This window comes from Mercenaria mercenaria, chromosome 15, assembly GCF_021730395.1.
Source record: "Mercenaria mercenaria strain notata chromosome 15, MADL_Memer_1, whole genome shotgun sequence".
NCBI classification, from domain to species: Eukaryota; Metazoa; Mollusca; class Bivalvia; order Venerida; family Veneridae; genus Mercenaria; species Mercenaria mercenaria.
In genome coordinates this window covers 577041-721219 of record NC_069375.1, presented here as the reverse complement: position 1 = coordinate 721219, position 144179 = coordinate 577041, and the positions used below count along the sequence as shown (strand labels likewise).

The 144179-nt window shown below is 34.3% G+C and overlaps 2 protein-coding genes and 1 long non-coding RNA gene across 3 annotated transcripts; 1 reads left to right on the top strand and 2 right to left on the bottom strand.

The window, feature by feature from the left end:
- Positions 1–51407: 51407 nt before the first annotated feature.
- LOC123559362 (uncharacterized) lies at positions 51408–57904 on the top strand. The gene is made up of 6 exons (XM_045351092.2): positions 51408–51545; positions 51957–52143; positions 52542–52713; positions 53462–53607; positions 54032–54156; positions 57830–57904. Exons 1-6 carry the CDS (start codon positions 51408–51410, stop codon positions 57902–57904), a joined length of 843 nt encoding a protein of 280 aa, XP_045207027.2.
- A 139-nt stretch (positions 57905–58043) lies between these two features.
- Positions 58044–59626, bottom strand: LOC123559368 (uncharacterized). Its single transcript, XM_045351104.2, has 3 exons — positions 58749–59626; positions 58207–58357; positions 58044–58058 (listed from the first exon to the last, which is right to left on the bottom strand). Exons 1-3 carry the CDS (start codon positions 58991–58993, stop codon positions 58044–58046), a joined length of 411 nt encoding a protein of 136 aa, XP_045207039.1. The 5' UTR covers positions 58994–59626.
- An 8878-nt stretch (positions 59627–68504) lies between these two features.
- On the bottom strand, positions 68505–123319 carry LOC123559717 (uncharacterized). The gene is made up of 3 exons (XR_006687990.2): positions 123235–123319; positions 73033–73210; positions 68505–71745 (listed from the first exon to the last, which is right to left on the bottom strand). It is a non-coding gene; the product is annotated as an uncharacterized LOC123559717 (long non-coding RNA).
- Between the last annotated feature and the right edge of the window lie 20860 nt (positions 123320–144179).

Sequence of the window (144179 nt, the reverse complement as noted above, 5' to 3'; positions counted from 1 at the left end):
TTGACGCACGCCTAGGACCTAATATGTAATTCGCAAATTTCTTTAAAAGTGTACGCTCTCCATACATCCGATTAATATAATCACATTAGTTAAACCATACAATTAACAAGGTGCAATTTAGTTATCATATCTACTGAAACCATGTAAAACACATGCAACATATTATGGTCCGTTTTTAAGGAATGATCTGATAAGGCGGTAACAGCACCGGACATGTTGCCGGTATAAGTTAATCCTACACCAAGGTATGGAAAGGTGTCAAATTCAGTTTTATGATCGTTTATAAGTATATTAACATTTTGAACTTGCTTTCGTTTATCAAATATACATCATTTTGTCTTATTAAGGTATTAGATCACTAATAGTAATGTTTACAAAATGGCATTTGTTTGGTATATTCTGAAAGGTAACCGTGTTTTGCACAATTTTTCAACTTTTACCGTGCCGTTTTTATAAACTTTGTATAACTTATGATATCTCCTCAAGCTCAAGTAGAGACAAATTTCCAAATGATAGCCACTATCCAAAACGTTTGCAGAGAACTCATTTTACCATTAATTTTAATAAAAGAAACATCAAACTATTGGTAAACAATTATAAAACACAAAATAAAAATGTTAATATCATTTCAACATTGAAAAAATAAGGTCGAATGTTGTTTTTTTTTGTTTTGTTTTTTTTTTGTTGTTGAATTTTGCTTACTCCAAAAATAACCTTAAGGCAGACATAAAACCTACCTAAATTTCTTCCACAATATATAATCTAAGAGTGAAAGCAAAATAGAGAACATTCACCGTGTGTAACTCAATATTTTTAAAGATGTGTAACTCTACCCCTTCTGTTTAAGTAGTAAATTCACGTTGAACACTAAGAAATTGCTTAAAAGATTCATCTTTTTCCATTTTTGTACAAGCAAACAATAATAAGTCTTGAAAGAAGTAAAAACTTACTAGAAGAAAAAGGAAAATAAGGAAAAAAATGGTCCCAGTAGGTCTTGAACCTACGCCCTCTAAGAATTGCAGTAAATGTAGTTTTATGGTAGGAATTGAATACTCTTCAAAAAGGAGGTTCTCTATTAGTGATCTAATACCTTAATATTAATTTTCAATCCCCATTTACAAAAATATTGATTAAGATTATCTATTTGTGCCTGTGAACTGAAAGAATATGTCGTAAACAAACTATATACAAAATCAAATATATAGCCATTATGTGTATGTCCTTGACATTCAGTATCATTAATAAAGATAATAAATTGCAGGGAAGATAACGAATCTCCTTGCTTTACACCAAGCGTTGCGGTAAACGTCTGTGACATGATCATGGTAGGATTTTTATACCAGAATTTACGTCACTAGATATAGTTATAATTATGTTGATCCTTTTACAACTCATACTAGATTCCATTTATTTTACTCATAGTGTATCTCTCTGATTATGGTATGGAATGCATTTTCATAATCGATGAATATGCAACACTATTTGATATTATTATATAATATTTTCTGAACGTTTTCCTGATATAATCGATTAGTATAGAACTGCATAGTCTTAGTAAGCGGTATGACCATTCCGAGATGGACAGAATAAAAATCTCTGTGCGAATCTCTGGTATATTTGATGTGTGGGGTGAGACGCACGAAGTTACAAAAGATAAGTAGATAAGTAAGGTCCATAGTGCTGCGTTGTATGTTCAACCACATAACGAAATTCTTGATGCAGTTAAGAGTCTTAATCCACGTGGAATATCGCTTATTGATATTTTAGTAAGTATATAAACATATCATGAATAGAGGTGGCAGTTACTTGCGGTGAACTGGTTCAGAATCCAGGGACACCGTTTAGGTCACATAAAGGACATACTGTTAAAAAGGCATTAAACACAGAACAAAACAAACAAACAAACAAGAGGGCCAAGATGGCCCTAGGTCGCTCACCTGAGAAACACATCATAATACCCCATGACAGTGTAAACATGTTTGACCTAGTGATTTCATGGAAAAAAATATTCTGACCAATTACCATTAAAATTAGAGCTAAAACAAGTATTTTCTTTGATTTGACCAAGTGACCTAGTTTTTGACCCCAGATGACCCATATTCAAATTTGACCTAGATTTCATCAAGGCCATCATTCTCACCAAATTTCATGAAGATCAATTGAAAAATACAGCCTCTATCGGAGACACAATGTTTTTCGTTGATTTGACCTAGTGACCTAGTTTTTGAACCCAGATAACCCATATTCAAACATAAGCTAGATTTTATCAAGGCTATCATTCTGACAAAACTTCATGAAGATCAGTTGAAAAATACAGCCTCTATCACATACACGAGGTTTTTTTTTATTTAACCTAGTGACCTACTTTTTGTCTACAGATGGTCCATATTCAAATTCTACCTAGATTTTATCAAGGCAATCATTCTGACTTACTTTCAGATGATCAATTGAAAAAAAACGGCCTCTATCACATAAAGAAGATTTTCCTTTGATTTGACCTAGTGAACTATATTTTGATCTCAGGTGACCCATATTCGAACTTGACCTCGATTTCATCAAGGCAATCATTCTGACCAATTTTTATGAAGATCAATTGAAAAATACAGCCTCTATTGCATACACAAGGATTTTCTTTGATTTGACCTAGTGACCTACTTTTTCAAACCAGATGACCAATGATCAAACTCAACCTAGATTTTATCAAGGCTATCATTCTGACAACATTTCATGAAGATCAATTGAAAAATACAGCCTCTATCGCATACATAAGGTTTTTCTTTGATTTGACCTAGTGACCTACTTTTTAACACCAGATGACCAATAATCAAACTCAAACTAGATTTTATCAAGGCAATCATTCTGACAAAATGTCATGAAGATCAATTGAAAATACAGCCTCAATCGCATACATAAGTTTTTTCTTTAATTTGACCTAGTGACCTTATTTTTGACCCAAGATGAGCCATATTCAAACTTGACCTAGATTCTATCAAGGCAATTATTCTGACTTAATTTCATGAAGATCAATTGAAAAATGTAGCCTCTATCGCATACATAATGTTTTTCTTTGATTTGACCTAATGACCTACTTTTTGAGCCCAGATGACCCATATTCGAATTTGACCTAGATTTTATCAAGGCAATCATTCTGACCAAAATTTATGAAGATTACTTGAAAAATACAGCCTCTATCGCATACACAATGTTTTTCTTTGATTTGACCTAGTGACCTAGTTTTTGATCCCAGATGACCCATTTTCAAACTCGGCCTAGATTTTATCAAGGTAATCATTTTGACTAAATTTCATGAAGATCATTTGAAAAATACAGCCTCTATCGCATACACGAGCTTAATGTTGACGGACAGACGACAGACGGACGCCGGACATCGAGTGATCAGAAAAACTCACCTGAGCATTGCTCAGGTGAGCTAAAAACAAATCCTAGCAATGTAGAATGTCCACTTGGCTTGAGACAAGAATGTTGTTTGTGTCTAACTTTTTTTTTATCTTATTTATTAAAGAATTACAGGATTTTATAAACTGTGGTGGTTTGTGAGGTATTCAAACTAGAAGCTATTGATGTCTTTCTTTTTAATGTTTGTGGACAATGTATTGCTGATATCCGATAAAATTGTTAAAACAGTTATATGTTTTGTATTATTACTGCCAGAACTAGAATTTAGTGTTAAATGTCAAAACAAAATGTCTGTTCTAAAAATAGAGGTCTTCTGTCAAAACAGAGATATACGTTGTATACTTACCTGCATGTTTGATATTAGGATCTTTATTTTGATATTGATATCTTAATAATTTCAATTGTATCGGTATGATATAGTTTCATATATGGCAGACTGGAGGTTTCGACGAGTTATCTTTTAAACCTTAAAATATCATTGTTACAATGATTGGACATATATATGATTTTTTTTTCTATTTTCCTAAATTCTTTATATCTAAGACAGTCCGAATTAAGGATCCGGCAATATACATATGTCAAAATTGCGATTTAGCAGACATTAATGGTGAAAAAAAATATTTACAGTATGTCAAATTTTGTATACAATCAATTAAATAATCTTTTAAAAATTGTATAAAAAGGTACACTATTCTTTTAGAAAAGCACATTAGTAGGTTGTGAATGGTGAATGACTTTTAAATCTTCCTGGATTTCCTAAAAAACAAAATGACCGCCATTTTTTTGCTTTAAATACCTTCTAAATGTAAAAGAAGAAGGGTTTAAATGCATATGTGTGCACAATAATCTTATTTTTAATGATACTTCTAAGCTCAGATACAATGTCAAATCTTTTATCAACTTTATAGGTCATTTCAGCCATTTTTTATTTCCAAATGGCCGCCATTTATTTCAAAAGACCCCGATTATTTCCCATTATTTTTCGAACATTGCATCTTGAATATACAAAGGATTAGTTTAGAAGCAAATGTATAATATGTGGTATATTCAAGATTTTTAAAACTGTGTGACAGTAGTTTTACATAGTAGTTTAATATAGCTACATATACCAAATTATTTCTTGGTCTAAGACAAAAACAATACGTATGTATCTCATCTGAGAACCGCGGTTGGAACTGGAAATGACGTTATCAATTTGTTGACCGATTACGAAAATAAAACTGCTGAATAATGTCTGAAAAAAAGTAAAACTGCTTAAAATATCGGATATCATGTCATTCCACAAGCCAATGGGACATTACACATGTTTTTATTTACACTTTCTCAGAAAAATTATACTTAATTTATTTTAACTGTTTAATTTGTACCCCACCCACTTACTTTACAATGTATTTTTACACGTCGCTTTTACCTCTTATATTGATTATTTTCGATTGTTCTTATGGTGTTGAATTTGAATGATGACTATTTCCGAAAGTTGCAAAAAATATAACATACATGAAATAAGAACCAAGACGGAAAAGTATCTGAGGGAAATGCTTTACAAATCAATGTAGGCACAAGCAGCTCTCTTTGCTCTAACTATAAGATTGTGTGCAAATTCTTCTGAAAAAACTTTCTTGTTTATTATAGTGTTTTACTTTATTCATCATCAGCCCACGATAACAAAGCTATCTACACACAGTATTATTTATAACCCCTGTATTGAAAACGTGGGCTTTTCGCAATTACGTTAATTGCTAATTGCAGAAGGAATGGCATCAGGGGTAGATGGTTATGTTGTCATAACTGGAGCAAAGCAATCATTTCAATTTCTTCTCTGCAACTGAAAGTATTTCTTAACAGATCTGATAGGTGATACAGTCTGATTCATGGTAATGTAACGTTCCAACGAAACAGCCTCTTTAAACCGTAACAGTGCACCAAATGCATGTATAATTTTAAACATGATAAATACATGAACGAAGTTAAGCCTTTAGACAGCAAGCTCAACGGCCAGTTACAAAACAACGCTGGTGTGCTTTAAACAGTAGTTTGGCATAAATGCAACTTGAACACTCTATATCCCAACCATATTTCAATGTGATAGAACAGTATACATAACACAAAGCTAAATGTTTATTCACGCAAGGGAAACTAAAGGCACGTTATGTGAAACACAGAAATGATGGGGTATATAATTATATGGAAAACCTCTGGTCCTTTAGTATTATGGAGATCATTTAATATAATCATAATAGAATTCCGCTTAAGCTGGTGCCAGAGGGTGTGAGGGTATTTCACCTTTCTTAACCTCTCACGAACAAACTTATTCAAATCAAGTCTTCTATTATTTTGATTTGTTGAGTTCCATACTTTCAATGGATCTTCTTAAAGCTTTAAACAAATTATTTATGTTCTCCATGCCGTTGCAGAAAGATCACTATTAAAGGTCCAACTAATCAGAAATAATTCAAAACAGGCCAGTACCAGTGGGCTTAAAGAATTACTTATCATGGCGTCATGCACATCTTTCGTTAGACACGATGAAAAGTGAAGCATCCAGCTTACAAAGAACTGAACACCTAATATGCAATATACATCAGCTTAGGGAAATTTTGATGATGTTGTTATAGAGAGATTTTTGCTTAAACGAGGGCCACTCTAAAGAGGTTGTACTGTATGCCCAAATAAGCAGGTCAGAACCACATATAATAAAACATTTGATCATTGTACCAAATGCATTTGGGAAAAGTTCCATTGAATTTGATAAATAATTACTGTTTTGATACATTTTTGTTAAAGAAGGGCTTTTAAAATTGCTATTAAACTTTACAAAAACTATACACATGTCTCTTAATTACGATAGTAACATTAGTAGAATATTCTCCTAGCGGATAATAGCGGTACTTCTGCTAAAGAACATATTGATAACGTTCATTGAATTCTTGAAAGTCGATCTTGCAAATATGTTTTGACGATTTTATAAAGGTAAAGGAAAATGTTTTAGTAGTTAACGTCGGATATAACCGAGAGACAACATGACCTACAAAGCTATTGTGCGACAAACAAGGTATTCAGTAACAGATATTTACCCGGACTGATATATTTCAAAACATTGTAAGGGGAACATTCCCACTCCCCATCTAAATAGTTAAAAAAGACTTGAGTAATTCTGTGTACTTAAATCAATTTTAAAGGAGATAGTGAGATATGTCAGTCGCGAGCAATGCAGTATCGTACTCTAAAATTGTGAGTTCCTTTAATAATTGCACCTCCCCGGCATAAACAAATCAACTATACGAGCAACAAGCGAGTGTCCGTATTTGAAAACATCATCAAGAATGCGTCAATTATTATTGATATCGCAACCACACCTGACTGTGTATAACGTTTTCTAAATCATGCGGAAACATCTGCGACAAGCTTGGTTAAAATAGTTCTGAGGAATACTAATTACCTCTCAAAGAACTGTATTCCCTAACCGGACATCATTGTTGTTCAATAAGATGGAGTTGTTTGTTTGTTTTTTAAAAAAAATACCTCACAGGTTCACATGGAAAAAATATGCTTAGCAATGTTACAAGCAGAAAAGGCTTAATTGATATTAAATGCACAAAATGTGCATTTAATTAATACAGTTCCTTTATCATTCATTAGATAATTTGGTAAATAGGTATAAAGAGTAAAGAAATCATATGAAAACGACTGAACAGCAAACCTTGGAATTGTTGGATTTTAATTTTCTAGGATTTTGCAAGATTTTATACTAGTTTTGCTAGAGTTTGCATATACTTTGTCGCAATATCTTTTCACGTGGGGTATAATAGCATCGACATGAAGTTATATGACTTAAAAATAGTATTGGTACATGTTTTAGAGGTTAATTTAGTTATGAAATGAGCTCAGTGTGGTTGCATATGCAATTAAGGAATCAACCATCTAAACTTTAAAAATACAAACCTCAGGGGAGTGATTAGTGACCAAATCATGTTCATTTAAAGGACTCATTGTGTAGGTTTTGGTACTATAAAGTTCCTTATGAGAAAGGTTACTATATTGCAGGCGTTAATCGATCATGACATCATAGACCACTTACTATGCTGAAACGAAAATAGAGAAAAAAATTTCTGATGATTCCTTTCGGAGATGTCTTAAACTCAGGTTTACGGGAAATTATGTATTAATGTATAAAGACGAATCGGAACTATGAAATAGTTTACGTTTTTCAGCTGTTTATGCATTAGAAACAGCATTCTCAAGATTGCACCATGTAACAAATTTTATATATTTTGCATTCTGACTACATATGCATTAACCTGATCTGACACACTCATACACATAACAAGAGTATATGGATATATATAGTGATAGATAATCAGACTGTTTCTATTCTAATCGGAGATAATGCGCCATTAAACAGAAATTTGCTGACTTGATATCATCATGTAGTCATTTCTGACATTTATGGATTTGTTTTTATTTTAAGCATAATAAATTCAATTTTTTTTCCATAAAAGTGTTTTATCTGCTAGAATAAACATAACTTTGACTAAAAATATCGTTTCTCCAATTATAACATAATTTTCAAATATGTTGTTACATGTAACTATTCAGCAGTCATACATTTTTTGCGTTTTTTTTAGTTTCTCTTCAGCTGCCACATTTCTGAGGTCGTTACTTTTTCCAGTCACGTGCTCGGAAAGAGATACATGTGAAATTACGATAATTCACTTCAATCTAGAATGGGGTATAGGTCTCAATATTTCTCAATATTTTTCTCACGGCGGCCCATGTCCCCACAAATTGCCATTTACTACCTATTTAATTTTGCTGATGTTCAGAAGCCTTTGGTGGTGAAACAGTTGATTTTCGCGTTCAGGGGTCAGTTTCTTACACCACCCCTATTTGACTGAACTCGAGCCTGGTATCTGCTAGATATGACCATAAACAGATAATATATCAAGAGCACAGTTCCTTACCTTTCATTTGGTACCATTTGACTACTTAACTGAATTAAACTTACCAAGAAGTAATTTGTATAACTTTCATATGTGCCCATTTTAGCGAAATTTGGTCATGCTTTTACATTCTCATTAATATTCATAAATATGCTGATTAGTTAATTTACATAAAATAACTAGAAAGGAAAGGACAATGGTTAAGAAACATTTTGATACTCTTCGGGCTAATATTTATCTAAAATTCACCATGATATGATGACGCAATGGAATTTCGTGTTCAGGGGTCAATTTCTTACCCCGCCCACTTTTGATTGAACTCAAGCCTGATATCTGCTAGATATTTCCATAAATAGATTACATATCAAGAGCTCAGTGTATTACCTTTTATTTAGTACCATTGGACTAATTGACTGACTAAAACTTGCCAAGAAATAATTTGTATAACTTTCATATATGCCCATTTTAGCGAAATTTGGTCATACTGTTATATTCTCATTAATATTCATAAGTATGCAAATTAGATAATTTACATAAAGTAACTGAAAAGGAAAGGGCAATGCTTTAGAAACAGTTTGATACTATTTGGGTTCTTATATACCTGAAATCCACCAAGATGCATAGTTCTTATTGATTACATCACTGAATTCCATGGCCGCCATTTTGAATTAAAGATGACCGCCAAAATATTGACATGAAAATTTGAGGATGATACTTTTCTTGAAGTGGAAGGTTAATAGAACAAAATAAACCCAATTTAAAAAAAAAAATCCAGGAGGATTTAAAAGTAGACCCCCTTTTTAATCATTGAAAATCCACTATATTCTGCCTGAAAATAAATTGTTAATAAATGTGAAAACGTGATAAAACGATATTCTTTTGTTTTTTGCATTTCACTGTTGCGCGTTGTATCGTAACGACATAGCTTAGTCATACAGTGGGACGTATCCTATCTCCGTGTATAGTACAACTAAGTGTGTTTATTATTTAAAAAGCAACGATTCTGTAACTGTGTCACAAACTGACATATGGGCCTCAATGTATATGTAGTTTAAATGCAGGTTTTGCATAACTTTTTGTAAATTTTTGAGTTATTGAGATAAAGGTCTGTGACAGGATGGACGTACCGGGGACAATAACTATCAGAACAAATCAACACCCTTTACAATATTTACAAATGATTATTTACAATGAATAAATGAAAAAGTGAAAAAAAAATCTTATTATCAGAAAGAAAGAAAGAAAAATCTGAGCTCAGTAACTCTTTTATCAAGTATAAAGTTCTAGCACTGACTGTTTGTTGACACAGATGTTTCCGTTAACTTTTGAACTTAAGTAGCACAAAAATACAACATATCTTCAAGTAAAGTCCCTTTAAACCGTGAATACGTTGACTCCGTTTTGACTCCCTATGATGGTAGGTGATTGGATCCCTGAGCTGACTTCAGTGGATCACAAAAGTCATCGTCTTTGCGGTTTACGGTACAACCATGGGACGAAAGTTCTGCGCTGGGAAAATCACATCCAGGCGACTGAAGACAAATGAACCTCGGGTATTGTACTTCCGGGTTGTGACATCATCACCATGTTAAAGTCGTCTGGTGGAAGAAGCTAAAATATATAACATATGGTAAGCACCATAGCAAAACAAATAAGTCAGGGCATAAAACTGCTCCTTTGGGTACACCATACCTCCGTAGGCTCCCATAAATAATACGTGCTACTTATACAAAATATATGTGCTACTAAGTTCATACGTCACGTGATTAAAATACGTCACTTATTACTTCCATTATTACTAAAATTAATTACTTAAAAGTCTAAAGTTGAAGTATGGAAAAGATATGAAAAGTTTATGATGAAAAATTATAGATACGGAAATGATAAACTGCAGCTATTATCTACAACTACAAATTAACACAATTCAATGCGAAGTAAACGTTATACAAAAGCTAGCATGAAACCATTTTCCATTCAACAAAACGGACACAGTTTAGATATGCTTTAGACTGGCAAACAATGATTTCAAATTACAATAACATATTACATACATGGTACTAGACTTGCCACATAGATTTATACATTACAATGCAATGCAGTAATGGCGTTCCATAATTAACAACGAAATGTTTGACATATGTCTATGAGAAAGAATACTTTACAATTATCATGTTACACAAATTCCAGTGCAAATCTTCAACTTATACAAACGGAACATTTTAGACTCCTCTTTCAAAATAATTTACAAAAGTCTGAAAAATTTAATAAATTAGCCTGACATACCGAAACTAGCCAAAATCACATGCCGAAAAGTAAACGTTACAAAATTCTGTAGAATGAACAAAAATTTACCAAATAAAAATCGTAATTCAAAAATCATACAAAAATCTAACAAATAAACTTCTTACCTCGATCGAGCATAAATTTCTATCAAGAAAAATAAATTTGACGTAGATTCGTCTAATGTCGATAGTGGTGTGCGCTAGGCAGTCTATTTGTAGGGTAATGTCCCGCCAAATACTAAATTTTATGGGACTCACGGCTTATGCGTGTACTCTGACTATTTGTATTTCAACGGGAATCACGATATAGCCGGGAAATCTGACTACTTTGGCGCGGATTGAAATTGACAATTTAAGGCCCGTTATAGTGGTTTTAGGGATAAAATCATGAATTACTGAAGTTTATAAAATATCAACTTTCTTATTACTGAACCGAATTTAATAAAGTTTACATAGAAATTTAAGTTATGAAATACAGAAAAACATTAGAGGCATTTTATGCGACTAATCTGACATTTACCTCAATAACTCAAAACTTACGAAAAGATGATGCAATACCTGCATTTAAACTACAGATACAATGAGGCCCGTATGTCAGTTTGTGACAAGGTCAGATTTTACGCATAAAATACTCTCATGTTTTTCTGTATTTCATAACTTAAATTTCCATGTAAATTTATCAAATTCGGTTCAGTAAATAGAAAGTTGATATTTTTCATACTTCAGTAATTTATGTTTTTACCCCCAAAACCACAATAACGGACATTAAATTGTCCAATTCAAATCCGCGCCAAAGTAGTCAGATTTCCCGGCTATATCGTGATTCCCGTGGAAATGCAAATTGTCAGAGTACACGCCTATGTCGTGAGTCCCATGAAATCCAATATTTGGCGGGACATAACCCTACAAATAGGCTGGACTAGATATGCCTAGTGCACACCAATTTCGACATCAGACGAAATTATGTCACTTTGATTTTTCTTGGTAGAAAATTTTGCTCGATCGAGGTAAGAAATGTATTTGTTAGATTTTTGTATAATTTTTGAATTACTATTTTTATTTAGTAAATTTTTGTTTATTCTACAGAATTTCGTAAAACGTTTACTTTTTGGCAAGAGATTACCTAGTTTCGGTATTTCTGGCTAATTTATCAAATTTTTCAGATTTGTGTAAATCATTTATTTCGAAAGAGGAATCTAAACTGTTTCGTTTGTATAAGCTGTAAGATTTATACTGAATTTGTGTAACATGTTAATTGATAAGTACTCTTTCTCATAAACATATATGTCAAATATTTCGTTGTAACTTATGGAACGCCGATACTGCATTGCATTGTAATGTTATAATGTATATGTTGGCAAGTATAGTACCGTGTATTTGATATGTTATTGTAATTTGAAATTATTGTGTGCCAGTCTAAAGCGTATCGATAAAATGTCCGTTTTGTTGTATGGAAGTACACTATACTAGCAATTGTATAACGTTTAATTTGCATTTCATTGTGTTAATTTTGGATTGTAAAAAATAGCTGCAGTTTATCATTTCCTTATCTGTAATTTTTTATCATAATCTTTTTATACCTTTTTCATACTTTAACTTTAGACTTTTAAGTAATTTATTTGAGAAATAATGGAAGTAATAAGTGACGTATTGTAATCACGTGACGTATAAACTAAGTAGCACATGCATTTTGTATAAGTAGGATGTACGATTTTATTGGTGCCTACGGAGGTATGGTGTACCCAATGGAGCAGTTTTATGCCCTTATTTGTTTTTTTGCTATGGTGCTTTCCATATGTTATATATTTTAGTTTCTTCCACCAGACGACTTTTACCTGGTGCTGATGTCACGACTTGGAAGTACAATACCTGAGGTTAATTTATCTTCACTCGCCTGGATGTGATCTTCCCAGCGCAGAGCTTTCGTCACATGGTTGTGCCTTAACTGCAAAGACGATAACTTTTGCAATCAACTGAGAAAGCTCAGGGATGCAAACCCCTACTATCATAGGGAGCCAAAAAGGAGTCAACGTTTGAACGGTTTAGAGGGATTTTACTTGAAGATATGTTGTTTTTTTGTGCTACTTAAAGTTTGAAGTTAACGGAAACACCTGTGTTACGTTATATTAGAAAGGAACTGTTAGTTTTACGACTTTATATCTGTTAGAAATAGATACTGAGCTCAGATTTTTTTTTCTGTTCGTTCTTTCTTATAATAAGATTTTTACCATTTCATTTATTCATTGTAAATGATCGTTTTCTGTAAATAAACTTGTAAATATTGTAATGGGTGTTAATTTGTTCTGGTAGTTATTGTCCCCGGTACGTCCATCCTGTCACAAACTGTAAAAATGTAAAATCATACTGTGGATGTTACATTAGGTTCATTTCGGCGGGAATAAACAACACTGGGTATTCTTGCTAGGTTATAGATATAGATGGGCATTCTTCCTAAATGTCTTTGTAAAAGATGCGTGGCCAATATTGACCTAAGGGACGTAATTTAAACGATCTTTGTAGAGAAAGTCTAGGTTATTCTCAATGTCTAATACCAGTTGCTTCGGACCAGATGGTTTTGTAACGTATTCCTTCTTATTGTCGATGTAAAACATGTGATCCCCGGATGGGGCCAACATTGGCTCAAAGGACCCAATCTGAACAATCTTGATACTTACCTCCAGATCCCAAATATCAAAGCTCTAGGCACAGTGGTTTCAGACAAGAAAATTTTGAAAAAAAAGAGTATTTATTCATCATTTATAAATAATAAAGTGATCTTAAGGGCGGGGCCAATAATGGTCCTAGGGGCATTTTTAACAACCTTGGTTAAAACTATCAATTCCAAATATTTTAGTTCTAGGGTCTGTGCTTTCAGAGAAAACATATTGTTAAAGTTTTACTTATAAAGTATGTTTTTAACTCTTGTGACCTAATTAAGCAATAAACCGGAAGTATTTGAACCTGCCAAGCACCATATCTGTGAAGTTTCATCATATGAAACAAATGGTTACGAGGAAATGCCATTTAAGAAATTACTGCCGGGACAGACGAAAGACGGGCACAGCATAACTGAAATAAATCACCATGAGCTCTTCCTGCTCAGGTTAGCTGAAATGATATAGTCAAAGTTATTTTGATAAAAACGCCGACAACAATGGCGCAGACAAAATCAAGGACAAGGCTGACGGCAAGAAAATGGCAATGCCTCGACTATTTCTTTGAAAACATCTGAACTAAAAATGTCTGACAACAATATATCACATTGTATGATTTCTGAATATAAATTCTAGAATCAGCTTAATCTCCTGAATACATTCAAGAGCAAACATAAGAAAATTTTCAAACCACCTTATTGTTCCTAAATGCTGTACAATTTCTTTGTAGTTGACGAATCTTACTCTAAATTACGAATTGTTTCAAATAATATAACTTTTAAATTCCTTTCAAAGTCCATTTTCACATTTAAGTCACATATCCACAGTCACGTTGTGACGTAGCTTTTTTATATCTCTCCATATGTCATGTTTCATTTATCCTGCGTAGTATCTACTCGTAATAATAGATTATATTATAGATTTTTGTTCAGGGAGGTAAAATTCATGGTGGCACTGGATATTGCCACGTAAGCGTACTTCTTTCTTTTTGGGGCATTCCGTCGAATGTACGGTGGAAATAATAGTAAACGTCTTAGGGAATAGTGTTGCACGTGACTTTACTACAAAAGCCTGGGATCTTGAGAGGAACAAGCAAAATATTAAGCTTACTCTGCAATTAGTCAGTTCGTTTGATGTAGACTAAATGCAAGTGAGATATCAGAATACGCCGACGAGGGTATGGTCGCCATTAAAAAGTGTAAGACACCGTGCTCTTGATATTTTTTTCTGTTTATGGTCATATCTACCAGATGCCAGGTTTGAGTTCAATCATAAGTGGGTGGGGTAAGAAATTGACCCCTGAACACGACAGTCCATTGTGTCATTGTATCATGGTCAATTTTAGATATATAAGAACCCAAAGAGTACCAGAAATGTTAATACACCACTGCCCTTTCCTTTCCATTTTTTTTTTGTAAATAATATAATAAGCATTTTTATGAATATTGATGAGAATGTAAATGTACGACAAACTTTCGCTAAAAATAGGCATACATGAACGTTTAACAAATTATTTGTCGGTAAGCTTTAGTCAGTGAAGTTGTCAAATGGTACCAAATCAAAGGTAATACACTGTGCTATTGATATGTCATCCGTTTATGGTTATATGTAGCAGATACAAGGCTCGAGTTCAGTCAAAAAGGGATGGTGTAAAAACTCATCCTTGAACGCTAAAATCCATTGTTTCATCATCAAAGTCTTCTGAACATTAGCAACAGTAAGTATGTAGTACATGGCGATTTTTGGGGTTATATGCCGCCGTGAGAAAAATACTGAGAAATAAACAGACATATACCCTGTTCTAATTTGAAGTGAATAATCGCAATTCCCCATGTATCATTTTCCTGGCACGCGACTGGAAAAAGTTATGACGTCATAAATAAGGCAGCTAAAGAAAATTTAGAACTTATTTAGTCCTTTAAAAATGTATGACTGCTGAATAGTTACAGATGGCAACGTCTTTGAAAACTATGTTAAAATTGTAAAAATGATGTATTTAGTGAAAAGTGATAAAACACTTTTATGAAAAAGTAGATTGGATCGATTATGCTTAAAATGGAAACAAATCGATAAATGTCATAAATGACTAGATAACGGTATTAAGTGAGCATACTTCTGTTTAAGAGCGCACTATGATCGCTTAAATTAAAATTGTCTGATTATCTATCACTTCTGTAATTAAATAGTCATAATCATATATATTTCAACTTTCCAAACTACCACTACTACAAAATGGCTCCCCGACGAGGCGGACAGTAAGTAAACCAATCGTCGATCAGAAGGTACACAACGTATTCCATGGTGAGGAGGCTGTTCTGAAACCCCGACACCGGCACGAGAGGAAGAGGAGTTCCAGACAACGCCGGCAGCCTTATCTATGGTATACCACCCTTTTCCCACCCTAAACACCCTTTTGTTTCCCTTCAAAGTGTACACTCTCGCGAGTAGTTTGTCAATTTTGGCAGCTATTGATCAGCTGTGTTAACATCATGAGACTGTGACTTTTAATCTTACGGAACAAGGAGCAACGAGGCGGAAAAATATAACTGTGATATTAGTGTTATTTTTATAGTGTATTTTTGTGGATTAAATTGGATAAAATTGGATTTTTGGGAACCGTAAGTACATTTTCTTTGATACATCTGTTGTGATTTTTGAATTTTTGATAAGTAAAACTGCGCACTATTTTCTGTGTAAATCTAAATCTAGCGCATAGTTTAAAAGCTAGGACTTTTTCGTAATTGTAACCAAACGATAGTTCTGTGTACTTTTAACTTCTGATAAAATTAAGTAAGAAATACTTTCGTGGTAGTTTTCATTTGGTTTGGCGTTGTATTTGACCGTCGCAGTATAAATTCTGAATTGCTAAGTACGTTTATATTGCTATATCCGATTTTCATAGATTTTCGCGTCATCATATTTTTTGTCATTTTTGATAAGTATTACCAAGTAATTTTTTAATGTTGAATTACGATTCCGTGTGATAAAATTTGTTGTTGTTCGTGCAACATATATTCTTTGAATGTGTTTTGCTTGCTGCGTAATGTACTCATATTGTATTCATTTTTATTGAAAATTTGCAAGCATTATTTTGACATAGATTGTGCTGTTTACTTAAATTCACACTAATATACAGTCTTCTGATAAGAAACATATAGTGTGGATTACTAGTCTAGTTAGCTTAGTTACGTAAAATATCAAGGTTTAGACAATTTTAGGGCGTTCAATTTTTTACGTTCACTGAGTTTGACATGAAAACTTTACTTTCCCAACTAACTGCACTTTTTTTTTTTGCTTTAGTATTATTTACACTGCACAAATTTCCGTGTGGTGCGAGTCCAGAAAGGTGTGTGTGAAATATTCGTAAACACACATTTGCGTTATCCGTTTTGCCATTCTATGTGTACCCTCATTTTATGTGTATCTGTTCGTGTTTATTGGTACTTTGTGTACATAGATAGTAGACACTTTTTGGACAGCATTTCAGATACATCAACTCTTGATTTCTGAAATTTGCATCAAGATATCTCTCATATAGTCCATATTAGTTTAGGATCATGCTGTGGTTTGTTTGATTTTGATATAGTGAACACATCTGTGTTTCTGAAGAGAAATTATCACATATTCATAGTTTTCAGATTTAATATTTTGTTTTCAGTTTCAAGTACAAAATTACACCCAAAGGTACCCCACCTACTGGTATACCTACTACAGATACTAAATCTAAGAAACCTCTCATGTTCCCACCCACAGGTCTGCCTTCCTCACCTGTGCGTTTCATGTATCCTAGAGTTTCCTCTCCCTCTTCAGTTCTTCTTGGTAAAATTCCCAAGATTCCTTCATAATCAGGGGATGAGCCGGTACCGAAAAAATAAGTTGGGTATTATGAATCTAGACATGAGATACGCTGTTTGCAAAAGGACACTACCCTTTCAAATATTCAGATTTTAAGACCCTGCGTAACTCTTTGAGGGGAACAGCACGCCGCCTTGTAGTTTCTTTAGGTGATTCTGCTTCTATTAATCAGATCTTTACTAAACTTGATGTAAGATTCTCCGAACCGAAGTGGATTACACCATGAAAGAGTTCTTCAATGCAACCCAGGAAACTTAGGAATCTGTAACTTCTTTTGGAAGTCGCCTTGAATACATATTAGAAAATGCATTTGAATGTGGAAACATCCCTAGAACATCAAAAAATGAATTGATGTGCGAAAGGTTGTGGTCCGGTTTGCACGCTAAGTCTTTACAGAGCAATACCCGACATTTCATTGATTCTGTTTCTGATTATGATGTTTTATTAAAACACAGGCTGAGAAAGAGTTACGGATGAACCATTCAAAACCCAAGCCACACCAGAATCAAAAGACCTATGACGATGATGTCAAGCATAAAATGGCTGACCTGGAGCAACGTGTCAATCATAGACTGAGTAGTCTGCAGTCTAGTATCGACATGAGGTTTATTGCGATCGCTCGAAAGTTGGAAGCACTGACTCTATTTAACAACCAGATGCCCACTCCCATACCTGTACCTCAGCAGGCACAGCGCTTTCCATCGCCACCCCTACCCCCTCAATTGCCTTTTCAGCAACCTACACAGCAGCACCCCAAACATGGTCAGAGACGTTCAACACGAGGACGAGGTAAGAGAGGTTATACACCAACCCACAACCTAAAAGCCTAACCGCCTCTGCCAGCGGCCACACAGAGGTGAGAATTTTCAAGGCCACTCTAACCATATTGATGTTAAATCAAGTTCTTTTTTAGTTGCTGCAGATTCCAATAGCCTCACAGACAGACTAGTTGGTGACTCCAATGTAACTGATGTTGTTGTAAATAATGTTACTGCTTCCGGTCTAATAGACAGTGGTTCCATGGTTACAACTGTCGCAAATTCTTATATCAGGCATTGCCCAACAAACCACCGTTACTTGATCTAGCTGACTTTGGTGTTGATTTGAATGTTTCAGTAGCTAACGGTAACCATTTAAACATATTGGGCTATATCGAAGCTTCAGTTGCAGTACCATTTTTTGATTAGATTTTTAAATTTTCAGTTCCTGTTCCTGTTCTAGTTGTTTTAAACACTGATAGTAACAGGTCATGTCCACTTACTTTAGGTACAAATGTGATAAGACGTTTTAAGTCGGCTGCTGCTGCAGTCGCACTCACATTGCCAGACGCATGGCAAATGGCTTTTGATTCTCTTGTATGCCAGCCAGTCATGGTTACGTCTACCAATGAGCATACAGTCGAGCTCGGATCTTACGAGTCCATATGTATGAAGGGCATTGCCAGAGGTATTAGACATTCAGTTCAGAAAGTGGTTACTGAAAATATCTCTTGTGACAGCTTTTACTTAGTAAGACCCCATGTTGTTCAAGTTCATCAACACGGTATTTATGCCAAGGTACCTATCCGGTTGTGTAACATGTCGGCCAAATCTGTTTTCATCAAGCCAAAGTCTAATCTTTGTTTAATCAATAAAGAAAAGGTAGTGGATAATCTTGCCTCTGATTTGACACCTCCATCTACTGCTTCTAATTATGTTGAGGACCTTGGTTTGAAGATTGACGCTGTGAACCTATCACCAGAACATTTACTTCATGTGCACTAGGTTCTAGGTAACTGGAAACACATCTTTTCTACTGGCCCCACATTCCTTGGTTGCAGCAATCAAGTGAAACACAAAATTGTTCTTGAAGATGATACCCCTTTCAAGCAACTCTACCGTAAGATTCCTCCAGGAATGTACGAAGAAGTACGTGAACATCTTCGAGAAATGCTTGATAGTGGTGCCATCAGATAGAGTGACAGCCCCTATTCCGATGTCGTGTTGGTTCGTAAGAAAGATGGCTCCCTTCGTTTTTGCCTTGATTAGGGATTGCTTAATTCCAAAACCCGGAAAGATGCATACATGCTGCCTAGATTCGACGACACAGTTGACCTTCTCATAGGTTCCAAATTATTTTATAAACTGGACCTTCGCTCCGGTTACTGGTAGGTTGAGATGAAAGAAGAGTCTAAGTCAAAAACTGCCTTTTCTGTAGGAAATCTTGGATTTTACGAAACAAACCGAATGCCTTTTGGTTTAGTCAATAGCGGTGCAACATTCAAACGACTAATGAAAAATTGTTATGGTGATTGGCTATAGTGGGAATGTCTAGTGTTTCTCGATGATATTTTGATCTTTTCAGAGACATTCGAGGAGCACATATATCGTCGTCTCGAGTCAGTGTTTCAACGTCTCGAAGACAATGGTCTGAAACCTAAAGGTGTGAACACTTTAAATCTTTCAGACGTTTACCTTGGTCATATCATTTCCAAGGATTGTATTTCTACCGACCAGTAGAAGACTTCCCTATTTCAAATTGACCAGTCCCTACCAATATTTCCAAATTGCGCTGTTTTCTTGGCATCGCTGGACTTTATCGTCGCTTTATCAAAGATTATTCCAAACTAGCATAGCCCTTTAACCATCTTCTTGAAGGCCACGGCACAAACAAATCCAAGACGTCTAAGTCTAAGAAGAAAACTAAGTCACCTGTAGATTTTAACTGGGGTGAAAGACAATAATCTGCCTTTAATCTTGTTATAACTCGCCCGCTTAGCTCAGATGGTAAGATCGTTGGCCTACGGATCACGGGGTCGTGAGTTCGACCCTCGGGCGGGGCGTATGTTTTCCGTGACTATTTGATAAACGGCATTGTGTCTGAAATCATTAGTCCTCCACCTCTGATTCATGTGGGGAAGTTGGCAGTTACTTCCGGAAAACAGGTTTGTACTGGTACAAAATCCAGGAACACTGGTAAGGTTAACTGCCCGCCGTACATGACTAAAATACTGTTGAAAAACGGCGTTAAACCCAAAACAAATAAACAAACAAACAAATAAACAAATCATATTAAGGAGAAACTCACATCTCCTGTTCTTGCCTTTGAAGACATTTTAAGCCCTTTATTATCCATTCTGATGCTAGTGGGTCTGGATTATGTGCAAGAAGATGGCAGCAAAAGAGTGGTAGCTTATGCTAGCTGAGAAGTCCGGTCAAGTGACCGGAATTATCTAGCACACAAACTAGAGTTCCTCGCGCTGAAATGGGCAATATCTGAAAAAAATCATGATTACCTTTACGCCAACTCCTTCACTGTTTTTACTGACAACAACCGCTTGACCTATGTTTTATCAACTTCACAGCCTGATGCTACTAGTTAAAGGTGGGTTGCTGCTTTATCAGCTTATGATTTCAGTATAGTCTACAAGTCTGAAAAGCTTAATACTGACTGCGATGGCCTAAGCCGCAAACCAGAGTATGTTTCTGAAGCCGTCAAAGCTATATGTCTTGGAGTCACTGCTTCTTTCTCGCCCGTTGAATATTTGTCTGGTGACGCCGCTTCTAAATTGGCCACTGAAGAGATTCTGCCACCAACATATGTAGTCAACCCTAGTATCGATTGGGCAAAGGAGCAGGCCAACGACCCTAACATAGCAAAGGTTATCTCCATCCTGAGATCCGGTTCCCGACCCAGGGGGAAGGATCTTCCTACAGAGGCAAAATCCCTGCTTGGTGACTTGAACAAACTTCATTTCAGAAAAGGTGTTTTTTACAATACTGCAGCTCTGGATGGTGAAGAGGTTCATAAGTTGGTTGTTTCCGAGACATATAGAGCATTCACTTTCCGAGGGATCCACGGCGATATAGGTTATCCGGGCAGCGAGAAATCATTATGGCTTGCTCGTCAGAGATTTTAGTGGCCAGGGATTGAACGAGATATTAACTCTAGTGTTTCTTTGTGCAAACCTTGTATTTGCAGGAAAAGCCCTCAGATCCGTGCTGCTGAGCTTAAGCCCATCCAAACTTCCAGACCTATGCAAATAGTCTGCATGGATTTTCTTAAGCCTGAGATTTACCCTTACCATCCCATTGGCAACCCTTCCACAGAAAGGTTTACTCGAACACTTCTAGGGATGTTTGGGACATTAGCGGATGACAAGAAAGCAAACTGGGCAGAGTACGTTCCAAGACTTGTTCAGGCCTATAATGCCACCAAATCCAACGGGCTTCTCCCCACATTTTCTAATGATTGGGTGGCATCCCCGTCTTTCCGTTGACGCATTTCTTGGCACAACTCCCAGAAATGACAGTGAACCTGGACATGTTACATATGCAAACAAACTACACGAGCGCCTAAGTTACGCCTACGGTGTTGCTGGTAATGCCGCCAGGAAAAAGTCCGAGAAGAATAAACCCGCATACGACCAAAAAGATTTGAGAACAAGGTGACCGTAGGGACATTGTTTTGGTCAGAAACCTTTATCTCTAAGGCAAGAACAAATTGGCTGACAAGTGGGAGAAGGACCCCTATGTCGTAGTTGACATCCCCTATGTTGACAAACCGGTCTATACGGCTCAGTTAGAGACCCACAAAGGACCTGTTAGAGCTTTACACCGGAATATGTTACTCCCTTTTATTTCCATTCCCGACATTCAGGATTCACCTTCACCTAAACCAGTGCCTAAGGTTAGATATAGGTCTACTCCGCCACAAGATGTCGAGTATGATGGAGATTCTAGTTCCAGTTCTAGCACAGACATTTACGTTATTCCTATGCGTAAAAATCTACCCATTGGTCATTCACCTAGTCCACCGACTAATGTTATTCAGACTTCTCTTTTATTTCAAACCCCCTCTATGACGCAATTCGTCCCAGATTTACCAAGTTATGTTTTGCCCAACCAGTCGTTACGAACACCAGTTCCTAATTGCAACACCAGTTGTAACCCCACACACATGTTCTCCTCCAACAAGACCCAAACGCGACAGGTGTAAACCAGAACGCTATGGAGAATGGGTTTATAAACAGTCCATCGACAAAACAGAGTATTGTGCCTGATATTTATTTGCATTTTATAGTATTGTTTACAAATTAGTGCTTTTATAACCTATGAATTTGGTGTCTTGTTACCTAGAAACAGCCAAATGTATCATTTCAGTAGTTTGTAACAGTTCTTTGTTACAGGTACTTGATTGATGTAGATTGTACGGAAATGAGCTGTAATATTCAGGAATTTGCAGTTTTCATTTTTCAGTGTAATACATTATACATAACATTTGAAACATAACATATGAAATTTCTGTTTCAGGTATAAATCTTTGCAAAAAAATTATTATCTTGCTTATCATTGCAAAACAAATTCTATGTTGAATTTATTCGAAAGTTTCAGCAGAATTTGATAATTTCGATTGAATACTTTCTCTAGCATTAAAATACTATATCTTGTATATTGTTGTGTATAATTTTATGGCTTTATTTATATCTTTGTAGAATGGTGAGCTGAGCTTATTTCATCACCCAACATTGATTTTACTAATTCTTTTAATTTATCAAATTTAGATACTGATTTACCTAAATCAAGACGGGCAACATACTTCACGAGATGAATTAACTACACACTTTGGTCAAATATTTAACTTTACTTATTTTGATTTCAGAATTAGTGTACTTTGATATTCAGAAAGTCAGAATTTATATTTCCTTTATAGTATTCTTTGTTTCCAGAATGTCGGAGACATTCCAACAAAGTGAGGGAGATTGTAGTAAAGTCAAGATTCACTTTATTTAAATTAATGAAATACTTCACTTTATTTTATTTATGTTTAGGTCGTATATCACTACTCCGTATTCCGTTGTATCATGTTTGTACTCTGTGTTTTGTTGTATCGTATTGTATTGTACTCCGTGTTTGTATTACCATGTCCAGTTATGTATCCACCCGTGCATTTGTTTTGTCAGAAAGGTGACCTTTTCATTGGTCAGTTATGTTCATGCACAAATAACAATATTTGACGCGAACTAACATTTGCACGGCCCTCTTTTCTCAATTCTTTAGAATTCTTTTCGCTACTAGTGAACGCAAGTTCCTTAAGAATTACTTTTATACTTATGCTTCAGTAATTTAACCTTTGGACACATTACTGTTATAAGATATAAGTTAACCTTTGCTAGTCTATTTTGGTTTTTCTTCATTTACTTTACTGGTACTGTCTAACCAATAATAGAAGAAATCTTAACATCTTTGTGTTCGACTTTCCAAACTACCACTACTACATCCGTATACCCTTGTTATGTGTATGAATGTGTCAGATCAGGTGATTGTCTCGACACTGTATTCAGAACGCAAAATAAATAGATAATCCATCTCATAAAAGAATCATCGGAGGTTTTCTCTATTTATGTTTTAGTCCAGCATAAAAGGTGGTCTATCTATTAATGTTTTAGTCCAGCATAAAAAGTGGTCTATGATATCATGATCGTTCTGTGCCTACATTATATTATCGTTTTACATAAGGAAAATTGAGATCTCACTGCACAGATCTATATGGAGGTTATACAATATCTACGTTTTCTATTCATTCACTTTTGCAAGAGTACCCGAGTAATCCTTAACTCTCTCTACTTTTGAGATTTTTGTATCAAATTACTGTAAAATGTTCTTATCCAAACCATTGTCATATTTATCGATGATTCTGATCTTAATCTTTCTCATTTGTGACACTTTTGAGTCTGTTACAGTTTTAATCATTGCTCTTAAAGAAATTGCCAACAAACAAAAGGCATCCTAACACTGGTTATCATAACTCATGTCAGATGTTTGCTCTGTAGTTGCATGCAATTACCACATGCGTGAAAATGTGCGTAGTTTATTTGAATAGAACTTCATAAGAATAGATATATTTGTGATAAGTACTGCCAATGTAATAGATACTTATAAATTTATTTGTCTTGTACTTTCAACGCACATTTTGGTGCAATGTGGTCATTTAAAGCAGGTGTTATATTCTCTGTAAGTGGTATTTAATCGGGTCATTAGAATAACCGAAAATGTAAAATATTCTCTTTTTAGCTTAATCAATATTTATAATTGATATTGAAAAGGTTAAATTAACATGAACATTGACATCACACAAACAGATCTATATGGAGTCTATATAAATAACTAATTTTGTTAATCCTGTCACAGGCAGATGGATATTCATAACATGTGTTAAACACAGCAGGCATAATTTTTTGCTCTAGTATAGGAACATTTCTAATCCGTAAACCCCTCTCAAGTAAAAACTGTTTTTCTGGACTGAGCATGTTCCACTGTTTATTTCTTGTTACAAATTCACTTAATCCATCAATGTGGTGTCAGTAGTGACTCACATCCTTCACACGTTGATATTATTGCCGGACTTGCAATTTCAATTAAACGGAATAATAAAAAAATAAGGAAATATCAATTTTAATTTCATAGATCTGATACGTTTAAAGTGCACTGCTTCCGATTGTTATAGTTTTTTTATGTTCTTTTATAAAGAAAAAAATCATAACAAAATCGTGTCCAATTTAGAGTAAAATCTCTCACAGGCTGGCAGGAGTAAAGAGAAAATCAAATAGTGGAGGTAGAAAAGTCCTAGTCTGCAATTTGCATTTCCACATATCTCATATATAACAAGGTGTGCGTTGATTTTGGTCGATACTGTATTCCGTGATAGCAAGAAAACTGATATGCCTTAAGACAAAAATAAATATTGTTCAGTTACTATGCCCTAACCTATATAACATTATACATATGTCTAGAAATGGGTTATGAAGTCTTATGGAGGCCCAGGAAGTATAACATGTCTCCAACTGTTAGTTGTACAACTCATTTATATACATTTGCGATTTCATAGTTTATTACTGCTTATTTGTAATCAAAATTACTTAAATCTCTTCTATTGATTTTTATGCAAAGGTATAGCGACATCAAGTGTATATTGCGACGAAGTATTAAAAGCGAGAGGATTTCCATACGAATGTAACAGGAATGAAAGTAATAAGACTATTGTGATAAAAACGCATGCGCCAAAACATGTGGACCTTTTTACCAAGATTATCTTTCTTATCAGGAACCCGTATGACGCCTTTTTAACTTTTGCAAAATTTAAAGAAGCAGGACATACAAATCAGCCATCGTTGATACAATTGAAGAAAGGTAATAAGTGTTTACAGTAATCTATGTACAGTTTATCTGAAATTAAATCCAAGGTTGCCACTCTGTTAAAATGTCTAATTCATTCGATTTCTGACATCGACCTGGCAGAGTGGTAAAGGTCGCCGACTTCAAATCTCTCTTGCCCCCCACCCCCACACCCCCCACCCCCACCCACACACACACGGTGATTTGGGTTCAAGCGTCACTCGGGGCTTGAGGAAGCAGGCTTACGGAAGGTTGGTGGATCTACTCAGGTGCCCGCTCGTGATGGAATAAGGCAAAAAAGGTGCACCTAGGGTCTTCCTCCAGCATAAAAGCTTGAAGGTCGACATATGAGTTATTATTGTGTCGTTTCGATGCGAAGATAAACCCAACAAAATAAATAAATAAAATGACTTCTATCACGAGTCGAGCATACGACCTCAGTATTTCACACACATTAATTAAATTCCTCAGGATAAGATGATTCGTTATTTTGTTATCTTGCCAGTTAGATGTAGATTTTTAACTTCTTCATCTTCAAAATGATAATTACGTCCAACTTTAAATTTATTAATTGGTTCCGGATACTTCTTTCCAAATGTTAATGCTGACATTCTTGCATGGGAGAGAATCTTTGTGAGTAATGATGTTCTTTCATATGTGTATTTGTAATCTTTCTCTAAATACCTTTAAATGTAGAAATACATGCAGCATAGTTCCTAAAACGTATCGTTTTGTTAGAGCCATAAGTGAATCCCTCACATTTTGTTTTCAATTTTTTGCATATTTCTCTTAGTCTTTTATCATATTTTATTACGTCAACATTTTAGAGTCAGATTTCATATACTTTTTTTAATATTTACAAGAACTAAAGTTTCAGAATTGACCCTAACTTGACCTATGGTCTGTTTCATCTAGCAATCAGAAAACACTGATGTTCTTAAATATTTATTTATTTCTGTTTATATGAAATATAATGATTTATATAATGTTTTATGAATATAGTAGAAGTATGTTAATGAAAGTGATAAATATGTGGTATTGCACTTTGTTGACAGTAAAAAATATAAATTTTATAAAAATGGACATTTTCATGAGATAAAGAACATAACTACAATTCACAAAACACATAAGTTCACCAAAAATAAGCCAACCGATTTCTAGGAAAAGGCAATTTCATAGTAACAGAGAAAATCAAAAAGTACTAGACAAGAAGTCAATATTGCCTTATAGTACTACTTCTTCATGTTTAAATAATGCCAATTCAAATCCAGATACAACATTTTTGGAAATATGAAAGTTTTTTGAAGGCTGTTAAAGACCAGTAGTCTGTAATGTGATAAAAATCTGAAATACGAAACGTTTGACTAGTACAGTGGTTACATCACTGTTACAGTAGTGTTTCTAAAGTAACTATGCCACTATCAAAGTTGACAAGGAACGTAAGGAAATTAACCTGCAAAGTTTCGTGAAGATTAATCAATAATATATTGTCCAAACAAACAAATCAGGTTGGGCACATGCACACCATTTTGACAACTAAGTCTTCACTTCCACAAACTGGCACAACAAAAGGTAATGACAATATAAAATACTGAAAACATACACATGACAAGTACAAAAGGGCCAACATTTCTGAGTCATAGAACTTTCTGCTCTTATGATGCTTAATGAGGTAACATGTTACACAAAATATTTCTATGGTAAGAAAAGGGCAATAATTTTGTAAAAATGCCAAATGCAGTTACGGAACCAGTGCATTTAATGTCAAATTATTACAGTTTGCGAGTGTAAGAAGTTTGATACATTTTTCATTAGCAAACTAGAAGGTGTTTTAGGTGTTTTTATGACAAAACATGTCTCCCATATATGTATACCTTTAGCTATGGCGGCTATATTGTGAAGAAAAACGGAAAGTGTCAGCAATATACACAAACATGCTTGGTACTGATCACTCCTGTGAAGTTTCATCAAAATCTGTTAAGTAGTTTGACCTGTGAAAGCCGACAAGATTTTTATACTTTTAGCTCTGGCTGCAATTTAGTGCAGCGAAACGGAACATGCAAGCGATATACACAACTCTTTGCATAGAACTGATCTGTTCTGTGAAGTTTCATCGAAATCTGACCAGCAGCTTGTCCTGTAAAAGCTGGACAGTCTTAATGCAGACAGACGAGAAGGCAAAAACAATATGTCTCACCACCTTTGGATAAGACCTAATTCTGAGATAAAAGCTTACATCTACCTATTCTTCAGTGAAACTAAAAAGGGCAAAACACAAGTAATATGGAGGAGTTATGGACCATGACACTTACGAAAACAAATGTATTAAGACTGAAGAAAATGCATTGAGTAGTTCAAAAATTTACATTGGTGTCTTAGTTCAATTTAAACTTTGTCATATTAAAATGATATTGCAATTATAATGACCAATCACTTTTTAGATTTATGAAGGAGAAAACAATTTATGCCAACCTTAAACTTACAACTTTAAAAGCAAAATTATCAGACGTTTTACTGTGGTATTGCATGAAATTAAATTTTGTCAACATACAAATAATTAATGATTTTAATAATACACAATGATCTTAAGTTTGATTTGTGAACATACTGTGCTATAAACTGAGACAAAACAGTATTGATACACTACAAGACACAGTATTTGAAAACTTTAACAGTGTAATGTTTACATATTCTCAGAGTTTCTGAATCACATTTACATGCACGGCTGGACAGGACTTACTGCTCTCTACATGTGTGTCCTACAGCAAATATGTAACAAAATTGATTCAGTAGGCTCCTCTATACTAAACTGTGCAAGTTGCAGACATTGATCTTGAACCATAGCTGAATGGTGACACTGAAGATTTCACAGGCATATCTGAAGTAACAAATGCATAAGGTAGTCACTCTGTATTCGATATGTCTGCAGATTTTTAATATTCAAAATATGTATATTTCTGAATATAAGGTAGAATAAAAGTCAAACTGTTACTGAATTAGTAAAACTTCGATATATCTTATGCATAAGACCCATTTTAGTAGAATATATCAAGAGATCAATAGTGACCCTAAGTCACTCACTTGAACTTTACTATTTGACCTAAAATATATGTATGGCAAACTGGAAAATGAACAGCAACATTAGTGTTTGATAAAAAATGCAACAGTAAAAGTGCCCCCATTTTAACAAATTTAAATAAAGACCTTTGGGCCAAGTTTAATAAAAATCCGCCAAGCAATTGAAGAGGATAAGTCATATAAATATATTTATAATTACAGATCTACATGAAGGCAATACTGCAACATTCAAATCATTTTTATAGAAAGAAGAAAGTCATGCTTGCCCTAGATTTTCACAAGGGTATACATCTATCTCAATGTTTACAAATGAAAAAACTGAGATAAACCATTGGATATTTTTCAGGCCAATATTTAGACTTATCAAACGATAATACAGTTTTATAATTTCTTTCTCAAATGGCTTTCCTATATTTGCTTCTACCAGTTCCATTTGAACTAGTGACATGCAGTGTGCATTTTAACAAGTGATGTTAATTTTATGAAAATCCTTCAAATAGACATGTGTGACTTCAATATAACCTGCATATATTTTGTATTTTGGAATATTATGATGGCAGGCTATATTTTATACTATATCTTAAATTCCTTTGAAAATAACACACCTTATACTTACATTTCATATTTTATATCTTACATTCAATTTTTTAAGCTTACAACCATAGAATTGTGTTTACCTTTTGAATTAATTTCAGGAAAAAAATGTAAGATATTTGGAATGTTACTTTCATAAGTCTGTAATTATTTGGTACTGTATCATTTCTTACTGCAAGTGTAAAGTTTATATCATACTCCCCATTGGTGTATATGCCACTGACGATTGCAAGGCGGTATACTGCTGAATGGGTTAGTTCTGTGAGGCTGTGTTCTTCGATTGTAGCTATTCCAATCGAGCCATTAGCCTTGTTTTCACAAAGACTGACTTATTTAATAACTAATTGGATCCATAATGAAAATTTTGCAGTGTGAAATATCCGTAAAGTAGCACAATTAAAGAGACCGAAAATATGCAAAATTGTTTTTTAATATTTGTTTCAGATAAATAGAGTCCTGGAAATGAAAAGCTTTTGTCCAAGTTTTAAATAATAATTAGGAAGTATCTTCGGGTACGCACCTGTACCTCTGGATTTCCGGATTAATTGATTAATCCTTGTGCAAGCATTAAACATACTTTTTTTCACTGAAAAATGTCAGATTTAATCTTATTCATTATGCAATAGAATAACAGAAAACTAAGACATATTTGATAATTTATAGGTTTACTGAAATGTACATTAACTACAAATACATATAAAAATATGTAGTGTGTATATATACATGTAGATATAAAGACTTGCCTAGGCCTTTAAAGATGAACAAGCACATTTGAGCAAAACTTTCAGAATTTTTTTTCAGTTTTCGTGTATTCGTTTAAAGATTTATTTAAGGAACAAAAAGAACCGTTACCTAGATCCAATTAGAAATGCATATTCTATTACTTTTCATTGCTTTTTGTAATTATCTCCCTTTAATGCAAAAGTTTTTAAAAAGTAGATTACTTTTTTGATCTAGTCGTACATATGCATTGGATAAATATTATAATATTTCAACAACCTGAAACAAAAGGTAAGTTTTAAAACATAATTTATTTTCAATCTATACTTGGTTGTGCCTTCCTTGATAGGCAAAGGGATTTACATGTAATAATAATCTTATAAACTTGCATTTGAAAAAATAAACTTTGAGTGAAAATGTGACATACATTAAGAACTTCATGAACACAAGTAAGTCAGTTAAGTTTCGAAAAAATCATTAGGTTGACCATAATTTTATTTAAAACCTTTAATGGGATTGTGCCGTATTAAAATTACCACCCTGACATATAACCGCCTATCTTGTATAAACACCTTGAGCAAGCCCTAATATTAAAGGTAATGGTAGATTTCTTGGAAGCACAGAGCACTACAAAAAAGTATTATAGATGGGTTGCTTCGAAAATCGAACAAGTACAATCTAATTGTATGCAGCATATAGAACAAGAAGGCGATCATGGCCCTATATCGCTCAACTGAGTTTAATTGCTTGCTTGAACAAATTTCTTTGTAGAAGCTTCAAAAACAAAAACAAATAACTAGGTGAGAAGATCGTGGTAAAGAGTCTTCAAGATAAGTACTAAAATTTGTTAAAAATATACAAATCTCTTTGTTGTAGCTTCAAAAGCAAGAAAGTACGTCAGTAGGTCAGGACTAAGAACATTAAAAATGAGTATTGAAATCTTTATCGAAAGTTACTGACGTGGTCTAAACTTCCATGCTGTTATGATTGGTGTGCAAAACTGTACATGGCATCCAAATTTAAAGGCTGTATTTAAAAAAAAAAAAAAAAAAGTGACCCATATTTACTTGGGGTCATCAGATAATTATAATTAAACAACATAGAAAATATGATCAGATAATTGTTGAAGTATATTTTATATATAACTCATTTAGGTGGGACCTCTTTTCACCCTTGGGTCATAATTTGAACAAGCTTGTTAGAGGGCAACTAGGCAATGCTACGCACTAAATATCAAAGGCTTAAGCCTTAAACTTACAAGAAGTTTTTAAAATTGTTTTCCTATATAAGTCTATGTAAAACTTGGGGCCCCCGGGACAGAGCCTCTTTTCATCCCAGGGTTTCAATTTGATTAAATTTGGTAGAGAACCATAAGGCTACATACAAAATATCGAGGGCCTAGGTCTGGTGGATTTAGGCAAGAGGATTTTATTTTATATAAGTCTATATAGAATTTGGACCCCCGGGGTAGGGCCTTTTATTACAGAAGGGTAATTTGAACAATCTTTGTAGAGGACCACAGGCAATGCTACATACCAAATATTAAAGGCTTATGTCTTGTGGTTTAAGAATAAGATTTTATAAAGTTTTTTCCTGTACAAGTCTATGTAAAAAAAAACAAAGACAAATATCAAACAGGGAATGCCACGTACCAAAATCGCAGCCTCCCCAAAACGAAACCTACAGCACGCAGACGTGCACACCACAAACACACACACAAAGCCAACAAACTAGGACAAAACGAACAAACAAAGGAACACACACACATACACGCGCACACACACAAAGCCTACACAAGAGGACAAAACGAACAAACAAAGGAACACAGTGGGGCACCGCCTTGGAACGGTCAGTGGCAAAAACACCACTGGGGAGCTTAAACCGGTTTATGGTGCGCACCCAACCTCACTCTTACCCCCATCATGTTCCAAAGACACGGGACAGTGTAAATAAAAGTAATCCCCTCCAGGTGAATCTCTAACACACGTAATGGAAACAAAAAGGCATGGCATGTAAAACACAAAAATGCTCGTGTATAAAAATATAAAAAGCAAACCTTTAGAACCAAAAACGTATGTACTCAATGCCTTTTCAGAAGACAGAGCAACAAGAGAAACACCCTTAAGGGCCCGACGAAACATGCCAGAAGACAGATATCAAAACAGTTCAGTCCTGGTAGGATTTAAAAACTGCTTATCATAGAGTCCTCCCCCTCTTCCGTCAGACACAATCAAAGAGGGAAGCGTAGTGTCCAACTGTAAACGGGTTGAACACTAAACATGCGGTATGTCTCAAAACAGTTGGGTCATAACCTCTTAATAAAACGTTTTATAATTTTACCAAATACATTTGGAAAATTACCATGACCCAAGATCTTACGAAGTTTGTAAACCACATCCCCATAAAAACGGGTTTAGAAATACCTTCTCGCAGAAGTGTCTTTAAATTACTATTGAAATTTAAAACTAAATCAGAATTACGATAGTAAAATTTAGCAAAATATTTACGCAATTTGTAATAACGGTAGCCTTGCTGAAGAAGTTTACTTGTAATATATAGATTACGTTCATTGAAATGCTTGACATGACTACACGCTCTGGCAAACCGAATTAATTGGGAAATATATACCCCATAAGATGTAGCCTGAGGTACATCCCCATCCAAATGGGGAAAATTTACAATACTAAAGTTAAAATCATCCCTCTTGTCATAAATTTTGGTATGTATAATATTGTCATAAATAGAGAGATGTAAATCTAAAAACGAAGCATCAGTATCCGAATTGTTAGTTTTAATTAACTGAAGCTCCCTAGATAAATAGTACCCACCAATTGACCAAAAAACGGATTATCCATATTAAGAATATCATCCAGATAGCGTGATGTTTTATTAAATGCAGTTATAATATCTGCCTGCGTATCTAGCTCAACAAAAAGTCTCTTTCATAACAATATAAAAACAAATCTGCGACAAGGGGTGCACAATTTGTTCCGATGGGAATACCAACTACTTGTCTAAAAACTGCATTCCTAAACCTGATGTAAAACTTGAGACCCACCGGGGCAGGGACTCTAATCACCCCAGAGGCATAATTCAAACAATGTTGGTAGAGGACCACTAGATAATGTCACAAACCTTATACTGTAGAGTCTGGTAAATAAGCGCATATTCGAATATAAGCGCATATCAAAAGTAAGCGCATACGGCCTTACCGTTATTCCGTATGGGATAATAAGCGTATGTCATGCCCTTATCATAATTTTGTCTCGAAAGTAGGCACATATCCGATTAGTGGTAAACAAACAACAGATGCAGCAAAAAGACGTAATTAACGGTATTATACCGTGATAATTGTTTATCATAAATACAGGTGACAAGTGTTCTTACCTGTTGAATAGCCGATGGGTGTTAGAAGATTTTAGCCTCTATTGTCTGATAAAATGATAATTGTTTACGATAATCATGCTTTTTGAATAGAAAATGTTTTCAGTAAATGAAAGTAAAAATTTGAATACCAGAAAAGTTGTTTGCGTTGTTATAACAGTTTGTCATTCTTTTGTAAATCTGTGAAAAGAATATGGATAAAATGCTACAATCTTAGTGTTGGACAATTATTGAATGGTCCGAGAGATTTCACATTATTTGTAAATTATGTAATCCATTATGCTTTCGTTATGTATAAATACGGTAGGCCTATGCAATAAAAGGACGTAGTTCACTATACACGTCCATGGCCATATTTTACTTTCGTTTTCTCAACCCAGGTAAGCACTGTCAATATTCCTAATATATCAAAAATAGGCGCACATTTCTTGTCTATAAGCGCATATCAAATATAAGCGCATAGTTTTGACTGAAGTATAAGCGCATATCAAAAATAGGCGCATAAAAATGTCACTAAAATTATTATAAGCGTATGCGCTTATTTACCAGATTCTACAGTATCGAAGCCCTAGGCCCTGTTGTTTTTAACAAGAAAAAAATATTTTTTTCTTTATATAATTTTTTGTAAAACATGTGACCCCTACCCAGGTTGGGGCCATATTTGACCATAGGGGGTTATTAAAACAAACCTAGTAAAGAGCCATCAGATGATGCCACATACCAAATATCAAAGCGCTAGCTACTGTGCTTTTGGACAAGAAGACTTTTAAAGTGTTTCCTTTACGGTTGCCATGTTTGGAATTCATTTATTTGACTAATGTTCAACGAAGATCATGCAAGAAACATTCCTGTGAAATTTCATCAAAATTGGACTATGGGTTTAGGCTGATAGAAGTTGACGGACGAGGAACGACGGACAATCATTGACCACAAAAGCTTACGGTAATACCCTTGAGCACTTCGTGCTCAGTTGTGCTAGAAAGTGGGAGGTAGGGGTAGGAGGTGGAAAAGTGTGTGGTGTCGGGGCGAGGGGGGGGGGGGGGGGGGGGGGAAACACATCATTGAATCCCATAATTAACCGGTCATAAGGTATAGATATGTATATTTATATCAAAACTTCTTATTATCGCCTGTTTGAGTATAACAACCATTACCTAAAATCATATTAAAAATACATATAATTATCAGACACTAGAAATAAAGTTTTGCGTCAGCCTACTTTTTATCTAGATTCTAAATCCAATCCGTATCATCGTTTTAAATGAGAAAAAAAGTTTTTATTTATAAAAAAGTTGTTCTTATATATATTTAGATACATGTTCAGTTTAAACCTGTGAAAAGCTACGCTCCTTAACACCCAATCGTAAAACACAATAAAGATCTGTATTTAAGAAACATGTTAAACATGGGTGTAAATAGCGTTTGTACATATACCTGTTTACATGTAACAGGAATCACTAGTCTTTTTTGTTTGTTAATTCCGCACGCTCACCAAACTTTACAACTTAAATAATTTTTCATATTCGAAGTTCTGGTTTATATATGCTTACTCACCTATCTTTAAATTTAGTATACACATGGAAAATGTGAAGTTTGCAGCAACTTCACGAAGATTCCCGTATTTTATTGTTATTACGTTACGTCATTACATTATTTCAAAATTTTAATGCCTGAGATAATATATAAAATATTGAGAGCGCTTGGAGTGAAAAATTAAATTATGGAACAAACTTGGAAGTCTACTGCTGTTTATTCCTGGAAATTGCAGATACTTTTTTTTCATTTCATTCCTGCACAAGGATGTTATTGTAATTAATATAATGCAAAGATTTTAAAAGCGGGTAACTATTCATTTCACTATATTAATTACAGTAAAAAACCTCAGTTTAATAAGAGAAAAGAAATATTGATATATTTAATCTAGATCTTAATTCAATACATAATTAATTAATGCATATAACTCGCTTAGAGTAACGTCCCCTTATTTTGACGTTCTTTGATGTAATTCCTAAGCGACGTTATTGCCGAAATTATCATTTCTGAAGATCTGCACAAGCAGTGACACCCGTTGAGATCTTCTGTATTTATATGTTTGCTTTCGTCCTCTTAGTTAAAAATAAAACGCGATACTTTTCTAAAAATGTGTAAACTTTATGTTTACATAGATACCGTTGTTATTGTTCATACTCTGGTTCATATCTTAAAATGCCAGAGAATATTTCTATTCCTTTCAGTTATAGGATTTTTTTTATATTCTAAATATTGCCTTAAGAAATCGAAAAGCATTATTTGTTTATTGATTGGGCACACAACAAAGTTATGAAATATTATTGGCATTGTAAACTCATCATTTGAGCGTTAAATTTTATTCTGTTTTCCAGCTCTGAATAAAATGTTCGAAGGTGCACTAAAATTGTACGTTGATCTTACCAGAAGTATCACTATGCAGTTCCAGGGACCTGTATATATTTTACAATACGAGAAACTAAATTCCAATATGTATACTGAGTTGAAAAATATTGCTGAATTCCTTGAAATAAATGTGACGGAACAGGATATTTATTGTACAGTACATTTGAAGGAGGGAAACTTTCATCGGAATACCACAAGTGAAAAACGTACAGAATTAACACATGTTATATACGACAAGGACAAGTTATTAAAGCTACAAGAAATTGCTCGGTATACAGAAGATCTTTTAAAAATGGCAAATCGTTCCGATATTGTTCTAAGATACCCGGAATAAAATGATCTGATAAATAAATAATACATCATTTCTTATCTCGTTCGAAGTAACGTAACGGAAAATACTTAAATTATAGCACAAGTACAAACACAATCTATAATAAAATCAATTTAAAAGAGAAAAGATATAAATATATACAATAAAATAATATCTTGTTAAATATTTTCATATTATTGGATATCGTAAGTTCAATTAAAAAAAATGAACTGCCTGAAATATTTGCTTCACACTCAAATTCATAAATGTCATTTATGGCACATTTTTATTTACAACTGGTAAAATGGTGGATATATGTGTAAATCTCGTGTAGAACACGCCTGGTAAACAACAGAGCTACCTGTCGTAACTTCCACTGCGAAAAAAGAGTTAAAATACGGGAGTGAACGGAATTCCGTATATTACCCATATACGGGAAAAATACGGGAAAACGGGAATCGTATATTTAAAAGTCCGTATACTAACAAATACGGATTTCCGTATACTATGAAATACGGAATTCTTGATATACGAAACCCCGTATATTATTAAAATACGGGAATTCTAAAAATGGTTAATATGATCGTGTACAATACCTTATATTTCCCGTTTATTAACCCGTATCTGGAAATACGGGATATGAATAATTCGTATATTTCGAAAATACGGGACTTGCATTTCCCGTATATTCTTTGTAAACAACTCCGTATATTTCCAGTATATGCCGGAAATAGGGGATTTAAATAATTTGTATATTTCGAAAATACGGGATTGGAATTTCCCGCATATTCTTTGTATACAACTCCGTATATTTCCCGTATATGCTTTAAATACGGGTTTTAAACAATTTTTTTATATTTTGAAAATATGGGACGTATATTTCCCGTATATGCTTGGTATACAACTCCGTATATTTCCCGTTTGTGCCGGAAATACGGTGATTCAGAAATATGTATGTAATCATACGTAAAAATGTTTGGCAAAATATAAATGATAATAATCTGATTATTTAAAGGTTAGATCTAGAGCAATAATTAAAAGGAAAATCTGTTCACCAAGTTTAGCTAGTGATATGATACCCTTTAGTTAAAATTGCAGCAAAGATTCCTGGGTTAAAGATACATTGCTGTCTTTATGATAGAGCTTTTGAAAATCTATATATATATATATATTAAAATAAAAAGTGTACGTTGGTTGCCTTTATTATAGCATAAATTACCTTGATCTTGAAGCGAGCCATTCAAAACATCCTTTAAACATTTCAAATGTAGTTACAGAGCGGACGCGAAACAATGTCATAAATATTTTGACCTCTATTGTGACCTTGATATTGAAGCGAGTTACCAAACGTTGTCTCGATATGCTTAACATTTGTGTCAAGTTTTTTTCGAAATCCTTGAAGGGGTTCAAGAGTTACAGAGCGGTCACAAAAAAGGAAGTAACGGACGGACACCGGTGTCATAACACTATGTGCACCCTTCGGGCGTATAAAAATCAGCGACATTGATTAATTAATCCTTTCTTCAACGCTTCGAGCTTTCTACAATGTACAATATATATTCCTTCGTGTTTTCAAAATTTCTACAGTCAGTGTATGCTGACAAGGAATCCAGTCCAGATTTTTGCATAAGAAAAATTTGCTTTTTGCTAAATATTTCATTCATAGTCTATATTAGACAGAAAACGTATGCCACGGGATACCAAAGGTAAACTGCCTACACTATAAAGCTTTATTTAAACGGTCGTACAATTTCTCCGTGGTGTCAAGGCCCTTTAATATTGATAGAAAAAGATAAATTTCTTGCAGTAAAACACATTCAAATGGAATTCATGGGCATGAAATAGAATAATTCATTTTCTGTTCTTGCTTGTTTCCAAAAGTAAAACAAAAACATTCAAAGACCATCTCAAATAAAAAATCAGTGATCTCGAGTAATTCATCCTTTTTTCTTGCATTTTCTCTTTTTTTGTTGATTTTTCAATACATGTCATTAGGATGGGTTAAGCTATCATTTTCTTTCCTTGTCAAAACTAATGAAAAATCAATATGTAATGAAAATTATATTCTCCGGCCATTTCAAAGGCCAGACGTTTTGCATGTTTTCGCACTTGAACATGTATGCACACTAAATGCTAATATTGAAAGAAATAGATGTATAATACTAATGTTTCATAAACATATAAAAAAAATCGCGGACTAAAATAGGTATAAACTCAAAGACCTGAATACATCCATCATTTCTTCTAGCATGTTTCCGAATTATTTTTACATTCAATCTTAATATCCGATTGAGAAGGAAGAAAAGAAATAAAGGAAGATTAATTAATTCATCAGTATTTATTTGTAGTGATAACCACATTGGTGGATCGTCGCCATTGTAAAAACCAAATGCATGTATTAATTTTTCTTTCTTCTGCACATTTCCAACGCTCTTGCATACAATGCAAATAATTACGGAGAAAAATGAACTAATCCATCCCTGTTTTATACAGTCAAAATATATGTAAGACCTTCCATTGAATATAACACCAAAGTTGTGTGTTGATACTTTTCTTATGAAATCGATTCTAATATTTTTACAGACGCAAAATAATTGATATAATCAACTAAATACCCCAAAGGAGGTTTTAAAAAGAAAAGGGACAGTTCAAGCGAATTCTACGATTTTCTTACTTGAATTTCGCGAGATAGTGACTACTTAATTGGACCCCTTGTTTGCTAGCGTCCGGGTAGGTCATTTTTGTGTTTTTGTTGGGTTTAACGTTACATCGAAACAATTATATGTCCTATAGCGACTTTCCAGCTTTGTTGGTGGAGGAATATACAAGGTTCCCCTCCGTACATTATTTCATCACGAGCGGGTACCTGCGTAGCCCAACCCACCTTACGTAAGCCAGCTTGATGGCTTCATGACATGGAAAATTCGACTACCCGAGTGAGGATCGAACCCACATCGGTTAGGGTCAAGAGGTTTAAAGTCAACAATTTATACCAATCAGCCACTGAGGCCCCATCTGAGTAGGTCGGACCTTTAAACAAACGTGTAGATAACATGGCATTTCGATTATTAAGAAAGCACATTATCAACCGTTGTCATTCTGATTATTTCAATTCAGAGAGCTATAAAAATGTATTTTATACTTCTTCGTTTATTTCTGGCTGTAACTTATGAATTATTAAGTAAAATATAAGTTCATATTTTCAAAGTAATTCCGCAGGTGCTTCTATATATCCTACGGTGGCATAGCGGGGACATAGGAAATATTTTATTTATCACGTACGTACGTATTAGCTACCACGTATTTTATTTCCTACGTCCCCTCTATGCCACCGTAGTATACACTGTTCCAAGTTATTTCTCGTGGTTGTACTGTCCGTTGATATTGACCTGGCTCTCATGAATATTTTCATATATTTCCGTAAATTAATTTACAGTGTCCGAACATAAAAATCTTAATTGATATACTGTCGCATATGCAGGTAGCTGAGTGGACAAAGCGTTTAGCTGCCAATATCAGGGTAGTGGGTTCGAGTTCTACATACCTTTTCCCCAAAATGTTATATGCAAACTTACCAATACCACTTATTTGATCAAACGTACCGTGTTATTTATGGTCCATTTATTAAAAGTTATCATATTTTCTCGTGGTAAAAAAGTGGATAAATCTTAGATAAAAAGGCAAATTACCCGTCACAAGCGGACCAGAATATAAATACTACACGAGAAAACAATTAAAATTCATAAAATATGATACATAAATTAATGTAAAAATAAAACAGGTCTCGAAAATATAGCATTACATTACATTAAAACAAATGATACCCGTGGTAACGTGCGTGGAAGTGAGACCCACCGCGACATTGGTTAGCTGTATAAAATAAATATTTTTAGGGTACAAATATTGCGTAAATTACGAAAACGCCCGAAAATATTTGCAAAGATTAATGAGTGCCGGGTCAATACTTACGCACAATATACCAATATTATGAAAATAAACACAATCGTCTAACACAAACTTTTAATCAAATGCTACATAAGTATTTGCACTGATTCATCCGTCTCTTCGTAAATAAACTGAACATATATTTTTGCGGAACAGTTTTAATAATTGTATGCATATGAACCAAATTTATAGGATAATTGGCATGGCCCTGCGCCATGAACGGAACCATCCAATCAGCGGGGAACACGCATCGCGAGTTCATTTAGGGAATAACATTTGGTTGAACTGACCGAACGCAATAATCTGTGTATTGCAAAAATGTCTTGACATTTTAGTAAATTCTGCAGAGGTAGATGAAGGCTCGTGTAAGTACTTATTTGATTTAATTCATTTTAATTTTCAATAAACTGAATTTGACACTTTTTTCTCAATATGAATTATTTTTGTAACAAAGCAGATCATAAATTATATTTTAATTAATCAGAAACACGAGTTGCTTCCTATTAACTATGTCGAATTAAATGTAAATATTTAATGTAGATCAAATGATATACTTCAGTCGGTTAGTCAGTCAGTCAGTCACAATTCATTTAACAATTATTTCATTCATTCTTTCATCCATTAGTAGAATTCCAGTCACCAAAGTTTGAAATAAAAAAAATATATATAGTGTGCAAAAATATTTCATAAATATCATTAGGGTTAAACTAGAAAAAGGTTGTAAAGATAAAAACAGCCACTGATAAGTTTTTATTTCGCAGAAGCAAAGTAGCTAAGGCTAACTTAACGAATGAAGAAGGCGGCACGTACATTCATTCATTCGATCAAAACTGGAATCTCAGGAAAGCATTCATGAAGTCAATATTTACGATCTTTTATCTTTAGAAAATGGATAATCTAACTGACAAAATAACGCTTTTTCTAGACTAAAATGTTAGCGGTTGTTATGCGTATTATTTTTTCATAGTACATTATGATAAAATTTCGTATTATGCAGAATTTCATATTAACCTGAAAGTGTTAAGAATTTGATATTAATTAACATAATTTTTTTTCAACTGTAAGAAAATTTTAAGTTCGATTCTCTTTCAATACGGAAAAAAACACCTACTATAAATATTATGTTTGCGTATGGTCTATATATTTCGAAAAGAAAACTGTAAGAACATTAAACATCTCGCTGGAAGGTATATATGTAAACTATATATGTAAACGTAAACGTGTTTTCAAGTAAAATGACTGTCATGCCATGTGCCTCCATCCAGATTATAGTCTTTGATGCCGAGTAAGTGGACAGAGTAAATGTAAAAAGACTGAAGTTTGGACTTTCGTGATATCACTTCTTCGGACGTTCAAAACTTCACTTCATACGAAAAAAGGCCCATCTGGTATAATCGATAACGCCTGGAGACACAAATATAAGTTAAAGTTTGAACAAAATCTCAAAGTTTCTCAAAATCTGTTGATAACTTCATACTTCCAGGTTCAATTCAATGTATTTAGTTAAAATCATTGGCCATACAAAACTTTATTATTCTTATACTTATTGATAGTGTTTCGCATCAAATTTAGTCTAATTATACATATGAATAATCGAATAACTTAATAAGCAGAAATCCTGAAACTAAGGTTTTCATTTCACATAGTAATAAAGAGAAGTCTTAGGCTTACTTGATATAACATGGCAAACTTTAGCAGCAACGTCTGATATAAATAAAATACAGGCATATCGGTGACGTTTTACCCCAAATATATATGAGAGACGTTGAAGGGGAAGGCAAAGGTTGAAATCTGAAACTCTCCAATATCGAAAATTTCTGATTGTTTGTGAGATATGTGTATGACCAGAACCGGGGTAACGGGGAATACATTTTTATCGCTCGGAACAGGGTCAAATTTCGAGAGGTGACTAATTTGAAGGTCAAGAGTAACGTGGTATTGTTAAAATGAACTGTTGAATTCCCCTGTTCGAGGCGTATCCATAGTACGTTGATGTATATTCATACGAAAATACCCAGTTGGCAGCGTTTAGAAATCCCCCACACACATGCAGAGACACACATATAATTAACTTACAAAGATAAACAAATGCAAGGGGAAAGGATAGGAGGGGCGATAGGTTGAGTAAGGAGAAAGAGGAAAGAAACGCTGACAACAAACAAGACATTAAAATACAAGACAGACAGAAAAATAAGTTGAAAATACGGGCACCGCCTTGGAATGGTCAGTAATTTATATGAAGGAAACGCGGGGTATAAACGCGTTTAGGTAATGCCAACCTCGCACTTACCCTATTTTCAACAAGTTAGACAACAGAATGTAAACATAATCATTCCCCGATAAGAGAGGCGTTAGTGAAAACATAAGTAAAATATAACATTATGGTAAATCTAAGGTAAAATTACAGCAGTCATAGCACCGAGAGCCTAACTTTTAATGGTACGGCCAAGACACTGCAAAACACTCTCTCTATCCGTGTTATGTAGGATTTAGGAGAAAAGCTGATATCCCGACTAGTATTCAGTGCTGGTTGTTTTACTTGAACTGGTACTGTTTTCAGCAGTATCGGCCTAGACTGGATGCTTTGGGGGGGGGGGGGGGGGGGGGGGGGGGCGTAAATATGACACCTGCCGTGGGCTCGGCTGGAAATAAGTTGTTCCATCCATTCCAGGTGGGGACTTTCGTCGACTACCCACGTTAAAGAAGAAACTTTACCTTTTACTTTAATGAGTCTTACACTTTATTTGTCATCGTACCATCAAATAGGAAAGCGTAGCGATTAAATGTAGAGAGGTCAGTCACAAAACATGCACCATGCTTCACGATATTTGCATTGTATCCTCGTTTGATACACATTTTAACACATTTTACAAATATATGATTAAAATAAGGACCATGTTTAATTTTCTGAATTATATAAATTACATCTTCATAGTATTCCGGGTGTGTAAGACCAAGTTTTAATAGTGTTTTAAGATTAGTATTATATTTCCTTAATATTTCGGACGATCTGTAGTAAAATTCGTATCATTGTTAATTGCCTATAAACGAGAGTGAAATGTATGTTGTCCGTTATTGGAACGTTATTTCAACATCAAATTATTTTTCTGTGTAAGATTCATTAGATTTGTTCTGTAAATGTTAAATGCCTTTGATGGTATAAAAACAAAAGTAAAAAAGTATCCACGTACTTTCAATCAGAACTGTTATATTTTGATATTTTCAGATCGTTCAGCACGACGTTTTCAGCTCGAACCTGAGTGGTTCAAATACTCCCGCTAAAATGCTTTGGGTATTGGAAATACACCTTTTGGATATGGTACCTGCCTTTTGATTGTCTTTTGGCAGTTTCTTTGATATGCAGACTCCATTTCCACAGACTCTCTCTCTAATTTCAGTGTGTTTAGTTCAGCCTATTGTTTTCTCGTCAGGATCATAAGTTTCTCATGGATTTGCTCTCTATGCATAGTTGAAGGTTCTATGTGCACTGCCGTATGAATACATCTTCGAATGTAACATCTTCGGACGTCTCTAATTTATATCCTAGTATTTATAACTGCTCAACCCGGGGCTAGAGGACGCGGCTGACAGTAGCTTGCATTTCCACTACATTCCATGAGCAGGCTAGTCAAACCGACCCTGCAACATTTTCATCTTAGTCGTGTGGGCAACCTGTGGTGTTCCACTTTTTTATTTCATTCTCCCAGCAGCGTTGTGTGTGCTGTGTGACAGCCGTAAAACCTTTCACTGCACCTTCAGTTAAAGCTGTTATAGTTCGATCTATTCGGATCGTTCGGTACGACGTTAATATAGTGTTCAATTTTTCAGCTTGAGCTTTTCGGCTAAGGTAGTTCCAATACCTCCATTGTTGAAGATTTGCTTTTCATGGAATTGCACTCTGTGCATAATTGAAGATTCCATGTGCAACGCCGTGAGAATACATCTGCACATGTCAATTCATTATATTTTGATTCATATAACATGTGTAAATGTTGATATCTGCTCAACCCAGAACTAGAGGGCGTGGACGTTAGCTTGTATGCCCATAACCGACCATGAACAGGTCCAATCAAACCGAGCCTACAACATTTTCGTCTTTGACGTGTGGGCGACCTTTGGTGTTCCACCTTTTTATTACATTCACACAGCAACTTTTCCCTGCACCATTAATTAGAGCTGTTATAGTTCGGTACGACGTTTATGTTATGTTAATGTACTGTTTAATTTTTTCAGCTTGAACATTTCGGCTAAGTTGGATTTGATCTGTGTTTAACACAGGATGACTTCCTGTAAACCTTAGTCCATATTCATAAAGATTCTAAGATTCTAATCCCCAAAACAACCAGTATGATATTAGGAAGGTAATTTAGAACATTCTCCGTTGCCTCCACAAAAGCTGTGACTTTTTAGCTATTGAATGAATGAAAAACTGATAAATAAAACTACAAAATACTAAATATATATACTTATGTACACACACACTGTACCTTGCATTTTCATTTAGATAGTCTATATTTGTTTCTGCACAAAATTCAGAATAAGATTTCTGAAACTGAGGACAAAAGCAAGGACAGAGTTCAATATATATTATGAAAAGCTTGAATATTTCAGGAGTTTCATTTTGAAATGGTATATTAAAGTATTTTTAAGTAATTTTATATAGCATTACAAGTCAGAGTCTTTCTATTTTGAATGTTTAATTTCTCTTTTTAACCATCTGAGTGGATATTTAATTTCTTTTAATGGTGCCACTTTTTTCCAGTATTTTGCATCTATCTTTCAACATGTTTACATCGGAGAACAAAAAAGAGAGATTTCTTTTCTAAAACTTTTAACATTTAACATTTTTTACATAAAATCAAAGTTATATTATTTTTTCTTTTATTCTAGGTTTACTAACTATGTTTAAAATAGCCATGGACAATGAATTTGGAGACAATTATATAAAACTGCATGATGGATTATCAGAAGTTACAGACTTGGAATAATAGACATTTACTGAAAAGTGATTGATGTTTATGTTAAATCGCAGTCTCCATGCAGGGAGAAGGTTACGGTGTTGAAAGAGACTACCAGTGTTACATTTCAATCTAAGTAACATTTTTGGTGCTAATGCTAACTTCTTCATAATCAAGTGTTTTAATAACTAATAGATATTAATTATGTATCGAGTATCGAACTGTTTAATTTGACATCCCTTTCCTACATCATTATGTTATATAAAATGTTTGTGTTATATTATATGTGTATAAATGGAAATAAAATTGTGTTTTGTTGTAAATATATAGTTTTTCGAAAAATGAAAATAAAACATTTTGTGACCCTGATCTGTCAACAAAGAATGATTAAAACAACAAAATTGCTGAAAAGTTATGTAGCTGTCAGAATAATTTGTATGTTTGATATATTGATAACTTAACACATTAAGCACAGATAGTGCTTGACTCCCTTTCCATGCTATCATTGCTATAATTATTGTTGAATTGATGTTAATAATAAAATTTGGGTCATTTGTGGCTGATTTGGGTTCATTATGTGGATGACTGGGTCCCAGCTTCACACATTATGTCATATACAAAAGTTAAAGGGAACCAGGTATTTGATAGAGCAAGTACTCGTTGTAAAACGTTATGTTTAAATTTGGACCAATCAGAAACAAGTTCTAAAAATAGCAAGTCTGCTGGGGTATAAACAGGAAGATGGATGACAGAGAGCTCATTCGGTATCCAGCGGTTGAAGAAGACACATCGAGGATTCAACTAATAATTTATCCCAGTACCTTGATAAGGAGACTATTGCAGTTACCCTGTCAGGGCGGATAAATTATTAAAAAGAAGAAGTTGGAATTTCATAGACTAAAGAAGAGTTGCAGAATTTCAACAAGGTTTCGAGCTATAGGGCCAGCGCATAGGAGTTTTACCTTAAGGGTAGTTTAATGCTATAGACGATAGCAGATATAGGCTGAGCATCGGAAAGCTGAGACAGAGACCCAGAGTTTGGTAATCTACTGAGATAGTAGGAGAGTTCCAGCTTATCGACGGTTCAGCGTTATTGTACAGCCAAGGCATCGGGGATATACCTATATGGTAGTTGAATGCTACATATGATAGCATATAGGCGCTGAGCATCCAGGAGTCAGGGCAATCATATAGAGTTGAGAGGACAGAGGCCAAGCATCTATGCGATAGGACTCGTATGTTGTTGATTCAAAGACATTGTCTGACGGGAACTTCAACAAAAAGACCAGTCAAGCATAGAGTCTCCAGCCTAAAGGAGTTTGAGCTAATTGAAAATTGTTAGTTTGAAACATTTAGTGATTTGCTTGATCCTTGAAATTGTCTAGCTCATAATTAAAATCATTTACGAATCATTGGTACACGAATCATTTAGGCAAGGTAGCCAGAGGAAAATTCTATATCTGAGATATTTGGTTTCACCGGCTTTACGTTTTAACAAAGGACATTCGACATCGTTTGTCAGCTAGTCTAAGACATAGTCACCTTAACGAATGGACCCAAACTATTGTTCAAGATACTAAAGGCGTAGGCACTTCTCTGGGTCATATAACCAGTATCCTGACAATTTGGGGGCTCGTCCGGACCTATATCCAAGGAGGTACAGAGACTAGTGGTTTTAACGTTCTGTTGGTTTACCAGAAAGCACTGTGACTGAAGATAGTCTGAGTCACATATAGTTGAGCTTTAGAGATAGTTCCAAGTTAAGGTTTCAAGATACAATAAATGGGTAGCGATGGGTGAACGAATGAGCTTTTCGGGTACAGAGCTGAGTGATTATGTGGATAGAAAAGAAAAGGAGTACACTGAACGTGAGGAGCGTATGCTGAGACGAGATGAGGAAAGACGGCGTCATGATGATGAACAGCGTAGGTTTGAGGCTCAGGAAGCTGAGAAGAAACGACTTTTTGAGCTTGAACAGGCCGAGAAGTTACGGCATTATGAGGAACAACAGGCAAAAGAGAAAAGACTATTTGAGTTGGAACGTTTAGAAAAGGAAAGAGCTTTAAAAGAAGAAGAACGATCTTTAAAGGTCATAAGATCGAAAAAATGAAAAAAAAAACTGATTTTAACATATTTTTTGATCACGGCATGATAATGTAATAAAAAGCTTAATTCAGATCATGCGTTTTTATTTTTGTTGCTTTTAATGACATTTTTATTGCTGTCGTGCCCAGGTGCGAGAAATCCTGACTGACTTACTTCCCTTGACCATGCACAGATGACGTCATCTGTTCATACTCTTTGATTGGCCGAAAACGTATCATGCGACCTTTAATATTGTATTTTTTTACGGGAAACGCTATCGCTACTGATCAACTCTGTGGAAAAATTGAATAATTTAGGAAATTAATGGCTAAATGTGTTGTTGAAGGCTGTGGGGCGACTCGCAGGAATGGAATTTCACTCCATTCGTTTCCTAAGGTACCAGATCTAAGGACAAAGTGGTTGAATTTCATTGGGAAAAGTGAAGTTGCCAAGTCGGCAAGAATATGTGAACTTCATTTCGACGAAAAACAGTTTGAAAGGAGTCCAGCCCTTCTTAAATCAGTGGGACAGACCTCATGTCTTGTTAGACTAAGGAAAGAATCTGTACCTTCATTAGTGACCTCAGTTTCGGAAGCAAAGCGAAAAGTTGAGTCGCAAACCGTTCCGCATGATTCTGCACCAGAAGTAAAAAAGAGAAAAACATTGGAGGTAAATATTTTTCCTTCACAGTTCGTTAGATATTTAAGAAGTGTTACTACTTCATTTTGATAAATATGAACAATTGATTTCCCTCTGAATAGCAGAAAATATTACCAGATTACATAGTAAAAAAAAATTCGACGTTCAGATTGTTGAATATTAGTGACTGCCAATCTAAGTTTACCCCTAAACCAAAGAAGTATAAACTACACAGAATGGCAACTGGCTGTAATCTCGCGTGATCTCGTGTCAGAGCGTGAATCGGCGTTATCTTAGTAAAAACAAACATCGGCGAGCATGGAGTTAGAATTTGTACCTTTAAAACTACATTTAAAATGCATGTTAGCTTCTAAAACAACATTAGTTTAATGTGAAATAGTCTTAAGACACAAAGTACACGTTTCTTACCATCAAAAGAAGCGTGGTCATACGGTGATAATTAATTTACCGATGAATAATTGCTTTCGCATACAAAATAGCGCATGGAGAACGCGTCACTTCTGGTAAACGAGATCTCATTCAGTAGTCACGGGATGTTGGCGAGATTTGCTCTATATGCCTTTCAATTTGCCGATCTATTTATTTTTATAGCTCTTTGCCTAAACTAAAGGACCAAAATAATGGAGGATAAATCACAATACACATTCATGTAAAATTATTGGTTTTATTGCTTGCGCATATTTTTGTGTATACATGGTAAACGGAATTGAATCACCTTTCGATAAACTATAATTGAATTGATGGCCAATTCGTGAAATAATCTGCATTTCAACATATTGCATGTAAAGCGTCAGCAGCGATGAAAATTTCATTCGAAATTGCTGCCACTATTTTGGTTTTTCGAGTGTTTGACGCGAGTGGGGATATTGCCCATATGAAAAAAATATCTCGATATATCCTAAGATCGGGTCAAATTAGTTGGCCTATACTTTGAAGTGACCAGGCGTCTGGTAACAGGATCTCTGGCTCAAGACCCGGAGTCCTGAGGTCTGGTAATCAATACACACATATGTCACCAGTGGGTAAAGTAATTGCTGGTAAAAGCTTAGACTAGTTGTCTTGAAGTTGCTGGTACAAGTTTGATTTTATGATTTTAATTATTGGCGTTTATTTATAATTAATACTCGCTTGGCTCCAATGTAAATTTGAATATAAAATTTTAAAAACAATTTACGGTAGTTGTTTACTCAAGCATTAAATTAATCCGACAGTCCCGTGAAAAAACTGGAATTTGATAAATGTTTCCAATTACGGGATGCAAATTGCTATTTATCATTTATGTATTGTATTTTTCCCGGGATTATTTCTGTAAAACGACAAACGATATATGAGAACAAGTAAGGTATCGTCTATCGTTTTTTTTTTTTTTTTTGTTTTTTTTTAGTTTAGTCTCCTCTTTGTAAATACCGTTTAATCCATATTGATTACCGGACTGCTAGCCACTGCCAATAATGTTTTCGAATGATATACCTTCAAAAAAGGTCAGCACGGAAATTAAATGTTCCATGTCTACATGAATTTATTACCAAGGATATGATTATAACTGTTAGACATCGGTTTTTGTACATGTACAAGAAAACGCTCCCAAATGATTCCCAATCAGAAATTGTTATGCATGTTTAAGTTCAGACATGACGGAAGTTCCAGAACAAATACTGTCAATCATGATCATGCTGATTCAAATCAGAACATTTCAGCGAGCATGTAAGGATCCAATGAAAATGGTCGAGCAGATCTTACCTTTAGTTATTGTGGATTCTGATAACAAAATAAGACAACTTGATGTTTATGGTTTTCAGGTTGAGTATGTGGCTCGAAAAACCGGAAATGACGAAGCTGTGAGTGAACATGGTTGTCAGAGTTCTCAATGTATTTATTCACAATAATGAATATTAGTCTTTATAATTTATTTACCCGATTTAAAAAGTGACCCTCTAACCTTGATTCAATCACTTGAGATGCAGTCAGATAATAATCGTCTTAAATCTTATTAGTTGTGTTGCATATCTCATTTATGACTTAATGAGAAAAAATTCTGATGTTAAATTTGAAGAGGTCATCTTTGGAATAAGCAGCTCATAGAGTAAAACAACATGACTTTTCAAAATTAAAACCACAAAGTTTACAATAGGGCAAAAATAAAGACACTTCTTATCTTTTTGAAGAGGATGTTTCCTATTGAGAATTGCAACAGAATGGAAATCTTACACTATCAAGATTTGTGCAAAAATGCTGATCAATGCTGTATTTTCATTACAATGTACCTTTGTTCCTGAATTCCTGAATAATTACAGATGTAGCAGCACAGTCTGAAGAAAAACACATGTAACAAAAAACTAAATATGTTGTACCAGATAGTGTTGTCGCGCTGAAATATTGTGTATTATCATTATTTTTACATAGTATTTGGTGTAATGTACCACTTACATGGAGACAACCCTGTACATAAATTGGAATCACACACTTCAAAAACGCTACCATAAATATACATAGAGAATTGTCTCATAGTATGTCCGGTTAGAAATATGTACAGATGTTCAAACAAATCTAAATAATTACGTGAAAATCAAATAGAATATAAAATAGAATGTTAACTTGGTAAGAAAGGGTGGTTGGATTATTGACTACCCAAAACAAATATCACAATTATCCTTCAAAAAATAAGATTAGGCCACATTTCAAAAAAGTCTTTGTTTGCTGTCTCCCGGCCCTACTTTTTGAAGCAGAATTTTAAGTGGGTAGGTAGGGAGACAGCAAACAAACATATTTTTAATTTTGGCCTTATTTTCAAACATAATACATGTTTTATGATATAAGATGTATTTTTATTTTTTATTTTTAAATAGCCGGCACTTCCAACGGACCAGTAGATGAGATATCTTCGGGTGTGAGTACATGTAAGAGCAAAAAGAAGACTGAGATGTTTTCTGTGCAGTGCCAGGTTCCATATAACCCTGTTGTAAGTTTTACGTTTTTATTCCCCTGCTTTTATGTGTCGGGGTGGAGCATATAGCATTGCTGCTGTCTGTGTGGCCCCATATCTTGCGTCATCGACCTCCCACGCTATTAGCCGAATTTGATTCAAACATTCACAAATGAATAAGCTTGATGTGCACATGACCATAAAAAAGGATATATTCGTTATTCTGCGACCATTTTTACCACAGTTATGGTTTTTGATAGTTTTGCTATATATAGAAAACTGTCTTATGCCCACCTCCTCCAACATTATTAGCCTGATAAACATGCTTGATGAAGTACTATTGATAGAATATATGCTTGAATGTTTCTCAGATTAAGAACCTTCGTGAGAAAACAACCGTAAATAATGTAATTTTCATTTGGCTACTATTTCTAGAGTTATGACCATTAATTATTATTATTCTCTCTCTTTTTCTTTCAACAGAAACGCAAGCATGCAGCTGTCCAAGAAAATCCCAAAATGTGTACTAGAGAAGTACAGACTGATGTGGTTCTTTCTGTACCAGAAGCAGACAGGCATGATATGAACTCTACATTACACAGTAGTATGTACTCCTACAAATCGAAGGAAGACCCAGAATGGCTACCACTGGATGACAGTACTTTAAGTGAGCAAAGTTTTCAGCAAGAACATGTAATTGAAGCTAAGGAGAGAAAATTCATTGTGTTTGAAACAGAACTAGACAAGTTGTTCAGGCTTTGTAGGAAATGTAATAGAGAATTGATCATAGAAAAATATGTCAGTGGTACTTTCTTAAAAGTCACAACAACGTGTTCCACTTGTGTTGAAAATGAGGAGTGGTCGAGTCAGCCAATGTCCGGTAGCATGGCATTTGGGAATTTAATTCTAGGTGTCGCAATTCTGTTCTCGGGACTGAGCCCAGGTAAGGCCCTTAAAATGATGGCCTTTGCTGGAATACAGACTTTTTGTGAACGCGCATTCAGTGTATATAGAGGATTTACTATGTGCTGAGTGTAATGTCAGTATGGACCTCACACCAAGCTCGTTTGGCTGACGCAATTAGTAAAGCTGGTAGAACAGTTAAACTAGGTGGTGATGCACGGTGTGATTCGACTGGACATACAGCAAAATACAAACAAGATACTGGATTGTCAGTTAGTGCAGGTAATCATGTCGTTTGCATGTTTGTCTAGGTACATGTACAGTTCACATGATTAATCATATTCTGCTAAATATTTCACTACTGCTGTAATTTATATTTGTTTAATTTACCACAAAAACAATTTTTAGAGGCAGCGTCTATTTTAACGTTTGTTAAAAATGGCACTTACCAGAATCTTGTTCTTGACTGTCAGTGTGATAATATTGAGATTATAACGCATAGTGTAATAAAATATAACTGTATGCAATACCTGAGAGTCCTTAGTTGTAAATATGTCAGAACATCTAAAAATCTGATTTATTTATTTTAGTTACTGCCTAAAGGTTGTAGGACAAACGGAAGAGTGTTAATATATATATTTGTTTCAATTTTTCACGTTTTAACATTTCATTTTCTTTCATAGAGTAAAGAAGTGAAGAACTCGTACTGGATGGAGTTAGAGGGATTAAAGCGTTGTTTACGTTATATGTCAGATGCGGGTATCCGTGTATCTCACCTTGTTACATATAGGCATGTGCAAGTGAAAAAATACATGAGGGAGGAGCAGCCAACAATTACACATTGGTTTGATGTGTGGCATGTCGCAAAAGGTAACTTGATTAATATTTTAAAGTTAAATAACTTGTAAACAAGAATGCTTCTGTTCAATAGGAAAATAAATTTTTAAAGGTCACCATATTCTGGGCAGAGTATAAAATCTGTGTAAACTCCATAACGGTTTATTATAGGCAAACAAAGATTGAAACTGTGTACCTTGTCGATATATGACGTTTTTGTGCCGCTTTGCCGTAAAACACAACTTATTTATGAAATTGTGTACTACCATGCAATACATGCCCTGTTTATATGTCAAAAGTATTATGTCACGGAGTCAAAAGTGATAGGGACCTGCTGGAAAAGAAAACTACACAAAACAAGCAGGTGTATTGAAGGCTTCAGCAGCAACTTGATGTTTTAAAGTTTCGTATTGCCTTCCTTTGTTTTTAAGGTTATAGACCCTATCAGGAGACATCAAAAATAGTTGCTAGTAAGCACTTGTTGAAAGATATAGGCAAGTTGTCACCGGCTGAGCAGACATCATCTTTAGAAGCGTTCCACAAAGTTGTCTGTCAATTTGCTCCCAAGTTTGTCCATTACGACCATCCACAGATGGAAGCAAGGTTCCGTGGCTTTTCGAGAACTTAAAATATGTAATACATAGAGGATATTACATGAGTGTCTTTTCACATTGAATTTATAAAACAAGTTGAATAAAATAATGAAATGCGAGGCTCTGCCGAGCATTTCATCAATTTTATTCAACAAGTTTAATAAATTGAATGTGGAAAGTCACACATGTTACATCCTATTTATCACATATTAGCTTTCCTGTCAAGACATCAAAAAATCTACTTTCTTTAGTTTTACTATATAAACAAGTCAGTATGTCCAGCGTCTCCTATACAATAAACGACGTTGATGTCGAAGCTTTATTACACTAGTGTTATTAAACTCCCGTGACGTCAAACATGTGATAAATGGTAATAAACTTCAGTAAAGAATAGGATTTTTGATGCATTGCTGTTGTCAGTATTAAGCAACTCATGAAGTGAAGGAAAGATGGGAAAGGTTACATTTGTTTGACTGATTTCCAAATTCTCTGCCTACTATAAAACAAGAGAGACTTTTTTAAAAATTCATATCAAGAGCTTAGGTCATACTTGTCAGCTAGGGGTATAAATGTTGTTTTGGTTCAGCAATGCCGAATGCATAGGTGCATCTAGAAATATAATATGAGTTTTATTTTACTTCAATTTTTAAATAGAAAGCTCATAGATATGATAAAATTTTATATAAGGAAACATGAAAAAAGCCAAAGCAAGAACAGTCATAGTAGTTTTGATACAACATGAGAATACATTTTTACAGGTTGTGCATTGCCTCCCTTCACTTCAATGAAAATGCCAACCGAGCACAAGCAACAAAGAAAGATGGATCACTGCAGTTTTCGGTATCATATCCTAAAGGTCGGGACACAGGTTTTGCTAAAGAGGTCAAGGTTGAAATGACTTATGGTATGTAAATTGATGTTTTATCAGTACTACTATAAATCAGATAAAAGACTATGCATACACAGTAAACATGTATAGGGCATTAAAAAAGAAATCAAAGCATTGCAGAGACCAAACACATTTTAAATCACCTTTTGTGAAACATAAGTATTATTATTGTTGACTTTGGTTAAGCTTTGAAATTATCATTAGTAGCAGACTTGGAAGACCAAGAACCGTAACTCTTTCCATGCATATTGCTTTATTTCAAGCACAGCTGACCGCTGTCACCCACATGCTATGACATTTTGACTAGCTTCTTTCACTAACAACCAGAGCTGTCATTGCATTTTCAGTTCTAAATATGGGAGTTTTTTTATCAAATGCTATTCCTATGATCATGTAAACATGTTTAGTGCGGATGAATTTATAATATCTTCTTTTACATATTATGTAGATGAATTGATGGCAGAAGTTCTGTTCTGCAGGGAAACCGCAGAGACCCACAGTGTTGCACTAGAGCGTCGACTACGAGATGAAACTTCATGGCCCAGTGCAGGTGACGGAAGTAGAGTTTGCCCAGTTCCATTAGTACAGAGCACCCCGTACAAGCAGTCAAAGACTGAGTTAATTCAAAACAGGATATCTAGATTTAATCATTAGTTATGTTAAATGCATAGTGCATACAGCTGAAAACAGACGACATTTGCCTGCTGTAGCATTCTGGAGGAACTTACTTACAGTAGGAACTGTTAACAACCGGACTGTATTTCTGTAGTGTAACCATTTCACAGTTGTAAATGAAAATATTGTCATATAATATTGTCACATAAAATGTATAGATCATTGATAATATTTTTCATATATTTGCCTCTGATTTATGAGCTCTGCCAGTTTTCATTAGATCTAATGTCATAGGAAATATTACAAGTGTCCACATTTTGTATGGACATACTTATGTCAAGGTTAGAAATTCATGTTACTCTTGTGTAAATGAAAACACCAGATAATGTACACACTATCATGCTTTACAAAGATTTGTTTTCCTTTCCATATGCCAGTTTTACCAGTACTGTGTTTTCCTATAAATGATGTGGTGTTTATCAAACATGCAGAATTACAATGACTAGACTAAACAAAATACTTGTTTTTGGTATATAATGTATATATAATCACTATTTTCAATTAGACTTTCTTACATTTACATCAGTCTGGCTTATTTTCGTGACAGGTTTTATAGGTAGTTGATTGAACTGCCTAGTAGCAGTATGTCTGTAACATCAATCTAAATTTAAGTAGTATGATATGATTTTTGTTGTTGGAAAAGTCCAAAGCAATACTTTTAGGAACAATTTACTGTAAATATGTTTCTCTAGTGTAAATTTTCATCTTTATGTATGTTTGAATCATTTATTCTTATATGAATACTTTTGAACATGCCCTGTTGGTCACCTGTATTAAGCAGCCACTTGACTCGAGTAGCCTATCGGCAAACTGCTTGACATTTAGCTTTAAAACTTTTATCGCAAGCAAAAACCAGGTCAATATGTCTTAGGTCACACATAGCAGTCAAAGTTCAAATTCAGGAATGACTTTGTCCGGAGTATTTCTGAGGGATTTTGATGTTACTTGGCACAAATGTTCACAACAATGACGCAACCATGTTGTCAAACTTTCTTACTTTTGTTTTACTATAAATAGCTTATATTGTAACTTTTATTACTGACTGTAGCGAAAAATCAGTACCACTTTCCTGTGGTGCAGCATGCATGTTAAAATGTTTAGCTGTATTTTGGACTTGTGTTCTATAGAATATTTTTTTTTCGAGCCCGCTTGCGGAAGCGAAGACATAGTTGTCCAAATGGCCGTTCGGTGTATGTGCGTGCGTCCATCCGGATTTGTTTGTCCGGAACATAACTTTGACATGCATGGAGCAATCTCGTTTATTTTTGGCATGAATGTTGACATCAGTGAGGCGGAGTGTTGCGCAAACCGCAGGTTCCTATCCTTCAGGTCAAGGTCACACTTAGAGGTCAAAGTTTAAATTCAATAATGACTTGGTCCGGAGCATTTCTTCTTCATGCATGGAGGGATTTTGTTGTAACTTGGCACAAATGTTCACAACCATGTGACGGAGTGTCGTGCACAGGAACCAGGACCCTAAGTCTAAGGTCAAGGTCACACTTAGAGGTCAAAGGACAGATACAAGAATGACTTTGTCCGGAGCATTTCTTTTTCATGCATGGAGGAATTTTGACGTAACTTGGCACAATTGTTCACCATCATGAGACGGAATGTCATGTGCAACACGCTGGAATTACTTCCCTTTGTTGTTATTATAAATAGCTTATATTGTAACTTTTTTATTACTGGTCGTAGGGAAAAATCAAGACCACTTTTTGTAGTACAATATGCATGTTACATCCAATTTTGAGGTGTATTTTGACCTATCTCTACTGGTAAGGATTTTTGTGTGAACTGAGACAGCTGGCGGGCTCGACATGTTGCCCGTGGGCATCTACTTTAGGATTTAACTTCTCTTTGTTGGTACTATAAATAACTTGTATAACTTTTTACAATTGGCTAGTGTAGGCCGGCATATATTGCGACATTCTGACACTCGTGTTGGACTTGATGTAGGCTGGCATAAAATTGCGACATTCTGACACTCTTGTTGGACTTGATAAAAAGTTAGAATTTTCATACCAGTCCATATTTTGCTTAATCTTTTAATCATATGGCTTTGAAACTTTTACCACTTATTAACCTACATAACTAGGACAAGGACTTGAGCTCAGCAATGGCAATTTTTTGACATATAAATTAGTTAAATTTCGCATACCATTCCATATTTTGTCTGAAAGTTTTGATATATTGCTCTGAAACTTCTAACACTTTCCTAAATGGTTACATAGCTGTTAATGTGGGTCACTAGATTTAAGTCCCATTTGTTTGGATCTTCTTGAAACTTTTTTGTTTATGTACATAGATGATCAATATTGGCCACAATAGCTCCCTTGTATATAATTAAGGTATGTGTTTCAGAATGTTATTACCTTATTATCTTGTATATTTTATAACATTATATGTCAAACTGTGATTTATGGAAACATATAAATCTACAACATTGTTGTGATTTTGATGTAGTAAACTGTGAAATTCTTAAACGTTGTATTTCTCGTTATACTTGATGCAGATGTGAAATCCTGGCATGGACCCAGCTTATTTCAAAGGATGATTTGACACATTTTGATAGTTATACCCCCTGGGCCCACAAAACTGATGTGGGGGTATATGGGAGTGAGCTTGTCGGTCCGTTGGTTTTCAAGGTTTCCAGACGATAACTCATGAAAGGCTTTACCAATTTAAATAATTTTTGGTACACGGGTGTAATATCAGAAAATACAGTTGATGTTCGACTTTGGGGTCAGTAGGTCAAGTTCAAAGTGACCCTGCACAGTTAAACAGTTTCCAGATGTTAACTTGAGAACGCTTTGGCCTAGGATAATACATTTTGGTACACAGATGTAACATTATGAAATACAGGTCAAGTTCGACTTCGATGTCAGTAGGTCAAAGTTCAAGGTCACAGTGACTCGGAACAGTTAAACGGTTTCCGGATGATGACTTGAGAACGCTTGTGTCTAGGACCATAAATTTTTGTACACTGGTGTAACATGATAAAATACAGGTCAAGCTTGACTTTGAGGTTAGTAGGTCAAACAAACCTTTTCCAGACAATAACTTGAGAACCTTGGGCCGAGGATCATGAAACTTCTTAGGGAGGTTGATCATGACCAGCAGATGACCTCTTTTGATTTTAAGGTCAGTAGATCAAAGGTCAAGCAAGTTCGGCTTTGACATTGGCTTAGTTCTATGACAAGACCATATTGTGGGGGTATAATTCGTCACTCCTGTGACCACTCTAGTTTTAGCTGTACAGTTGTTGTTTTTTTTTTGGTCATCGGAGCACAAAGTGTTTCAGTGATCATTCATGGTCTCCTTTGTATATATTGTCAGAAAAAGCAGACCCAGAAAATTGTACCAAACATACCCTGCCATGTTCGACAAATAATAATTATTCACCATAACAATTTTCTTAAACTGGCCAAATTATTCACCGTAACAATTTTCTTAAAAGGCCCTTTTAAGAAAATTGTTACGGTGAATAATTATTATTTGTCAAACATGGATGCGTATGGTAAAATCATTTTTCCCTGTATGTATGCTGTTGAATACTTTTCAGAGTCTCTTCCTATCCCATAGTCCACCCACTCAGCTCAGTAGGGACAGCGCTGGTCTACGGATGGTAGGGTCATGAGTCCGATCCCAGGTCGGGGCATATGTTCTCCGTGATGATTTGATAAACGACATTGTGTCTGAAATCATTCGTCCTCATCCTCTGATTTATGTGGGGAAGTTGGTATTTTTATGTATTCAGTATAAATTGACATCAATGATCATGGCCTTTTGTCCTTTAAAAAAAAAGACAATGATGAGAGATAACAACAGAAAACTGTGCTGATCTGTATTTGTAATGGCTTTGAAAAACAATTCAATAATAGATAAATAACCGAAATAAATCCTAAGTAAATCACAAAATGACACTGAAAAGTTGTACACCGTAGGGTATTTGAAACCACAGTATGTCTCAGATGGAAATTTTGTCCTTATACTGGTAACCACACAAGCTGGGAGAACTTTCCGCATCTTCTTTGGCAATCTGTGAAAAATCCATCTCACAAACCTTCTGTAGGCAAGGTAGCGATAAGTCCTGAAACAGATAACATGTTTGATAACTGCTTCATACTGTACAATATAGTGGATGGTTATGAATTTGTAATGAGGTGGTTAACATCAACCTGTATAGAATATTGTTGCGCTTGTGCTTAGACAACATTGTCCAAAATGTAATTAGTAAATTCAACATGTGAAAGTTAATACATGTATCAGAATTTACCTACTTTTATCTAATATGAGGAGAATCGAAAAGAAGTCGATATACTCTTACTTGCCACACATATAAATTACAGCTTGATGCATAAACAACATGGGTCGAAACAACCAGGGCAGGTACAGATTATAAGTTTTTAAAAATTTATGTGGTTGAGGGACTTCAATTTTATTCCACCTTAACACCAGTGCATGGTTTCAAATTTACTTACTCATGTATGAGTTGGCCTTCCAAAGGGTAACCCTCATTCTCCACAAACTCGTAATACGAGGCCTCTAAGACATGAATGTTGAGACAATTCGCAATAAAGCCTTCATGCTCAGTAATACAGTGTAGATCACCCATTTTTGACTTCACTATGTCATTGACCTCACAGCATCCTGATTCCAAGAATGTTGGCATTCGTGAACAGAGACCACATGTGCACCTAAAAATACCAAGCAAAAAGATATGCATTTTACAACAATGTTAAAATGCCAGTCAAATAATTGTTCTATCGTAGATTCAGCCAGGGAAATACAATATGAAAATGAATTTAACTGTTATTATATAGTCATTTATTGATAAGAGATGATAAGAATCCAAGTAATTACAGTGGCATTACTCTTCTTAGTGTATTAGGCAAGCGAATTTTGAACAATAGACTTAATAACTGGGCCGAAAATTACAGTGTATACTTTAAAGCGCAGGCAGGTTTTCGTAAAGAGATGAGTACGGTAGACAATATATTTGTTTTAAATGCTCTTATTTCACATTGTCTAGGTAATAATGAAAACTTGTATTGTGCTTTCGTCGACATTACGAAAGCCTTTGATTTTGTAGTGAGGGATATTTTATGGTATAAGTTAATAAAGTTCGGTATTAGAGGAACAAATTTAGATGTCATTAGTCAATGTACGAATGTGTTAAATCAAAAGTAAAGTTAATGAATACTGTCAGTGACAGTTTTTCGTGTTTTTTAGGAGTTAGACAAGGGGAGTGTTTATCTCCCTTTCTTTTTAGTATGTATCTCAATGATATAGAGGAAACTTTTGTTTTAAAGGGTGTAGAAGGCGTAGATATAGGAACATTGAAACTGTGCTTATTATTGTATGCAGACGACATAATTTTATTTTCAAAAACAGCTGATGGCCTGCAGCGCTCGCTTAATGTTTTAGCAGATTATTGTTTCAATTGGAAATTGTCTGTAAATACCCAGAAAACTAAAATAATGGTGTTTAGAAGAGGTGGTAGGCTTCCACAAAACAATTTTATTACAATGATACCCAATTAGAAATAGTAACAAAGTTTAAATATCTAGGTGTTATATTCACGAGCGGAGGAGCTTACAATGAAACTGATAATATGCTATCGGGACAAACTCTAAAGTCAATATTTCAGCTAAATAAATACATATAAAGATTTACCCCTTTCGCTACAAATTTTTTGTTAGAACAATTTGATAAATTAATAGCACCAATTTTAAACTACTCCTCAGAAGTCTGGGGCTTTAATAAAGGCGTGACAATAGAACGAGTACACATGAATGTTTGTAAACGCATTCTAGGTGTGAAACTATGCACTCAGAACACTTTTGTATACGGAGAAACTGGTAGAATTTCATTTATGTTTAGACGTTTTTATCTATAATTAGATATTGGTTAAAAATTTGCTCTAGTCCGGACACAAAATATATAAATGTTGCATATAAGATGTTAATAACAGATTCAGATATCCACAAACTGGGTGACCGAAATAAAATTCTTATTATCAAAACTTGGTTTCTATGAAGTGTGGATTAATCAAGGTGTTGGAGATGTAAACATTTTTCTTTCAATTGTAAAACAACGTTTAACAGACAATTTTGTTCAAGATTGGCAAGCAAGTTTAAATGAATCGTCCAGAGCTCTGTTTTATTGATCTATTGCATTTTTTGAATTTAAACCGTGTTTGAATATTACAAATGTTATTAAATATCGTATTGCATTATCAAAATTAAGAATGTCATCTCATAGACTTGAAGTAGAATGTGGTAGATGGAAAAAGCCTCAAAGAACTCCATTTGATGATAGAAAATGTACAATATGTAAGTCTTTAGAAGACGAATATCATTTTGTCATAGAATGCTCACTTTTCTGGCATTTGCCAAATTATGTTAAATTTACTGAGTTGATGAATTCTACAAATGAATATGAAGTAAGAAAACTATCAGCATACGTTTTTAAGGCGTTTGAAAGAAGAAAGGTGTTCTCTAATATTTAATTTCAATAATATCGGAGAAGATTAATTGTATGAATTGCCAGGTTTTAATGTTATAAAATTAACGAATAACATGAGACGTCTAAACACAAATACGTTGATTCATATGTAATTTTGTCTCTCCCACAAATGCTAGATTTGTGTTGTATTTTATATATTGTATAATGTGACTCGCTGTATTACCAATGTTCTCTGTACATTGTATATTGATGCTTTGTTCATGGGCCATAAATGGCTTATTACAAATAAAGAATATCTCATATGTTTGATTATTAAAGAATATATGCAATGCATTTTTAATTCAAAATTTAAAAGTATACATTACTTTGAAAAAAAAGCTTGACTAAATTGTTATGTAATTCGTCATACGGTAACGATAGTTTCGAAAGTGGGTGGGGTAATAGGTTTTCTCTGTATAAAGGCAGAGATTTGTAATGATGAAAATAATTAATAATTCATTTAAAATCTTATGAAAGAGCTCACCATTCGTTAGGATCTGTGCCAGAACGTTTTAGGGGATCAGTATTGCTGTTTGATTTAGTGTCAGTTGAATCAGTTTCGTGCGTAACAGGTACCACCGGTTCGTACATGTATGGCCGTACAGAATCAACATCAGTATGATCAATTTCCTCAATGCCGTCTAATTCCTCATTAAACTCAATATCCATTATAATAATTTAGTTGGTATTCTTTATTTTTGAGTTTGCAAGTTACAAGTTCCGGACGTGTGATAATCGCTTGTGTAAATTACAATATGTAGATAAAACGCACACCTTTTCGAGAGTATTCAGGTGAAATAAGCCATGTAATTTTTTTTGGAAGGCACTATGTTTGTTGGTATAAAATATATTATATAAAGATAAACAAACATAAATTAATACTTTTATGCTGTTTTTTAGACATAGAAAGGTGATATGTAAAGAAAAATGTCCAAAATAAAAACCATTCCTATGACCTTTAAGAGAGGAAGAACGAGTTTTGAACCAGCAAGAGTTGGAAATGCATAAATTAAAAGGCTGAAGCCGGAGCATTAGGAACTGATAAAGGTGCTGAGCACTTAAGCAGTAAAACATTGCGGCCAAGGCTACCTAAGATCGAGGAAAGTAAAGATGATATAAATATGATAAGTATGGATGCATATCTTGAACGATTTGAACGGTTTGCAAAAAGCCAGGGATGGAAAGAAGAGACATGGGCTGTGAACCTTAGCTCATTACTCACAGGAAAAGGCTTGGTCGTATATACAAGCATGCCTCCAGACCAAGCCAATGACTACCCTGCATTGAAGAAAGCAGTGCTGAAACATTATCAGTTGACAGAGGAAGGGTTTAGATTGAAGTTCAGGGAATGCAAGCCAGAGCGTAGTGAAACTGTTTTTCAGTTCATGGCAAGGCTGAACAGGTATTTCAGTCGATGGACAGAGATGGCAGAAGTTGACAATACGTTTGAAATGCTGAAAGACCTTATGATCAGAGAACAGTTCATCCAAACTTGTTCCAAGGACCTTGCTTTATTTCTAAAGGAAAGAGTTGCAAAGTCGCGAGCTGAGATTACACAGTTGGCAGAACAATATATTGAAGCTCATGGTGGCTCTATCACATCTAACCGGATGAATAGAAGTAATTTGTCATGCAGCTAGGAGCCACAGCCTTCGACCGAGGTTCAGCCAGTGTCTCAGCCTACACCACAAAGAGAAAAGCCAGCTTTTAAAAAGCCTGTATGTTTTATATGTAATAAGGAAGGTCACATTGCTAGAGAATGCAGAGACTTATCCAAGAGAAAAGTAAGTGGTGCAACTTTAGCTAGTAGGGGATACTATGAGGAAAGACAGAGAAATAGGCATGGAATGCAAGATTCTACACCCACAAACTGGAGAAAGGAAGGCCAAGCGCAGAGACCCAGACATTCGGATGACAGAAAAGTTTCAGCTTCATGCATAGCTGTACCATTAGATGACAAACATGTAAAAGAAAATATAGAAGATGGACGGCTTTTGCTAGCAAATGGACAATCCGTTTCTGTCATAGCATGTACCTGTACCATTGATTCAATAAACGGTAAAGGGAACTTGGTATTGAATAAAGGATATATAGGTGATAAAGAAGTCCAGGTGTTGAGAGACACAGGTTGTGAGTTAGCGGCTGTCAGGAAAGACCTTGTATCAGAGAGTGAAATGTTAGATAAGCAATATCTTATGGTTGCGATTGATGGACGTTCAAGGACAGTTCCTGTAGCAAAGATACAGGTTGATACACCATATTTTACAGGAGATGTTGAGGCAATGGTTTTGCCGACGATGACATGCGATTTGATAATCGGAAATATAAAAGGAGTTTCAGATAAGCCAGTCAAAAAATGGAAAACCCGAGATGAAAGACAGTCTTCATCCGGCGAAGATATTGCTGCAACTGGGATGACGGAAACCCAGCATGCAATAAATGTGGGTATTGGGGAACCCTCTGAGGTTTGCGAAGTCAAAGAGCAAACGTTTGATGCTGAGCAAATGAAAATTGCTCAGAAAGATGATGAGACATTAAAGAAACTTTGTACTTATGCTAAGGATAAGGCGAAACTGAAAACAAAAAGAGGTTTCAGGTTTCATTATGAAGTGAGGGAAAACGTTTTATATAGAATATTCGAGAAGAAGAAGGGCAAAGTTGTTAAACAAATAGTAGTCCCAACACAGTTTAGGAGAAGTGTTATGACATTAGCTCATAAGTCAAAAGTCAGGGGACACTTATCAGCTAAAGAGACAGTTGATAAAATACGAACAAGTTTTCACTGGCCTGGTATAACAAATAAAGTAACAAGGTTTTGCCGGTCAATTGATGTATGCCAGAAAGTAAAGACTGACCTGGCATCAAAGAGCAGTTACGGTCGACACGGTTTGCAAGAACATAGGCATCATAATAGAACAGAAAGGAACTGGAGACAATCTGATGACAGACCAGAGTCACACAATTTTGATGATCAAGGATTCAACCTGCATCATGAGAGGTCATCTATTAAGTACGTGAACAGAGGATCACGTTGGCATAACAGAAAGAATATATATGATAGAAATCATAACAGACGAGATGATAAGGGTTATAAAGACCATGGCCCAAATAAATCTGAGCATAAGAGGTCATGGAGACAAAATGACATGAGAGATGATCTCAGTAAAGGGTTTATACGTAGGTCTGACAGGAGCTATCATGTAAAAGGAGAATTTGTACACAAATTATTCCTTAAGTTTTTGAAAAACTGAAAGTATTTTCTTGAGAAGGGGGCTATTGTCAGAATAATTTGTATGTTTGATATATTGATAACTTAAAACATTAAGCACAGATAGTGCTTGACTCCCTTTCCATGCTATCATTGCTATAATTATTGTTGAATTGATGTTAATAATATAATTTGGGTCATTTGTGGCTGATTTGGGTTCATTATGTAGATGACTGGGTCCCAGCTTCACACATTATGTCATATACAAAAGTTAAAGGGAACCAGGTATTTGATAGAGCAAGTACTCGTTGTAAAACGTTATGTTTAAATTTGGACCAATCAGAAACAAGTTCTAAAAATAGCAAGTCTGCTGGGGTATAAACAGGAAGATGGATGACAGAGAGCTCATTCGGTATCCAGCGGTTGAAGAAGACACAGGATTCAACTAATAATTTATCCCAGTACCTTGATAAGGAGACTATTGCAGTTACTCTGTCAGGGCGGATAAATTATTAAAAAGAAGAATTTGGAAATTCATAGACTAAAGAAGAGTTGCAGAATTTCAACAATGTTTCGAGCTATAGGGCCAGCGCATAGGAGTTCTACCTTATAGGCTGAGCATCGGAAAGCTGAGACAGAGACCCAGAGTTTGGTAATCTACTGAGATAGTAGGAGCGTTCCAGCTTATCGACGGTTCAGCGTTATTGGCGAAGTACAGCCAAGGCATCGGGGATATACCTATATGGTAGTTAAATGCTACATATGATAGCATATAGGCGCTGAGCATCCAGGAGTCAGGGCAATCATATAGAGTTGAGAGGACAGAGGCCAAGCATCTATGCGATAGGACTCGTATATTGTCTGACGGGAACTTCAACAAAAAGACCAGTCAAGCATAGAGTCTCCAGCCTAGGAGTTTGAGCTAATTGAAAATTGTTAGTTTGAAACATTTAGTGATTTGCCTGATCCTTGAAATTGTCTAGCTCATAATTAAAATCATTTACGAATCATTGGTACACGAATCATTTAGGCAAGGTAGCCAGAGGAACATTCTATATCTGAGATATTTGGTCTCACCACCTTAGCGATTGGACCCAAACCATTGTTCAAGATACTAAATACTAAAGGCGTAGGCACTTCCCTGGGTCATATAACCAGTATCCTGACAGTAGCTTCTCTTTGCAAGTTGACGGAATAGCAGAATACCCATTTATAGTGTTCCTAACTTGTATCTGAAACCATTATAAAATAATTGATAGATTAAATCTTCTTTACAAGGAGGAGGGAGAGCGAATACACTTGTTTATTTTTTTCTAACATGTATCTAAGGCTATTACAAATTCATTATTTTTCACAAGAGGAAGAATTCTATTTTATTTCTAGTTCAGTTTAGTTTTTTCTGTTTTATAAGAAAATGCTTAAATGAAGAGTTTAAGAGAAAAATGAGATGTAGTAGTTATTCTTGTTAAATGAATTTGAGTATAAACATTAGTAACTTAAAGAAAATCATTTATTACATTTTTATAGAAATATGGTATAAATGAAATAGTGGGAGTGGATAATAATCTAGCAGTTAATATAGTAGAGTTTTCATATATAAATCAGCTCTGATATTGATGAGTTAAGATGCTATATGATGAAAGCAAAATATGTGTGTTTTTAAAATTGTGATTTGTTATGAGAAAAAAATCGCTGATTTCTAGGCAACTGCATTTGCTTTGAACTAGCTCCATTTTTCCCTTCTGTGGAAATTAAAACTTTAGTTCTTATCAAAAAGCCAAATAATTACAATAATATGAATTCTAATGTTTATTTTGTACACGACTGTAAATGATTTTACTTTTTTTTTTAAAGTAATGATTACATTTTGTTATTAATTGTATCAATTGTGCCTTCAATAACTGGAAAGGGAGTGCGATAGAAGGAATTTATGATAATACACAAATTTTTTAGAAGACTGAAAGCAGTAACTGATCAAAAATAGCACAATGCTTAAGCCTAAGACTGTCAAAATTCATTGTAGATTAGCGGATTGGGGTCAGGAGGTCAAACATAAAGATCACTTTGAACAATGGGATAAACAGTGGTTTAAGGTATATAAGCTTTAGAACATCCAGCTATATAGCACGGATTTCTTATAGATGACCACTATTGTGTTTTGGCACATAGGTAAAATTTAAAATTCAAACCATACGAAAAAATGTTACATGCCAAGTCACCACATGACAATGAAGTATAATTGTTCAGTTGGAAACTCTCAAGAATATCTTTCTGAACCTCTCATAAAACAAACACAGACAAGGAACTTGCGTTCTTCAAATTCCGTTACTGGGTGTTTCGTTGTTCCTTTCAACAAGCGCAAAACGTTCAGCGACAGAAGTTTTGGTACTGTTGGACCTAAACTCTGGAATGAATTGCCTCTCGAAATAAGGAACTCAGACACAATAGATGTTTTCAAAAAGAAGTTGAAAACTCATTATTTTGGAAATTACTTTGCACTCTTTTAGAGACTGTGACTGAAAAGTTTAAGGTACTGAAGTAACGTAAACTGGATGATTTTATTGTGTAAATACATTCGAATATGAACTAGATTATAACAAATACAAAATACATTTGTTTGTAATAACTTCTGGACATGTCGCAATAACCCTCTTATTCTTACTTAATAACAAACAGCTGTCTTACTATATCTTAATATTCTAATATTTTATTAATCTTATCTGATGCCTAATCTTTTGTTTAATGCTTACTAAATAGTTTATTCACAATGATAGTTATGCTTATTTATGTCATATGTCATTTAGAATGTCTTAATTGTTGTCGTATTTTTTATGTATTTGTAAAACGCCATTGAATATGTGTTTGCGTAGAAATAGGCGTTTAATCAAATAAAACAGTTTCAGTTTCAGTTTCAGTTTTATTTTGTTACCTTTTTTGCATGCAAAACAAAGTGAATGAAATCCATTTATTACTGCTCATAGCTTTTTCATTAGTTGTGACAACAAGGTAAAACCTACTTATTCCTAGGAAACATTATTAAACAGATTACCAAACGAACTGTTATCATGGAAACATGAAGACTATTTTCTGCTTTCTTCACAGGAACATTACTGACTGAGGTAAATTATAACAGTGATCAGGGATTATGCCAGAATTGGGTCAACATTTTCCAATTTACATAATTTCTTCAAAATTTTGATATTTAAGAACAATCATCTAAAAAACAAAAACCGGTGACCTATGATTTTCATTCCATAATTTTGTTTCTTAGATGAATATCCTTCAATATCCAAAGTTTGAAGAAAGTCTATTTTTGGGAAAAAATTCACCCTTCTTATAAACAGGGAATTCTATCGTACGCCTTTAAAGGAATTTTTAATTTTAGGATTCCAAAGAGTTATTTCCCTTGATTAGGACCGTGTCTTTGACAATTCTGTTACCGGCTTATGCATGTTTTAATAACCTGATGTGTTTATTTCAAACAATTGAAAAAATAATCATTTACTTTTCCAGTTTTTTTAGGTATACCCCAAGTTACTCTAATGCTTTCTTTCACAACAGCACATACTGCAACATTAAAGGACTTCGGACACTATCATATGCTTCTAGCCTACAGTTTGAATGCAAAATTCTCATTAAGTATTTAAACAATACCCAAATTGTTTCGAGTCAATGATAATGTGTTAGTTAACTTATTACAGACACTGGTTTGTATCTGTTCCTATCAAGATGTTTTTCTTATTTTATCTAGGCCAGGGTATATTATCTTGAAAAAATAAAACGTTTAACTTCCGTAAAAATATAATGTCATCACTTTACGGAAGTTTTAAATATATGAATTCAGGTCGAAAAAAAATGACAAAATTTGTTTATTTAAAGAAAAATAACATTTTAAGATTAAAATCATATAAATATATAAAAAAGAGAACGACATTTTTGCAAACAACATGTACTTGATATATCTATACACTGTTTGTAATGTAAAGTTATTGATGCATTACATGTAAGAATAGGTATACAAGTATAAGTGACCGGTCAGTTTTATTACAGTGGTCCAGGTAGTTATTTAAGTACATGTACATATCTGTATATCTCTGTTATACGTGATGGCAGATATTTGTGTGCTGTATAACAATAATACTAAGAAAAGGCAGTCATTTTATCAAGGCCGTAGGGTGGGTTTTTACTCGGGATAAGTACCAGTGGCACAGATAATATTTGAGCCGAACCATGAGAAAACCAACATAGTGCAGTTGCGACCAGCATGGATCCAGACCAGCCTGCGCATCTACGCAGTCTAGTCACGGATCCATGCTGTTCGCTAACGGTTTGTCTAATTTCAATAGGCTTTGAAAGCGAACAGCATGGATCCTGACCAGACTGCGCAGAAGTCTGACAACAACCCATCTAAAGATAATGTTGTCTAATCAGGACTGAAGTTGTGAGTAAAACACTTTCGAAATGTGTCATTTTTAGGGCTAAAGTAGAAGCAGGTCGCTGCATAAAAATTCCACCTGAAACACGGCTGGACCTTTTAGTTCGTTTTCGCGTCTAACCGTATTTGTATATGCCATCTGCATGGAAAGCGACTTGACACATCACTTTCATGGCATCACACTGAATGTGAAACCATCACTGACCTGACCTGCCAAGTAACTACTGTTCTTGACCTATGCATCACAGGCATATCAATGCCAAGCGTTATTTCTGTTGAATAGACTATAGTCAGGATCAGATTATCTGCTGTGCACATATTGCCTCTTTTTGTGGTGTTTAGGCCTAGTCCGCCGCAAAGAACAATCTTCAAAATTATTCAGTCTTCACAGAAGGAAGAACATGAAGAAATGAATGCGTGTGACATTTAGTTTGTGTCTAAAAGAAATAAATATAAACGCACAGAAGAAGATGAAAAAATAAAGAAATGAAAAAATATATAAAAAATACGAAAAATAATAAAAACAGAATGGAAAACAAATAAAATCCTCATCGCTAGTGGCGTGCGCGTCGTGAGGAGGGCATGCAGAAGATTACCTGGTGTGTTTCTAGTATTTTACAGCACACATTTGCCAATCTACTGAAACAAACAACCAGGATAAGCCAATGAAAATTTAACCCAACGAATAATAATGAATTCACAGTATTTGCTTCTCTAACTACTGTACATGTATAATATGCCTATGTGTACCATTTCAAACATTTGTATAGTATTTGAATTACAAACAGACGTAAATATATGTGACAATCAAATTATTAAAAATGAATACAAAAAGTATTGGTTACTTTACATTTGGGAACACCCTGTAGTTATATCTATTTTTAATAGTACTGTTCCACCCCTTGCATCAACACAATAGTCACAGAAAATGTGTATTATTAATATCTACATATGCTGGCCAAAAATGGTTTTGACGCACAGGGGGAACAATGTTGTATAAAGCAGAATATCTTTTATATGTGTAATAACAGGGTACGTAATTCTATTTAGAGCAAAAATCATCGTTTTATGAAACAAATATTGAAAATTTGACTTTAAGAAATAATCTTAAGTATGTATTTTGATGGTATATGTAATTAAGTACTTACGGAAGTCCTTGTCCGTAAACAATTGTCCTTGCAGACTTTTATGTTCATTTTTGGTAAATACATGCATTTTGGTAAACAAAATGGCATATAATTTGTCATCATTTTGGTGGGGGCCAAAATTGGCCCAAATCCTACGTACCACTTTGAACAAACATCAAATTGATGTTTATTTTGTGTTTTTGAGAAAAAAGTGTGTTGGATTGCCCAAAAGGCATTATCTTTACCAGTTTGTATGAAAGAGTGTTTATTAATCTTATTTATAATCTCTTACTTTAAACCTGATGATTCTTTCTGAAAATATCCAAAATATTTTTTTTTCATGTTTATGAATCAGATTTGCTTTATCATAATTGATTTCAAACAAAGACAAAATTTTTAGTACAACACAGAACTAAATTAAATATTTCCAGTAACATCTATGATAAGAATTCCGCTTGCAAAAATATCCACCTAACCGAAGTATGAGAAAATATCAGATAGTATTTTAATAAATCCGGTTGGACACGATATATCCCGTGCGAATTTTTAAAAATAATCCAGTTTCACAAATCTTCTTGGTCCTTAAACTACCAGCCAAATTAAGAAAAAAGTTCCTTTTCACCTGAGAAATGGTATTGAAAGTTGACTTGTAGCTGATTTAAGGTAAATTGAATGGTCTCCATGATCCTTAAAGAATTTTATAACATATCATAACAAATGTTTTCCAAGTATTCGCCAAAACCCTTTGCATTTGTAAAGAACTGCTATTTTTGTTAGTAGTTAATGTTATACATAGCATTTGCCTTTCTCAGTAAACTAACAGCAAACATTCTTCATAACTATTTTCTTTTATATTTTTCACTCCTTGATAAAGCGTCGTCCATTACCCCGTATAAGTAATAACAGACAGTACATTCCCAACTTCGTGAAATACTTTATACTAAGTCTTACTCAATATTACAAACAAGTAATGTCTAATCGTATACATAATTGTGATTATATGCCATTGCCGATGTATGTATGTTGATATTTCTTTAAGTCTATCAATTAAGTCGTACACATTTTCTTGCACACATTTTCTTGCATACCAGACGGGGATTTCCGGTATTTTACCGGTGCTGGAAAATCCATCTTACACCCCGGGGTGTAAGATGACTCTCGTGCTTTAAATGACGCATTGCGAACTACATATATGTAGAGGATTTATGTAGTAATTTATATTTTATTTTAAAAACGGAATAAAAATTCAATACCTTGACAGTTCCTATTGGTTCCTGATAGTATAATTCTCGATTCAAATCACGTTATTTTATAAAAAATCCATAACGTTACGGTGCAGCTGATAAAACAAAACCGGAACTAAACATTGTTATTTGTTTTGAAACGTTATGACGTCTTTCCTGTTTACGGACGTTCTTTTCCCTCGCTTTGTTTAAATACACTGCTATAAGAAATAGTTCTAAACAGAAAGCCGTTTGATTGATTTTATTTTTATTATTATTTCTTGAAATCGGTATGCAAGAAAAAGATTCTGTCACTGGTTATAGGTGCAGATGGGAATATCCGGCTCTCGGGTAACTGTTTAGGCGGTAACTCGGCAGGGAGCCTTGTTACCGCCTAAACAGTTACCCTCGAGGCCGGATATTTCCATCTGCACCTACAACCAGTGAAAGAATCTTATAGTCTTGAGTTTCATATTAGAAACATATAAATAAAACGAATGTGACTTTTCTAGTTTCGAATATTTAGACACGCTATTTAAAATGATTCATCAATACATATCTTTAAGGTAGAAAAACTTTTGTTCAAAACCAAGAAAACTACTTTACCTGAAATGGTTCATAGTATAACTATTCACTGTAATTTATATTTATTAACGATAACTCATTAAGAGTACTTATAGTTCTGTCTTGGACATAGAGTGATCCCCATTTGAATGGTTGAAAATTGAATATTCTAAAGCCAGCATCATGTAAACGTTTCAATGTCTTGATTTGATTCTTTATCGGAACATCGCCCCACGTATTTGACGTAAACTTCCAAGTGGCTTTTTTGTTTTCAACTACACGGGTAAAACTGAATCCAAAATGTACTTCAAGGCAAAGTTGTTTAACTTTACTTAAAACTCCCACATTTAGCATATCAGGCAAGGCGTCCCATTCCCATCCTTCTATGTCCATCTTAAGTATATCGATATTTTTCTGAAAAGAAAATGTATGTTTATTATCTGTATTATTGTTTTACAGAATTGCGATCGAAGAATAAATTAAAAGGTATACTACAAAATCACTACACTAATTAATTCTCATTCAATTATTTTGATAGGTTAATATCACTTTCCATATCTGAAACAATTCATTTCATTCTTTCTTTTTCTAATTCAAATTTTCTGAGCTGTATGTCAAACCACTGAACTTCAAGTTTATAACATACACCTCTATTCCTGAACATCACAAAATTTAGGTTTATATACACACATTTCAAAATAGGTTCTCACGATCTTACAATTATAACTGGTCGCCATAGGAAAAAAAGAAAGAGAAAATAGATTGTGTAGGAGATGTCATAAGAATATTATAGAAGATAAGTTCCATATTTTACTTTGATGTGAATTTTACTCGGAATTAAGAATGATGTATTTTACCTAAACAGTCCAACCCAATACAAATATAATATCCTGTGGTCAACAAAAAATGAAACTTTGATGAGGTCGATTGCTACTTTATTATATTAAGCTTTTGATAAACGAAAGCCAAATGTTTAGTTGCTAAAACTTCAATACATTATTTATCTATGATATATGTCAGTTTCTATTACTTTTTATATATCAATGTGCATATGCTTTGTATTTTGTTGTTTTGTGAAGATATTTGCATAGGCCACCAGTGGCCTTAGAGCAATAATAAACTGTCATGTTATGTTATGTTATGTTCTATATTCCTGAACAAATATATAATTTAAGTAAAAGTATTTAGGCACTTTACTTTAATATGACATGGAATGATATATTTTTGCATGTTCATTTTTATACATTAAGATTTATATCGTTTTCCTTTAAAAAAAATTCTGTACCAGAAAGCGTTGCAACTTTAAATCTACTTTTATGTGATTGACTTTTAGTACAAACTCCGATTAGGATTATAGTATTACTGATGGTTTGCTCAAAGAATTTTCAGATATTTTACAAAAGTAGACACTTGTTTCAATAATACATAATATCTTAGGATGTAGCAATCAGATCACACTTGTTTCTGTGTATTAGGATATTGATAGTAAATGAAAATTCTAGCATAACATCTTTACCCTTTTATAAGTTATGATAATTATTCTATAATGTATAATGACCTTTTTTTTCCTTAATTATTTCTTTATTGATCAATAATCCATGCTGTGTATTTAAACATTATCATTGGTATTTGAATGCCTTTATAACTCAAACCTTAGGTATATTTGATAGATTTAACGAGCTGTACAATAATAGCACTTACGTGTTCATGAGAAAGAAATCTTTGAATTGTAGACAGCCTTTGCATTACCCATGTTTTTCGCAGTAGTCTATTATGCCCTCTCCTGTTTTCTGGTGCTGTGTAATTATTATCTCTTCCAGATAGTCCAATGAGGTTGAAATTTACAAACGAAGGTATCAGTGATTGCTTAATAGATAAGCTGGAAATAAATGTGTACAGAAAGGAATGACTAGTTATCACGTATAATACACTGCGAAAAAAGAGTTGATATACGGGAGTGTACGGGATCCCGTATATTACCCGTATACGGGAAGAAATACGGGAAAACTAAAATACGGGCGTGTACGGGGCTTGTATATTTAAGAGTCCGTATACTAATAAAATACGGATTTCCGTATACTATGAAATACGGAATTCTTAGTATACGATACCCCGTATATTATTGAAATACGGGAAATTCTAAAATGGGTTATTCTGATCGTATACAACACCGTATATTCCCGTATATGTCTGGTGTACGGGAATACATAAATCCGTATATTACGACAATACGGGACGTATATTTCCCGTATATGTTTCATATACAACCCCGTATATTTCCCGTATATTCTGGATATACGGGATATGTATAGTTTGTATATTTCGAAAATACAGGAATTAAATTTCCCGTATATTCTTCGTATACAACTCCGTATATTTCCCGTATATGCCGGAAATACGGGATTTAGATAATTTGTATATGTCGAAAATACGGGACGTATATGTCCCGTATAGCTTGGTATACAACTCCGTATTATTTCCCGTATATGCCAGAATACGGGATTTAAATAATTTGTAATTTTGAAAATACGGGACTTAACATTCTCCCGTATATTCTTTGTATACAACTCCGTATATTTCCCGTATATTCTGGATATACGGGATATGTATAGTTTGTATATTTCGAAAATACAGGGATTAAATTTCCCGTATATTCTTCGTATACAACTCCGTATATTTCCCGTATATGCCGGAAATACGGATTTAAATAATTTGTATATTTCGAAAATACGGAACGTATATGTCCCGTATATGCTTAGTATACAACTCCGTATTATTCCCGTATATGCCAGAAATACGGGATTTAAATAATTTGTATATTTTGAAAATACGGGACTTACATTTCCCGTATATTGTTTGTATACAACTCCGTATATTTCCCGTATATTCTGGATATACGGGATATGTATAGTTTGTATATTTCGAAAATACAGGGATTAACTTTCCCGTGTATTCTTCGTATACAACTCCGTATATTCCCCGTATATGCCGGAAATACGGGATTTAAATAATTTGTATATTTCTAAAATACGGGACGTATATGTCCGTATATGCTTGGTATACAACAGTGTATATTTCCCGTATATGCCGGAAATACGGGATTTAAATAATTTATAAATTTCCAATTACGGGATGCAATCAATATGTGTAGTGAAAATGATATTCTCCAGCAATTTTAAAGGTCAAACGTTTTGCATGCTTTCGAACTTGTACGTGTATGTAGAATGAATGCCAATATTGAAAGAAAGAAAGAAATGTTTAATACCAATATGACATGAACTGAAAAAAGCATTCACGGATCAAAACAGGTATAAAATCAAACATGAATGAATCCATCATTTCATCTAGCGCGTTCCCGATTTATTTTAACATTTAATCTAAATAGCCGATTGAGAAAAGAAAAAGATTAATCAATTCACCCCTATTTGTTTGTAGTGATAAATACATCCGTGGATCATCGCCATTGTAAAAATCAAATGCAAGCATAAATTAACTCTTTTTCTGCACATTTCCAACGCTTGTGCATACAATGCAAATACATATAGAAAAAAAGAGGAACTAATTCATTTATATTTTGTACTGAAAAAGTATATTAGACATGTATTGATACTTTACTTATGAAATCAATTCTAATATTTTTACAGACGCAAAATAATCGATATAATGCGTCTGCGTCCAAAGATTCGAACAAACGCCTTCCGTTCGATTTAATACAGTATCGTCTGCTACCGACCGAGTAGGTCGGGTTTTTTTGTGTTTTTGTTGGGATTAAAGTTGCGCTGACACACTTATAGGTCCTTTAGCGACTTTCCAGTTTTCTAGGTGGAGGAATACCCCAGGTGCCCTAACGTGCATTATTTCATCACGAGCGAGCACCTGCTTAATGGCTTCCTCACATGGAGAATTCAACACTCTGAGTGAGGCTTGAGTTCACCCGCATCGGTGATGGGCAACTGGTTTGAAGTCATCGATCTAAACCACTCGGCCACGGAGACCCACTCCGGGTAGGTCGGACCTTTAACCCAACATATGTAGATAACATAGCATTTCGTAATAAAGAAAGCACATAATAAACCGAAGTCATTCAGTTTAATATAATTCAAAGAGCTATAAAATATGTATTTTATACCTTTTTGTTCAATGTTCACTTTCAGTTGTTACTTAATTATAAATATTAAGCAAAAAATATTTTCATATCCGTTGACTTTTGTTTCGAAGTAATTCTGCAGATGTTCTATGTATAGTACGGTGGCATAGCGAGGACATAGGAAATATTTTATTTTTTCTGTGCGCACGTGTTAGCTACCACGTGCGTATGTGGTAATTCACACGTGCACGGGTGATAACTATCACGTGCGCAAGTGACAGCTATCACGTTCGCACGTTATACTACCATGTGCGCATGTGATAACTAACACGTGCGCTCGTGTTAGCTGATCAATGAAAAAGCGTGAGAGATCTGCAATTTTTCTAAATGGATGTCTTTCATAAGGAAGTGTTATTTATAGTTAGCTGTAATTTACGAAGTGTTTCTTTTTTTTTTTTTTTTGAAAAAAGGCTGATATCTCGATTAGTTTCGTTGGTAATTTTTCACGTTCGCACGTGTCAGCTAACAAATGCGAACGTGACAGCTATCACATGCGAACGTGTCAGCTAAGATAGTTATTACGTGCGCACGTGTTAATCAACACTTTCGCACGTGGTATCTAACATGTGCGAATGTGGTGCTAACACGTGCGCACGTGATAAATAAAATGTTTCCTATGTCCCTTCTATTCCACCGTAGTATTCACTGTTCCAAGACTATTTTATTTCTCGTCGATGCAGTGTCCTTTAGTATTGACCTAGCACATGTGAATATTTCGTATATTTCCGTAAATTCATTTTCAATGTCTAAACATAAATAGCGTTGCAAATATTACATATATAATTCTTAGTTGATATTATACTGTAGCATGGGGGCCTCCGTGGCCGAGTGGTTAAGGTCGCTGACTTCAAATCACTTGCCCCTCATCGATGTGGATTCGAGCCTCACTCGGGGCGTTGAATTCTTCATGTGAGGAAACCATCCAGCTGGCTTACGGAAGGTCTGTGGTTCTACCCAGGTGCCTGCTCGTGATGAAATAATGCACGGAGGGGCACCTGGGGTCTTCCTCCACCATCAAAGCTGGAAAGTCGCCATATAACCTATAATTGTGTCGGTGAAACGTTAAATACAAAAGAAAAAATACTGTAGCATGTGCAGGTAGCTGAGCGGCAAAGCGTTTAGCTGCCAATATCAGGGTAGTGGGTTCGAGTTTTGGCCATACCTTTTCCCCTAAATTTTATTTGCAAACTTTCCACTTATTTGTCAAACGCACCGTGATATTTATGGTCCATTTGTTAAAAGTTATCATATTCACCCGTTGTAAAAAATGTCGATTATTTAAAATATTCTAGACAAAAAGACACGTTACCTGTCACAAGCGTACTAGAAAATAAATACTTTAAGAGAAAATAATTAAAATTCATAAAGGTAAAACAGGTAGCGATAACATCACATTACTTTACTTTAAAGAAATGATAACCGTGGTAACGTGGATGGCGTGACACTGATTAACTGTATAAAATACAAATATTGCTTAAAATTAACGAAAACGCTCGAAAACTTTGACAAAGATTAATGAGTGCCTTTCATTAAATCAAATGATATAAGCATTTACACTGATTTACCCATCTCCACGAAAATAAACTGTATATATAATTTCTGTCGAACAATTTTACTGCAACATTTAATTGATAATAATTGTATGCATATTAACTAAATCAGATAGATAGCCCATGTACCCTAAGCCTGGTAATCCAGTCTGACAATTTCTAACATTTTTCTGCCTGCAAATTGACAATATCAGAAACTCGATAAATGCCAATTAACACAAATTAGCGCAAATTAAGTGGGATCTTTAATGTATGATTTCTTCTGTCCAATCAGTTGAGAACACGCTTCGCGCGTTCATTCCCCGAGGCGATAACATCTGGCTCAAGTGACCGCACGCGATAATCTGTATATTGCATATTTCAGAGGGAAAGGAAGTCACGAGTAAGTACTTATTTGATTTAATATGTTTTAATTTTTAATAAACTGATTTTTTTTTGTGACAAACCAGACCATATTTCAATTAATCGGAAACACGGGTTGCGTTTTATTGCTTTAACAAATTCAGAAGCGTCAAAAAGGTCAGTTTAATTTTGTAATCTTAATATAAAAAAGAAATTCAGAATAGCCGTTAAATAGTTCATTCATTCATTCATTCATTTGATTGTTCTTTTTTTTTCACAACTCATCATTTAACTATTATTTCATTCATTCTTTCATCCAATAGTCTACAAAGATGTCAGTCACCAAAAGTTGATGTTGCAAGTGTTTGAAATAAAAAAATAATATCGTGCAAAAATCATTTGATGAATACCATTGGGGTTAAACGAGATTAAAGTTGCAAGGACAAAAACAACTCCTGATAGAAGTTTATTTCGTAGAAGCTAGGTAGCTGAATAAGGCGACACACACATTCATTCATTCGATCAAAACTGGAATCTCGGAAAAGCATTAATGAAGTTAATAATTACAATCTTTATATTTAGAAAATGGGTACCGGTAATCTGACAAAATAACGCTTTTTTCTAGATGGCACTTTTGAAAAAAAAAAATACAACATCTCTTGCCTCTGCATATGGGAAAATTAGACCCATCGATTTTTCACACGAGTGAAAATATTTTATATAGCGCAAAGAAGGAGCCCTTTATTTAATTATGGAAAAGTATTATAGGTTTCAGCTTTGCAAACGGTGTGATAATATTCAATGCATTGTCTTTCTATGAGTATTTTTTTAAAAATGAATTTAAAAGAAATGGTCTTTTTTGCGTTATACTTTATGTCTGTTTATCTACAATTAGAAATATAGTAAAATATGGATAATTTGCTGAAATTTCTTCTGTTTAACAAAGCAAAAATAGATTCTTATGTGTGCTTAAAGACCTTTGCAAACGACTTAGTAATCTATATTCATTTAGCTATTGTTTCATACTAATTTCAGTTTTCTAGGTGAAGAAGAAAATGGTCTTTTTTAAGCATTTTGCAGATGAGTATAGGTTTTTTTTCCTTATCGGAAAGACTCGAACATTCTCGTATGTTTCCGTCAATCCTTACGGAATTTAAGCTCCTTAACGGTAAAGACTGATATCTTCTCACCCGCTAAACAGCACACATGTACCAAAGAGCTATAAAAATAAAGTATTTTATACTTCTTTGCATGTACGGATTTATAAATTAGTGGACGCTCCATAATATGATTTGTTTACAGCCAATAGTCAATTTTAAACAGCTTGAGGATCGAAGTTCAAAATTTAAAAAAGAAACGTTGAAATTTTAGGCGGCATATTTTGGGCAAGTTAGAAGTAGAAAATCAAAATTCAAATTTTGAAAGGATGATGTTGAATTTCGCTTACATTGAATTTCGCACAGACTAGGAAATCGAAATTAAAATAAAAAGAATTCGTCGAATTTCGAGGCAGAATTGAAATTAGATCCAGCAGGATGACCGAAATTCAAATATTTTGAGGGAAGCGGTCGTCCAGTGAATAATGTGTCGGCCGCTCAACCCAGGGGTCGTGGGTTCGAGCATCCGTGAAAGAGGTCACGACCATGACTTCTCATAGGACACCAGTACTGGGTTTTCCCGGAAGCTGGTTGTTTAAAAGATAGTTTCACATTCAATACCAGTTTTAAATTCAATTGCTTTGAAAATTCGAGCATGCTTGAAATATAATACCGAGAATAATCTATTTAGATTTTTAACAAGGAGCTGTGTTCAATAAACGCTTGATGCCCCCGGTGGCATCCTTGTCGATACAAAGCAACCTAAGTCCAAAACGAGGTCAAGTTCAAGGTCAAACTGAGGTCAGGTGATGTCTGAAGATGAGGAATGGTCACAGGTTACATCTGCATTAGTATCAAGTCATTCTAGTAAGGGGTATTGATGCTAGACGAAACGGTCCCATTTGGTTAACCTCGTACGGATGGATGGACGAACGAACGGACGGACGGACAGGACAATCACTATATGCCTCCCGCATCAGTAGATGCCAGGGGCATAAAAACTTGAATTTCGATATATCAGATCTTGCACGATTTTTAGCTCCACTATTCGGAGAATAGGGGGGCTATACTACTCGCCCCGGCGTCGGCGTGACCTTGACCGGTTCAAGTTTTTCGGCAACCTTTGTTTTTCTGTCATATCTTTCTTACTATTGCTTATATCTTACTGTAACTTCACATAAACATTGTCCAGTATACAAACAATATATGTGTAGGGGCTGAGCCCATTATACCCAAGGTCAAGGTCACCAAGCTGTTATACTTAGGTTATTTTTAAGGTTAAAGTTTTTCGGCAACCTTTGTTTTTCTGTCATATCTTTGTTAATATTGCTTATATCTTATTGTAACTTCACATAAACATTATCCAGTATGCAAACAAAATATGTATAGGGACTGGGTCCATTATACCCAAGGTCAAGGTCACCAAGGTGTTATACCTAGGTTATTTTTAAGGTTAAAGTTTTTCGGCAACCTTTGTTTTTCTGTCATATCTTTGTTACTATTGCTTATATCTTACTGTAACTTCATATAAACATTGTCCACTATGCAAACAAAGTATGTACAGGAACTGGGCCCATTTTATCCAAGGTCAATTTCACCAAGGTCTTATACTTCGGTTATTTTTAAGGTTAAAGTGTTTCGGCAACCTTTGTTTTTCTGTCATAAATTTGTTACTTTTACTTATGTCTTACTGTAAGTTCTCATAAACATTGTCCAGTATACAAACATAGTATATGCAGGGGCTGGGCCCATTATACCCAAGGTCAAGGTCACAAAGGAGTTATACTTGGAATTATTTTAATGTTAATTTTTTTCGAAAGCTTTATTAATAGACATATCTTTGGTACTTAAAAGATAATGACTTGAAATTAAAAACATTTGTTTATAATCATCATCTGCATGTATGGTTACATATCCCATAACTGTAATTATATTTTTGACAGAATTATGCCCCTTTTGTACTTAAACGTTTTTTGCAATCTTCGCTTTCTGGATATTACTTTAATGCAATATAAGATAAAGACTTGAAACTTAAAATGTATCTTTATCACCATCATCTGCATGTGTGGTAACAATCCCCATAACTCTGATTTGTATTTTTGACCAAATTATGCCCCTTTTATACTTAAATTTTTTAACAAACTTTGTTTTCTGGACATGACTTTGGTACTATATAAGATAATGACTTGAAACTCAAAATATATCTTTACCATCATCATCTGCATTTGTTGTAACAATCCTAATAACTCTAATTTGTGTATTTGATGGAATTATGCCCCTTGGTGTATCTTCCTCTTATAGTAGAGGTCTCTTATTCAGACATATACTCATTTTACTGTCAAATCCCAGAATAGTGGAGCGCGCTGTCTTACGGACAGCTCTTGTTAATCTTTGAATCTTGAGCAGATCGCAGTTTCAGTATTATACTGAAATTCAGCTTTTCAAAATTTGAAGTACGATTTTCGAGATGGCTCGACACTAATATTGCTTGCTCGATATTTGACTTTTTCATTTCAATATCAATCTTGGAACAGGCTGTTCATTCCATACGAGATCGAAATTTGGCTTTTGGAATATTATAAATTTCGATCATTGAGCTGGCCCGAAATTAAAATCTATTTTGCAATTTGACGTTTTTCAATCTTCAGGTGTAGCTTAGGATCAAAATTCGATAAGTTATGAAGTTGAATTTCGATCTTCGAGCTGGCATAAAATTCTAAGCTAGTTGGACACCGCTCACGACATAATAATAAATGTGCTGTTATTTGATTACATAATAAACTACTTAAAATCTTTATTTCATAATCATGAACATCAAAGAAAGTATTAAAAAAAACGAGTTTCCATCTGATTGTAAGAAAGTAGAAATTACTTTTGGAAAGTCATTGTTTGGTTTTATAATAATGTGTTTGTTGAGAATACCGTTATAAATGGTATTCTGATTAAACCACCAACAGCCATTTAGGTTTCTATTTTCTAATCTATCTTTGCAATCACTGTAAATTAGACTTAACAATATCCCTAAATCCATATGATCAAAAGTATTAATGTAACGGTACATTGGCGAAGAAGGGTTAGACATCGGCCTGAAATACGGAGTAGGCCGAAAACTAGCGAACAGTCTCGACAGCCTATTTACCTGGCCAAACGTATTATCGGTTTTTGTGGGGATTTTCACGATGGGTCTAATTTTCCCATATGGTCTAGAGAGAAAATGTTTTCTGCGAAAATATCAGTGTCAGTATGAAGAAATTAATACTATTACAGATTACTTGATCTCTACAGACTTTGTAAGTCTATGTAAGCGGTTGTGATGCGTATTATTTTTTTCAAGTATTATATCAAAAAAGGTAGGTAATAATAAAAATTCATATTATGTAGAATTTGATTATTAATCTGAAAGTTTTAAGAATTTTATAGTGACCTAAAAATGCATACATACTATAGATCTTTTGCATAACCAACTTTTAGTAACATCTTTAAAACCGATAAAGCGGGAGAGCTTTACCTAAGAACAAATAATTCAATTTGTCGAGTTCCGTACTAAGTGTTGTTGTTGTAGTAACACGGGGGTGGGGTGGGGTGAATCGATAACTAATAGCTTTGGTCACTATAATATTTTATCTTATGCATTTACAGGCGAACGGTTTACTAAACGATGTACTTGAATGAAGTTTAAATTAATATTAAAGTGAAATGTGGAACAAATCGTATATGTATATAATACGTTATTTATTGTCAAATAAAAGTAATATTTAGTAATATGAATAATGGTATCTAACATATTTAAAAAGCGTTACATATTATACATCTAAAACAAACATTTACTTTCAGGACCATACATGTACAAACAAGTAATTGCTGTCTGTTGTTTTAAATAGATTTTCAACGGACCATTATGACATTTTCACAAATTAAAAATGATGATATTTCCGATTGACTGGTATTTATTCATTTCTCTGTTTTACTCCATTTTGCAGCTGTAAAATCTTCAAATATGACCACAAACGTATTTTTTTTTCAGCAGGGCGCAAAATGATGTACTTTATTATTATTATTATTATTATTATACCACATTTATATAGCACTCTTTTCATGCACTTATACACGTTCAAAAGTGCTTTACAGAATAAATTGCAAAAATACAAACAAATACTTTAACAATTTTGAAAAAGCGTACATGATTTCATTCACTATCGATTCCAAAAATAAAAAAATAGAAAAATGGAGGGGGGGGGGGGGGGGGGGGGGGGGGGGGGGTCACCATTTAAGAATTCGATCTATTTACCATTGCGCTTCCCCTACCCCAGTAAAAATAATGATACCTTAAGTGTTTTCGTGAAATTTGGGCCATGATCTTTACTGTTCGATATTCACTCAGTATATGCAACTCTATTAACATGTCCATTACGATATCTTATTACTGTTAATTCTAAGGCTGGGTAATAGTTTGTACTGATTCCTCCGTCTGTCATAAGATTTCTGACATGAGTGCAAAAATCATGAAAGCTAAATCCCCGAGAGAAAGAAAAAAGACGATATAAAGACAGAAGAAGGAAAGTGATATGTATATTACAATGCAAAAGGTATAAAACCATAAAAAGTACCTATCACTTGTAGTAAGTGGGTTAACCTATTTTTATGATCCAGCTTGAAACAACACTGACCGGACATTTCTTATCCCCAGGCAATATTGTAATACACAATGAAATTTAAAGGGTGATTAAACATTTGAATCAATTAAATTATTTTATTTTTAATGTAACTATATGCAATCTTGGGGCTAAAATAAATTAAGAAATAACGCAATTTTTAAACGAATACTTAAAAAAGGCACTGGCCTCCAGATCGTCCGACAAGAACAAAAAAATATATAATTGAGCCGTGCCATGAGAAAACCAACATAGTGTGGGTTTTCGACTAACATGGATCGAGACCAACCTGCGCATCCGCGCAGTCTGCTCAGGATCCATGCTGTTCGCTAACAGTTTCTCTAATTCCAATAGGCTTTGAAAGCGAACAGCATGGATCCTGATGCACAGGCTGGTCTCGATCCATGCTGGTCGCAAACCCACTATGTTGGTTTTCTCATGGCACGGCATCATATTTTTTTAAGATATATGGAAATTAATGGTGTATATGCTACGTATACTGACAGACTATAATGTTGCGGAAACACATGAGAATTAGATGTTTTAACTAATTTTTACGATAAAATTTGTATATTTAACGCGCATTAAACACTAAACCCTTCATTGCTGGTAACGACAGCGGAAAACTTCTTTATTGCCGCTGTGGTCAGGGTTCGATTCCCGGCGCGACCATCTTTTTTCTATATATGACATTTTAAAATAGTTTATATAGAAACGAAAATTCCTATTTTAAGTTTCATAATGTGACAACTTCAGCTTATCCTTGATGAACTGATAATTCTGCTTTTTAATCGAACCTCCTTTCAATATTTTACTCCGTAGATGTCATTTGTAGAATTTTATCGTAAAGTATATCCTGTGCATTTAAGGAATATTGATTAAGGAATATTAAAGCCGGTTTGCCTAGGGTTTATATATTTCGAGAAAAAAAAAAAAAAAAAAAAAAAAAAACTGTGAGAACAATAAACATCTCGCGGGAAGGTCTATCTTTGCAGGTCTACAGTTTTTTTTCTGTTACTCTAGCCAGGCCTGTTCACGTGCACGAATAGACATGCGCTCGTGCAAAACCAATCATTCTAAAAACAAAGTGGTTATTAGTTAGGAATGAAATCGAGTATGTCTGTAAATTCGATCTTCAAACATTCAATCAAACTAGTACCATTTCTTTCATTTTACCACAGATTAGACATATATACACTGCTACATAATTATTATCGAATATTCGGCAACTCTAATATGAAATAATGTAAATTGTATTGACACTCTGATATTATTTATTATATTTTAGTTAGGTTAATCTATGAGATTTGGATTATTTTAAATCCAGATTTACAGTAAGTTTTCCATTTTGATAATTTAATACAGGATTGCTGAATTAAAAACCGAGATGCATTTACATTTATTTGAACATAAAGAGATGAGACGTTTATGATGAATATTTTACTTGTCTAAGAATATTATACTGACCGCGAAATTGGAAATTCTGGAAACTCTTCAGATTGTTTAACCAAATATTAAAAGGTTTAGAGGCAAATATATCGTTCAGAACTTGTTCAGTCATAAAGTTTAAAGAGATGTTTGAAAAAATAAATTTAAAAAAGCCTAACAACGCGACTGTTATGTCACTCTGGTATATTTTATCAAATCTGTACAAAAGATTTATTGTGCATTTTGAATAAGTTCTAACACTGAGGATTGCGTAATGGCGGACAGGTTAAGGAACACTAATTAAGCATAGTTTACGTTAACGCTAGCGCTTGTTTAAATTATACCGTGGCTGTATTTTTGACATTTTGGTAGGAATAAAATGGGGAGGTGTTATTTAGATCCCATTACCGCACTTTGTGTGCTTTTGAAGTTTTGTGACAGGTAAAATCTCCCTTGAAAAAAGTCTCTCCCGTACTTATGTTATTACTGTATGTCAGTTTGAAGACAATCAATCAAAATGAGGTGAGGATTAGCCGGACAACGTGTGACGGCACTATGAACACCATGCATTTTATATTAAATATAATTTGGGAGATAGATTTTAACGTAATATAACCATAAAATACAAATAAATCACTGTAGATAACTTGTATGAAATATCAACAGGCACATTTAATGATATCTTATTTCTTTTCGCGACGAAATGAGTATGGTGCGTTCTGACACTTAAATTGTGTCGTCATCCCTGCCCACATGTCATTTTATTCGTCATAATTTTCACATCATTTAATAGATATAATTATCAGTATCTATGAATTGCAAGAGTCCATTTTTATAACTTTTAATGCGTGCATTTTTTTTTATTCCAGGTTGACACAAGAGTTGTTTACTGGGATCAGAAAACGGGACGACTATGTATTTTCACGATAGAGAATATACTTATGAGTGAAGTTTCTACTAGTTTGATCAACAGATGCAGACAGACAGCCCGGATGAGCCATTCGTTCTCAGTGACATTCGCAACAGCAGATAAAAGCTTGTACTTATTGAGATCAGAAAACTGAATATTTCCATGGGGTTCATCATTTATAACCTGCTTACATATCGTGTTCCAGCACAGAACCAACATGCGTCTTTTTAAAGCGCTCGTTTTAAATACATCTTCAGACATAAGAAGGGGTGTACTGCTCTTCTTCGCAGACGGCAAATCGAAAAACCTATAGCGGTAATCAACATTCATGGGAATAACGAAAACATGTACAGACAGTAGTAAAAGAAGTGATACTCAACTGATTTGTTGAGTCAACGGCGCAGAATAAATGTTCGAATTGCTAGTTTTTCAATTAGAAATGAACATAATTGAGCCGTGCCATGAGATAACAAACATAGTGGGTTTGCGACCAGCGTGAATTCAGACCAGCCTGCGCATCCGCGCAGTCTGGTCAGAATCCATGTTGTTTGCTTTCAAAGTCTATTGCAATTACAGAAACTTTTAGCGAACAGCATGGATCCTGATCAGACTGCGCGAATGCGCAGGCTGGTCTGGATCCACGTTTAGTTTAAACATATTTTATTGCCAATATATACATATATAAACAGATAACTACGTCAATTGTACATATAATAGGCAAAAGGGTCGACCCACAAGTTCTCGCAACATTAGTAACGGGTCTTCCCTAATGCAAATATTTACATATTTAATTTACAACAATGACAACTAATCAGGTACATGTGTGGTTAATAATAAATTTACAATATAATAGCTACCAAACAATGGAAAGAAGAAAAAAAAAGAGTTGAAATAAGTATGAGGTACAAGTACATGTGTGTACTTATAAAAGCAATCACATTTGTGACTAGTTGCAATGTATAGATAGATGTAAGAGTAAAAATGATGCAATTAATTTGCATAAACATGTACTACATTAGGAAAAAAACTTTAAAAAGGAGAAACGAGTACATGCGACTTATATAGACAAACATATTTGTGACTAGTCAGTGTACAAAAAGATGTAAGAGTACAAAAAAAGAAGATGCAATTCAATTGCATTAACATGTACTACATTTGTGGAAAAAGAACATAAAAAAGAAACAACTGGCGTCTTGTCAATAATAAACTTATATAATTATATATGAATAAATTGAATAATATTGCCTGCTAAATATGGTGAGTCTCAAAAGCGTTTGGTTGATTTTATGTAATGTTGGACTGAGCAGAATATTTTGCAGTTGTCTTCATATGACAATTCGGAATTACCAACTAAAAGAAGTTGGGTATTTAAAGGATGGTCGCAAACCCACTATGTTGGTTTTCTCATGGCGCGGCATGGACAAGAAATAAAAATGATTCATAATCGTTTGAAAAACTGATTTAAAAAGTATTTAAGTTGAATAAAATGTTAATTTAATCTGACATGTCTCCAATTAATAACAATATGATTTTTTTCTCATACCCTGTCTTTGTCTTGCTTTTTTCTAACATACCGTATTCTGTTGTAGGTATGACTGACATTCATTTTGTCACCTTCAGTGTGTGCCCATATACGAAATCAGTTAACATAAAAGAAAAATACGGGATTTGTATACTACACATAGTGCATATATACGGGAAAAGTCTGGTAAATGTATCTTTTAGAAATACTTGGCCGTCAATTCCCCGAATACGAAAACCAAATTCAGTCTAAATGTGACACAAATATGGAATCTGTATACTCTGCATATCTTGCATAAATGGGGAAAAACCTGACCCGTATATCAAAAGCTACAGTTTCGTATATCCTCGTATATCAGATGCAAATACATTCCGTATATGACACAAGTACGGGATCCGTATATTGCGTATACCATGCATATACGGGACAAGGCCGTAGCCCGTATAGTAAAAAATACAGTTTCATATATTCCCCGTATATGACACAAGTACGGGATCCGTATATTGCGTATACCATGCATATACGGGACTAGTCCGTAGCCCGTATATCAAAAAATACAGTTTCGTATATGCCCCGTATATGACAAAAGTACGGGATCCGTATACTTAGTATATCATGCGTATACGGAAAAAATCCGAAACCCGTATATTAGAAAATACAAGTCCGTATATGCCCCGTATATTAGATGCAATCACAGTCTGTATATGACAAAAATACGGGATCCGTATACTACGTATATTCGGAATATACAGGCTCGTATACGTGTTCCGTATATTCTAAAATACGGAACGTATACGGGAAAAAAGTCTCAAGACCCTTCGAATACATGAAAATGAAACTTATGTTAAAGCAGGACAAGAATAAACACCATTTCTAGGGAATTTTTTTTAAAGTTCGTATATTGCCTGTATACGGGAAATATACATTTATGTATATTCGGCGTATACGGGATCCCGTATATGCATAACAAATATACGGACTTCCCGTATACTAGATGTTCCGAATACGGGATCGTATATTAGGTCCGTATATTTGTAATATACATCCCGTATACTCCCGTATTTTCGAAATATACGGGACCGTACACTCCCGTATATTGACCCTTTTTTCGCAGTGATATATTTCACCAAAATCATCGCATAATATTTACAGTTATATATCATTTTTCATCTATTTATCTTAATGGGATATACCGAATTGAAGTTATTCGGGGAAACAATAATGGACCACTTTTAGGATGGTTTTAAAATGGATCAATACTATTCATTAATATTGTTATTTTTTTTTATATTTTGTTCGTTAATTTTTCTGTTGAAACGGATTTGTGTTTTCTGAAAGATTTTGTTTTCGGCGACCGATGGTTCAGGTATTTTGTTGAATCGTGCAAATATAAAAAATAAATAAATAAATGAAAATCAATGAAGTTATCAACAAGATTATATTCTAAATCTATACTGTACAGCAAAAGAAACTATCCAGATGTATATCTTTGATATAGTTTAATAAAAAACTTAAATTGATAAACTCGACTTGTTTTGTTCGTACCACATTACACTTGAAGAACTTCATTTGTTTAATTTAAAAAAAAATGACGAACTGCGACGTCAGTAGTACCATGTATATTTTCGTTACCATGTAAACTGCGAATTCGGCAGAGAATCAATAAATGCATTTTTTTTTTGTAAATATGATGTATATGGCTTTTTAATCATTGAATTGTTCTTGTCATATAAACTATCAGTGTATAATTTTGCTTTTAGTTTATTCATTTTTTAACAATAAATAAATAAATAAATAAATAAATAAAATATATTTTGGCATTTATGCAAGATTTTCACATTCTAACGTACAGGTTGAATAATGTTCGTTCGTTCGTTCGTTTCTGGTATTCTCTAAAAGGGATTCGAAAATAAGATGGCGCCTGTAGGAGAATATTCGTGATCGTTTTATTTTTCTACGTGTAATTTTATAGTATGTTAAAATCTCAGTGTAAATAAAACGTATCAACCTTTTCTTAATATATATCAACTGATCTGGTACATTTAGTCGTTAACTAAATCTTTATATAAGTGACGGCGGAGAAAATATTTGGCTAAAGTCGAAAACATTGTCATGCCGCGGATTTTTTACTATTGAATGGTGCTATTAAGCACATGTATTTATGTGGGTTTTGGAATACAGGCAAACTTGCAGAAGTGTCAAGTGTCTATATATAACGTAACAGTGAAACCAACTGTGGTCTTAGACCAAATATGGACAGATAACTCAGCTTGTCAGCATTTTTGTTATTTTTCATTCTACATGGCTGTCATTTGATATATGGCTTGTAAACATAGCACTCTGGTAAATACTTGAATTAGTCATTGCATTTTTCTGAAACCGCTTCAGTTTGGGTTTAATTTTGTGATCGACTTAGAGTACGTTCTGATTCTATAGGAACGGAACCTTACCTATATGCAAACTTGTAGTAAGTCTGCCCCCGTGAAATTATTTCGCCCCACCTATAACCTCCCATCGTGTTTAATGTGTGTCAAAACACGATTTGTTATAATTTACTTTTTATTTTTGTTTATTTCAGCCAGTTTTGCAATAAAATCTGCTTTTGACGATAGTGTTGAAGTGAGATTACATTTTAAAACATATGCAATCAAATTGGATAAGATGTATTTCATAATAGTTGGTGCACTAAGCTGTTTTCCTATGAGGATTTTCAGTTCAGGTTATAGCCATTTCTATAACATAACACCCTTTAGATCTACAAGCTAGTTCGGCAAGTAAAATGAACAGACTGCTTTGTGATTTATATTTTTATTATTTGTGGTATGATGGCACAATTAACATACATAAAATTTGGTGTTGAAATTTTTTATGATAATTTGAAATTCTCAGCTTGGGAAAAAAGATAGTGATAAAAAAATCTTAGAAACATTGCTGTGTGGGGATATGTTTCTTATTTCACACATTCGTGGTAGTTTAGGACATATTTTGCACATGCATTCAATCATTTAAACTGTTTGTGTATTTAATCTGAGATATAATGACTCGTCTGAATCATTTTACATATGACAAATCTGGTATAATATAATTGGAATTTGCCTTGGTCACTGGAAAATATAGGTGAACCAGTTGTAGCTTCGAAGATTGATATCTTTTAATGCTTTTAAAGAAATTTGAAGCCTACTTGGGACATTCAGCAGGCTGTTTTGAACATTTAAATCATTCCTTTAAAGAGAAGGGAAGCTCAGCTGTGTTACGCATTGTAAAAATGTGTGCAGTGTAAACGGTCATGGTATGCAAGTTTTATATACAGATTGCACCTAATGTCTTGAAACAATAAGTTCATCCCAGAAAGAAAAATAAGCTTTTTAGTAAGCTCATATATGTTTGTCGCATTTAAGAGAAACAGAGGTCTTAGTAGGCACAACTGCACACTTATTCGCCATTGGTTGACAATAAGAAAGTAGTTACATGAACCTGTTTGATGGTTAAGAAATTTTAAGTGAACGATTTGCAATAAAATGCGTGATTTAGAGGATATATCGAATAGTAAGTACATGTATAATTTGACAGAATGGGGATATCAAAATATGACTTTTTGATAGGGCCATTTTTCCTGTTTACGGCTGATTAGAGAGTATTATTCATAGACATTTTATTTGGTTTCGGATGGTGGAAAAAAGAGCCAGTTGATTTCATGTTTATGGGTCTACACCACCACTACAATATACTACGTTTAAGGTAGTTCTGCACGTTTGAAAAACCGGATGTGATGGCGTAACGTCATTTATCCGGAAAACGTAGAATAAAACCAGGATTCGGCGTACGGAAATGAAAATCATTTTATGAATTAATCAAAACCTGTGAGTGAATTTATTACAATGGCACTGTTTCTACATTTCTGAAGTCAAAATATAATATTAAAACATATGGGACGTTAAAAATTTCAAAATAATAGAGAGTTTGAGATTTCAACCTTCGCCTTACCCTTCAACGTCTCTCATATATATTTGGGGTAAAACGTCACCGATATGCGTGTATTTTATTTATATCAGACGTTGCTACTAAAGTTTTCCATGTAATATCAAGTAAGCCTAAGACTTCGCTTTATTACTATGTGAAATAAAAAGCTTAGTTTCAGGAATTCTGCTTATTAAGTTATTCGATTATCCATATGTATAATTGGACTAAATTTGATGCGACACACTATCAATAAGTTAAAGAATAATGAAGTTTTGTTTGGCTAATGATTTTAACTAAATACATTGAACTGAACCTGGAAGTATGAAGTTATCAACTGATTTTGAGAAACTTTGAGATTTTGTTCAAACTTTAACTTCTACGGTATATTTGTATACTCAGCGGTATTGATTATACCAGATGGGCCTTTTTGTCGTAAGAAGTGAAGTTTTGAACGTCCGAAGATGTGATATCACGAAAGTCAAAACTTTAGTATTTGAACATCTACTCTGTCCATATACTCGACATCAAAGACTGAAATCTGGATGGAGGCACATGGCATGACAGTCATTTTACTTGAAAAATGAATGATAACGCGCGATTATCATTTGGTGGAACATTTTATTTTAACTTCCAAATAAAATCAATCCGTTTCTGTCGGACATTTAATAAGATAATTGCGTTTTAATTATAAACATAAAATGGTACTAGTAAGACGGAAAATTTTTCTGAAGTATCAGACAATTTCAGATCTATGATATCATGATGCGAGAAGTTTCCTGTTAGCCGTATGGGTTAACTCCATTCTTTACATGCACGGACCCAGAGCCTGGCAGAGGGGCATTGTGGGTCAATCCCCCTTTGATTCTTACATTTTACAAAGAAAGTCTTGAAACTCGGTGTGACTACACCCTCCCCCCGCCCCCGACCCACCCCACCCTCTTTAAAGTTGGTGTCCCTCTAATCAAAATTCCTTGATCTGCACATGCTTTACTTATGAAATAGTATATTCAAACAAATACGTGTATATGCCCACATGTTATTTTGTGCGACACCTAGCAGTTCTTGACTGTATCGCTAGACACAAGGTGACTTGGCACGATTATATTGTGCTGTCTAAGAGTTTGGCATTATAAAGAGTCAAACTAAGTGTCATGATGCCAAAACGTATGATATCACGAGAGTATCTTACATTTGTTTCAAATCGCTTGTTAAATGTATTCATAAATTGTGTACATTGGCTCATGTTATCAACATATCTTTTAAAAGGTTAGATTTTCAACAGGTACAGTCTACAGGTAAAACGCGTCTTTTAAGGAATTCGATGTACGAAGTACCAATACAAAGTAAAAAAAAAACTTTTAGAAAAACTATGAAATACTAGTCAACAGCCTTTTGTGTTTGCTTTATCTCATATATTTAACTTAACTTCAAAGTATATCGAAAAATGCATTTGTAGTACTTGGTGTCTCATGTTTTTGTTTAAAAAAATATTAACTGTAATATCTTTCAAGAACACCATCAACAATAGAATACGTTGATATGAATATCATTTTTATTTCCTCTCATGTATGATTTACAATCGTGCATTGTATACTGACATCATTTTATATAAAATGATTTTTTTTGTAATCGCACTAACATCCATGCGATGATTATGTTAATTGAAATGTTTTTATTTAATTTTCATTTTTAAAACCTTTTGTAAAAGTCCTGCACTTTCGGACAATTGATATCAGAATGCACGAGAAAAACGATCATAATTACAGATCAATTGAATGGGCGGATTAAAAGAAGTAAGGTTCATTCTAAAGTTTGAAATCTCAAGGAATTTTAATCGAACTTCAACTTCATACGTTAACTTCGCAAGAGACGTTGAAGGGGAAGGCGAAGGTTAAAATCTCAAACTCTCTAATGTCTTAAAATTAACGTGAAATGTCCGGTTTCTTTTAATCATGGTCAAATATCTCAAAAATAAGCACACGGACCTATATATTTTATTACACCAAATTATAGGCCATGTGATTATATACAACTGTGAGAAGTTTTATCAAAATCTACATTAACTTTCGTCTGGCTTCGCCCCCTATGTTTAGAGTTATGGCCCCTGAAATAGTCAAAAATGCACATTTTCATCTTGTGACACGCCTAGCTCAAAAAGTATTTGATATAGATTCATAAAACCGTGCATGAGTCTTTATCATGATATGAACTTGCGCACCTCCTATTTTTCATTTTGGTTTACCCACTTTTTTCAGAGTTATGGCCCCTGAAATAGTCAAAAATGCACATTTTCACCTTGTGACGCGCCTAGCTCAAAAAGTATTTGATGTAGATTCATGAAACCTTGCATGAGTCTTTATCATGATATGAACTCTTATTTTTTATCTTGGTCTACCCCTTTTTTCAGAGTTATGGCCCCTGAAATAGTCAAAAATGCACATTTTCACCTTGTGACACACCTAGCTCGAAAAGTGTTTCATATAAATTGATCAAACCTTGCTTGAGTCTTAATCATGGTATGAACCTGCACAACTCCTATCTTTTCTCTGGCTCCGCCCCATATTTTCAGAGTTATGGCCCCTGAAATAGTCAAAAATGCACATTTTCACCTTGTGATGCGCCTAGCTCATAAAGTATTTCATATAAATTGATTAAACCTTGTATGAGTCTTTATCATGATATGAACCTGCCCATCTCCTATTTTTTGTCTGGCTCCGCCCCCTATTTTAAGAGTTAAGGCCCCTGAAATAGTCAAAAATGCACATTTTCACCTTGTGACGCGCCTAGCTCAAACATATTTCATATAAATAGATTAAACCTTGTGTGAGTCTTTATCATGAAATGATCATGTGCACCCCGCTTTTTTTTGTCCGGCTCCGCTCCCTATAATCAGAGTAATGGCCCCTGAAATAGTAAAATATGCTTACTTTTACCTTTTAACGCACCTGGCTTAAAATGTACTTAATATAGATGGTTGAAAACTTGCATAAGTCTTTATCATGATATAAACTTGCACACCTCTTACTTTTGGCTGGTTCCACCTACCTATTTTTAAAGTTATGGCCCCTGAAATAGTAAAAGGAATGCACATTTTCACCTAATTATGTGCCTAGCTCAAAATCTGTTTAATGTGAAACCTTGCTTGAGTCTTTATCATGATGTGACCTTGCACCCTTGGCATTCTTCTTGAGAATCTTTGCGCTTATTACAGAGTTATTGCCCTTTAAATATCCAAAATAGTGGATTTTTTGTTTGTGATTCTCATAGGTCAAAAATATATGGCCTAGAATAATAAATCCTTTTCATGTAATGTTTGTTTAGGCTAAACCCCATTAACACTGCAAACATTTGAATTATTGCCCCTTATTTGTGACAAATGTACCAATGGGGGGCACACCCTGTGTCCTACAGGCACATTCTAGTTTTAATAAAATTAGTCCATAGACATGGCATTTCCCCCATAAATCTACCTTTGATAAAAGGAGGCAGTCCCAAATCAAAAGTGCATGTTTTCTTCTTTATTTTGAACTTTATATTCCCAAATGAATATAAACTTTCGACGTTCTTGCTGTTTTGTAGTAGTTTTGCTACTTAATCCGTTTATTTTGGTTCCGAAAACAAAACTTATAATATACTGTTGAACAATTATTAATACGCAACGTAGTTATGGCGAACAACTTAACTGACGCCCATTAGAGATGGCATACCACACCTCTGAAGCTAAATTTATTTAAGCTAAATGCAGCCCCAAATTTGAAAATATAACACATAAAAAGCACCTTTATAGATTATGGTAATTTTCAAGTTTTCCCATTCAAGGCAATTTCCGAGAGAATTTTTTAAATTCCAACGCTGTTGGTGGCAATTCCTAAATGATGGCAAACAGGCTTGCTAAAGTATTCTAGACTAAAAATTTAAATGTGTCATGTGCCCCTACTTGTTCCATATCGAAGTCAGAATACGGAGTATAGGATGAAAATACCAGTGACGAACATTAAGGAAGTAATCTTTGTCAAAAGTACATTTCTGCATAAAAAAGATTAAGGTATCCGATCCATAAATAGCGCATTTCACTTCGGCAGTTATCTGACGATGTCGGTATTTTCCGGTATTTTCATTCAGAAACTTGTTTTATTTGATTTTTTACATTTTTGAATATCATTTAATAAAACCATTAACAAAAAGACAAATGCATAAAAAACTATACCAATAGGTTATAAAAAATAAGGAATTCTCGCCTACTCTCTTACAACAAGATGAAATCGCGGCGCCCAGGCAAACTATTGCGAATGCCGATTAAAAAAAAAATACGATAATAAACGTTTCACATGAGAATTGACAGTCTATCGTGTGGTCAGATTGTACGATGAGCGTCTGAAAATGCTGTGAATAGCCTTAACATCCGGGTTGAGGTCAATCCGACATGTACAATGCTCAGATGACATAGAAAATGTAGGCAGTGAACATCGAAATTTGTATTTCTCAGTCAAGTTGTTTGTTAAGTCCAATTTGTAGATTGATTATTCGAAAAATAAGCAGAGCTACTCAACACGTCGTCGGCGCTGGCATCAGCCTCGGCGTCACACCTTGATTAAGTTTTTAGTACCAGTCCACATTTGACAAAACTTTTTTAAATAACACTTTGAAACTTTCAACACTTGTATACCATCAACAAGTCCAGTTTCAGGCAAGAGTAAAAAACTCCATCAAGGAATTTCGCTGAATTATGGCCCCTTTTCATTTGCAAATCTTGATTAGTCTTTTACATAGCAGTTCATATTTTAAACAGTTTCACATATTGATTTGAAAAAAAACAAAACGTTTATAACACTTTTTTATCTTAACAGCCTCTATTTGTAAGCAATAGAACATAACTCTGTTAAGTATTTTCGCTGAATTATGGCTATTTTTGGTTCCATTTACGTGCAAGTCAATGTTGTGTCACTATTGTTTGACATGTGGCTATGACACGTTGAACACTTGCTTATCATCATGCTCTCATCTGTAGGCAAGAGTACATAACTCTGTCAAGTATTCTGTCTGAATTATGGTCCTTTTTGGACTTGAAAATCAGTTAAATTGTTCATACTTTGTTTTTTACCTAATCTGTTTGTCATATGACTTTTAACACTTGTTTACCATCATTATATACATATGAAGGCAAGACTCATAACTAGGACAAGGACTTTAGCCCAGTTTAGGCCTGTTTGTGACAAAGACATTAGTTAAGTTTCGCATACGAATACATATTTTGTCTAAATTGTTTGATATATGACTTTGAACAGTCTTGCTCAACATCATGGACATATATTGCCATATAGTGCAAGACTTATCCAAATCCACAAATATAGGTCCATTGTTTGTCTATTCTATTTTTCCTCTTTTGTCTGAAATCTCTGGTAAAATTTTGACCCCATTCTTCCATCATTTTTTCGAATAGTCGAGCGCGCTGTCAACAGACAGCTCTTGTTTGTGAATACTATAAGATATGTTTGCTTTAAACTTTGTACATTTCTTTACCAGTGAGTATGAATGTCAAAAACCATCTTTAACAATTTTACTACATTTTATTACATATTGTTAAATTTCAATCAATTACAGACAAGGGTAGTCACCAACAGACGTTGCTCTTGTTCATACCAATTTTGACATCATTTTTATGGATGTCTAGTGCCATTTTGACTACAAGAGGTTGCTTAATTATTATGAAAGCACGCTTTTTGATAACTTTAGATTCTTGCATTTGAAAGCAGAATGGGTAAAACAGAACATGTCAGTAATTTAAATGTTACGATATTTTTACTGATGTCTGAAAAAGAAAAAGGAAATCTATACTTATTTCGGACCGATTTTCACCAGCTTGGATTGATATATTTTCATTGAAAACATCAATAATAGGTCATTTCATTTGAAAACTACATGACTTTCAAGTCATAATCACAATATTCACTTCCTTCTGATTTTCCTTGTTTTCCCTCTGGTGGATGGGGTAGGTCTATTTATATAGTGTTATTTTTTCTAAACTACAGACTTGCATGTTGTTTCACTAATGGCTTTTACTTGCAAATATTTTATACTATCATATTTATAATATTGAAAAAATGTAAGTGATGGAACATACTTTTTTCAACTTAATAATATGTTATGTTGTTTTATGTGCCAAATATATAGCTATTTGTCTTTTGTCTGTTTAAGTAAGCAGTTTTATAAGATAAATATATCAATTGAAAAACAGCCAAAAATATGCAACATAAGTTTGGAGGTAACTTCAGCCTCATAAGATATTTTTGATATTACATTTATTAATTACATTAATATAGTCTGACTCGTAAAATTACAAAGTGTATGGTGACCTATACTTTTTAATCCGTGTTTCGTCTATATATACACCTGTCTTAATATTTGAAAAGTTTCAAAAAAGTAAAGACTGTAAAAAGGTTTATAACTCTTCTAAAAATAATCCATAATAGTTTCAAAGATTTGTCTATAAATTTTACGGGACAAGATTCATCTTTTTTGTTATTTATCTGGAGATAACTTTGGTTAAACTTTGGACAATGTTTCCGGTCATTCGAAGTGTAAACAATGAAAAGCTGCTCTGAATGTTTTTGAAAAATACTGGAATGGTCTAAAGTGTTAGTGAAAAATTACTTGTGATATTTGATTGGAAAAAATAATGGATATGAAATAAAAGTCATCCGATCTTGCACTTTTTAGTAGAGACAAGTCATGAACATAAAATGATTGAAAGTTATGTCAAATAGAAATCTGGATATGGAACACTGACTTTTCGCACCTTCTCTTGTCAGGGGCAGACAACTCATATAAAGGATATTTTCAGCAAATTTCTTTTTAAATCGTCATATTTCGCTAGATTTTTAATGACTCTTTACGATTTTTGTGATTTAAGTGTTTTATGTTAATATCTTTCTATTTATAGTATCAAAAGCAGGTTTACTCTCAAGCTTATTCATGCGCAACGACTTTCGTTATTTTTATAAAAATGCTCTTAGTAGTTATAATTTTTAATGAATCCTGACAAAATTGTTTGAAATATATTGTGCATAATTGTCACATTACCGTGATTTATGTGTTATAATATTGGTATTGGTTAGTTACAAGTATCCAGGCACTTTTGTATTTAGATTAAAAGGTTCGTGGTTGTAAAGAATAATTAAGTGGAATCATTCATGGCGATTTACTATTAAATAAATTGCACATTCTGACCTAGCTGGATTTGGTTGCAGTTAAACAAAGAAAGAAGTAGTCAATATCTGTATATTTAAGAAATAATAATTAATATCACGTGGGCGTAGCTCGAGTGATATAATAAATAGAGGATATTTGTTTGTTTTGAGTGAATTTTGAAAATTTTCTCACATCGAGGTAAGATATATTCCATATTCACTCAAAACAAACAAATTTTCTTTTTATTTTATGCTCAATTACGTTGAGATGTGCATTTTGCAACTATTTTTAATCTCAGCGCGGGAAACAGACGCGCGTAAACAGACATGACGTCAGACGTACTGTGACGTTATAAAGACGCATACAACATAAAGTTCCATTTTATTTTATTTTTTGCTGCATAACGTTATGAAATTCTCTTTAAAAAAATAATTTGAATCGAGAAATATACTATAAAAAACAAAGTGCTACTACAATTTTCATCCTGTTTTAAGCAAATAATTTAAAATTCATACACAATGTAATGAGGGGGCGGAGCTATATCTCTCACAGTGTGAAAATATAGATTTCATATTTTCACAGTGTGAGTGATGAGATATGAAAATATTTAACTGATAGAATACAGTATTTTATTAGTTAGCATAAAATAATACGAATTAGATGACAAACAATGAAGAGCACATCACTTTTGATATTTTATTTCGATTCTTACACGTTACGAAGGACTTTAAAGTACGCCTCGGTAGCCTAGTGGTAGAGCGTCCGCTTCGGGTGCGTGAGGTCGTGGGTTCGATCCCCGGCCGCGTCATACCAAATACGTAAAAAAAATGTACTAGCAGCTTCCTCGCTTGGCGCTCAGCATTGAGGGGATAGTGCTAGGACTAGATAGCCCGGTATCAGTATAATGTGTCTTGGTGGTTTTTTTTTGTTGGGTCTAACGTTATAGGTCATATGGTGACTTTCCAGCTTTGATGGTGGAGGAAGACCCCAGGTGCACCTCCGTGCATTATTTCATCACGAGCGGGCACCTGGGTTGAACCAGCGACCTTCGGTAAGTCAGCTGGATGGCTTCCTCACATGAAGAATTGAACGCCCCGAGTGAGGCTCGAACCGACTTGGCGGGATATCATGCCACGTGTCTACGGTGTGATATGCCAGTGTGGCAGCACTATAAAGTTGGGCATTGTGCTCACTGCTACAAGTAGACACCGTCGTTTATAAGACTGAACACACACACATCCTTGACGACATCCATCAAATGCTAGTATTTGCCTATTTTCTATTTTGTGTTGAATTTCTTTCCTGTGTGACTGACGTAATAATTGTGACGTCAGGAAATTAAAATGTATTGATATATAAAAATACACAATAATCAGATAGGAAAATGAATTCGGTTGTGTTAGAATCTGCGATAAACAACGGTTGACGCGCGGACCGGTATAACAGCATTATGAAGTCCATTATGACCTCAATAGGTGACATGACGTCCGGTTTATTACTACCTGGATAAATGAAGCCCAGCAAAATTTTATCATGAAATTTCAATGACCATGTAAGAATAAAAATAAAGAATGCCGTCGAGTGGTTTTTCACCTGATTTATCACAGTTCAGAGCTCAGGTGCGCAGTAATTGAACCAAAATGTTTTAATATATCTAATTAAAATGCGATACTTTTAACAGCGTGATATATATAAAGACATGGGTGTGATATTTTAAGTGAAATTTTTCTATAAATCTAACAAAGCTGTTTTACTCTTCTTGTAACGGCATGATGTGTCTATCATTCTTTATATTTTTGCAAACTAACGTAATTAAAGATATACTCAAATGAACAGTACTAAGTCGCGATTTATTTCTTACGTTAACCAAACTCTATTTATATGTGACAAATGAACATTTTAGTTTGAAAGAAAATTGACATGAGAACATAATTTAATCACACAAAGCATGAAAAAGTCTTACAGAGTTGTTATTGACCTATCGTCTTGCAAAGTTGTTATTGACCTATTATTTTAAAGGTCTATGGCTATAGTGTAAAACAGAAATCAGCTAAATATGATCGTGTTTTAAATGTTAAGGGGTGCGTATTTCGATGTTGGGTGTTTCAATGTAGTACATACCAAAATGGAAACTGCTAATTTGCTATTTATATCATATAAGCACATTTTTTATTTGTCTTTCTTTAATATTGTTTACACTGATTCAGTTTTGCATTACTTTAACTGTTTTTATAGATAAACTTTTCAACTTACGGCATATATTTATACTAGCATGCAACATCATGAAAGTGTCTTATGACTAAAATCTAGTGTAATCACAAAAGAATGACGACGCGACGTCTGTAAGCAATCGTACATCCAAACGTTCTGATATTTGTAGTCCCGTTTTGGAAAGTCAATTAACTTCGGTAGAACTATTTATTTCATTTCATTTCATCAAATGCAATAGTTTTACAGTACTACGATGTGCAAAAATGCTTATGTTCATCTTACACTCCCTTTCATTAAGAAATGGACTGTGGTTTAGTGGTTCACATCTGGGTATGAAACATATGGACGTGTTTAGCTTACAGGCGGCGGTAGTCTTCACACGCGCTTTAAATAAAAATCATGTATTTCATACCAAAAATGGTGATGTGTATTTTATAACTATACTACTTGAAATATTCAGTCTAATTTTACATATTTTGGGAGTTATACTTCTCGGGAACCCTACAGCAAATGTATTAATTTGATGTCACAATGTAGTTTTTCCATTGGTCACATCCGGTAACATACATATTTACTATACCGCAATTGTTCCAGCTTTACGTAAAGTCATAGTAATGGTACATAGGTTTATCATTTATAATGCAGAAGCAATTTTAACATATACTAATGAGGTAGCCTGTCCAAATTGTAATGTACTTTGTTGACTTAGAAACATATGTAAAAGTACATTTATAAATTGTGAAATGCAGTTTGTTATAAATATATGAAGCAATCATACATGTTTTTTCTCATTAATTTATATAATAGAATAATGTATCTCTGACAGGTAAAAACACCCCAAAAATGAAATTTAGTAAGGAAATAAATCGTTTCAAACATGCGAAAATGTTCAGTTTTATTCATCAGTTAAAAAGTATATTCGGGATATTTTACCTTATCAGTATCAGGATCAACTTGCATTAGTTCGTGTCAAAATGTTATCTCACATACCACTTTTAACATTATAGTTCTAAACAAATGTTTTAAATGACTACAATAAACAATAAAATATGAGCTAGATACTTAGATATATAAAGTTTTTTATTGAGCCGCTTCTAAATGGGTTGAGGCATTGATGTGAATAAAAGTATTTGATATTGCATGTTTCAATTAGCTGTAATGTTGACATTTTACTAACAATTTACTTTTCTAAATGAGTAAAATATGTGCATGTAGTAATTTGAAAGGTATTTGAAAAAGTCTGAGTAAGACGCTAGAAGATTTGGTAAGTGCATGTTGTCATACAGATTACAACTGTATGCAACATCGCGGTACTAATAAAATCTCTCAGACCTATCCCTACAAATATTCTTTAAGGGAATATTTCTTCTTTCAGTTTATATACGTTTCTTGCTTTTTAACAATTAGAAAGGGTTTGCTTTTCTTAGTATTTTATATGCCATCCCTTAGCCTAGCTCTGTTGCGAAAATGTCATGAAATTAACCACTCTACATTGTTCTTCATTATGTTATATCAAGTAATATATCGCTGCAAAAGTATAGGAAAGTATTTAATTCAAATTAAGATCTATGTATGAATTGATTATTACATAAACACGAGGTTTAGTTCGTATCCAAAAGAAAGAAATATACAACATTTAGAATGAGAAAAATATGAGGCGTCTCTCCCGTATGTGTGGACAAGTTTAAAATGACCCGAAAATGCATTTATAGTCGGAACAATTCTACAGCGATATAATCTAATTATGAACACATGTTTTCTCTTTTTTATAACACTATTTCATAAAAATTTTGTCATTGTTTGAAAACAGGATGTAAAGTTTAAGAAATGTGATACGTCGTTTTAGATAATTTATCCCTGTTCATACAAATTATTCCAAAAGTAACCTTTCTTTGATATTTCTTAAAATAATGTAGCTTTGAGAAGCTCTACATAGCCCAATTGTTTTGTCACCAGATTATTAGAAATTTCGAAAATGACGATAAAATTTTAAACATTGCTGAACATGATCAAATTATTTTTTACGAATTCAATAGTCCTAAAGATGACGTCATAAAACAGTTTGCCCAGTCTTTCAGGGTTGGATGATTCGAGTGTTCAATATCCAGAATTTATCTTCTGGTTTTGTTCTTTAAGAAATTATTATCTTAAGTCTCTACTAAAATGTGCAAGGTTCGGCCGCATTTTAGGATTTAAAAGCCGGGCTAGAGAACGTGAGTTTGACACAAAATGTTGTATTTATTGTAAAATTAAGCTTTTTTATTGCATTATACTTCAAATGGGTGGAGAGAGGGTAAGTCGATGAGCGAATCTTATAAGTGGAAAATAGCCTTTGTCGTACCGTCCTTGACAGATTTAGCGGTCACGCATGACTGAACCGCTCAACGACTACCACCACAAGGGATTCTAAATACAACAGTGAGTGAGTGGGTTGGGCTTTAAGGCGAATAGATACAATATAGTCATATATCGCCGAGAAGAAGTCATATTGCAAATGCCAACTGTAAAGCATAAACATTGATGTAAAAATGTAAAGCATACCTAAAAACATCCATTTAAAAATATGAAAAACACTATGAATAATGTAAAACATATCTTAAAAAATCCGTGTAAAAATGTAATGCATATCTAAAATCAGTTATGCAAAAATGTATATACGTATGTGTTAAAATATCGGCTGCAAACATGATAATATTGCAAGATGTAAATAAAAATATGAAATGTTAGATTTTTTGATATATTCCTATCTGCTTTAAAAACGTTAATATATTTCCGACTGAAACGTTTTCAAATAACTCTGTCAAAGATTGAACGTCATAATATGTACTGCGTTGTGTAACAAATTCCACACAGTCGAATAAAATATGTTTAATAGTTAGCGGTGTTTGACATGGTACACATTCGGGTTGATCTTATTTATTCAAAAGATAAGAATAAGTCAAACGGGTATGACCTATTCGACAGCGAGAAAGAAATACTTCCTCCCTGCGAACAGATCTGTTACCTTGGTGCCCTAGAGTAGGTTGACTTTTATGTCGTGTTATTGGTACTGTTTAGTTTCTCAGCATGACCATTTCGGCCAGGGTGGTTCCAATACTTCCGCTTTTATAGCCTTGGGTATTGTATAATCACCATTTGGATATGGTGCCTGCTTTTTAATTTTGTCTTTGACAGTTTCTGTGATATGCAGGCTCCATAACCTCAGATCCCCTTTCTAAATTCCAGTTTGTTTAGTTTTCTCGTTTGGGGCAAACCTATTACTTTATCTGGGGACCAAACGCCGCTTTTCATGGAATTACACGCCACAGCCCGTGTACCATTGAAAGTTCCATGTGCACCGCCGTTTGAATACATCTGCGGATGTCTCTAAATTGCTTTTTGTACTTTTAGCATGTGTAAATGTTGAGTTCTGCTCAACCCGGGGCTAGAGGGCGTGGACGGTAGCATGCATTTCCACTACCGTCCATGAGCAGGCTCAATCAAACCGAGCCTGCAACATTTTCGTTCTTGTCGTGTTGAGCGACCTGTGAGGTTTCCACTTTTTCTATTTTGACATCATGAAGTTTATTGAATGAAGCATTGTTCCATGACTATTGCCATTTAGATAAAGTGTATTGGTTTTAATTGGGCCTAAAATCGGTATGTGACTGGGAATCCAACAAAATATGATAGACTTTTTAAAAGATAGTTCATGAACCCTGAGAAGAATATTTTTAATTAATGGATTTTCCATATTTCGGTTATGAATTGACTGTAAAACAGAAAGCGAGTCGGAAAAGATAATAAATTTTTACTTCACTATTTTTTATATAGAATTTAGAGCTAAATCAATAGCTTTGGCCTCGGCTGAAAATATTGTTGCATTTTTTTGCAAACGTAATTTTGATTGATGAACGAGGCTGACAGCAGCACAGCCAACCTTTGATTCATCTTTTGGACCGTCTGTGTAAATTGCAAAATAGTCCTTGTAAGTTGACTTGATTTCATGATATTTAGACCTGAATATTTCAGGGTTTGTTTCAGACTTTCTAAAGACAGTTTCAAATCGAAAAGAACTGTAGAGGCATGAAGAGTTCATGGTGGTGTATCTGGAATTGAATTTTCTTTAATACCATCGAATTCAAAGTCAGTTTCATTCATAGGAAGATTTTAAGCGAAATCCAAACGGTTTGATTTGTTTTGGTTTTTCCTCATATGAATCGGAGTACTTTGGTTTAAAGATAATTTCATGAGCAGGATTGGATTTGTTGGCAGTCTCTCTTAAAGCATATTGCAATGAAAGTTTTTCTCGGCGTGTGTAAAGAGAGGATTCGTTTGCTTCAGCATATAAACTTTCAACTGGCGATGTTCGGAATGCACCAAGAGCAATACGAAGACCTTGATTATGGATGGTATCTAACATTTGTAAATAAGATTTTCTTGCTGAACCATGAACAATACAACCGTAATCTAGCTTAAATCTATCTAAAGCCTTATAAAGTCTTAATAAAACCTTGCGAACGGCTCCCAAATCAGTATTTGAAATTACCTTTAAAAGATTCAATGACTTCAGACATTTGGCTTTCAAGTGTTTTATATGCGGCACAAAAGAAAGCTTTTTATCAAAGAAAACACCAAGCAATTTTGCTTCGTCAACAACGGGTATTTTTGTACCATTTAGAAAAAGCTCAGGGCCACAATGATATTCCATGGGTCAAGTTTGAACTTTATTCAAACACTGTTGTAATTGGCGTTCAGTCGTACGCATATTTTTGAATGATAACATATCAAAAAATCGTCAACATATAATGAACAGTCTGTCCCTGGTAACAAACATTTCACAATATTATTAATTATGATGCTAAAAAGTGTGACAGATAAAACAGAAGCTTGTGGAACTCCCTCTTCTTGCTCAAAAGAGTCAGAAAGGGTATCACCAACACGTACTTTAAAACTTCGATCAGATAAAAATTGTGATATAAATGTTGGCAGACGACCTTTTAAACCTGTGTCGTTAAGATCATTCATAATACCATATTTCCATGTAGTGTCATAAGGTTTTTTTCTAAATCGAAAAAGACAGACACTAGATGCTCTTTTTTAATAAATGCATCACGAATAAAATTTTCCAGTCGAACAAGATGATTAGTTGTGCTGCGTTGTTTGCGAAAGCCGCTTTGGAAGTTTGTAAGTAATCCTTGCGATTGGAGATACCAAACTAGTCTAGAACTGATCATACGTTCTAGAGTTTTACATAAACAGCTAGTAAGTACTTGGGTTCGTGCTATCTTTTCAGGGTTTTTGTATGGGAATAACAATAGCTTCTCTCAGGAGTCTGGAAAATTACCAGTTTTCCATGTAATATTGTAGATTTCAAGGAAAAGGTCTAATGATTCTTATGGCAAGTGTTTTTAAAGTTGGTAATGTATTTGGTCTGGACCAGCTGCAGTATTATGACATTTGTCTAGAGAGTCAAGTAACTCTGTGATCGAAAAAGGTTTATTATAATCTTCCTCTAAATATAATAAGCTGGTTATGCATTGATAATGAGCTCAGGACAAAAACGACTAAAACGGCCCCGTTCATCAACCAACAGTGAATTAGACATAAGCGCATCAAACAAATACCCAGTTTATCCTGTTTTTAAACTGAAAAGAAAATCTAGAATAAGAAAAGGACAAAAAAACCTGATCAAAATACCAATGAGACAAACTTCTTAAAAAATGGTGGTACAGCAGTGGTAATGTAAAAATGTCTGCATCTATTACGGGTTCAGAAACTGCTAGGAAAGAGCATCATGCCGGCGAAAATGGTATAAATAAACAGTCTTGATCTCAGTCAGATCAAACTATTGTAAAACAGCTGTCTAAAATACTTATCAAAATGAAGGACAGTATACTCAGCTCGGTTACAAAAAGGATAGAGGTACTTCGGAGTGATCTACGTGATCAGGCAAAGACTATCGAAGTACTGAAAGATAATCTTGTGAAAAAGGATAGGATTACCGAGTCTGAAAGATAAAAACCATATGTAATACGAAAGGACAGAGAAAGACGAAAATTACACAGATAAGGAATTGAATGAGATTGAACAATATAGCCGTAGGAATAACGTCCGTATCTACGGAATACCAGGTGATGAGAAAAGCAGTCGTCAGATGCTGTAATGACAAAACTTATTGAGGAAATCAATAAGAAAACAGGCCATCAAGTAGACCCAAAAAGCATTGACATATGTCATAGACTCGGGCAATACAAGGAGAAGAAATATCGGCCTATTATAGTTAAATTCGCAAGGAGACAGTAAAAAATCGACTTCTTCAAAGTGTCAAAAACTCTCCGAACGCATGACATGTTTGTCAATGAAGACTTAACCAAAGTCTTCGCAGAAGTCTTAGTTTCATTTCGAATCAAAGACAAGTATGTAATTGAAAAAGCGTGGTCTTTTGAAGGAAAGATATATGTTATGTATACCGGTGAGAAAAAAAATCTACAAGGCTTGAGTATAAGCAATATCACATCTGGTTACGCAAACCAGAAGAGAAGTGAAAGCCGACATCAGCATTCGCTGATCAAAATCCATATAAAAATCTAAATAAGTAGCTTTAGCTATATGAAAGTATTCTAGACTGTGTGTATTTTTGAAAGTAGCATTAACAAATTGAGTTGTCTTTCTCTGGCCATAACACACACATATATACATGTATAGTTAAGTGTGGAGATAACGTTAATTTTGTGAACAGTATCTTTTTATGTACTTGTTTTTTTTTTTTAAATGATAAAGCTTTTATACTATTTTTCGATATGCTTTATGTACAATGTTACGTATACGCTATTATCCAAGACGGTAGATCTACTTTGTTTTCACTGCTTTTTAGTAGATTTGCACCGGAAACCTGAACTGCATTTCTGGAATTTCGCAGTTTCGTCCTGAGATTTTTAAACCAATTTGCTATTATTACTTTTTTATCTTTAAGCGACTGTATAAATTTATATATGTTTGACAGCATATGTATGTTTCACGTCGTTTTTTGTATCAAAGATGTTAGATCTATATCTATGAAGAACTTTGAATAAGAAATATAACTATGTAGAGCTAGTATATAGTATCCAGTACACGATATTTATACTAGAACATTTTTTCCCCAACATTTGCTATGTACACTTGAATGTAGTTTTAAATAGCATTTGTGGTCGACTCATATATGACTGGTTATTTTGATCTTTCGTGTAGAGGTTGCAATACTAATTATAGAAAGGGAGGTAATAATTACTTTTAAATATACAGTTGATAACTGATTTAAAGAGGCGCATATATTTGTACTTCGTTGCATAAATACATTTGATATAAAAGTGTATCACATGCAATATCAACATTTTTTAGATTTCTTTTTGAAAGTACTAAAATAACTTATATACAGTGACAATGAGCACGTATTTTGCGAGATATAGAAAATGCTCATGTGCCAATATGGTGGACAGGACGGGTATTGTTTCGTTAACTTTTTAGATCGTTTTATTGTATTTTTCTATGTTCACGTTTGTGATTTGTGTATACTTTATAATTTTTGTGTTTGTTCTCTTGTTTGTTATGCCAGTACAATTGTATTTAATACGAGTATCTCTGGATATTACGGGCTTTTGTGTTTCTGTGATATATCTTAAACTTCACTGACTGACTTAAACATATTATCAGTTAATTGTAAAGGCCTACAAGGTATTTAGAAACGGCAACAAGTATTTCAGTGCATAAAAGAGATGAAATGCGATATTAATTGTCTTCGGGACACCCTCTTTCTTCAAAATCAGCATAAAAGTATCTATAGCCAGTGGGATGCAGAATGTATATCTAGTTGATCAACTTCAAATTCGAGAGGTGTTGCAATTATGTTTACAAAAAACATGAGACTATAAAATCAATTGGTTGATGAGCAAGGGAATTATATAATTCTTGATTTAAATGTTGGAGAATTAAAATTTTCATTGGTTTCAATATATGGACCGAATACTGACAATCCATCTTTCTATGATAAAGTATTTCAAATTATTGATAGTACTGGAAACGATTCTTACTGTTTGTGCGGGGATTTCAACCTGGTGCAGAACCAAGATTTAGATTATAATAATTACAAAAATATAAATAATAAAAGCGCACGAATAAATCTTTTATATCATATGGAGGAAGGGAACTTGATAGACCCTTTTAGGGAAATGTTTTCAAATCTTAAAAGATACACTTGGAGAAAACCAAATCCTCTACAGCAAGCAAGATTTGATTTTTTCCTTCTGTCCCCCTTTTTAAAACTGATTTTTTAGATGTTTCTATAAAATCTAGTTTCCAATTACTTGAAACATGGAAAGGGGCTCTAGAAGCATAATAATTCACTGCTAAAAGATAAAAACTATATTGATGAAACCAATAAAATATCGAAAAAGTGAAAGTACAATATGCCTTGCCTGTATATAATTTCTAAAACATAGAAGAAAATATACCATATATCGAATGTATATCATATAGTTCATATAAGAAAGCACCAAATATTCACAAAGAAACTTATATTAAGTCACAAATTGAAGTTTTAAAAGAAACTGAATCTATTGAAAACCTTGAAAAGCTTGAACAGTTAAGAAAATGCATATTGCACGAAACTTCTAATTCTACGAGAAGTTATATGGATCACCAAAAAATGATATTAATTAAAATGAATTTGAAAATTTTGTCACAGGCATTAGATTTCTAACACTCTCTAACAAAGAGTCATCCGCCATTGAAGGCAAAATAATAATTGAAGAAGCGTCTAAACTCAATAACTCAAACACAAGGTATCATAACATGCATTTATAAAGGAGATAAACCAAAGCAATACATAAAAATGGCATACAATAACGCTACTTAATACTATTTATAAGATTGGATCGGGCTGCATAGCGAATAGAATTAAAATATACTTAAACAATTTAATTAACTATGACCAAACAGGATTTATTAAAGGAAGTTTCATTGGGGAGAACACAAGACTCATTTACGACTTAATGAATTATACTGAGAAAAATAATATTCCTGGTCTACTACTTTTAATAGACTTCGAAAAGATGGTTTAATATACTTTATAAAGACGGAGTATCCGCAGTTTGTCGAAATGTTTTTTTTTAACTATTTTTTTCCCGGATGTCGTCGGGGTGATCCTTTAAGTTGTTACATCTTTATTTTGTGTGCTGAAATACTGTCTCTTAAAATTAGGTCTAACGATGAAATTAAAGGTATAAAAATAATAATCACCATTTGCTGACGACACAGCAATGATTTCGGATGGGTCGACCTCTTCCTGAAATGAAGCGCTAGAAACCTAATCCACATTCACTAATCTTTCGGGCCTTAAGGTAAATTTTGATAAAACTTAAGTTGATCTGAACAAAATGGCTGATTTCAGTTACAAAGAAAATATTATAAAAGCTGAGTCTATGTAAAAAAATGGAAAGTGCGGATCATTACGCCAATAGGTAGAATTGCTGTTATTAAAACTTTCATCCTTTCGCTTTTTAATCAACTTTTCATTGCCTTGCCAGACCCACCAAATACCTATATTAAACGTATAAATGACCTTATCTATGACTTTGTTTTGCAAGGTCAAAGCAAAGTTAAAAAAGACATTTTAATAAAAAAAACTTTACAGAAGGTGGACTTGACATGGTTTGACTTAAATTTTTTATTTCAGCTTTAAAAATCACTTGAGTAAGACGTATATTAAAACATACTGGAAATTGGCTAGATATTATAAACAAATTCTTCAACATAAATAAATTGCTGGTATTCATTATGCTCACAATATTGTAAAGACTATTTCCAATATATTTTTGAGGGACACTCTGAACGCATATATAAAACTTTGCCATTGCCAAGATTTTGACAATAGAAGCATATTAAATTATCATCTGTTTTATAATGTCAATATTTTTATTGGTGGAAAGAGTGTTTTTTTTTTAAATCATGGCTTGATTCCACTGTAGAGGAAATTTATTAAATTCGGATGAACTTTTTAACAACTTTGACGATTTCAAACATAAATTTTCTGAATTTTAAAGGGATTACACTTGTATATCACATTACTTAAAAACGAAGAATCTGAGAAGCAAGTAATTCGACCATTTGTTCCACCAAATTTCATTAATATCTTAAAATATCCAAAAGGGTCCAAGCCCATGTATTATATATTAAAGTGAAATATACATGAACCTTTATATAAATTAAAATGGGAGCAAAATCTTGAGATTAAAATGAAAAAAAAAAAAAAAAAAGAATGGGAAAACATATTTTCTCTCCTTTTTAAAATCACCAAAGTCACGTCTATACAATGGTTTCAATACAGAATAGTTAACACAATGTAGAATCTTAGGTTATAAAGATAACCCAAATTGTACTTTTTGCAAAAATTGTAGAGAAACTATTGAACATCTTTTTTTTGGGACTGGCCAGTGATTTCTAATTTCCTGAAAAATCTTTTTACAAACCAGTATGTACAATTGTCACGCAAAAAATATTCTTTGGATAATAGAATCAAATGAAAAAAAGCTTAACGTTCTTCTATTTATTATATAAAGATATATAAAATACTGTTAAATGAATGATAAAAAATTGACAGTCATCACCCCAAAGGAATTTATCAACTATCAATTTAACTTTAACAGACAATAATTGCAATTTCGAAAAGAATTTGGAAAAATTGAAAAATATATTGAAAAAGTAATTTGAATAATTTGTATCAAAGTGAATGTGGTAGGAGAATATATATAGAATTCTAGACGACTCCTATGTAACAAACTTTTTATCATTTTTCGAAATACGAAACACACAGCACTGAAACGAAAAGAACCTTCATTATGTAAAAATTATAGATTTTTCTTGCATAAAATTAACTTTGTATGAGTGAGAGCGTGAGTGTATGTTTGTCTTTTTTCATTTTTCGTACTTATACTCGGTAAGTTGTATAGTAGGTACGATTAATATATCACAAAACAGATAAAAGGGATATACCAATTTCTATTCGGCACAAACTTATTTGCTTTTGCTTAATATTGTATATATGTTGTCTTTGTTTCATGTGTTAAATATTATATAATATCACAATTTTGAAATGTTAGATTTCACGTAGGAACATAATTAATGTATGGTATAAAATCTTATTATTGATTCTTGAATATTAAATGCACTAGATGTAAATGCGAGAAAGTAAATAAAAGGGGTGACCCTTTTTGTGGCCTCAAAAAAGAAAAAAAAAATTGGTTAAAACTCAAATGTTGGTATTATTTTTCATTAATATAGTGTTTTGTAGACCATATAATAATTTGGAATGGAAATCACCTGAAATATTATCAAAATAAAATCTTGAAATATAAAATTTGACTATTTCTAGTTTAAATTGCCAAATGTCATTAAACAGCCAAAAAGGGTAACGTTACCAGACATATAATTTAAGCCATTTATGGATCGGATACCTTAACCAACAATAATGTATGACACCGATATGACTGGGACAAAATTGAAGGATGTTAAAATACATATGGCAACATTGCATGCAAAGAGCATGTCAAGTGATAAAATTATTATTTAAAATCAATATTTGTGTTTGTACTATTCAAATACCGACAGCCTCGGTAGCCTAATGGTAGAGCGCCAGCTTTGAGTGCGGTAGATCGTGGGTTTGATGCCTGGCCGCGTCATTTCAAACACTTGAAAAATGATACTAGTAGCTTCCTCGCTTGGCCCTCAGCAGGATAGAGGATAGAGTTTGGACTATTTAGCCTGGGGTCGGTATAATGTGACTGGGGTGTTGTTTTCATTCCTACAAGTAAACACCGTCGTTTATACGACTGAAAAAAGATGCTGAAAAAGACGTTTTACCCGAACACACACTCATGCAATGCACCATGCACACTATTTGCAAATCACTTTTGTTCACTCTTGACCAGCTCTGTTTTAAAAAGATTAAAGGTAAGGTTAGATTTGTCGAAAACACAGAACACTTCAAACACAGCCACAGAGCCACGCATTTGCTAAGTAGGCCCACAACAAAAAGAAGCTGTAACAGAATATTTTCTGTCGGGTTACTTCAAAAATCAACCAAGTACAATTTAATTTTATGCAAAATATAGAAAAAGGAGGGCGATTGGGTATGGGGCGGTAGGGAGTGTCGCGGGTGTGGGTTTTGAAGGGGAAGGTGGCAAATGATGAATATTAAAAAAGGAATGCTAAGTTTCTTTAATCACAGTTACCCTACAACGTAAATCATCGCAGCACAAGCACAAATACGCACCCGAACACGCACACGAGCGCGCACACACACACATACAAAGAGACACACACGAACGCCAGCTTACATCAATAGTGAGACCGTAGATCTAAGGATCGCGAGGTCGCGAGTTCGATCACCGAGCGAGCCTAATGTTCTCCGTGACGATTTTATAAGAGACATTGTGTCTCAAATCATTCGTCCTCCACCTCTGGTTCATGTGGGGAAGTTAGTGTTTCTTTGCGGAGAACAGGTTTGTACTCGTACAGAATCCAGGAACCCTGGTTAGGTTAACTGCTTGCCGTTACATAACTGAAATAATGTTGAACAATTGCGTTAAAACCAAATCAAACAAACACACACACACGCGCGCGCGCACACACACACAACTAACTTACATAGAAAAACAAACAGACAAGTAAGATATAACAACACTGTAGGACAATGCCCAAGACACAAAGATGCACAAGCAAATATAGGTATAAAAAATCAATCGGGCACCGCCTTAGGATTCTGGCAGCCAAAATAAAGCAGGGCCCTTTAAGACTAAAACTGGCATTTTCTTTTTGTATTTTGGCTGCATTCACCTATTACAGTAAAATAGGGACTAAAGTAGAACTGTTTGGAATAGCTAATTGCAGTTTTTATTTATTTTCCAGAGAAAAAAAAAATATTTATTTTATTTTATTATGTTTGGTTTAACGTCGCACCGACACAATTATAGGTCATCTGGCGACTTTTCAGCTTTGCTGGTGGAGGAAGACCCGCATTATTTCATCACGAGCAGGCACCTGGGTAGGACCACCGACCTTCTGTAAGCCCGCACATGAAGAATTCAACACTTCGAGTGAGGCTTGAACCCACATCGATAAGGGCAAGTGATTTGAAGTCAGTGACCTTAACCACTCGGCCATGAAGGCCTCTTTTCCACATTTCCAGCTGTTTCTTTTTAATTACTAAAGTAAATTATTAAAAAAAAAAAATGCATGCCACACTGAAATGACAATGTTGTGGTTAATTTCTGAATTTTGTTTGGCCATTATTTTTGAACGGATAACTCTTTCAAGCTGAAATTTGGAACAAATTTGAAGTTATACCCTTTAAACTCGATACGAATCTTTTCTTATAATTATGTATTTAAGTTTGTCCTTTGGAGTTGCAAGAGTGGTGGCTTAAAAACAAAACACTTTTTTTTATTCCAGGCCGTCATAAAAACGACCACATTTACCGTAGTTCTAGCGATTTATGTTATTGTCGATAATTGGTCAGGATCATGTTCACATTTTTGTAATTTAATGGACTTGAAATCATGATGTCACACATTTTAATCATATTATGCCTAAAAGGTAAAAAGTGTGAAATCTTAAGATTAAAGGTCAGACTGTTACTACACAATATTGGTTTTATCCTCTGAATCTTTTCACAGAATTGTTCCTACATAAATTAGGTGGACAAATCGAGTACTTAACAATGCGCTAAATGCCGTTAGCCCATGCATATATTTTCAGTAGGGGTATCTTCAGAACGTTCAGTCATAAAATATTGCGTGTCAACTCTGCCCTTCCGTAGATGCATATATTTCCCGCCAGTAAATTTCAGTTGTCATTCATATGACCAAGTTGCCAACGCTGATAAATCTGACTGTACACACTTTGTGTCATCGGCAAATATTTTTACCTCATTATGAACAACTAGGGGCAAATAATCAATACATATCAGAAAAAAAAGTGTACGACATAAAACACTCAAATCAGAACCGACACGTACATGCTGTTGACAATTATCTAAAAAGAATAATCAATCCTAATTCATTACCAATAATACCATATGCATACTCTTTATTCAGAAGCCTCTTTATGGAACAGTATCAAACACTTTTGCGAAATCTATATATGCAGTCCACCTCCTTAATAAATCTGTTCATTCCGCCATGACTTTTAATAATTGAGTGACACAAGATCTGTTTGACCTAATTCTATGTTGCAGTTTTGTATAAAATTTAAAATTGTCCAGGTGTTTTATGACTGCATCCCAAGGAATTACTGATAAACTTATTGGTCTATAATTTGCACATCCCCCTTCTTAAAGCGGCATGCCTCCAGATCGTTCGACAACAGCAAAATATTTTTTTAGATATCTTGAAATAAATGCTATATTTCTTAAGAAGGCTTTAAATCTAAATTACTGACACACTTTGTGTTACGGAAACACATGAGAATTTGCTGTTTTTACTACTTTTTACGATGAAAATCAGGTAAACTGTCTCGACTACAAATATCTTTATTTTGAAGTCATTATTCACTAATTTAGCTATAGCGCTATTGGTAACGACGGCGGAAAATATCTTTATCCCCGCGGCGGTCCGGAGTTCGATTCCCGACGCGGTCGTCTTTTTTTTTCTTGACTTGGAATTTTTAAAATATTTTAGAAACAAAAATTCATATTCTTATGTTCATAATATGACCAAAACTTGAATTTGAAAGAAAGATTATTTTTAGCCAAATTTGGAGGCGTGCTGCTTTAAGAATAGGTGTTACGTTTGCTTTTTTTTCAACAAATCAGGTGACTCACAATAAAGAAATCGCATAAATTTGGATACAATATCATTGATCTCAGTCCTGGATTCCTTCAAAACCAATTGGTGAATTTAATACACACATGGAAATTTATTGGTTCGTAGCTTGTCTAATTTTCCTTTCTCGAGATGCGTTTATATATTATACTAGTAATACTGGACCAATGAACCATCTTTCTTCAAGACGTGGAACATCATCCAGATCCTCATCGTTGAAGACAAAGCCTTCTGCCTGTAGGAAGTTGATAAAGATCCATCCTCTGCTCCCAAGCTGCCAACATAATTGCGAATTTCGACTGTGAACGGACGTAATGATAAAATCATAAGCTAGAAGACGTTCAAAATTTAACTTCGACTGACGACAAGTCTTTATTGTTTGATTTCTTTAAGTTTTAAGTATTTGTTTTGTATTGCTTTCAAGACTTCTTTTTTGACTGAATAGCTTGTATTGCTTCCTTACCAACCTAAAGTTTTTTCTTTGTTTTATTGGAAGGATTTTAACTGACACAATCGTTGAATACAGATGTGAAATTGCCTCAAAAAGGGTTAATACTCAGACACAACACTGACCCAGTTAAAATGTGAAAGCTCCTACCTGGCAGAGGGGTAGTTCTCCTTACAGAAGATAAATCTTGGGTCGCTTTGGACCTTCCTTGATACATAAAACAGTGAAGTTAAAACAGATACACACGTGATCACTAGCACCTATCGGTGGAAGATAACCTAGATTATTAATCATATCACACTCGTTCGCAAATATCAAATCTTGCCTCTCTGGTGATTAGCCTTGCCTCTGCTTTGTGTTTTACATCACAGGCTAATATAAAAGTTATCCTTGATGCACTCAACAAAGGGCAAAGAGATGTGGTCAACAGATTCATTTGCCTAAGAATCCACATAATCAATACTTCAATAATTGAAATCACCAATTAACACAAAATGGGTTTCTAAACTGGATTGCTTTATGAATAGATTAATGTAATGAGTTATTATTTTTTAAAACAAGAAGACGGTGTACGATAAATAAACCTTTAAAATTAATGCAAATTCAAATTGTTACCTAAGACGGAAAGTCATAAATAATGGCTACGGATTGCGCATATAAACAAGTTGTATAAATATAAAATTTCGTCAAGAACCTAGAACAGGGATCAAAATGATATACATAGGCTTGAAGATATCCATAGATGTTTTTGAACCTAGGCTATGAATAAGCGTACATGTTTAGATCGTTTCAAATTGTTCAGCATGACATTCATGTTGTGTAAGTGCTACATTTTTATTTTTTTCAGTTACGGTCTCGTTGGTTCCAATGCTGCCGCTGTTATAGCTTTAGGTATTGTCTAATCACCATTTAAATATGGTACCTGCTTTTTTAATTTGTATTTTAACTCGGGACAATACGCCGCTTTTTAATTAGCCGCACTCTGCCTAATTTAATCCTATTGACAAACCGTCTCCAAGGGAGTCGACGCGACGTTTGAATTAGTATCAGTTACAATTACCTTGTATCTTTCTAAAGTTAATTTCTTAGCAAGTATAGCAGTTACAACAATCTGCATTCAGAGCCAGCTATATTAAACGAACAGGCGGAAAGATACCAAGAAATGATGACATAGAATAATCTGGTCGTATATAGCATGAGAACAATGGCAATGGACAGGAAGGAAATCGGCAGTAGATGTCTCTAATCCATCTTTTGCCGAAATACATGACACTGGTCAAGGAAAAAAATCATTTAATCAAAATTTGGAACCTTATCACCTGTAAAGTTGCCGATTAATCAAACTAAATACTGTAGCTTCTATTCCGTTTTTGCTTGCACTCGCTCGGTTTGCTCTTGAGATAAAGTTGTTAGACGTAATATTTTACTCTATGGCACATCAGCCTTTGTTAATAGTTCGTCGCCTGATTTCCACAACGCCATATGTCAATTCGGAGTGTTTGGTATCATTTTTTCGTCTTGCCGAGCTCTATCATAATATCCTAATTGTTTCCTTGTGGAACATATATAACTAGAGTAAATCACATTTCCACAAAGCCTTAGTCGTTGAAAACGCTGTAGGTAATTTCCACAATGCCACATTTTGAAACGCCAATGATATTGTCATATCACTTCACGTGACAACAATATGAGGAACATGGCGATGTTTCAACTAAAAAGGTACAAATTTTGAAACAGATTTTGCAGATTAAATATTGCAAATAGGTATTTTTCACTTCTTACAAATTCATAAACTAGTGGTGTATATAATTTGTGCCAAAAGAGCGCAAACTTTCCTGCAAACTCAATGTTAATATGTGTTACATTTCCGGATGGTATTTGTTTCGGATACTTGATTGTACTTTCAGAGTAAGACTTGTGTTTTACTGTGTTTATTAGTGGTATATACAGTGTATAAATAGAGAAACAATAGTGTCCAATATACGGTCAGTTCTCACTTTTGATCAAAAATTTTTAAGGGGTTAATGGCCAATGAATACCTAAAATGTTTGTCAGTGGCTAAGATGTATGACATATGTTGTTTAATGCCAATAGAATGGATTAAATCTGCTGAAAAAGAACGTCCCAAAACATATAAAATAGATTTCAATATACCATAAATACAAATTTGACACTTGTGAAGAGATGGTTGATTACTTTGAGCATATAGATCAAAAGCATTATACATAAATATGAACAACACTTACAGGACAAAATCGATACGAAGGATGAGCAAGATGCTTATAGAAATAATACAAACGGTTCGGTTATATATTTTTATCTAGATAATGTCCTTTCAACTACTAAGGGCAAATTTTAAGACCTTTTCAGCAAAAGAAAATTGAACAGTATTAGTATTACATTTAGTTAACAAGAGCATCCAACCATTATGTCGAACTCACTTTGGTCCCAAAATAGGAATTCCATAATTATATTTGCACTAAAAAGATTCATAATTGATAACAATAATGACGAGATATTACAGAAGTTTTGTTGTACATGCCATTTTTTATACATGTCTATTGTAACATTGAAACTACTTTACTTATATATATCTAAAACATTTACGACCTTGGCAACAGTTGTAATCAAAATGTCATGCAGTAACAGGTGATTGTTTGAAAAACATTCTGTGTTTTTAGTGGACGTGCACATCTATACTGCATTTAGCTTTACATGTATACAGGGTGTACCATTGTTATCCTAATACATAGTACTGTTTGTTGATTTTATGTTTATATAAATAGTATGCAGTATTTGTATGAAATTTGGGTCGAGTTTACCTTTAAATTTTTATTTTAAGAAGAAGAAACCTAGTTATGTTTAAAAGCATGCTTATTCTGGCGATTGTGAAAGCTGTAGACCTATAGTCTATAGACTGGTAGGTATACTGTGTCTTTTTGGTTGTACAATTTTCATTATAAAGATGCTGAGATTGAAGTTATTTCCTGAAAGTTAGTTTAGCAGGTAACAGTGGTTGCATTGAATATTGAAAGTCATTTACTAGTTTTGCTACAGTGTTAGGAATGTTGACAAAGAATTTTTAAGAAGATCATTTCGGAGTAAATCTGTTGCATTTTTGAAAGTTGTTCAATAGTTCTTTATAAGAAGATATGCTTGAAAGTTACTGGATAGTTTTTTTTTTTCAGTTTTCAATAAGACTTTAATATGACTCGTTTGTGAATATTCATCGCAATAATGTTTTTATCCTTTTAAATCAGTATTAAACATCGAAAAAGACAGTTTGCAAGGCAACATTACCTATTTTTGAACGTTTTTGTATTCCTTCCACAACGGCCTATCTCGAAGTTGCATTTTGGGATTAATTTTCAATACTTTAATATTCATTTTCATGTGAATTTTTAAAATCATTATTTTAATTTCCTAAATTCCGTTTTATCAATTCTTTTGAAATCTGTGCATAAGTGTGAAGAATACAAACTATACAAGTTCTGAAATTTTCATTTTTTTGACCGTACATTTGCAAAGTTATTGATAATTAAACTTTTGATTCGCATTTCCCGAAATTGCAAAAATGACACTTGGTGCATTAAGGAAATAAGGCGACAAGCTGACTCAAACTCGTAATATGTTATTTTAATTCCTACTTATAGGAGAATCTTCAAGGGGAAATCAAGTAAAATAAAATGTAATAGCTCTACAAAACAAGCCGTGTCAATACATTTGCGCACCCAACGACTTGTCCCTAGGATAAAAGTGTCACAGATATGCTTTAAAGCTTTGCATTAAATGAATATGCTAAAAGCAACAAAGATGAATTCAGTCCAGTAGTTCAGGAAAACAAATATCTAGAAGTATATAAAGAAATTATAAGAATGATCTAGCTAATTTTGTTCCTGTAAGTTAACATATGTGTGTCAACTTACATGCTCAAGTTGTCAATTTTCAGGACTAACATTGCTGTCCTATATTATATATTGAAGCATTACACTTGTTACATTATTCCAGGTGCCTCCTGAGCGGAGTGGTTCAGGTCACTGACTTTGATTCACTTGTTCCTCATTTGAGGAAACAATCTAACTGGCTTAAGGGAAGACGATAGGGGCACCTGGAGTCTCCATCATCAAAGCAAGAAAGTGCCATATGGCCTATAATTATGTTGGTACGACGTTATTGTTATTTTTATAATACAACACTGATTGGAGAGCCGATCGCAATTAAAACTTTATAAGGCTTAAATTAGATGTAAGCTAGATTACGGTTGTACTGTTTATTGTTCAGGAAGAAAATCTTATTTATAAATGTTAGATACCATTCATAATCAAGGTCTTCGTATTGCTCTAGGTGCATTCCGAACATCGCCAGTTGAAAGCTTACATGCTGAAGCAAACGAACCCTCTCTTTACACACGCCGAGAAAAACTTTCATTGAAATATGCTTTAAGAGAGGCTGCCAACAAATCCAATCCTGCTCATAAAATTATTTTTTAACCAAAGTACTCCGATTCATATGAGAAACAAGAGGGTCATGATGACCCTGGATCGCTCACCAGAGTAATATGAGCTACATGTTTCAAATGTCAAACTGCTGATAAAATATTAAGAAAGTCAGTAGGTCACATTCATGGTCAATGAAATTCAGTTTTACGATTTGTGTGCAAAACAGTGTATGTCATCAAAATTTCAAGGCTGTACCTTAAAAACAAGAAAGTAGGACAGTAGGTCAAGGTCACAGTCAAGTCACATCATATTACTTGGGGTCATCAGGTAATTATAATTAAACAGTCTTGGAAATAGGATCAGATGAATTTTTAAGTATTTTTCCTATGAAACTCACATAAAAATAAGTGACCCCAGGGCGGGGCCTCTTTAAACCCCAGGGGCATAATTGAACAATTTGGGTAGAGGACTACTAGACAATGCATCATACCAAATATCAAAAGCCTAGGTCGTATGGTTTCAGACAAGAAGATTTTTAAAACTTTTTCCTATATAAGTCTATATAAAATTTGGGACCCCAGGGCAGGGCCTCTTTTCACCCAATGGGTACAATTTAAACAATTTTTGTTGAGGACCATAAGACAATGCTACAAACCAAATATCAAAGGTCTAAGTGTTGTGGTTTCAGATAAGAAGATTTTTAAACTTTTTTTCCTATATAAGTCTATGTAAAACTTCGGACCCCCGGGGCGGGGCCATATTTGACCCTAGGGGGATAATTTGAACAATCTTGGTAGAGGACCACTAGATGATGCTACATATCAAAGCCCTAGGCCATGTGGTTTTGTACAAGAAGATTTTCAAAGTTTTCCCTATATAAGTCTATATAAAACATGTGACCCCCGGGGCGCTGCCATATTTGACCCTAGGGGATAATTTGAACAATCTTGATAGAGGACTACTAGATGATGCTACACACCAGATATCAAAGCCCTAGGCTCTGTGGTTTTGGACAAGAAGATTTTTAAAGTTTTTCCTTTCGGTTGCCTTGGCAATCAGAGTTCTGCATGGAATTGAATTTTTTGAATAATTTTGAAAGGGGGCCACCCAAGAATCATTCCTGTGAAATTTGGTGTAATTCTGCCCAGTGGTTTTCAAGAAGAAGATTCTTTTAGAAATTGTTGACGGACGACGCACGACAGACGACGCACGACGGACATCAAGCGGTCACAATAGCTCACCTTGTCATTTCGTGACAGGTGAGCTAAAAAGCAAAACAAATCAAACCTTTGAATTCGATGGTATTAAAGAAAATTCAATTCCAGATACACCACCATGGACCCTTTATGCCCCTACAGTTCTTTTCGATTTGAAAACTGCCTTTAGAAAGTCTGAAACAAACCCTGAAATAATCAAGTCCATATATCATGAAATCAAGTCAACTTACAATGACTATTTTGCAATTTGCACAGACGGTTCAAAAGATGAATCAAAGGTCGGCCGTGCTGCTGACTCCTTCATCAGTCAAAATTACGTATGCCAAATAATGCATAAATATTTTCAGCCGAAGCTAAAGCTATTGATTAAGCACTAAATGTTATATAAAAAATATTTAAGAAAAATTTATTATCTTTTCCGACTCGCTTTCTGTTTTACAGTCAATTCATAACCGAAATATGGAAAATCTATTCATTCAAAATATTCTTCTCAGTGTTCATGAACTATCTTTAAAAAAGTCTATCATATTTTGTTTGATTCCCAGTCATGTTGGTATTCATGGTAACGAAGATGCTGATATTGCAGTAAAGAAATCCCTTTCATTATCACAATCTAATTTGAAATTACCACATACCGATTTTAGGTCTAATATAAACATTTCTTCTAAATGGCAATCGTCATGGAACAATGCTTCATTCAATAAACTTCATGATATCAAACCTACTCTAGGGGAATGGCACCAAGGGAACAGATCTGTTCGCAGGGAGGAAGTTGTTCTTTCTCGCTGTCGTATAGGTCATACCCGTTTGACTCATTCTTATCTTTTGAATAAATAAGATCAACCCAAACATGTACCATGTCAAACACCGCTAACTGTTAAACATATTTTAATCGACTGTGTGGACTTTGCTACACAACGCAGTACATATTATGACGTTCAATCTTTGAAAGGGTTATCTGAAAACGTTTCAGTCTGAAATGTTTTATCGTTTTTAAAGCAGATAGTAATATATCAAAAATCCAACATTTCATATTCTTATTTACATCTTTTGCAATATTATTATGTTTGCAGCTGATATTTTAGCAAATACGTATATACATTTTTACATAACTGATTTTAGATATGCTTTACATATTTACCTGGATGATTTTAGATATGTTTTACATTATGCAGTGTGCTTTACATTTTTACATGGATGTTTTAGATATGTTTTACATTTTTACATAAATGTTTATGCTTTACAGTTGGCGTTTGCAATGTGGCTTCTTGTCGCCCCGACTTCATCTCAGTGTTGTTATATTTTCTGGTCCTTCGGGATCATTGATTTCAACTCAATTAGATTTGAAGAATGAATACTGCTTAAGCCGGTGCTAGGGGGCGTGGGCAGTGTTGCATTTTCCATTACTGCTCATGAACAGACTCAATCAAACCGAGTCTGCAATTTTCACTGTTTGCCTTGTTTTCGGTGCTTCCGAGGGATCTACTTTCCAGATTTTATTTCTTCTCGGAGATATATGACCATTTTGTGTCCATTTGCCGTAAAACCCAACTCACTCACTCACTCACACCATTTTTATATAGCAGTCTTTTCATTTAAAATACGTTCAAAAGTGCTTTGTATAAAGACATTATATAATATTTAATATAAGTAGTTATTGAACTGTTATAGAAAGAATTTAAAATTACCTTACGGTAATAAGATACATAGCATTTTAAATTAAAGGTAAGCAGATTAAAACATGAAACAAAATATAATATCGTTAAACCCATTAAAACATGTATAATTTTAACAGTCCCAGAAATCGTTTAAGCATTGTAAAACTTTCAGGATCAATATCAGTATCATTCTTCGGCCTATAGACACAGTCTAGGATTAATTTTATTCTTCAGTAATTGTAGCATTCTACATTCTTTAACATTCAGTATAGTTTATGCAGGAATGACCATACAGACCTTGGATCAAAAGTATGTATTTTACACTTGAATAATTTCCAAACTGCTTCTTCAAATGCGAAGTCGAATTTTGATCTGAAAGATACAAATTTTATTTCATTATTAAAGGTATAGGGCTAGTTTGGTTAAATTTGAATATACACGATAACTTTACAAAAATCCAGTTTATCAAAATGTACCTTAAAAATTGGTCCATAAAGGGCCATAACGGTTCGATGTCGGTTGTTTTATCAGAGAAAAATAGACAGCTCTTGTATAACGTGAACTGTAATGTAGAAGCTGCAACCTACAAACTTACAAAGGCTTACAGCACACATCATATTACTGCTTTAAAAACATTCAATGAAAGCCGGAAAAGAGCATTAGGGCATATTCCTGTTTGTCACACTTCTTTATATCTGTACAAAATATATGTTTTTCTATGTACAGTATCATTGAAAAAAGCTTGCATGAAGCTTTCGGGCAATTTCATCTAGTAGCAAATTGATGCGTGCATACAATTGATTAGGTAATTGCCGACATAGTATATAATAAATGGCTAAAGTATGTGTCGATTTATTACAAATATCGGTCTAAATCATCATTACGGTAAAGGATATAACCTTTTTGCTCAGTGTCACAAAAAGAATTCATATTGAGAAAAAACCGGTCAAATTCAGTTTATTAAAAATTAAAACATATTAAATCAAATATGTACTTACCCGTGACTTCCTTTCCCTCTGAAATATGCAATATACAGATTATTGCGTGCGGTCACATAAGCCAGATGTTATCGCCTCGGGATACATGAACGTGCGAAGCGTGTTTCCCACTGATTGGACGGAAGAAATCGTATCTAATATCTATGCATTAAAGATCCCACTTAATTTGCGCTAATTTATTTAACTGGCATTCATCCAGTTTCTGATATTGTTTATATGCAGGTAGAAAAATGTTAGAAAATGGTCAGACTGGATTACCATGCTTAGGGTACATGGGCTATGTCTATCTATTTATATATCTTAAATTTAGTTAATATGCATACATTATTATTATCAACTAATGTTGCAGTAAAACTGTTCCGCAGAAATTATATGTACAGTATATTTTCGTGGAGATGGGAAATCAGTGTAAATGCTTATATCATTTGATTTAATGAAAGGCACTCATTAATCTTTGCCAATATTTTTCGAGCGTTTTCGTTAATTTACGCAATATTTGTATTTTATACAGTTACTTAGTGTCACGGTCATCATTTCTTTAAAGTAAAGTAATGTAATATTATCGCTACCTGTTTTATCTTTATGAATTTTAATTATTTTCTCTTAAAGTATTTATTTCCTAGTACGCTTGTGACAGGTAATGTGTCTTTTTGTCTAGAATATTTTTAATAGTCGACTTTCTTTACAACGGGTGAATATGATAACTTTTAATAAATATACCATAAATATCACGGTGCGTTTGACAAATAAGTGGTAAGTTTGCAAATAAAATTTAGGGGAAAAGGTATGGCCAAAATCTCGAACCCACTACCTTGATATTGGCAGCTAAACGCTTTGCCGCTCAGCTACCTGCACACGTGACAGTATAATATCAACTAAGAATTTATAAGTAATACTTGTATCGCTATCTGTGTTTGGACATTGAAAATGAATTTACGGAAATATACGAAATATTCATATGTGCTAGGTCAGTACTAAAGGACACTACATCCACGAGAAATAAAAGTGTCTTTGAACAGTGTATACTACGGTGGAATAGAGGGGACATAGGAAACATTTTATTTATCACCTGCGCACGTGTTAGCACCACATTCGCACATGTTAGCTACCACGTGCGAATGTGTTGATTAACACGTGCGCACGTGATAACTATCTTAGCTAACACGTTCGCATGTGATAGCTATCACGTTCGCAGTTGTTAGCTGACACGTGCGAACGTGAAAAATTACCAACAAAACTAATCGAGATATCAGCCTTTTTTCAAAAACAAGACACACTTACTTCGTAAATTACAGCTAACTACTAAATAACACTTCCTTATGAAAGACATCCATTTAGAAAAAATGCAGATCTTTCACGCTTCTTCATTGATTAGCTAACACGTGCGCACGTGTTAGTTATCACATGCGCACATGGTAGTATAACGTGCGAACGTGATAGCTGTCACTTGCGCACGTGATAGTTATCACCCGCGCACGTGTGAATTACCACATACGCACGTGGTAGCTAACACCTGCGCACAGAAAAAAATATTTCCTATGTCCTCGCTATGCCACCGTACTATACATAGAACATCTGCGGAATTACTTCGAAACAAAAATCAACGGATATGAAAATATATTTCACTAAAGAATTTATAATTAAGTAACAGCTGAAAGTGAACATTGAACAAAAAATATAAAATACATTTTTATAGCTCTTTGAATTATATTAAACTGAATGACTACGGTTAATTATGTGCTTTCTTTATCACCAAAATGCTATGTTATCTACATGTTGGTTTAAAGGTCCGACCTACCCGGAGTGGGTCTCCATGGCCGAGTGGTTTAGATCGATGACTTCAAACCAATTGCCCATCACCGATGTGGGTTCAAGCCTCACTCAGTGTTGAATTCTCCATGTGAGGAAAACATTAAGTAGGTGCTCGCTCGTGATGAAATAATGCACGTTAGGGCACCTGGGGTATTCCTCCACCAACAAAACTGGAAAGTCGTGTGTCAGTGCAACGTTAATCCCAACAAAAACACAAAAACGACCTACTCGGTCGGTAGCAGACGATACTGTATTGAATCGATGGAAGGGCTTTTGTTCGAATCTTTCGACGCAGACACGTAATATCGATTATTTTGCGTCTGTAAAAATATTAGAATTGATTTCATAAGTAAAGTATCAATACATGTCTTATATACTTTTTTCAGTACAAAACAGAAATGGATTAGTTCATCTTTTTTTCTATAAATATTTGCATTGTATGCGCAAGCGTTGGAAATGTGCAGAAAAAAGAGTTAATTTATGCTTACATTTGATTTTTACAATGGCGATAATCCACGGATGTATTTATCATTACAAATAAATAGGGATGAATTGATTAATCTTTTTTTCTCAATCGGATATTTAGATTAAATGTTAAAATAAATCGGAAACGAGCATGATGAAATGATGGATTCATTCATGTTGGATTTTATACCTGTTTTGGTCCGTGAATGCTTTTCTTCACTTCATGTCATATTAGTATTAAACATTTCTTTCTTTCAGTACTGGCATTCATTCTACATACACGTACAAGTTCGAAAACATGCAAACATGTTTGACCTTTGAAATGGCCGGAGAATATATTTTTCACTACATATATTGATTGCATCCCGTATTTTTGAAATATATAAATTATTTAAATCCCGTATTTCCGGCATATACGGGAAATACACGGAGTTGTATACAAAGAATATACGGGAAATATAAGTCCCGTATTTTCAAAATATACAAATTATTTAAATCCCGTATTTCTGGCATATACGGGAATAATACGGAGTTGTATACCAAGCATATACGGGACATATACGTCCCGTATTTTCGAAATAATGGCCGGAGAATATATTTTTCACTACATATATTGACTGCACACCGTATTTTTGAAATATACAAATTATTTAAATCCCGTATTTTAGGCATATACGGGAAATATACGGAGTTGTATACGAAGAATATACGGGAAATTTAATCCCTGTACTTACGAAATATACAAACTATACATATCCCGTAATTCCAGAGTATACGGAAAATATACGGGGTTGTATATGAAACATATACGGGAAATATACATCCCGTATTTTCGTAATATACGGATTAATGTATTCCCGTACACCAGACATATACGGGAATATACAGTGTTGTATACGATCAGAATAACCCTTTTTAGAACTTCCCGTATTTCAATAATATACGGGGTATCGTATACTAAGAATTCCGTATTTCATAGTATACGGAAATCCGTATTTTATTAATATACGGACTTTTAAATATACAAGCCCCGTACACGCCCGTATTTTAGTTTTCCCGTATTTCTTCCCGTATAAGGGTAATATACGGGATCCCGTACACTTCCGTATATTTCCCGTATATGTTTCATATCATGCGTATACGGAAAAAATCCGAAGCCCGTATATTAGAAAATACAGGTCCGTATATGCCCAACACTGCGAAAAAAGGGTCAATATACGGGAGTATACGGTCCCTTATATTTCGAAAATACGGGAGTATACGGGATGTATATTACAAATATACGGACCTAATATACGATCCCGTATTCGGAACATCTAGTATACGGGAAGTCCGTATTTTTGTCATGCATATACGGGATCCCGTATACGCCGAATATACATAATGTATATTTCGCGTATATATTAAATATACGGATTTTAAAAAAAAAATCTACAGAAATGGTATTTATTCGTGTCCTGCTCTAATATCGGTTTTATTTTCATGTATTCGAAGGGTCTTGAGACTTTTTTCCCGCATACGTTCCGTATTTTAGAATATACGGAACACGTATACGAGCCTGTATATTCCGGATATACGTAGTATACGGATCCCGTATTTTTGTCATATACGGACTGTGATTGCATCTAATATACGGGGCATATACGGACCTGTATTTTCTAATATACGGGCTTCGGATTTTTTCTGTATACGCATGATATACTTAGTATACGGACCCCGTACTTTTCTCATGTACGGGGAATATACGAAACTGTATTTTTTGATATACGGGCTACGGACTAGTCCCGTATATGCATGTTATACGCAATATACGGATCAAATTAAATCAAATCTTTATTGTGATTTAGGCCTCCGGATCCCGTACTTGTGTCATATACGGAATGTAATTGCATCTAATATATCGGGATATACGGACCTGTAGTTTTTGATATACGGGCCAGGTTTTTTCCCGTTTATGCAAGATATACGTAGTATACAGATCCCATATTTGCGTCACATTCAGACTGAATTTGTTTTTCGTATTCGGGGAATTCACGGACCAGTATTTCTAAAAAATACGTTTACCAGACTTTTCCCGTATATGCACTATGTGTAGTATACGAACCCCGTATTTTTCTTTTATGTGAACTGATTTCGTATATGGGCCCACACTGAAAGATGACATAAAATGAAGGTTAATCATACCTACAGCAGAATACGGTATGCTCGAAAAAAGCAAGACAAAGACAGGGTATGAGAAATAAATGTCATATTATTATTACTTTGAGACATGTCAGATTAAATTAACATTTTATTCAACTTAAATACTTTTTAAAACAGATTTTCATACGATTATGAATTATTTTCATTTCTTGTCCAAATGAAATAAGCAGAAAATGTGAGTAATCAATAACATCAAGCATTTCTTATGTTCATTTCTAATTGAAAAACTAGCAATTCGCACATTTAATTCTGCGCCGTTGACTCAACAAATCAGTTGAGTATTACTTCTTTTATTACTGTTTGTACATGTTTTCGTTATTCCCATGAATGTTGATTACCGCTATAGGCTTTTCGATTTGTCGTCTGCTAAGAAGAGCAGTACACCCGTTCTAATATCCGAAGATGTATTCAAAATGAGCGCTTTGAAAAGACGCATGTTGCTTCTGTGCTGGAACTCGATATGTAAGCAGGTTACAAATGATGCATCCCAAGGAAATATTCAGTTTCCTGAAAGTATAAGCTTTTATCTGTTGTTACGAATGTCGCTGGGAACGAATGGCTCATCCGGGCTGTCTGTCTGCATCTGTTGATCAAACTAGTAGAAACTTCTCACATAAGCATATTCTCTATCGTGAAAATAAATCGTCGTCCCGTTTTGTGAATCCAGTTGGAGTTAACTAAAAACAACTCTTGTGTCAACCTGGAATAAAAAATGCACGCATTAAAAGTTATAAAAATGGACTCTTGCAATACATAGATACTGATAATTATATCTATTAAATGATGTGAAAATTATCACTTCGTCGAGAAAACAAATTAGATATCATTTAAATTGTCTTTTGGTATTTAATGCGAGTTATCTACAGTGTTTCATTTGCATTTTATGGTTATATTACGTTAAAACCTACCTCCTAAATTATATTAAATATAAAATGCACGGTGTTCATAGTGCCGTCACACGTTGTCAGGCCAATCCTCGCCTCATTTTGAAAGATTGTCTTCAAACTGACATACAGTAATGACATAAGTACGGGAGATATCTTTTTTAAAGAGAGATTTTACCTATCAAAAAACTTCAAAAACAAATAAAGTGCAGTAATGGGATCTAAATAACACTTCCCCATTCTATTTCTACCAAAATGTCAAAACTACATCCACAGTACTACAAGTGATAGGTACTTACTACAAGCGATAGGTACTTTTATGGTTTTATGGTTTTTGCGTTGTAATATATATATATCACTTTCCTTCTTCAATCTTTATATCGTCATTTTTCTTTCTCTCGGGGATTTAGTTTTTATTATTTTTACACTTATGTCATAAATCTTATCACAGACGGAGGAATCAGTACAAACTATGACCCAGCCTTAGAATTAACAGTAATAAGTTATCGTAATGGACTTGTTAATAGAGTTGCATTTACTGAGTGAATAGCGAACAGTAAAAATTCTGGCCAAAATTTCACGAAAAACTTTACGGTATCATTATTTTTACTGGGGTAGGGAAAGCGCATTTGTAAATAGAGCGAAATCTAAAACGGTGAACCCCCCATTTTTCTTCCTTTTTTATTTTCGGATTTGATAGCACGTTTTTTCAAAATTTAATCTACGTGTTGGTTTAAAGGTCCGACCTACCCGGATGGGGTCTCCGTGGCCGAGTGGTTTAGATCGATGACTTCAAACCAATTGCCCATCACCGATGTGGGTTCGAGCCTCACTCAGGTGTTGAATACCTCATGTGAGGAAGACATTAAGCTCGGAAAGTTCTACCCAGCTGCTCGCTCGTGATGAAATAATGCACGTAGGGGCACCTGGGTTATTCCTCCACCAACAAAACTGTAAAGTCGCTAAAGGACCTATAAGTGTGTCAGCGCAACGTTACAAAAACACAAAAAACGACCTACTCGGACTGTATTAAATACTGTATTAATTCAACGAAGGGCTTTTGTTCGAATCTTTGGACGCAGACACATCATACCGATTATTTTGCGTCTGTAAAAATATTAGAATCGATTTCATAATAAAGTATCAATACATGTCTTATATACTTTTTTCAAAATGTGCTGAAAAAAGAGTTACTTTATGCTTGCATTTGATTTTTACAATGGCGATAATCCGCGGATGTATTTATCACTACAAATAAATAGGGATGAATTGATTAATCTTTTTCTCAATCGGCTATTTAGATTAAATGTTAAAATAAATCGGAAACGCGCATGATGAAATGATGGATTCATTCATGTTTGATTTTATAGCTGTTTTGGCCCGTGAATGCCTTTTTTTTTAGTTCATGTCATATTAATATTAAACATTTCTTTCTTTCAATATTGGCATTCATTCTACATACATGTACAAGTTCGAAAACATGCAAAACGTTTGACCTTTGAAATGGCCGGAGAATATAATTTTCACTACATATATTGATAGCATCGCGTATTTTCAAAATATACAAATTATTTAAATCCCGTATTTCGGGTATACACGGGAATAATACGGAATTGTATACCAAGCATATACGGGACATATACGTCCCGTATTTTCGAAATATACAAATCATTTAAATCCCGTATTTCCGACATATACGGGAAATATACGAAGAATATACGGGAAATTTAAGCCCTGTATTTTCGAAATATACAAACTATTCATATCCCGTATTTCCAGAATATTCGGGGTTGTATATAATACATATACGGGAAATATCGTAATATACGGATTTATGTATTCCCGTACACCAGACATATACGGGAAATATACGGTGTTGTATACGATCAGAATAACCGTTTCTAGAAATACCCGTATTTAAAGAATATACGGGGTATGGAATACTAAGAATTCCGTATTTTATAGTATACGGAAATCCGTATTTTATTAGTATACGGACTTCTAAATATACAAGCCCCGTACACGCCCGTATTTTAGTTTTCCCGTATTTCTTCCCGTATATGGGTAATATACGGAATCCCGTACACTCCCGTATATTAACACTTTTTTCGCAGTGCAACACACACATAATTAAAGTAAAACTTCTAGACAACAAGGACAAAACTAACAAGAAAGGGAAACAGTGGATAATCTTTTTGCAATCGTCAGTGCCAAAAAAGCCGTTGGGGAGTGGGCGGGTTAAATGAGTTTATGATAGGCACCATACCTTACTCATAACATCCACTAGGACAGTGTAATTTAGAGTTGTCAAATCAAGATCGATGACTTTCATTTTCAAAATAATTATTCTCTTGTTAGAAACCTACTAATACATATTGTTATATGTTTTATTAGGTAACTAAAATAATGCAATATTTAATTACTTTTTTATATGAAGAGTTTGTCAAGATCGAAACCCCAAATGAACCTAATATGAAAGAGCACTTATATTTATTAGAAAACAATGTTCTGCCATACAATATACATGTATATATATATGGGAAAGTCAACTGTTCTGAATATAGTTATATCCCTTAATGCAAATTATCTATATATATATTCAACGTATCCTCGAGATCCAGTTAACTTTCAGAGAGAGAAAATATAGCTTCTCTGGTCAAAATCAGTTAAAAGGACTAAAATGTCACTACCGATTTGTGAGACATGTAAACAGATATTTGAGTATATATATGCAAATGTTGAACCAGTACGAATGTGTAGTACAATTCGGGCTCGTATATAAAGCAGCATCGAAACTAATCCTATTGTGTTAGTGGACTTGCTGTGGCATGTGCGTGTTCGTTTGTACTGCTAGACGCTTTGCCGTAATTGGTCTGGTATATTGTAGTGGTGATTTAGTTCGTATAAATTATCTCTACTATATAATAATTTATAATGCGAACTTGTATCCTAGCGGATCTCACGTATGGGAAAGTCAACTGTTCTGAATATAGTTATATCACTTAATGCAAATTATCTATATATATATTCAACGTATCCTCGAGATCCAGTTAACTTTCAGAGAGAGAAAATATAGCTTCTCTGGTCCCAATCAGTTAAAAAGACTAAAATGTCACTACTGATTTGTGAGACATGAAAACAGAGATTTGAGTATATATATGCAATTGTTGAACCAGTACGAATGTGTAGTACAATTCGGGCTCGTATATAAAGCAGCATCGAAACTAATCTTATTGGGTTAGTGGACTTGATGTGGCATGTGCGTGTTCGTTTGTACTGTTAGGCACTTTGCCGTAATTGGTCTGGTATATAGTGGTGGTGATTTAGTTCGTATAAATTCTCTCTACTATATAATAATTTATAATGCGAACTTGTATCCTAGCGGATCTCACGTATGGGAAAGTCAACTGTTCTGAATATAATTATATCACTTAATGCAAATTATCTATATATATATTCAACGTATCCTCGAGATCCAGTTAACTTTCAGAGAGAGAAAATATAGCTTCTCTGGTCCCAATCAGTTAAAAAGACTAAAATGTCACTACTGATTTGTGAGACATGAAAACAGAGATGCAAATGTTGAACCAGTACGAATGTGTAGTACAATTCGGGCTCGTATATAAAGCAGCATCGAAACTAATCTTATTGGGTTTGTGGACTTGCTGTGGCATATGCGTGTTCGTTTTACTGTTAGGCGCTTTGCCGTAATTGGTCTGGTATATTGTGGTGGTGATTTAGTTCGTATAGATTAGTAGAGAATTTATACGAATTAAATCACCACCACAATATACCAGACCAATTACGACAAAGCGCCTAGCAGTACAAACGAACACGCACATGCCACAGCAAGTCCACAAACCCAATAAGATTAGTTTCGATGCTGCTTTATATGAACCCGAATTGTGCTAAACATTCCTACTGGTTCAACATTTGCATATGTATACTCAAATCTCTGTTTTCATGTCTCACAAATCAGTAGTGACATTTTAGTCATTTTAACTGATTGGGACCAGAGAAGCTATATTTTCTCTCTCTGAAAGTTAACTGGATCTCGAGGATACATTGAATATATAGAAATAGTTTGCATTAAGGGATATAATTATGTTCAGAACAGTTGACTTTCCCATACGTGAGATCCGCTAAGATACAAGTTCGCATTATAAATTATTATATAGTAGAGAGAATTTATACGAACTAAATCACCACCACAATATACCAGACCAATTACGGCAAAGCGCCTAACAGTACAAAGGAACACGCACATGCCACAGCAAGTGCACTAACCCAATAAGATTAGTTTCGATGCTGCTTTATATACGAGCCCGAATTGTACTACACATTCGTACTGGTTCAACATTTGCATATATATACTCAAATCTCTGTTTTCATGTCTCACAAATCAGTAGTGACTTTTTAGTCATTTTATCTGATTGGGACCAGAGAAGCTATATTTTCTCTCTCTGAAAGTTAACTGGATCTCGAGGATACATTGAATATATAGAGATAGTTTGCATTAAGGGATATAATTATATTCAGAACAGTTGACTTTCCCATACGTGAGATCCGTTAGGATACAAGTTCGCATTATAAATTATTATATAGTAGAGAGAATGTATACGAACTAAATCACCACCACAATATACCAGACCAATTACGGCAAAGCGCCTAGCAGTACAAACGAACACGCACATGCCACAGCAAGTCCACTAACCCAATAAGATTAGTTTCAATGTATATATGGGGGCCTCCGTGGCCGAGTGGTTAAGGTCGCTGACTTGAAATCACTTGCCCCTCATCGATGTTGGTTCGAGCCTCACTCGGGGCGTTGAATTCTTCATGTGAGGAAGCCATCCAGCTGGCTTACGGAAGGTCGGTGGTTCTACCTAGGGGCCAGCTCGTGATGAAATAAGGCACGAAGGAGCACCTGGGGTCTTCCTCCACCATTAAAGCTGGAAAGTCGCCATATGACCTATCATGTGTCGGTGCGACGTTAAATCCAACAAAAAAAAAAAGATATATATATATATATAGGATATGCGTTTCTGTTTATTGACAATTATATCTTCTTTTCTTTATCGAACTTTAGCTTGTGTACCTTTGGACGAATCACTTATTTTGCGGCTCTAACCCACACTCGGTGACATTTACTATCTGGCCGAGGAGGCCCCGCCTAACACATCTGTAATAATATTAATTACACAACTCTTTATTATTGAAATAAATATACTTATTCTTTGTATTGAGCATTTAACCTGAATAAGACTAACTAAGAGAAGATTTATCTATTTGTTGTTTTTTTTTTTTTTTTTTTTTTCGTTTTTTTTTTGTATTTAAAAACGATAAACAATATTTTTGTCAGATCTTTTTTTTTTTGGAAATAGACTTAAACTAACGCGACACATCTAACCTTAACTCTTATTAGGGTTAGGACTTAGGTTTTGGGTCATGCATTCTGGGAATGGTTAGCATTATACTTGTATATATTATAGCTGCAGATTTTGTTTAACAATTCTATTGAGAGATAAATGACAACGATTCTTCCGATATCTGATGAAAAACTAGATTTGACTTTTTTTATTTACTTTTTAAACCAAGATAGATATGAAATAGGAAAAGTAACTTTCCACGAGCTCATCCTCCTAAACAGCAATGCAAACCGATGCAAACATGCATGTACACATGACCAAAATACATATAAATTAGTTAATTGGAGAGGACAATTCTAACAAAAAGGGAACACGATAGACCATCACCTTGGAAAGGTCAGTGCTAAAAATTCCTATTGTGTGTTTACAGCTGTTTTTATTGCGCAACATATTACAATCATGACAAGAACCCGGACAGCGTAAGTAGGAGTTGTCCCAGTGAGATGAATGATTATCACGTTCAAAATATCTTATTGCTTATTTATACATAAGGATAGCAAAAACAACTATAAAGGAATTAACTCAATGTCTTTGCAAAAGAAAGAAACCTAGAAAAAAAGCAACACTATAAAGTGTTTGGCAAAACAGACGAAAGAGTGATTTCAAAATAGAGTTCTGATTGTTTTACGAAACAATTTGTTTGGTTTAGAGAGGATTCTGGATTAGCGGGATTCGGATTAAGGAGGTTCCACTGTACCCCAACAACAGACCCTTAAAACAAATGTCATTATTGCATGAATGTGTGAGTATGAAAAGGATTCTAGCACAAAGATGCATAAAGTAGACTGAATAGACAACAAAGACAAAGTATATCAGGCATCGAGTTTTCACAAACACTACTAGACTGGTCAAATTTTATACTGATGTACTAAACATTTCCCTCAAAGCTAATAATATTCAAATATTGCATCATACATTATAATAAATCATTTCGCGCTTAGTGATTGTAGATCCATCAAAAATAGTTACGTTATATATGTGATTTACTTGATAGAGCCTTGAACTTGCAGTTTGGGTCAAATGATCTGCTAGTTCTTGCTCGGGAAGTCTACAATGGCATCGAAAGCTACTAGCTTAAAAAGTTAACTATGTTTAAAGGCCAATCTAATATGCAAGAAAAGAACTATTCTTATTTTGTGAACAAAAAAAGATTAACCTAAACGTGCACTATGTCAAACACCGCTTTCTATTAAACATGATTTAATCGACTTTCTGGATTTAGCTTCACAGCGCAGTACATACTATGACGTTCAGTCTATAAAAGTGGTGTTTGAAAATAATTTCAATCGGCAATATTTTATCCTGTTTAAAACAAATAGGCATTTACCACAAAATCTGAACATTAGATATTTGAGTCACATACTTTGCAATATTATCTTTTATCACTAATTCTAACCTTTATATGTATATGCGTTTATATATATTATTTCGGAGTCGTTTCTGTGTTCGCACTTGTTTATAACTATAATTTGCAACAGGAAAATATGTTTAAAAATTAGAAGAATGTAGGAGGTTTCTAAATGCTGTCCTAATACCTGGTATTTTACTAAATGTAACACAAGTTTCTGTCAAACCTAACAATCCCTGAATCGATGCATTTCTATGTCAGCAAATTAAAGCAAACAATACAGTTTTAAAAAGTACCTGATAATAGTATCGATTAATTATCCAATACAGTTTAAATCCTTCTAATAAGGTATGAAGATGCAATACTAACTGAAACAATTTTGAAATGCCAATAGAATATCATAATGTGTAAACTGTTATATAGGATAGACTTGATATCAAATTTATCTATAAAACGTTTAAGTAGAAGTACACTGTTAAACTTGAAAAGGACCCGTACCGTCTTAATATTTTTCATATGTTTTTGTGTTATTGTGATTATAACACATGTAAAGAAATTTGAAAAAAATCAGCAGTTGTCAAGTATCTGCATTTCTGTGCTAGAATTTGTACATATAACAAATACAGGCGGTACTTTTATTGAACAAATAGCTGTTAATGCGGGTGTGAGTTGGAGTATGTATCACTTTTTAAACAAGGAATATCTAAAATGTCATCCAACCGACTGGGAGCACGTTACAATCGTACCATGGGAAAAGTGTAGACCATTTTATAATGAATCTGTAACAAAGTGGCATGTCCCTGGGAGATATTTGAACCCCAACCCTTATAAAGGCCACAAAACTTTTACCGTGGTACGTAATCCTTATACACGCATGATATCGGAATATTATAGTAAATGGTCAGGTTACGAAGGTAAATACATAAACAATGTGACCAATTTGAACACTTGGATTCAAAATAAAATATCGACGCGTTCTTGTGGAGATGTTTATGGCTTTCTACAACATTTTTATGTTTATGATGGTGGAATTAAAGTCGTTGATCACGTGCTTCGATTTGAAAGGTTAGTGTTAGAATTCAATGATCTGATGGATGAATACAATATGCCTATTCGGCTACCCCTGCCTATAAATGAGGGTAATAGTAAGAGACTCGCTTATCAAGACTTGACTCCTAAAACAAAGAACATGATTGCAAAATATGCAAAAAAGGATTTTGAAATATTTCAATACACATATGATGTTTGCGGTAATCTTAACTTGACAAGAGCTATATCACATGCATTATTTCCAGAACGTATTGAGTCGGTGAATTCAAACATAATGATTGTGAGTGGAATATGTAATAAGCCATTAAATGGAGTTGTTTTATATATTGACGGCGAAAATGGTAATTTGCAAATTCCAGAAATACAGAATATGTTTTACATGGGACCTTTGCATTTTAAGAATTCTATTCTGAAACAGACGTTACCATATATACACGTTGTAGGTACCACGTTGATGAATTCTTTGTATACAGCGAATGATTTTCTACATCGTCGATTTCAATCATCGGACCAGAGGCGGTTTATGGTCTATATCGATTCTCACTGTGTAAATTTTTGCGAGAAAGCTTTCGATGACATAGTTCACACGGCACAAAATCGAAAATTGTCTCTACCTGTTGCCGCTGGAAAATGCCACGGATCCTATCCTAGCTTATCAGAATATGAAAATGACTGGAGTTTGCAAACCAATACTATAATTCAACTAATGTCAGGTTTTCGTTTCGTACTGGTCATGGAAAAAACAAATGAAAAGGGTTATATCACTGAACGGATCGCAGATGCTTTTATTGCTAATACTATTCCAATTTATTATGGTACAACCGATGTATTTAAACTTTTCAACAAGGATGCTTTTATTTATTATGATATTATGAACCCGGTAACTGCGCTAGGACGCATTGCACATCTCGAATCTAACCATACAGCATATGGACATGTATTGTCGCAGCCTATACTTGCAAACGGACACGCTACATTAGCAGACTATTTTTCAATCAGTGACGATGTTGGCGGAGGAAAGTTAAAACAGCATATTAGAAGAGCACTGATTGGTCAAACAGAGAGACTAGCTCTTCAATTAAATAACAAAGACAGTTCTATACCGCGTGAAATATATATGTTATGGGACAGTGGATGGGAACGAGCGCCGATTTGGCAACAGACATGTTTACGATCTTGGCAACATTTCAATCCTACACATATTGTTCATGCATTGGACTTAATGTCTGCAGAGAAAATGATTGACCGAGAGTTTATGGTAAGTAACTCGACATGGAGTCAAATTAAAATACAAGCAAAGTCTGATATTATAAGGATACTTATTCTTTCAGCGCGTGGTGGTTTTTGGGCAGACGCTTCAGTTGCCTGCAATAAGCCTTTAGATGAATGGGTAGATTATAGGAGCAACTTTATAACGTTTCGGAGAGATGACAAGGGTTCCAAAAAAGGAGCTGGTCCTAAACATGAACTTATTTCACCGTGGATAACTAGCTGGTTTATTGGTGGTCCAAAGACCTCATATGTTCTTCAACGAATGCGGGATTCTGTTTTGACATTTTGGTTAAATCCAACATTTCCCTATGAATATTTTTGGTTGCACAGATTGTTTGCAAATTTGGTAGCAAATGACAAAGTATTTGCAAGTGCTGTGAACGTTTCAAATCTTCCAAGTGGCGATGGACCCCACTGTCTTTTAGGTGCTCTGGAACAACAAACAATGTTCAAACGTTGCAATCAATTATACGTCTATAGAAAAGAGGAAACATATCTTACGAGAAACATAATGTATGTAGGTTACAAATAGATCCGTTTTGAAATTTGTATTGTTTAATTGTACGCTTGACAATTTTTCTAACGCAGAATTGTTCTCGTGCAAGTATCTTTCAGAATACTTTTTAGACAGGTTTTAAACGTTAAAATACACAAACATTTGTTTATCAACTTATACCAAATTTTAAAATAGAATTAAGTTATAACGTGATATTTTTCTCGCATACCCAATGATGAAAGTGTTTGACTATCCGATCACGTGCAATGGAAATATGACCTAGCTTTTCCCTGGGAAAAGGGAAAAGCCTTGTCTAAAATAGGAAATACTTCAATGACGGACATTTTAAGCATCTCTGTTTTGATTTTACATCTAGAAATGGATTCCGTTAGACGTTAGAAAGCACGATTTCATATCTGCACACCTATGCCATTCAAAGCATATCATGAGTATCCATCTGTTCGTACACACCAAAAGACCGGCAGCCATTGACAGCATAAGTCCCTAAAACAACAGGAATCCTAAAATTACCAATCTCTGTCAATATAGGCGTCCATACTTGCGTCGAACAGGTAAATATGAGTATAAATGTGGAAACATTCTATATAACTTAGATATAACTACACATCCGTATCATTTTAAACATACCTGAACTGTCCTTATGTGCGTATGTACTTTAAACAGGTATCAGATGACTAAGAGAGCAGCAGAAACATATTATCTTGTCATTGTAAGTATCTCTACTTTCATTTAATGTCTAGATATAAACAGAAATGAAACCCATTGAAAAAAAAAAGATATCAATACCATGAAAAGCATATCTTGATTATCCAGCTGTCCGTACGTACCAAAAATACTTGTCGCCATTGACAACAAATGTCCCCAAAACACCTACTTATGACATTTAAAACGTCCCCTCTTACGTAATTCATCAAGATATAAACATAAATTTTATATTTTTCGAAAAGGAAGGAAATAACTACATATCAGTAACATTTAAATCATCTCTTGACTGTCCAGCGATCCATACAGCAAAAACCGTGTCGCAGACGACTAAAACAGCAGTAGAAACATAATATATTTTGTCATTTTTAGAATACCTCCTTTTGTAATTCCTCTAGAACATTAAACTGTCCTTTCTTGCGTTGTAATGTTTTTGTGTGTATGGAAAGACGGACAGTCTAAATACGAGATATGAGATATGATACGGATGTGTCCTTATCTGGTCGAAAAGTAAGAAGGGCGTTTTAAATATCAGATGTAGAGGATTTTACTTTTATTGTTAATGACTACTGTTGTTCTTGTTTTTGTAGGCTGCTTACAGACAGACGGACAGGGTATGCATTTAATGGTAAAGATGTGTAGGTATTTAATATAGACGTTAAACGAAAGTAGAGATGCTTAAAATGACAACAATATATGTTTCTGGTGCTCTTTAGTCATCTGCGACCTGATTATTTTGGTAAGTGCGCATAGACGGACAGTTGTGGTATGTTTAAAATGATACGAATGTGTAGTTATGTCCTAGTCTAAAGGCTTAGGCGTATCTATACTCATTTCTAGATATTCGACGCAAGTAGGGACTCCTTAACCATCAGAATAATTGTTGTCATCAGCAACCAGTAATTTGTTCCATACGGGCAGACGATCACTCTTCTGGGATAGCTATTCCATTAAGGCATTTCTTGTGTTTCTATTTTTCGTAGGAAAAACACAAATCGGTCGCCATTGACAACAAAAGGCCCCGAAACACATACCTCTGACATTTAAATCGTAACTCCTTACGTCTTTCATCAAGATATAAATATAAATAAATTTGGAACTATTCGATACGATAAGGAAATAACAACACATCCATAACACCTCGACCATATCATTAATACCACTAACGTGTGTGATATTAGACCCCTTTACTTGCATCAAACGTCTAGATATAAATATAAAATTGATTACATCCTAAAGGTTTATGAAAGTGTACATATCCGAAACATGAATGCTATATGTGGACTGCCCGACTGTTCGAACGGACCAAATAACCCGTCTCCGATAACAAGAATATTCCTCAAAATACTTATCTTTGTCCTTCTAAGCGTTCATACGTAGGTCGCACATCCAGATATAAATATAACATTGGTAGTAGTCGATATGACAAGGACCTGACTACACATCCGTACCATTCAAATCATAACTGAACTGTCGGTCTGTCGTACGGACCAACAATAAGGTAGCGGATGAATAAAGTTGCACCAGAATCAATCTTTATGTCATTTAAAATATCTCTACTTTCGCCTAACGTCTATATATAAATATAAATTGAATCCGTTAGAAAGTAATATTAAATGCCTACATATCTTTGCCATTAAAGACACATCTTGAGTGTCCGTCTGTCTGTATGCACCAAAGAACTGGTCGCCTTATACAACAAATGTCACCAAAATACTTACTTCTGACCACTGACACATCCCTTCTTATTTAGAACATCGAGATATTTATAAATCATTGGTACTTTTCAATAAGATAAGGAAATAACTATACATCCACAACGCTTAAACAATATCAGGATTGTATGTCCGCCCGTACGGACCAATAACTAGGTCGCAGATGCCTAAAACAGCAGTAGAATCATGTTTTGTTGTCATTATTTTTAACATCTCCTTGTTTCAGTCCTCTAAATATGCATCAAACTGTTTGCATTCAATGGCACTATATATAAATTGTACCGATCTCTGTCAATTTAGGCGTCCCTGCTTGCATCGGAAATCTAGATATGAGTATGACATAACAACATACACGAATTATTTAAACATATCTGTCAATTTAAGCATCCCTATGATGAAATAATTAGCAGCTGCTTCTCAGATTAGATACAAATCATGCTACAGGGTAAAAAAAAATATCAAAACTTTTGTAATGATAAAACACCATTGTTTTTACTTTCTTACACAAAAAATGTATTAAAAGCTAACCTTTGGAGCTTTCATCCAGCTACTATGGACTTCATCAGCCAGCTGATCTTCTTTACATCGATTTTAGAGTAGGATTAACACGACCCGAGAGCATGAATGATGTTTGTCAAGATTACTTTCACCTCAGTGTTTTATTGTATTTTATTGTAATTTTGTTTTGGCAGCACGAACCAGATAAAACTATTTTTTTGTAAATTAATAGAAATTTGGCTCAGCTTTTATTTGCAGGTTATTTCATGTCGATATGATTTTCCAAACTCAAGTTATAAGTATTTTTGGGCGCTAAAAGAAGCACACTTTTGTTTTAATTTACTTTGACGTCGTTTGTATTGTGACGTAACGTCAATTGTTTTCTATCCGGTTCGTGCCGTTGCTATATATATTTTGAGAGAAATAAAGAAACCTGATGTTTGATGACAGAATATCGGGAAAACAAAACAAAGTTGTTCCCGAAAAAGATATCTCCTCAGTATTGTCAGAAGCTTTGCATTATTTGCAAAGTAAGTCTCCTAGCGTGGGGCAAGTCTTCACATCGAGTAGCAAGTCCAGGCAGTGCAACAAGTCCAGGGAGCATAACAAGTCCAGGGAGTGCAGCAAGTCTAGGAGTGCAGCAAGTCTAGGAAGCGTAGCAAGTCTAGGAAGCGTAGAAAGTTAAGGAAGCGCAGCAAGTCTAGGAAGAACAGCAAGTCTAGGAAGAGCAGCAAGTCCAAGAAGCGCAGCAAGTCTAGGAAGAGCAGCAAGTCCAGGAAGCGCAGCAAGTCCAGGAAGCGCAGCAAGTCCAAGAAGCGCAGCAAGTCCAGGAAGCGCAGCAAATCCAAGAAGCGCAGCAAGTCGAGGAAGCGCAGCAAGTCTAGGAAGAGCAGCAAGTCCAGGAAGCGCAGCAAGTCCAGGAAGCGCAGCAAGTCCAAGAAGCGCAGCAAGTCCAGGAAGCGCAGCAAGTCCAAGAAGCGCAGCAAGTCGAGGAAGCGCAGCAAGTCCGAGAAACGTAGCAAGTCCACCGAATGTAGCAAGTCCCTTTCAAGTTATTAAGACATAGTCACCTTAAGTAGTGAACCCACACAGACAACGTCTGACAATGTTGATGCTGTATCCCATATGTGCGCAACTGGAACACAAACTTGAAGTTATAAGAACTTTACACCAAAGAGCAGAAGTGGTGACCTAAGGTCCTAGAGACCTAAAAGCCGAAATAAAACATGTGAATAAAGCCTTAAATGCGTGCAATTACCCGAGATGGACAATTAACAAAGTTAAGAAACATATGTTGAAGAAAGACCAACGTAGAAGGAGAACATCGGATAAAAAAGTCTCAAAGGGAAGTTTTATCCTCCCATACATGAAAGGAGAGTGAACATCTGAAGAGAATTTTCAAGAAATCCAAGATAATTTTTTTGTGTTAAATCACAGCGCACTCCTACACAAATTCTTTAAAACCAATAGATAAAACAAGAAGTTAACAAGAAGTCAACGGCCTAATTTATCATATAAAACGTGAAGGACATGAAAAGCTTCAATGTAACAAGGGCTAAATAGGTTAAACGGAACGAACACTGAAAGCAAGATTCTTGGAACATAGACGACCTAGATTTAGTAATAGCGAGGTATCACGCAACATAAAACCAGGACATCCCAGGTAACGCTGTCTCATTGGAATCCGTGCGTATTCTTGACTGGGCACCCTCTTAGTTTGCAAAGTTGGTCAAGGAGGCGAGGCGGTGTACATCAGAACATACAAGCCGGCGCTAACAGGGACGGGGCCGTTTCCAGTAACCGCACATATAGAACCCAACAATAACATCAGTCACGTCCTCGGCGAGGGGGGTTAGGTTACCCCTAATCACCAGTCAATGTAAATAAGATCAGTTGGCTGATGAAGTCCATAGTAGATGGATGAAAGCTCCCAGGGTTAGCTTTCAATACATTTTTGTGTGAGAAAGTAAAAAGGTATAAACATTTTAATAATAATACCTCAAAGTTTTGAAGCAGTTGTGTCGGATTATAGGTACAAGATTATTGACGCTGAAGTGGTCAAACTTGATATTAGTCTTTTTTGAATTTCAAATACCGTCACTATTAGATTAATTTTTATCCTCTCCTCTAGAACAATTTAGTTTTGAAATACAGGCATCTGCGTTGTGGCCATTTAAAACAAAATAGGAATTTGAACTGTAACGCCTGTTTTACTTGCATCCTTATTTTAAACTATGTCATTTATCATTCGAAGACAAATCCTAATTCCTTTCTTAAATCGACCCGATGACATTAGTGTCACTTATCCATTGTTGTACGTTTAGATAACTAGGTTATGATCGTCCAAAAA

Bases quoted from the DNA above. Each gene is read 5' to 3' on its own strand.
- LOC123559368 (XM_045351104.2), bottom strand. From the start codon at position 58,993: ATGCATATCTTTTTGCTTGGTATTTTTAGGTGCACATGTGGTCTCTGT. The intron at 58,358-58,748 runs GTAAGTAAATTT...TATCTGTTTCAG, and splicing joins GAAGGCCAACTCATACATGA to GACTTATCGCTACCTTGCCT.
- LOC123559362 (XM_045351092.2), top strand. From the start codon at position 51,408: ATGTCAGTATGGACCTCACACCAAGCTCGTTTGGCTGACGCAATTAGT. The intron at 51,546-51,956 runs GTTAGTGCAGGT...TTTCTTTCATAG, and splicing joins AACAAGATACTGGATTGTCA to AGTAAAGAAGTGAAGAACTC. The intron at 52,144-52,541 runs GTAACTTGATTA...TTTGTTTTTAAG, and splicing joins TGTGTGGCATGTCGCAAAAG to GTTATAGACCCTATCAGGAG.